This window comes from Phacochoerus africanus, chromosome 8 (genome assembly GCF_016906955.1).
Source record: "Phacochoerus africanus isolate WHEZ1 chromosome 8, ROS_Pafr_v1, whole genome shotgun sequence".
Taxonomy (NCBI): domain Eukaryota; kingdom Metazoa; phylum Chordata; class Mammalia; order Artiodactyla; family Suidae; genus Phacochoerus; species Phacochoerus africanus.
Window position 1 is genome coordinate 57228087 of NC_062551.1, and position 129626 is coordinate 57357712.

A 129626-nucleotide genomic window follows, 5' to 3' on the forward strand; every position below is an offset into this window, starting at 1 on the left:
AAATGCGAAGGTGTTCCATGCTTCTCTGTTACACAACTCCCTTCCCTGGGTTTCCTTGCAGTCATCATTTGTAGTGTTCTCACAGCCTATTAGCGGAGGTTGAGCTGGTGTTATGAAAATATACATGGAAGGGCCACAGATAGTGCATGATTTTGGAGACCACTTTTTGTTTGTTTGTTTTTTTAGGGCCGCCACCCAAGACATATCAAAGTTCAGGTTAGGGGTTGAAGCGCAGCTGTAGCTCCCAGCCTAGACCACAGCCAGAGCAATGTGGGGTCCAAGCCGTGTCTGTGACCTGCACCACAGCTCACAGCAATGCCAGATCCTTAACCCACTGAGCGAGGCCAGGGATTGAACCTGAGTCCTCATGGATTCCACTGGTCGGATTCGTTTCTGCTGTGCCACAACGAGAACTCTGATACCACTTTTTTTTTTTTTTTTTGGTCTTTTATTGGCTTCACCCAGGTTATATGGAAGTTCCCAGGCTAGGGGTAGGTTTGGAGCTGCAGCTGCCGGCCTTTGCCACGGCTGCAAAATGCCAGATCGGAGCTGCATATGTGGCCTACACTGCAGCTAGCAGCAACAACTGGATCCTTAACCCACTGAGCGGGACCAGGGATGGAACCCATGTCCTCGTGGATACTAGTTGGATTCTTAACCCGCTGAGCCGTTCTCATCCTCTTCTGAGACTGGCTGTTTTATGTTTGGCCATGCCCGAGACACATGGTGTAAGTACCTGGGCCAGTGATCAAACACGTGCCACAGCAATGACAACGCCAGATCCTTTACCTGCTGAGCCACCAAGGAATGTCAAGCCTTGTTGTTTTGAAAGCTTGATTGCAAGAGAAAAGGCTTGTACAAAAATCCCCCTTTGCCTTCCCACCTCCCCCAAAATAACAGGGGGAATAAACATTGGTCCCTTGGGAGGGTGAAGCCAGCCTGCTGAGAGGGCAGTGCAGCTGGGTTTGGGGATAGAGTAGGGCTCACACTGGAGCACCTGCTTTGGGGGGGGGGGGGGCTCCAGCATGTGGAAGTTCCAGGGCCAGGGATAGAATCCACTACACAGCAGATCCTTAACCCACTTGACACCTACTTTCTATGCACAGAAAGAGCACCCTTTGGGGTTCCCATTGTGCCTCAGCAGTATCTGACTAGTAACCATGAGGATGCAGGTTTGATCCCTGGCCTCACTCAATCAGTTAAGAATCTGGCGTTGCTGTGACCTATGGTGTAGGGTGCAGGCAAGGCTCAGATCCCACATGGCTGTGGCTGTGGCTGTGGCCAGCAGCTGCAGCTCCAATTCAACCCCTAGCCTGGGAACTTCCATACACCAAAGGTGCAACCCTAAAAAGCAAAAAACAAGCAGAAACAGACTTCTCTTGGAGTGACGCAGTGGTTAACGAATCCGACTAGGAACCATGGGGTTGCGGGTTCGATCCCTGGCGTTGCTCAGTGGGTTAAGGATCCGGTGTTGCCATGAGTCGTGGTGTAGGTTGCAGATGTGGCTCGGATCCCGCGTTGCTGTGGCTGTGGCGTAGGCTGGCAGCTACAGCTCCGATTGGACCCCTAGCCTGGGAACCTCCATATGCTGCAGGAGCAGCCCTAGAAATGGCAAAAAGACGAGAAAAAAAAAAAGAAACAGACTTCTCTTCCTCCAGCAAAGTAGGGGCTATAACCTTGAGTCCATCAAAGTGACTTTCAGCCAGGAGGGAAGACACTCATGACGACAGTTGGTGTGGCCTGAGGGTGGCCAAGGTGGGAGATGGGCCTAAGAATAAGCACCTCCCCAGCAGAGAGGGTGGTGGGGTTGCCAGGGCTCAGACACACCAGCTGATTCTCTACCCCACCCTGCCTCGCCTTCTCTTTGTTTCCTTGGGGGCGATGCTGAACAGCAGCATCTTATCTCCTCTACCTGGACAGTGGTGTGTAGAGAGCTGGGTGGGTGTTTGCTGTGGAGACTTGTGGGGCCTGGGAGGAGATGTAGATGAGGTTCTTGCTGTGAATATTGGCCTGCTTAAATTAACACACACACACACACACACACACACACACACACACACACACGCAAGATACTCCCCCCCCCAAAAGAAATATTGCAGCTTAATTATTCTTTAGAGCAAAGTAAATCTCAGTGTCTTCTGAAGGCTGTATATTTTCCAGGCTCTGTTATCCAAGCTGGACTGAACTTTCAGAAATAGAAAACACAGAGCTTAAAATGCATTATGATTTGAAAATTAAAAGTGAAACTTTCTAATTACATGCCATCCATCTGAAATTACATTATGTTTAGTTATTTTTATTTAACCATAATTCCATAAACAAGTTTCTCTGAAAGTTATTAAAGGTAAGTATGGAATAGAGCAAGTATTTTAATGAATAACGCAGTTCTCATAAAAGAAACACTTTTTTTTTTTTTTTGCTTTTGATTGCCTCTATATGATGACACGCTAATAGACTTATACGGTAACTAGTCCTTTCCCTGTGCCACTTAAACTCACCCAACAATGTGTGTCAAGTACATCTAAATAAAACTGGGTGGATTTAAAAGGCAAATAAAACTTGAGCAATAGGAACAATGAAAAACTGCAACTTACAACAATGTTTTTTGAATGTAGTGCTCTTTTGAAAATTATGGTTAGTGAGGGATATTATCACATGCCTTTGTCCTCCAGTCTCAGACCCCATGTTTTGTCCCCAAGTCTCTGGAACTGAGCAGTTTTGAGCTTTTCCTCTGGGTGAAAGAGGAATAGAAATGAAACAGCTGTTCTGTAGGATGTCGGTATGAAATGGCCCATTCTGCTTGGGGAGAATTTTTATATTTCTCATTCTAGCTTGTAAAAGAGACAAGCCCAGCTCTTGTTTCCTCACACTGCTTTAATTAGTGCTGCTGGCAGGAAATGTTCCCAGATCCAAAGACCTCCCCACAGCAGCCACCTGGCGACCCACGTTTCCAATCACTGAATTGCTCCAACCTCAGGAGCGGGACCTAGGAACCACCAGCCAGGCAAAAACAGCTCTTTATTGCACGTTGCCTGTGATGCAGCGGGTTAATGATCCAGCGTTGCCACAGCTGCAGCGCAGGTGTGATCTCTGGCCCGGGAACACAGGCTGTGAAGCCTGCCAAAAAAAAAAAAAAAAAACAAACAAACCCCAAAACCACAGCTTTTTATTGAAAGCATTCCGACTAGGGGCCCACACAACCGAAAGCTTTTACCTTAAAACTGTTCTTGGAGTTCTGCTGTGGCGCAGTGAATTACGAATTTGACTGCAGGGGCTGGGGTCCCTACGGAGGCTTGGGTTCCATCCCCAGCCCAGCGTAGGTGGCAGCTGCGGCTCGCATTCAACCCCTGGCCAGGGAACCTCCTTATGCCCCGAGTGAAGCCAATAAAAGAAACTCAACCAAGTATGCTAACGGTCCAAACAGCAACAGAACCATCACTTCGGAGGCTCCAGGAAGCAACCTCAACTCGAAGCCCGTGTCCCTCCCCCGGGCTCTCGGAGCCCCGAGGCCCCGCCCCTCCCCACCCTCTCGGGATCCTTTCCCCCAGGCCCCGCCCCTTAACTCCGCGCCTGCGCAGTTTCTTAGGGAACCGGAAGCGGGGAGTGAAGGTCACGCTGCGGGGGGTAAGTTTCTCCATTCTCGCACAAATCTGTGATTGTACTCCTTCCTCAGGGTGTGGGGGCCTCCACGGTTCGAAAAAGCCAGCTCGCGCCCCTCTTCCCAAATAAATCCAGACGTCGCCGCTACAGGTCGGGTATTCCCATTGGTTTTGCAATCGCTCTGTGCCTGCTCCCGGAGCCCTTGGTTTTTCTGCCTTCGGTCCACGTAGATGCCACCTTTCCCGTCGTTTGTCTTCATAAAACGGTTTACTATCTCCCTGGAAAGTCCTCTTCGGCGAAGAGGGCCGTGTTCCCCGCCCCTGGGGGCAGCGCCGGTCGCCCCGCTCCCGGAGAGGCCGCGTCCTCGCCCTGGTCCTGGGATTCGGGAACCCGCCCTCTCCGGGAGACACCCTCCCTGCAGCACCTCTGTCCTCGCGTCCCCTCAGGCCGGTCCTTCTGCCCCGCAGGTCTCCCCTGCGTCGTCAGCCCTTCCCCGCATCCCGCGGCGCGGGGCGGGGGGGGGGGGGTTGACCTCTGCACCTAAAGTCTTCAGGCTTAAATCCCACCCCCTGGAAAATGTGCTTTTCCAGTAGGCGGGGGATTTTATTCAGTCACCATCTCTGTAAAGGTGTGAGCAAGGGGGATCCAGAGAAGCAAAGACAGAAAGCGACCAAGAGGAGGAATGAATGATGATGAACCTATGGGGACATAGAGGACAGTAACATGAAAGAGATTAAGTCTTGAAAGTAGTAGGTGGATCATGGAGTTCCCGTTGTGGCTCAGTGGTTAACGAACACGGTTAACGAACCTGGATGTTGAGGGTTCGATCCCTCACCTCGCTCAGTGGGTCGCAGACGCGGCTCCGATTCCGCGTTGCTGTGGCTGTGCTGTAGGCTGCCAGCTACAGCTCGGATTCGACCCCTAGCCTGGGAACCTCTATAGGCCGCAAAAGACAAAAAAAAAAAAAAAAAGTAGCAGGTGGATCAGATAGGTGAATTGGAAGCAGAATTTGGCGGGATTGGAGAAGGACAAGGGGAAAAGGCCCTGAATTAGCGGTAGAAGGGGCAGCGGGGCCGAAGCAGCGGTGAGGCCCCTCACCCAGAGTTGGGGGAGAGGATAGAAGGTGGAACCGTGGGCTTCAGAGCTTCATGTCTTAGGGTGACACTCCAAGCAAAGGCAGAAGGAGAGCAGGCAGGAAGCATGGCCACTGGGGGGCCAGAGTGAGTGGGGAGGGAGGGAATGCAGCCTTGAACTCAGAGAGAGAGCAGAGTTGGGAGAAGAAAGGGGCAGAAATATACAGAGATTTAGGACAATGAGAAAGGTTAGTGGAAAGCAGCATTATTTTTATTTTTATTTTATTTTATTTTTTTTGTCTTTTTGCTATTTCTTGGGCCGCTCCCTCGGCATATGGAGGTTCCCAGGCTAGGGGTCGAATCAGAGCTTTAGCCACCGGCCTACACCAGAGCCACAGTAATGCGGAATCCGAGCCGCGTCTGCAACCTACACCACAGCTCACGGCAACGCCGGATCGTTAACCCACTGAGCAAGGGCAGGGACCTAACTGCAACCTCACGGTTCCTAGTTGGATTTGTTAACCACTGCGCCACGATGGGAACTCCCTAAATTTTTTTTTTTTTAGGGCCACACCTCCACATATGGAGGTTCCCAGGCTAACAGTTGAGTCGAAGCTGTAGCCCACAGCATCTCGGATCGCCTCGTCTGCAGCCTACACCACAGCTCACCGCAACTCGGGGTCCTTAGCCCTTAACCCACTGAGCAAGGCCAGGAATCGAACCCTCAACCTCATGGTTTGAAGTCGGACTCGTTTCTGCTGCGCCAAGACGGGAACTCCATCAACTATACTTTAGTTTTTAATCATTAAAAAAGAGGGGAACAAGATGCAGAGTGGGGCAGGACAGGAGTGAGGGAAGGAATCGAGAGGAGGGCAGAGTCAACAGGAGAGCAGAGGGGAACAAAAAGAGACAGATGAAATAGGGAGCCGGATAAGCAGGATAACATGGAAACACATAGTAGTGCAGGTAGAGGGGAGACTGGATCCGGGAGGGTGGTGGGATGTTTGGATGTGGGTGATTTAAGTTGTGATGTTTGACTTGCGGCTTTAGAATGTAGTTAATTAATTAATTAATTTATTTGTCTTTTGAGGGCCATACCCGCGGCATATGGAGGTGCCCAGGCTAGGGGTCCAATCAGAGCTGTAGTGGCCAGCCTACACCACAGCCACAGCCACACCAGATCCGAGCAGCATCTGTGACCTACACCACAGCTCACACCAACGCCAGACCCTTAACCCACTGAGGGAGGCCAGGGATCGAACCCACAACCTCATGGCTCCTAGTCAGATTCAATAACCACTGACCCATGACGGGAACTCCACAGAATGCAGTAAACTTAAAATTTGTTGGCTTCAATTAGGCAGATGAGGATGAGCATTGCAAACCTTGCCATGAGGCTTTGGCCTTTTGCAGTTGCTTGTATGAGAGGCTAACTTCCACTTCCAGTCCCTAGTCAGCCAGAGGGCAGTGACTTGACTCAAGACAGTCTGTGGTCACCCCCCCTTTCCTTTTTCCTGACCTGGGAGAGAGGACAAGGACGAGGAGCCTGGGGCAAGAAATGACTGCCTCTGCCTCTAGATGAGGCCTCTTTGAAGGAACATTAAACGAGTTTCTGGTGGATTCACTTTTTTCTGTCTCATTTTTTTACATTTAATTCTTCTTGTCGCTTGGAATAAATCTTGGTTTCGTTGCATTTCTGCTTCCCTATAAGTGATTGTAAACTTCTGACATAAGCGTTGGTGGTCTTGTATAATCAACTCATGCAGTTAATATCATATATTCTCAGTTTTTTTTAACTTTCACATCAGAATTTTACAAGAAAAAATTTACAAAATACTTCTTTTAGTGTTTAAGGTTTGTTTGAGGCCTGCCTCCTGTCTCCACTTTATCTTATGTTTTGGGCAAGTTCTTTGGTAATTAGTAAATAATTTTAGACTATTTTGATGGTACTTGGCAAAGATGTCAATGATTTTGCACCTGTGGCAAAATGGAATTTTCTTTCTTTTCTTTTTTTTTGTCTTTTGTTGTTGTTGTTGTTGTTGCTATTTCTTGGGCTGCTCCCGTGGCATATGGAGGTTCCCAGGCTAGGGGTCCAATCGGAGCTGTAGCCGCCGGCCTACGCCAGAGCCACAGCAACACAGGATCCGAGCCGTGTCTGCAACCTACACCACAGCTCACGGCAACGCCGGATCGTTAACCCACTGAGCAAGGGCAGGGATCGAACCCGCAAGCTCAGGGTTCCTAGTCGGATTCGTTAACCACTGCGCCACGACGGGAACTCCTCTTTTTTCTTTTTTTGCTTTTTAGGGCCACACCTGTGGCATCTGGAAGTTCCCAGGCTAGGGGCAAATCAGAGCTGCAGCCGTTGGTTTACACAATAGCCACAGCCACTCGGGATCCGAGTTGAGTCTGCGACCTACACCACAGCTCACGGCAACGCCAGATCCTTAACCCACTGATCGGGGCCAGGGATCAAACCCTATGCTAGTTGGGTTCGTTACCTGCTGAGCCATGAACTGTGGTGTAGGTCACAGGCGCGGCTCAGATCCTGCGTTGCTGTGGCTGCAGTGCAGGCTGGCAGCTGTAGCTCTGGGAACCTCCATATGCTGCAGGTGTGGCCCTAAAAAAGCAAAAAAAAAATTCCGTTTTCAGGAGTTCCTGTCGTGGCACAGTGGCTAACGAATCCGACTAGGAACCATGAGGTTGCGGGTTCAGTCCCTGGCCTTGCTCAGTGGGTTAACGATCCGGCGTTGCCGTGAGCTGTGGTGTAGGTTGCAGACGCGGCTTGGATCCCGCGTTGCTGTGGCTCTGGCGTAGGCCGGCGGCTGCAGCTCCGATTAGACCCCTAGCCTGGGAACCTCCATATGCCGCGGGAGCAGCCCAAGAAATAGCAACAACAACAACAACAAAAAAAGACAAAAAAAAAATTCCGTTTTCAGAGTTCCTTTGTGGAGCAGCAGGTTAAGGATCCAACGTTGTCCCTGTAGCCACTTTGTCACTGCTGTGACAGGTTAGGTTCAATTCCTGCCCCCCAAACTTCCACATGCTGTGGGTGTAGGGAAAAAAGGAAGGAAGAAAAAGAAAGAAATGCTCTTTTCCATTGATTTGGAGTCTTCCTGTTTTCCCTTCCTTGATGGGCTCACAGCGTCTCTCTTCCTCCCAGGGTCGCTGCAGCATCTCACTGTGGGGACGTGTTTTGATGCTAGGACTGTGGTTGGGCTGAGTCATCCTCAGGGAGCGTCAAGGGACCAGGGTAGGTGAAGAGGATGCTCCCACATTTGTTTTGGACCTTTCAGCTGTAATGGATCCTTACCCATGTGGCTACTTAATTGCTCAAAAATGAGAGCCAGAAGACATAGGGAGTCCTAAAAACCCCTACCGATGGAGTTCCCATCGTGGCTCAGTGGTTAAGGAATCGACTAGGATCCCTGGCCTCACTCAGTGGGTTAAAGATCCGTGTTGCCGTGAGCTGTGGTGTAGGTTGCAGATGTGGCTCGGATGTGGTGTTGCTGTGGCTCTGGCATAGGCTGGTGGCTATGGCTCCGATTTGACCCCTAGCCTGGGAACCTCCATATGCCGCGAGAGCGGCCCAAGAAGTGGCAAAAAGACAAAAAATAAAATAAAAACCCCTACCGAACTGGTGTCCACCTGCAGTGCACTGAGGTGTCCCCATGTTTAATCTGCTGTGTCACTGCTCTGCTGTAACCCCAGGGGTTCCAGGCTGTGCACACCCAGGGACCAGTTCCTTCCTTGGACGGGAGCTCTTGCCTTCCAGCCATTCATCTGCTCACAGTCAGGGGTGGTGATTTTGGTGTGCTAAGGGAGGGCAGAAGTCTGGAACCTCGGGGCGGGGGGCATGAAAGCATCTCCCCTCAAAGAACTAGGGTGTCTTTATTGCCTGTGCGTGGAGAGAACAGGAGACGAAAACTGGGGACCCTCTCAATCGGAGACTTCACCACTGAATTGAAATGCCTTTGTAACGGCACTCCATCACGTCCCAGGTTGCTGTAAGTTTTCCCAGGAGCGCCGACTCTTTAACCTTCATGCTGAATGCTCAGTGTCCTTTGGGTGGCAGCTTCTGACTATTCTTACTGAGATACCTTTGCTGAGTAGTCCTGGTGCCTTTTGGCCCTGGTGGCCCGTGAGCGCATGGAGGAGAGGTAGAGAAATGGGGGAATTGGAGGGGAGCCTGGAGGGGTCTGCAGGAGAGGTATGGCAGCAGGTGCGGGCATCGAGATGAGCCCAGTGAAGGACATATGGAGGCTCAAGGGGTGTGTGGACCTGGCAGCAAGTGATGTCCCAGTTCTGGCCGGAGCACCTGGAGTTGCGTTTCTGTGTAGTTGGGGGAGCATTGCATGGCTTGGGGTGCCTCAGTGTCATGGCCTGGGTTCCCTGGGACAGAACTGCTGATCCTGAGATTTCTGTGCGTTGGTTTCTTTGGGTATTTCATGATCCAACCCAAGAAGGAATGAAGGCAGTAGATGTAGGCAAAGAAAAGCATTTTCCTGGAGTTCCCGTCGTGGCTCAGTGGTTAATGAATCCAACTAGGAACCATGAGGTTTCGGGTTCAGTCCCTGGCCTTGCTCAGTGGGTCAAGGATCCGGCGTTGCCATGAGCTGTGGTATAGGTCATAGACTCGGCTCAGATCTGGTGTTGTTGTGGCTCTGGCATAGGCCGGTGGCTACAGCTCTGATTAGACCCCTAGCCTGGGAAACTCCATATGCGGTGGGCGCGGCCCCAGAAAAGACCAAAGAAAAAAAAGGCATTTTCTTCCAGTGCTGTTAAAAGTGTGGCCTGAGCTGAGCGCATAGGGATCTTTGGGTGTTGGAAGATGAGTGCTTTGTCTTTAGGTGACAGATCAAAGGGGTGCCCCACAGCATCCCTTCCACTGCTGACCTTTCTCAGGTGTTTTGGCAGGTCAAGAATCATCATGCAAGGAGTTCCCGCCGGGGCTCAGCGGAAACGAAACCAACTAGTGTCCATGAGGATGCGGATCCCTGGCCTCACTCAGTGGGTTGGGGATCTAGCGTTGCCATGAGCTGTGGTGTAGACTGCAGATGTGGCTCAGATCCCACATTGCTGTGGCTCTGGTGTAGGCCAGCAGCTGTAGCTCTGATTCGACCGCTAGTCTGGGAACTTCCATATGCCTCGGATGTGGCCCTAAAAAGAGGAAAAAAAAAAAAAAAAGAATCATATGCAGTTCGAGTAGTAATATGGAGTAGTAACATAGGGACAATTTCAGAGACCATTTTGTGGGTTCCCTCTGGTGTTTGTTTGTTTGTTTTTAGCATTTTAGGTTACAGATGAAGAAAATTTCAGATCCACTGAGAAAGACGCAAAAGAGGATTTGGGGCGTTTGCCCGGGAGATGTCGGGTTTGTTACTGTACCAAACTTGAATCCCCTTGGCTGCATGCAGTATAGCCAATCCACTGACAGCAGGTTGGGGTGAAGGAAAGTGCGTTTGTGGCAGGCACCAAGCCAGGAGTCCAGGGGTTGGTGCTTAAAAGGCCCCAACTCCCTGGCCACTTTGAGGGAGTGGCCTTATGTGGGGTGTGATCAGCTCACGGACATACTTGGGGTGGCTGGGTGGTGAGGCCGTCGGGGGTCAGCACCAACCTTCTGGTTCCTGTTGGTCTGGGGTCCACGTGCTTGTGGGCGAAATGGAATTAATGTCTTCCACCTGGCGAGGATTTCAGCCACTGCCAAATGGCTCAAAGGACATGGCTCAGGATGTCACAGCCCTTGCGGAGAAACTAAAGGTCCTTCCTTGACTTTGTTTAATGGCTGAACAGTTATTATTTTGGAGTTCCTGTCGTGGTGCAGTGGTTAACGAATCCGACTAGGAACCCTGAGCTTGCGGGTTCGATCCCTGGCCTTGCTCAGTGGGTGAAGGATCCAGTGTTGCCATGAGCTGTGGTGTAGGTTGCAGATGCGTCTCGGATCCCGCATTGCTGTGACTGTGACTGTGGTGTAGGCCGGTGGCTACAGCTCCGATTGGGCCCCTAGCCTGGGAACCTCCATGTGCCGTGGGAGCAGCCCAAGAAAAGGCAAAAAACAAACAAACAAACAAACAAAAACTATTTTGTCTGGCTTGAGTGTTGTCCTTTCCGCATTTTCTCCCTTCTCTGATGAACTGTATTCTTTGGATAAAGTTTTCCTTTTTTTTTAAATTTGTGTTAAAATTGCTTGTTTTTTAAAATGACTTTTATTTTTTCCATTATAGCTGGTTTACCGTGTTCTGTCAGTTTTCTATTGTACAGCAAGGTGCCCCAGTCACACATACATGTATACATTCTTTTTCTTGAATTATCCTCCATCATGTTCCATCACAAGTGACTAGGCGGGGTTCCCAGGGCGACACAGCGGGATCTCATTGCTTATCCACTCCAAAGGCAATAGTTGGCATCTGTTAACCCCAGGTTCCCAGTCCATCCCGCTTCCTGAGTAAAGTTTTTCTGCAGACAAAAGGCAGGTGCAGGACGTGGAGGAGGGCCTCTTCTGGGAAGGTCCCCTAAGGTCCTGCTTGGTTACAGTTTCTCCCCGTTTTTTTGACTCCTCAATCTCGAGGAAAGGGAGCCACGTTTTGGATGGAGAGCTAAATCATAAACCTGGCAGAGGCACTCCGTCTTCGTTACCATTTCTGGTTTGTTTGTGTGTTCGTTTCTGGCTGTGCCCACGGCATGTGAAAGTTCCCGGGCCAGGGATCGAACCCACGCCACAGCAGGGACCCGAGCCACAGCCGTGGCAATGCCAGATCCTTAACTGCTAGGCCACCAGGGAACGCCTACCATTTCTGTTTTACCTTCATCTAACTCTTTGAAGGAACAGGACATAGACTGTCCCGGCCGCTTCCTGCTGCAATGAGGTGTCATCCTGCCTCGATTCAGCAAATGGGCAGAACTGGAAGTAATCTCTAGTTCTAAGCCTCGCAACAGTATTTTGTATCCTGAAAACACTGCTTGTCTTTCTTTTTTCCTTTTAAGAGCTTTATTGAAGTAGAATTGACTGTAAAACATTTTACCTATTTAACGAATACAACTTAATGTTTCATATATGTTTTCATATTGTGAAATGATTATCATAAGCTAGTTAGCGTATCCATTACCCGGCCTTTTTTTTTTTTTTGCCATTTCTTGGGCCGCGCCCGCGGCATATGGAGGTTCCAGGGGTCTCATCGGAGCTGTAGCCGCCAGCCTATGCCACAGCCACAGCAATGCGGGATCCGAGCCGCATCTGCAACCTACACCACAGCTCACGGCAACGCCGGATCCTTAACCCACTGAGCAAGGCCAGGGACCGAACCCGCAACCTCAGGGTTCCTAGTCGGATTTGTTAACCACTGCGCCACGACGGGAACTCCTACCTGGCCTTATTGATCATTTTCTTCTTTTTTTTGTGTGTGCTGTGAGAACACTTAAGATCTACCCTCTTAGCCCCTGTCAAGTATACAAGACAGTATATTTACCTGTAGTCCCCATGCCATGTATAGATCTCCAGAATTTACTCACCTTGCCTACCTGAACGTTTGTATCCTTTTTACTTTTTATTTTTATTTTTAAAGTTGTATTGGTGTATAGTTGGCTTAACAAATGTCGTGTTAGCTTTGGGCGTACAGCAAAAGGAATCAGTCATCCATACAGATATATCCATTCTTTTTTTCCCCATATAGGTTATCGCAAACTATTGAGTAGATTTTCCTGTGCTACACAGTAGGTTCTCGTTCATCGTCTATTTTATACCATAGTGTTGTTACTCCTCTTTTTGGTTATGTTGTTACAGCACCTGGACAAACATTGAAAAAGTAGTGGACATGTTATATTGAGGTTCATGATCAAATACACCCTTATAGCATTTCTCAAAAGAGTCTTTCTATTTCAGACAGCAACCAGGAAAGTAAGTCCTGGAATGTTGCTTTTTTACAACTATTCAGTAACCAAGTAGCCTTTTGAAGTATTTTATATATGGGTTTTAACTTGTCCCAGGGTATTAATTATACATAGCAGGAGCTATTGGTCTCTGTTTTTCTCTCTCTTTTTTTTTTTTTTTTTTTAATGCCAAACTGTAATGTAAGGCAGCTTTATTAGCTAATATTCTTCTGGCTGAAAAATCTGGTGTCTTTTGCTGGGAGGCTATGGCTTGAGCTGTTTCATGGCTGTATCTAAAGTGGGATATGAGGAAAACTTGAAACCGTAAAGTTGCAGCTTGCAGCTGTTAACAGCTGCTGTTTTTGAGAACGGCTGGTGGTGCCCTTCCATCTAATAGAATTTTGAAAACGCCAGTTCTTGGTAAGAGAGGAATGTGTCTGAACCCACAGTGGCCACCTACTTGATTTCGAATGTCAGAACCACAATTACTCTATTCTGATTTTCTTCATGCGTTTCTCCTTAATGGCAAAAGCAGATGTACAGCGCAGGTTTCAGAGGCCACAAACAGGCTGTTTCGGTTAGCTTAAAGCTCAAATTAAATCATGTATGAGCCAGAATGACTCCCCCATACCTTAGCATGGGAAAATTTCCATGTTATCATACACAGTTGTCACATTAGCACTGTACACAGGCGTTCAGCAATAGACTTAAATACAGCGGGCACTGGCATATCTCAGGAGCAGTCATACACTGTGAAAAGTCCCTTAGAAAATGATTTTCTGGAGTTCCCGATGTGGCGCAGCAGGTCAGGGGCCCAGTGTTATCTCTGTGAGGATGCAGGTTCAACCCCTGGCCTTGCCCAATTCAGTTTTCGGCATTTGCCGCCAGCTGCCATCTGCCCCTCAGCTGCTGCTCCAGTTCAGCCCCTAGCCTGGGAACTTCCATATGTTGCAGATGCTACCATTAAAAAACAAACAAACAAACAAAAAACAAGTAAATGATCTTCCTCTCCTAAACACTCCGGGCAACAGCATGATTAGAAGTCAAACAGTAATTTTCAGTTTTGACAGGGAGACAGACCTCTGGTACATGGTCCAATTAAAGTAGCCACACAGGCCTGGTCTGCGTTCTTGGGTCTCCTGCCTGCCTCCAGCGTTGTTTTCTTCCCATCCTAGTGTAAACGTTGTTTGGGGTCAGCAGTCCTTTCTATGGACCAGTCTGTAGAAGAGCAAAGGCTCTTCTCAAGGGAGGAGTAAGTACTTAAGAGTTAATTACCTTCAATTTCTTGGTGCATGATGTACTTTACCTGGTAAGGAGTTCCCTGGTGGCCTAGCAGTTAAGGAGCTGGTGTTGTCATGGCTGTGGTTCTAGTCACTGCTGCCCCTGGCCTAAACTTTTATATGCCATGGGTGCAGCCAAAAAAAAAAAAAAAAAAAAGAATGCCTGATAAGTGGCCTTTCATCTACATCGGGGACAGTTCTTTAAATGATGCTTTTTCCAGTATGTATAATCTGCTAGTTATAGATCATGGGGCATCTGATCTTTATCCAAAGATAGATTACAGTGATCAGCTTCAGAACAGGCTGAGAGGAGTTCCCTGGTGGCCTAGTGGGTTTAGGATCAGGCATTGTCACTTCTGTGGCTCAGCTTTTTTTTTTTTTTTTTTGCTTTTTAGGGCTGCATCCCCGGCATATGGAGGTTCCCAGGCTGGAGGTTGAATCGGAGCTACAGCTGCCAGTCTACACCACAGCCACAGCAACATAAGATCCGAGCCACATCCGTGACCTACACCACAGCTCATGGCAATGCCGGATCCTTAACCAACTGAGCGAGGCCAGGGATCGAACCTGCAACCTCATGGATCCTAGTCGGGTTTGTTAACTGCTGAGCCATAAAGGGAACTCCTGTGGTGCAGCTTTGACTCCTGGCCTGGGAGCTTCTGCATGTGCCCTGAGTACAGCCTAAATAAATGAATAAATAAAAAGAAGCAAGCTTAGAATATCTCCCTTTTTTTGTTTGTTTTTTTTTGTCTTTTGTCTTTTGTCTTTGAGGGCTGCACTCTGGGTATATGGAGGTTCCCAGGCTATGGGTCTAATCGGAGCTATTGCTGCTAACCTACGCCAGAGCCACAGCAACGCCAGATCCGAGCGGCATCTGCGACCTACACTACACCACAGCTCACGGCAATGCTGGATCCTTAACCCACTGAGTGAGGCCAGGGATCGAACCTGCACTTCATGGTTCCTAGTCGGATTCGTTTCTGCTGTGCCATTCCGGGAACTCCTAGAATATCTTTTAATAATTCAGTTAAACTTTACAATAATGTACCATAGCAGCAAAGACCTATTTGGGGACAGGAGTTTTAGACAGTGAGTACTGATTTCTATGAACAAAACTGGAATTTAACATCTATTGAAATGTAATCTTTTTCTCTCCAAAATTATCCTCATTTTTACCAAATATGGCCAAATTAATGTGTTTGCAAAATAAGTCTGGTTAATTGATCACATCGGCTTTTTTAATTGGTTGCTTTGGAACTTTTCATAAGGAATCTCAGACTGCACTTTATTTTTCTTTTTAGGACCATACTTGGGGCATACAGAAGTTCCCAGGTTGGGGGTCAATTCAGAGCTGCGGCTGCCAGCCAGCACCACAGCCACAGCAAAACAGGATCCAAGCCACACCTGCAGCCTACACCACAGCTCATGGCAATGCTGTATCCTTAACTCACTGAGTGAGGCCAGGAATCAAACCTGCATCCTCGTGGATACTAGTCAGATTCTTAGCCCACTGAGCCAACTGAGCCACAGTGGGAACTCCCAGACTGAACTTTTATTTATTTATTTATTTATTTATTTATTTATTTTTGCTTTTTTAGGGCCGCACCTGCGGCATGTGGAGGTTCCCGGGTTAGGGGTCCAATCAAAGCTGCAGCTGCCAGTCTACACCACAGCCACAGCAACGCGGGATCCGAGCTGCGTCTGCAACCTACACCACAGCTCATGGCAACGCCAGATCCTTAACCCACTGAGCGAGGTCAGGGATCGAACCCGCAACCTCATGGTTCCTAGTTGGACTCATTTCCGCTGCGCCACAACAGGATCCCCCAAGACTGAACTTTTAAAAGGCCTCTCAGGGACAGGAGAACCTCACCAAGGGCTTATCACAGATTCCAGCTGCAGTTTCTATAAACTTGGGTGAATTTTTGTTTTCTCCTTGTCCCCAAAATATCTTGAGATCTTTAGATTTGTCAAGAGGTGACCTTCCTTGTTCATCTGACAAGGCTTTTGGGAACCTGAGAGTTTCTAATTTCTGGAGGGATCAGGTAGAAAGAAAAGATAAATATTTCAATTTTATTTTTCTTAAGAAGGCAAAAGTAGACAAATTTAGTTTTGTCTAGCAATCAGTGTTCCTGCATTTTATTTTAGTTTAAAATGACCTACACTTACAGTGAATTTTTATCATTTAGGTTAATTTGGCAAAACTTTAAAGTTTCAAGCTAATAAGAGTCTGGAAAAACATAATTATTTCTAAAGTGTTTACCTAAACTTTTTGTACCATTTAGCTCTATTTTATTTTATTTTATTTATTATTATTTTTTTTTGTCTTTTTGCCATTTCTAGGGCTAATTCTGCGGCATATGGAGGTTCCCAGGCTAGGGGTCCAATCAGAGCTGTAGCCGCCCACCTATGCCAGAGCCACAGCAACTCAGGATCCGACCGCGTCTGCGACCTACACCACAGCTCATGGCAACGCCGGATCCCTAACCCACTGAGCAAGGCCAGGGATCAAACCCGCAACCTCATGGTTCCTAGTTGAATTCGTTAACCACTGAGCCATGACAGGAACTCCTAGCTCTATTTTATTATTTATGACAATATCACACTAAGTTAATTTTCTTGCTGACAAATTTTGTAACAGCTATAATATGAATTTATTGACTTTTAGTAAACATTTTCTTTTTTTCTTTCTTCTTTTTTTTTTGGCTATCCCAAGGCATATGGAATTCCCAGGCCAGGGATCGGATCTGAGCCACACTTGCAACCTAACCACACTGCAGCAGTGCTGGATCCTTTAATCCACTGTGCCTGGCCAGGGATGAAACCTGCATCCTAGCCCTGCAGACATACCACTGATCCCATTGTGCCCCAGTGAGAACTCAACCAGCTATTAATTTAATATTGAATATTTTCCACATCCCATGAACTTGTAATTCATTTGGGTTATTTTCTTTTGTATTTAGAAATGTTTGATGGACTGGGAGTTTGGCGTTACTCGGTGCAAATTCTTATGTTTAGAATGGATAAGCAATGAGGTATAACACAGGGAACTGTATCCAGTCACTTGGGATTGACCGTGATGGAAGGTAATCTAATGAAAAGGAATGTATGTATATTCTATGAATGACTGGGTCACTTTGCTGTACAGCAGGAATTGGCACAGCCTTGTAAATGAACTGTGCTTTAATTAACAAGATACAAAAAAAGGAGTTCCCATCGTGGCGCAGTGGTTAACGAATCCGACTAGGAACCATGAGGTTGCGGTTCGATCCCTGCCCTTGCTCAGTGGGTTAAGGATCCGGCGTTGCCGTGAGCTGTGGTGTAGGTTGCAGACGTGGCTCGGATCCTGTGTTGCTGTGGCTGTGGTGTAGGCTGGCAGCTACAGCTCCAATTCGACCCCTAGCCTGGGAGCCTCCATATGCCTCGGGAGCGGCCCAAGAAATGGAAAAAAAAAAAAAAAAAAAGACAAAAAAAGAGAAATGTTTGATTTATTAGCACTTATTTTTCTTTAAGCCAATTAAATAGAGCTCACTTACAAATCAACCTCCACAATATTATCCAATAACAGAGAAACGTAATCATAACGAGACATATGTATATCCAGACAGAAAGAGATCTCATAGGTCTATTTTAAAATATAATCATGAATCAGATATTTTAATGTAAAACATTAGTTTATACATTTTGTTGTATTTCCCCTCTTTATCGTAAAACAGCTCTAATTGTATGATTGTTGCATAGGTTTTGTTTTGATTTTTTTTCTTTTCTTTTTTAAAATTTTTTTTCTTTTTTGTGGTCACCCCATAGCATATGGAGTTCCCCACCCAGGGAGCAGATCTGAGGTGCAGTTGTGACCCACGAGGCAGCAACACCGGATCCTCCGGCCCATTTTGTTGGGACTGGGGATTGAACCTGCACCCTGGCGTGGCAGAGATGCTGCTAGTCCTGCTGCACCACAGTGGGAACCCCTGGTTCTTTGTTTTTGTTTTCGTTTTTCTTTTTATAGCATCACCTGCAGCACCTGCAAGTTCCCAGGCTAGGGGTTGAATTGGATCTGCAGCTGCAGGCCTGCGCCACAGCCACAGCCACGCCAGCCGTGAGCTGCATCTGCCACCTACCCCATAGCTTGAAGCAATGTCAGATCCTTAACCACTGAGCGAGGCCAGGGATCGAACCTGTGTCCTCATGGATCCTAGTCAGATATGTTAACCACTGAGCCACAACGGGAACTGCATCCTCACCTTTTTCAAACAAGGATCCCTCTTTTCTTTTTTTTTGTGTCTTTTTGCCATTTCTTGGGCTGCTCCCCGCAGCATATGGAGGTTCCCAGGCTAGGGTCGAATGGGAGCTGTAGCCACCGGCCTACACCAGAGCCACAGCAACTTGGGATCCAAACCGCGTCTGTAACCTACACCACAGCTTACAGCAACGCCGGATCCTTAACCCACTGAGCAAGGCCAGGGATCGAACCTGCAACCTCGTGGTTCCTAGTGGGATTCGTTAACCACTGAGCCACGATGGGAACTCCAAGGATCCCTCTTTTAATAAGAAACAACAGGTAGATGGAAAGATAGGGAATAGTAGCCTCATGTGTCATTGTGTCATGACAATTTACCTGGCATGTGCAAAATTGAAAAATAACAGTTTGAATAAGTTAAATTTACTTACTCGAGTATTTTAAAAAAAAGCCTCTTTCCCCCCTTCCCCCCTTTGCTTTGAAGTTCCATTAATTAACCAAAGCCGAAGTCAGGCAGAGTGGATTGTGTTTGTATTTCAGGTACATGATAAGAATTAACTTCCGGCTTTCTCCTAGGAATATTTTTGTTCTCTCAGGGTCAGAATTCTGAAAAAAGTATTTTAGCAAGCCAGCTTTCTCTACCTGCATATGCAAAATGAACCAATTCTGGAATTTCAAGAGTTTCATCTTAGCCAGTTTTCTTCAGAGTCTAAAGAATATTGTGGCCACACAGTATTAAATCATTTTTTCCCCTGTAGTCATAGGTTCACAGCTATAATCAACATTTCTCCACAGTGTGCCCCAAGGGGCACGTTCCCCATCCACAAAGACAAGAAAAACAAAACACAGATGACACCTCCAAAGAAACCAAATGCTAGCATCCAAAGAAACCAAGAATTAGAGTTTCCTAATGGCTCAGCAGGTTAAAGACCTGGCATTGGTGGAGTTTTTGTTGTGGTTCAGTGGGTTAAGAACCCAACTAGCATCCATGAGGATGCAGATTCAGTCCCTAGCCTCGCTCAGTGGGCTAAGGATCCGGTGTTGCCTCGAGCTGCGGTATAGGTGACAGACGTGGCTGGGATCTGGCGAGGCTGTGGCTGCTGTGTAGGCTGGCAGCTGCAGCTCTGATTCAGCCACTAGCCTGGGAACTTCCATATGCTGCGGTGTGGCCCTCAAAAGACACAAAGAGAAGGGGAAAAAAAAAAAAAAAAAAGACCTGGCATTGTCATTGCTGTGGTTTGGGTCATTGCTGTGGTTTGGATTTGATCCCTGGCCCCAGAATGTCTCTGTGCTCTGGGCATGGCCAAACCCCAAAAAAACCCAAACCCCAAAGAGTCAGCTCACCAGGAGGGCTGAGGTCCAACTGTTCCTCTCTCCCACTGGGTTACCCGTCACCAGTACAAAAGGAACAGGTTTACTGTGGGGAGGAAGAGCCCAGGGTGTATAGGAAGGGGGTTTGGTTGCGCACAGCACAGCCGCTCACCCTCCTGCAGCAAGTCTGTGGCCGCCCAGATGTCTGTCTGTCCTGCTGGACAGGGTCCAAGAGCTACCACCGGCCAGCGTCTTGATTCTTTTATGTAAGTAAATCTTCAGTTCCAGGGGCGGTTTGTTCTCATTTCCTGGAGGCCCGTCCCTGTGGTGGTGCAGGATGGAGCAGCCTGTGTCACGGCTACAGCCTGGTCACCATGTAGTCAGCATCTTCCCCCCGATGGGGTTTTGGTGCCTGCCATGCAGCTCAAAGCACATGGCTCAGAATGTTCTCTGGAGCCTGTAAGGAGAAACTCAAAGAACCTTGACTTTGTTTAATGGCTAAACTATCATTATTTTGTCTCGCTTTGGCTGCTGTCCTGTCTTTGCTGTGTTTTCTCACTTCATTCATTACATTTATTCTTTCTTTCTTTTTTTTTTGACTTTTTGCCATTTTCTTGGGCCGCTTCCGCGGCATGTGAAGGTTCCCAGGCTAGGGGTCCAATCGGAGCTGTAGCCACAGGCCTACACCAGGGCCACAGCAACACGGGATCCAAGCCACATCTGCAGCCTACACCACAGTTCACAGCAACGCCGGATCCTTAATCCACTGAGCAAGGCCAGGGATCGAACCCGCAACCTCATGGTTCCTAGTCAGATTCGTTAACCACTGCACCATGATGGGAACTCCTAAATTTATTCTTTGACTAAAGTTTTTTTTTTTTTTTTTTTTTAATTTCTCATTGACTAAAGTTTTTCTACAGACAGTAGGCAGGCAGAGGACATGGGAGGTAGGGAGTTGGGTTCTGGGGAGGCCCTGTGGGTCCTGCAAGCGCATCATTGGAAACCTCTTTCTTTTATGTGTGTTTTTTTGAGATGACAGTGTTTGGTCCCTACTCCCTGTGAATCCAGACACGGTGTGTTCCATCTCATGGTTCCCCGGGTGTCTTCCTATGTACTTTTCCCTCAGACATGATTTATTAGAGTTTGGAATATCTTCTGCTATTTTTTAACAGAGTGTGGGTATGAGTCACATGGAGCCTGTGTGGGATTTATGAGAATTTGCAAGGTCGCTTAAGCATAGAAGGGAAATTATGAGTTCTAAGCTTCAAAGTTCAGAATGTTTTCATTAGAGAGATTCTGCTAGGTCTGGGTATGTGGACAGAACTTGCGAGGAGCCAGTAAGTTCTTTCATGTGGGGAAAGATTGTTCCAAGAATCAGAAGGCCAGAGTTCCCCAGGTGGCCCAGGGGGTTAAGAACCTGACTAGTATCCGTGAAGATGTGGGTTCAATTCCTGGCCTCGCTCAGTGGATTAAAGATCTGGTGTTGCCATGGGCTGTGGTGTAGGGCACAGACTTGGCCCAGACCCTGAGTTGCTGTGGCTGTGGTGTAGGCTGGCAGCCGTAGTTCCAATTCGACCCCTAGCCTGGGAACTTCCATATGCTGTAGGCGTGGCCCTTAAAAAAAAAAGAAAAAGATCAGGGGGCTGACAATGCCACAGTGACCCACAGCCCAGAAGCACACCCTTGAGAAGCTATAGCTGCTACTTTCTTGCTGCCAAGCTAGAGCTGGTTCCTCTACTGTGCTCTCCCTGCCTGACTCTCTCTCTCTCCCTCTCTCTCTCTCTCTCTCTCTCTCTCTCTCTCTCTCTCTCTCTCTCTCTCTCTCTCTCTCTCTCTCTCACACACACACACACACACACACACCACACACAGAGGCGCAAAATAGAGAACAGGGCGTTCCTGCTGCGGGGCAGTGGGTTAAGGATCCACTGTTGCTACAGCTCTGGCGTAGGTCACAGCTGCAACTTGGGTTTGATCCCTGGCCTGGGAACTTCCATTTGCCGAAGTTATGGCCAAAAAAAATTTTTTAATGTTTTAAAAAAGAGGCGTTCCAATTGTGGCTCAGTGGAAACGAATCGGACCAGTATCTGTGAGGTTGCAGGTTCAATCTCTGGCCTCGCTCAGTGGGTTAAGGATCTGGCGTTGCCATAAGCTGTGGTGTAGGTCGCAGACGTGGCTCAGATCCGGTGTGGCTGTGGCTGTGGTGTAGGCCAGCAGCTGTAGCTCTGATTTGACCCCTAGCTTGGGAACTTCCATATGCTGCGAGTTTGGCTCTGAAAAGACCAAAAGAAAAGAAAAAGAAAAGAGAGAGAGAACAGGGAACACTTCTGCTTTTTTAGCGGGAATGTAAATGGTTTGGCTCTTAGTGAACACAATAGGAGTTTCCTCTGTACATTTTTTTTTTTCTTAAAGGCCACACACAGAGATTCCCAGGCTAGGGGTCTAATCAGAGCTACCACTGCTGGCCTCACCACAGCCACAGCAATGCCAGATCCAAGCCACGTCTGTGCCCCACGCCTCAGCTCTAGACAACGTTGGATCCTTAACCCACGGAGCGAGGCCAGGGATCGAACCTGCAACCTCATGGTTCCTAGTGGGATTTGCTTCCGCTGCGCCACGACAGGACCTCCATCCTCTGTAAATTAAACAGAACAGCTGCACAATCTGTGAAGCCTACCTCTGGGAGTTCCTGTTGTGGCTCAGTGGGTTAAGGACCCAACATTGTCTCTGTGAGGATTCAAGTTTGATCCCTGGCCTTGCTCAGTGGGTTAAGGATCTGGCACTGCTGCAAGCTGCAGCGAAGGCCGCAGATGCCTCTCGAATCCAGTGTCGCTGTGGCCGTGACTGTGGCGTCGGCCTGCGCTGCAGCTCCAATCGACCCCTAGCCCGGGAACTTCCGTGTGCTGCAGGTGCAGTCCCAAAAATAAAAAAAAAATAAAGAAAAGAAACCCACCTCTGGCTAGATATCCAGAGGAAACAAAATCAGGACGGTGAGGGAAGCATTTGGACTCCAATAAGCATTACTGCATCATTCGTTAACAAAATGTCTAAAGAACCGAAATGTTTGATCACAGATGAATTGATAGAGAAATTTATGTCAGCCATAAATTATTATTCTAACATCTGACAGTATCATTATTGTTACTTCTGACATTATTGGACTGAAAAAGACGCGTAGACAGATATCCGAAATGTCAAACTCATAGCGCCGTAGACTCTGCAGTTTGTTACATGGGACTGAGTGGCATGACAATTAGGGAGCTGTCGGCCAGAGGTTACCCACACTCAGTTGTGCCCTGAAGAGGTACCCCGTGTCGATCTAGTGTGAAGTGTGCCCACTGCCATTAATGCTGTGTTACTGTATGCGTGGAAATTGCTCAGCGAGTGAAACTTAAGGATTCTCACCACACAGACGCCCACTGGTAGTTGTGAGTCGACGGAAATGTCGGTTATGTCACTGTCAACATCTCTACGCATCCGAACGTCTGACAGGCAGTCCCGTCGGGTGCTTCGTATGAACTCCATTGTTTGTCATCAATTATGTGCTAAGAAAGCTGGAAAAGCAAACAGGAATGAGAGGTGTCCTGGGCCCGCCCCCTCTGAGTGGTGCTCAACCCAGGTTTCACGTCCGATGGTTGGTGTGTTTTGCATATACGTGTTCCGTGCCCTTTGACTAGAGAGTCTCCTTTGAATAGTGGATGTGGGGCCTCAACAATAGTTAAGGCCCCCCCAGGTGATTCCAATCCGGATCCATCCTTGAGCAGCAAGGCTCCGCGTCCTCCCAATCCTGAGGGCTGGGATCTGGGCTGAGGGGGCGGGGGCTCTGCTCTGTACGGGGATGGAGCAGGGCTGGTCTGTGACCTGCTGGGGGTTGTGGGGTACAGCGGAGGTGCCCACGGCTGCGGTGTGGGTGAGGGCCTCACCAGAAGAATACTGTGATCTTAAGAAAAGTCTGGGAAAACTCCTTTGTGGGTCTTTATGGGAGTTTCCTGTCCTGAGTCCCTCCTGGGACCGTGGGCAGCAGAGGCCTGTCTCTTCCACATGGTGTGGTCTCCCCTCTGTGTGTGGTTGTGGCACAGGAAGGAGGCGTGTGGATCCTACACTTTAGGAACCTTCTCACCTTTCAAGATTGACTTCGAAGCCTCATGTTGCCTGAGCAAGAAGCCCAGCAGGGGAGGAGGAGGAAGAGGAAGGAAGACCAGGAGTCAGGAATGGCTGTTTCTCAGGTAAAGTTAATTCCTCAGGGATTCTCCGTCTGTCCTTCCTGAGATGCCCTCCTTTGGCCTCACTCATCTTGTCTGACGCTGAAGTGTCCTGCCCCACACTGTCCGTTCCCAGTCACCCAGGGCCTCCCCTCAGGGCCTGTCCCCTCCACTTATGACCCAGTGACCCGGAGCTTGTGAAGAGGCCCCCCTGGGCATCGTCCTGGGCTTCACACCCGTGGACTGGAGATGGGGTGTCAGTGCTATTGGGGCCCCGTCTGGATGCACAGTCTGCTCTCTGTCAACCAGACTCTAGAAGCTGCCAGTGGAAGTCAAGTATTAATGTGCACAAAAGCCTGGTAAAATCTGGACGTGAGACCCATTAGGGGAAATGTCTTCTGACATTTTCTCAGGCAGTCGAAGCACAGTAAGTGAGTCCTGACTTCAAAATCTTAATGATTGGGAATGGAATGGAAAGTTCAGTGAGAGAAGGTGTTTTAGTCCATCCTTGAATTTAAGTTACAAAGTCAACCTAAGTCTCTGACAGTTGGAAATACTTTATTTATGTGTTTTGGTTTTTAGGGCCGCATTTGCAGCATATGGAAGCTCCCAGGCTAGGGGCTGAAACAGCTGCAGCTGCTGGCCCACACCACTGCCACGGCAACGCGGGATCCGAGCCTTGCCTGCCACCTATGCCACAGCTCAGGGCAACGCCAGATCCTTAACTCACTGAGGGAGGCCAGGGATCGAACCCATGTCCTCCTTGGTTACCGCTGAGCCCCAACGGGCACTCCTGGAAATACTTTAGGTCACTTTCATCACCTCCCTTCCTGAGAGGTTGTCTTTCTCACTCTGTGGGTTGTACCACTTGACACACAGTTTTCTACCTTCGTTGCAGGTAACATTCCGGTTCATTCCTTTGCTAGTGGCTCTCTCTCTTCTCAGTGCCACGTGTTCCTGAAGCTGTCCTTTCCCCTTCGTGTATCTTGAAACCCTGGTCCGTACATCTTACATATATTCAAAGGATTGTGCCTGCTCTTCTAACTTCCTCCTTTGGTTTATGTATCTCTGTTTATGACAGCGTTACATCGTCGTGACGACTTTCTAAGATGTTTTGACATGTAAAGGTCACAGCTTCCATCTTCTTTTTCAAGAATGTTTTAGCTCCTTGGGGGTCCCTTGAGATGCCCTATGGATTTTAGTGTGACTTTTTTTTTTTTTTCTGTTACTGCGAAAATTGCCATTGAAATTTCAATAGGGATTCCACTGACTCTGTGGAACATCTGGGGCAATATAGTCATTTAAGAATGGTAAGGAGTTCCCTGGCGGCTCAGCGGGTTAAGGATCCAGTGTTGTCACTGCTGTGCCTCGGGTTCGATCCCTGGCCCTGGAACTACTGTATGCTGTGTATTGCTGTGGCGGTGGTGTAGGCCAGCAGCTACAGCTCCCACGAGACCCCTAGCATGGGAACCTCCATCGGCTGTGGTGCGGCCCTAAAAAAAGACAAAAATAAAATGTCCAGAGATAACTCTCATTTTAGTTAATTGTATGTTTCCTTGTGTGTCCGGGAGTTCAGGGATGTTCAAGTGCATCATTTGATAAGATACATCCTGATTTGGGGAGTTTCCATTGTGGCTCACCCCAGGTGAAGAACCCAACAGGTATCCTTGAGGACTCGGGTTTGATCCCTGGCCTCACTCAGTGGATTAAGGATCCAGCATTGCTGAAGGCTCTGATGTGGGTCACAGAGGCAGCTCAGATCCTGCATGGCTGTGACTGTGGAAAGGAAAAAGAAAAAAAGATTACATTTTGATTTCATAACTGTGTGTTATATCTTCTTTCAGTTGAAATTATATCATAGATATAATCCATGGCCTTCAATTTTTTTCTACACTATCCTGTTAATGGTTTAAACAGTAGGAAGACTACTAACATTTTGTGTGCATTTGTGTGTGTGTGTGTGTTCACATCTATGACCTTTTTTGCTGTTCCACATTCACTTTATTTTTTTTTATTTTTTATTTTTTGCTTTTTAGGGCCTCACCCACGGCATATGAAAGTTCCCAGGCTAGGGGTTGAATCAGAGCTGTAGCTACAGGCCTACACCACAGCCACAGCAATCTGGAATCCGAACCACATCTTCGACCTACACCACAGCTCATGGCAACACCGGATCCTAAACCCACTGATCGAGGCCAGGGATCAAACCCTAGTCCTCATGGATTCTAGTTGGGTTTGTTATTACTGAGCCACAACAGGAACTCCCAGTGTTGTTCACTTTAAATTTCAATTTCTCTCAAGTTTTTTCAGGGAATCCTCCATCAATGTTTTTGTTTGTTTGTTTTTAATTTGGTCTTTTTTAGAGCAGCACCTGTGGCTGGCCTACACCACAGCCACAGCAACGCAGGATCCGAGCCACGTGTGCGACCTACACCACAGCTCACAGCAATGCCAGAACCTTAATCCACTGATTGAGGCCAGGGGTGGAACCCACATCCTCATGAATACTAGTTGGGTTCTTAACCCACTGAGCCACAATGGGAACTCCCTCTATCAGTGTATTTTTCTTGTTGCTGTTGTTGTCTTTTTTCTTTTTTAGGGCCACACCGAGGTATATGGAGGTTCCCAGCCTCGGGGTCTAATCGGAGGTGTAGCTGCTGGCCTACACCACAGCCACAGCAACGCCGGATCCTTAACCCACTGAGCAAGGCTAGGGATCAAACCCACAACCTCATGGTTCCTAGTTGGGTTCGTTAACCACTTGGCCACGACGGGAACTCCTATCAGTGTACGTTTAATGCTCCTTCTGTTACTGAACTTTTTGCTTCTTTAGCTTCAGTTCTGGAGCCCAGCCACCTTAGATCATGTCTGTGTTGTGTCATTTTTTAGCTTCTTGACCTAAGTTGTTTTTCTCAGAGTCTCTGACAGCTTTCTCTTCTGTAAGATGGGAACAGATCTTTTTTTTTTTTTTTTGAACTATGAGGTTGATAACAAGTTCATGTGTATAAAGCATTTAGTGTAACATATAGCTTATAGGAAGTGTCCAAACACCCTTACTTGTTGCTCCTGTTGTCATCATCGTAATTTAAGATTCTGACTTTTTTTTTTTTTTTTGCTTTTTAGGGCCACACCCACATGGCATATGGAGGTTCCCAGGCTACGGGTCGAATCGGAGCCACAGCTGCCAGCCTACACCACAGCCACGGCAATGCAGGATCCGAGCCACATCTGTGACCTACACTGCAGCTCATGGCAACGCTGGATCCTCAACCCACTGAGCAAGGCCAGGGATTGAACCCGTAACCTCGTGGTTCCTGGTGGGTTTCCTTTCCGCTGCGCCACAACGGGAGCTCCAAGATCCGGACTTTTGTTAATAGCACTGTGGACTTTGTCATCTCTGAAGACACCAGTCACTCGGTAGCTCATTTAGATACTGGCTGTCACTCAGTGTATAGAATATAACATGTAACACTTGTGCCTAGACCACCCATTGTTGGGTTTTATTTGTACATATTTCGCGTATTGTCCACAAAAATGAAAAATCCACATTGAATGGAGGATGTTACAATCTCATGAAAAAGCTTAAGAAAGTAAAATTAAACACCCATCCTTTTGGAGTTCCCTGGCTTCGTGGTTAAGGATCTGGCGTTATCGCTGCCGTGGCAAGGGTTTGATCCCTGGCCCGTGAACTTGTGCATCCATGGACATAGCCCCAAAAAAAAGAGAACCCGTAATTTATTTGCTCCATATGCTTTTACTTGGATCTTTGATAATGTATATTTCACCTGAGTCGATCCTTACCCCTCGCCTCTTATTTTGTGTGACGATAAGAACTGTCCTCAGGGCCCCTCGGTGAAACGGGTTTTCCTTTCAGGGACCATTGACCTTGGAGGACGTGGCCATCGAGTTCTCCCCGGAGGAGTGGGCCTGCCTGGACCCTGCCCAGAGGGCCTTGTACAGGGACGTGATGCTGGAGACCTACAGGAACCTGCTCTCCCTGGGTGAGCATCGCTTCCCTCGAGGGCTGGCATCTGCCCCTGGGTGTCTTTGCATTTCTGTTAACGTGGCTCTTTTGAGCCCATTTTGCGATCTGGAATCTCTGTTGACTCTGTGAAAAACTTCAGGAGGAGGCATCAGGAGTTTAAACCTAGCTTTTCCTCGGATGCTCTGCCCACTTCATGGCACATCAGGGCTTGTTCCGGAGCTTAGGCGGTTATCCAGCTCAATGGCAAACTTTGAGTGTACCCACTCTCCTGTTTTCTCTCCATGTGCTTTTGATTTAGGAGTTCTGGGGAAAGAGCTGTATTTCTGCATAGGATCCTGTGCCCTGTGAATCCAGAAGGAGGCGGAAGTGTGTGACTTCTGAAACTATCTTTCTAGACCCACTGATAATGTCCTTTCCCCTCAGGTGAACAGAGACCTGGGTCCCTGGAAAAGCCACCGCCAATCATGTTTCTTTCTTCTTCTGCGGAAGGGTGTCTGTTTCTCATCTGAATATTTTACCCACTTTGTAGCAAGAGAAAGAGCCCTGGGCTGTGGAGAGCGACATGCATGCCTTGTGGGTGTATCAGAGTGTGAACACATCTCAGATCTCAGAAGGGCCGAGGGCAAGCCGCAGTATTAATAGTGTTTGGTTAACTCGCCCCTCCTCGGAGAGTTCTGCAGGAGTTTATTTATTTTCGTGAACTCTCAGGACATTTTTCTTCTCCACAACTTATCACTCTGTCCTGGAACATGTGAAAGGTACGCTTGGACCCTCCAGTGGGCCTGCAGCTCCTACAGAGACACATGCAAAGAATTATGACTGACAGCACTCTGGCGCCTGTGAACTCGTTGTTACTGGACTTGGAGGAGCGTGAGGGGGGCTGTTATTTCTTTCTTTCTTTCTTTTAAATATTACCTTTTTTTTTTTTGTCTTTCTGTCCTTTTTAGGGCCGCACCCACGGCCTATGGAAGTTCCCAGGCTAGGGGTCGAATCGGAGCTGTAGCTGCCAGCCTAGTCCACAGCCACAGCAACGTGGGATCCGAGCCGCGTCTGCGACCTGCACCACAGCTCATGGCAACGCTGGATCCTTAACCCACTGAGCAAGGCCAGGGATCGAATCCACAACCTCATGGTTCCTAGTCAGATTCGTTTCCGCTGCATCACGACAGGAACTCCTAAATATTACCGTATTTACCGTATTACCGTATTTTTATTAGTGTCAGTCATTGATGTCTGTTCATTGAGGGGGGGATTCAGCTTTCTCATGCAGAAAGGGTGTGACGGTGTGACGTTAATTGCAAATGATGGTGAAAATTCTCGGTGTACTCATGCATACTGAGGGTGACATTTGTTGAAAGCTGGAAGCCAATTCTTCTGTCTGGAAGTGGCCCGTGGAGGGGGGAGCTCTTACTTGCCCCTACAGTGGTCCCTCTCCCGGGATGTTCAGAATAAAAAGTTGCTGGTCCCCTGCCCTCAGTCCCAGCCCCATCTCCATCCCCATACCTGGCTGTGGCCCGGAGCAGAGAAATGCCCACCTGCAGGATGGGGACCATGCCAAGAGCCTGGAGGTCCAGCAGTGAGCCTGCCCCACCCATGGACCCCAGTGGATACGGCTCACTCAACTGCTGGTTCTCTAGTGCTGTGTTTTTTTCTTTCTTTCTTCCTTTTTTTTTAATTTTATGATTTTTATTTTTTCCATTATAGTTGATTCATAGTGTTCTGTCAGTTTCTATTGTACAGCAAAGTGTCCCAACTGTCTACCTATCTATCTGTCTATGTACATATTCTTTTTCTCATGTTATCCTCTATCATGTTCCATCACAAGTGACTGGATTAGAGTTCCCTGTGGTATTCAGATCTCATTGCTTATCTACTCCAAATGCAATAGTTTGCATCTATCATGCTGGCTTTTTTATCAGGGCCTCTACCCCTCATCTCTCTTTCAGGCATGCCTCCATGGGGGGCTCAATTCTCAGTTCACATAGAGAAGAGGTGAGGCCTCCAGACCCCAGTCCCTGAACTTCTCTGGGTTCCATCCTCATCTCATGTTCTCAGGAGACCTCGTCCGAAGATGGACAAACACTGGCTGCTCTCTGAGTCCGTCCAGCCCCTTAGAGCTTGCATGCAACTGCCTCAAGCCCTGTCTGCGTGTTTGCACCCCTGAGATGTTTCTTCTCCTCTGCTTTTGCCACATGCTTCAGAGATGCGTGTAACAGCCAGGTGGATTGTTCTTCTGAAACTGTTATTTAGGAAAAGGTTGAGGTCAGTGGACAGAGAGGTCTCTTCGTAGTCCCCAGGTCCCCGTGGAGTGAAGAGCTGCATCTTTCAGGCTCCTAGTTTGGCATCTGTGGGTAGAACGCATGGTTCCATCTCAAAGTCCTGTACTATCTCACATCCTGTATTTTTTCCCTCTAGTACTGCTCTACCTAGTTGGAGAATGTATACTCTGATGTCATACTCTGCTGGGTTTGCATGATTTTGCCCCAAAACTTGCCTTTGAAGTACGTAGTCCTAGGGTCTGAAATTTTTTCTGGTTTCTTTGCTGTGATGGTCCACCCTAGTTAATGGACACCTGCTGGTGGAGTCTGTGGAGTGGGCTTACTGGGTTACAGTTTTGTTGGAGACTGTGTTCCCTCAACTGTTGTAATATTTTCCTTCTACCTTCAAAATCTCCATGCCAAGCCACTTTGTGGAGTGGTCATGATGTCTAGGAGAGGAGATAGAAAGTACATCCGGAGCCTCCCGATGAGACTTTCTGGTTTTGAGGAATGTGACAAAGGCTTGTCTCCAGGGCACTATGATAGTGTTTCTCATGTACTAATGACTGTCCCCTTTCTCATGTGCTAATGACCCTTCCCTTTCTCATGTGCTAATGACCACCCCCTTTCTCATGTGCTAATGACCCTCCCCTTTCTCATGTGCTAATGACCACCTCCTTTCTCATGTACTAATGACCTTCCCCTTTCTCATGTGCTAATGACCATCCCATTTCAGCCTCAGTGAGTGATACAGGGATTTCTCCTAGGGAGGAAGAGCACTGTCCAAGTTCACATCTTCGTATTTGTGATGCTATTGAGTAAACTGTTGTTGATGACATATCTTTTTTTGTCACCTGTGTGCCATTGCTCATTCTACCTCAACTCCTAATTTTGAAGCTTTTTTTTTTTTTGCTTTTTAGGGCCGCACCTGCATCATAAGGAGGTTCCCAGGCTAGGGTCTAATTGGAGCTATAGCTGCCGGCCTATACCACAGCCAAAGCAATGTGAGATACGAGCTGTGTCTGTGACCTACACCACAGCTCATGGCAATGCCAGATCCTTAACCCACTGAGCAAGGCCAGGGATCGAACCGCAACTCATGTTGAAGCATCTTTTTTTAGATAAGTCTATGGTCATTTTACTTTTTTTTTTTTTGCTTCATTAATTTTTTATTTTTTATAGTTATTTGTTGAAGCATCTTAATGTGAGAGCTTATGAAGTAGATTAATACCTTCAGTGATGAACCAGAAACCATTTCCAGGAGGGATGGCCGAATAACATTTTTAGTTACACAGCTCCTCTCTTCTTGCATTTCCCTTGAAGTTTTTTTTTTTTTTTTTTTTTTTCCCTAAGCTCCTGGAATTTGCTGTACTAGTATGTCCTCTATTCGGCTCAAATGACAGTCATTGTCAAGTTACATTGTCTCGGTCTGCAGATCCAGGTTCACATGCTGGTTCCCTCATGATGTTTTGTATCAATTGGGGTCATGCACATAAACCTGTGAGTCTACTGCCCTTACCTGAAAAATCATAAATTTACTCAAGCCTTTTAAAAGAAATTTGTACTGTTAGATGCTTTAAAACAGTGGTTTTTTTTTTTTGGTTTTTTTTTTTGTCTTTTTGCCTTTTCTAGGGCCTTACCCGCAGCATATAGAGGTTCCCAGGCTAGGGGTCAGATCGGAGCTGTAGCCTCCAGCCTACGCCAGAGCCACAGCAACTCGGGATCCGAGCCATGTCTGCGACCTACACCACAGCTCACGGCAACGCTGGATCCTCAACTCACTGAGCAAGGCCAGGGATCAAACCTGAAACCTCCTGGTACCTAGTCGGATTCGTTAACCACTGAGCCACAACGGGAACTCTTTCTTTTTTGTTTTAGGGTCACACCCATGGCACATGGAGGTTCCCAGGCTAGGGGTCGAATTGGAGCTGTAGCCACTGGCCTACGCCACAGCCACAGCAATGCCAGATCCAAGCTATGTCTGCAACTAAACCACAGCTCACTGCAACATCAGATCCTTAACCCAACGAGTGAGGCCAGGGATTGAACCTGCGTCCTCATGAATCCTAGTCAGATTCATTTCCGCTGCGCCATGGGAACTCCCTCTTAGCATTATTTCTGGAATGATTTTTTTTTTTTTTTGCAATTTGTCCTTCGTAGCATTGTGTCTGACCTAGCTAATAAATTTACAGATTGCTCACTCTTGATTACATATATTTTCGAGCCAGTGAACTAGATATTGAAGGTAGAGAATTTCTCCATTTATTGGCCGTTAACATGACTGGAGACTGTTTCATTTAATATTTGGTTTATTTTGCCCTCACCCATGGCAGGTGGATGTTCCGAGGCCAGGGATCAAACCGGCACCGCAGCAGTGACCCCAAGCCCTTGCAGTGACATTGAAGGAGGCCTAACCTTCTGACCACAAGGGAACTTCATTAATATTTAATTTCAATTTAATGGTGTTTCAGAATTTTTTATTCTTCTTAGGTACATAGTTTTATAGGAAGTATTTAGAAAATTGTTTTATCAATTTCTTCATTTCCTCTATGCTTCGTTTCCCAGTCCTATCCTTCCACTCATTTAGACTATGCATAAGATAAACTAGTTTCCTATTTACTGTTACAATACGTTGTCCACTCTTAAGCATTATTCTTGCATAATAGGCATGCTGAGTATATGTGTAGTATATTTTTTCTCTTCGATTATGAGGCAGCAGTATGTTTATTATTAATTGATAGGTGCTTTGTTGTCATAGTGGAAAAATATACTTTCTTTGATAGCTAACAGAATTTTTTCCATTGTAAGCGTTTTTGGCTTAGGTTGCTTCAAATACTGTACCCTAAAATTAATTAGAATTACCTCCAATGACTTTTTCTTTGGTAAGAAATCATTTACTAAAAATGTGCTTCTAAAAATTTTACATCTTGGCGTTCCTGCTGTGGCTCAGTGGGTTAAGAATGCAACTAATATCCATGAGGATGTGGGTTCAATCCCTGGTCTCACTCAGTGGATTAAGGATCCAGCGTTACCGCAAGCCATGGCACAGGTCACAGATGTGGCTCAGATCCCACATTGCTGTGGCTGTGGCATAGGCCTGCTGCTGCAGCTCCAGTTCAACCCCTAGCCCAGGAAGGTGTGGCCCTAAAGAGAAAAATACTAGAAAACACCAACAAAAAAAAATTTTTTTTGTCTTTTTGTCTTTTCTAGGGCCTCATTTGCAGCATATGGAGGTTCCCAGGCTAGGGGTCCAGTTGGAGCTGTAGCCTCCAGCCTATGCCACAGCCATAGCAACGAGGGATCCGAGTTGCATCTGTGACCCACACCACCGCTCAAGGCAGCGCCAGATCCTTAAGCCATTGAGTAAGGCCAGGGATCGAACCTGCAACCTCATGGTTCCTAGTCGGATTCGTTAACCACTGAGCCACGACGGGAACTCCAAAAAAAAAAAAAAATGAAAAATAAATTCCAAGATCTTTATTGGACCGTTACTAACTTGGTTTGCTCTAAGGGTTAGTTTTGGTGTAATGTCATGTATTTAACATACTGTATTAATTATGAATTATACCCAATAGGCCACTTATGTTTATCTCTTCTAGATATCTCTCCTATACTTGTGATTAAGAAATTACAACCGAAAGTAAACACTGATAGAGGAGAAGCATTCCAGACAGTGAAGCTGCAAAGACAGGAAAGGAACAAAATCAAACATTTTTACCTGAGGGAAATCCAGGGAAGCACATACGACCTTGAGGCTCAGCAGAGAGATGAGGAAAGAACTGACAAAGGAATGGCTGTAACGCAACACGAAAATCTCACCGCTAAGCGAGATCGACATGGTACCAGTATTGCAGGGATCAGTCCTGCTGGTAGCAGGTTTGCAGTAAGCTTTCAGGATGAACTGCAAGGATTTAAAAGTGCAGAGAAAATTCTTCAAGCTGACACGAGTCTCCGTAGTCGTGCATCATTTTCACCACCTCAAACAGTGTCTCCTGTCATCCAAGCCAACATCCCTAACACAAATGGGAGTGATTTTCCGCCTCCTTCCATACTGACGCAAGACCATCGTGAACACAGGGAAAGCCCGCACAGATATAATCGGGGGAGTGAAACTTTTCATCAGGACCTAAACCTCACTGAATCTCCGATCATCCTTGCAGGAGAGAAAGTACATGACTGTGAACTTTGCGGCAAAGTCTTTCGTCTGAACTCAGATCTTGCAGTTCATCTGAGAAATCATACTGGAGAGAAAGCTTACAAACCTGTGCGTGGCCAAACCCTGAGTCCCGGCGCACACAACACAGGACCTCCGACAAGCCGTATAGACGAGAACGTGTATACATGTGAGGTGTGCAAAAAAGCCTTCCGTCGAAAGTCATACCTCGCCATGCATCAGCGAATTCATGCTGCAGAGAAAGCCTACACCTGTGATGTGTGTGGCAAGAAGTTTCATCACAGTTCGAATCGAAGGAGACATCAGAGAATCCACACGGGAGCCAAGCCGTACGCATGTGACGTGTGCGGTAAAGGCTTTAATCGCAATTCAATCCTCGCGCTTCATCGGCGAATTCACACGGGCGAGAAGCCCTACAAGTGTAACTCGTGTGGCAAGGTCTTTAGCCGAAAAGGAACCCTTGCGAGTCACCAGAGGATTCACACGGGAGAGAAACCTTACAGATGTACCCAGTGTGGCAAAACCTTTCACCACCGCTCCGTCCTCCTGCGCCATCAGATGATCCATCAGGGGCTGAAGTTGCATAAATGCGATGTCTGCGGCAACGTTTATAGTCGCAGATCAAATCTTGTCATTCATCACAGGACTCACACTGGAGAGAAACCTTACACATGCCATGCGTGCGGCCAGCTCTTCAGTCAGAAAGCATCCCTTGCGTGTCACCAGGCAGTTCATACGGGAGAGGAGCCTTACAGATGCAGTGAGTGCGGCAAAAGCTTCCACCACAGTTCAAACCTCAGGAAACACCAGCTCCTTCATAAAGGAGGGAAAGAATATAAATGCGAGGTGTGTGGCAAAGTCTTCAGTCAAAATGCATACCTCGCAAAGCACCAGAGACTTCACTCTGGAGAGACCCCTTACAGGTGCAGCGACTGTGGGAAGGTCTTCAGGAAAAAAGCAATTCTTACACTTCATCAGAGGACACATACCGGAGAGGAGGACGCTTATCAATGTCACGAGTGCGGCAAAGTCTTTTGTCAGAAAGGCACCCTTGCAAGGCATCGGCTCATCCACGCTCAAGCCACACCTTACACATGTGATGCGTGTGGCAAAACCTTTGATCAGCGCGCAACCCTCGCTCGCCATCAGGCAACCCACGCAGGTGAGAAATTACATAAATGTGATATCTGTGGCAGAATCTATCGTCGAAAGTCAGACCTTGCCGTTCATCAGAGAAATCACACCGGCGAGAAGCCCTACCGATGCCATGAGTGTGGCAAGACCTTTAATTACAGATCGAAACTCAGTCGCCATCAGCTAATCCACACGGAAGAGAAACTGTATAAATGCGATGTGTGCGGCAGAGTCTTCAGTCAAAATTCCTATCTTGCCAGACACCAGAGAATTCACACTGGAGAGAAGCCTTATGAATGTAGTGCCTGTGGCAAAACCTTTAATGATAAGTCCGCCTTCAGCCGACATCAGATGATCCACACAGGAGCAAAACCTTACAAGTGTGATGTGTGTGGCAGCGTGTTCCGTCGCCGTTCACACCTTGCCGGGCATCAGAGAATTCACACTCAAGAGAGACCGTATACATGCAATGTCTGCGGCAAGGTGTTTACCCAGAATTCACATCTTAGGGTGCATCAGAGGGTTCACACTGGAGAGAAACCTTACAAATGTCACGAGTGCGGCAAGGTCTTTAGTCAGAACCCAACCCTTGCAAAGCATCAGAGGATTCACACCCAAAAGAAACCTTAACGATGTCGCGAGCGTGGTCAAGTCTTCAGTGAAGAGTCTCGGCTTGAAACTCAGTGGAAAATCCATGCTGTGCAGAAACCTTTCCTTCCGAAGGGTTGCGTGTGGAAACGCCTTCAGTCAGATTTCTACCCTCTTCAGGTAATGGGTACACAGGGGACGTCATGCTGATGTGACCTGTTTGGCAAGGACGTCAGTAAACACGGACACTTTAAATCCACGGGCCATTCATAGTGGGGAGAACGGGTGTGAATATCTTAAGTGTGGCAGAGCCTTACGTCCAACCGCGGAGCCCCTGCTCGACAGAAACCGGAGCAACCTCGTGCCTGTCTCAGGGGTCTTAAGTCAAAATTCATGCCTTCACGATCCACCAAGAAATTCCAACTGGAGAGAAACCTCACAAGTATCAGGAGTCTGGGGAATTCGTCAGTGTACTTTCAAGCCTAACTTACTGTCAGGTCATCCCTATTGGGAGAGATTTTAATAGAGCAAGGGTTTTAGCAGGTGTCCCCATCCACGCGTTATTGGAGAAGTTACGCTTGAGAGAAATCAGGTGCATGTATTTCATATGACCAGGCTTTCAGACCAGAAAGTCATTCACCAAAGAATTCACTCTGCAGATGACCTCACACAGGCCACGCGTGGGAAGAACCTTTACTCAGGGCTCACATCTCACAAATCATCAGACTATCCCCACAGGACAGAGTATGACAGAGGTGCCGAAGGTGGCAACGCTCTTCTCTTGTGCCTTAAACGAAGCCTTCACCAAATGCTCCATGCTTACAAATTGAGTGAACATGGCAATTTCAAAGTATTGCACACTCACCCCTGGACACCAGAGTATACGTCCTGGAAGAAAAACCATCAGAATGCAGTGTGCGTGGCAAAGATTTTACCCAATGATTCCAAGATGGGAAGGTCCTGAAATAATACCTTCCAAACGCAAGGAGTGTAGCAAAACCTTCTACCTGAGGTTCAAATATTCGGTAACGTGGGCATTTCGTTTGAAACCATACAATTGCGGGGGCAGAGGCTTTACCCAGTCCTTGCAAGGAACTAGACTCTTCAGTGTACATGTTTGAGAAGCCACACAAAGCAGTGTGTGTGCCAAGGTTGGTACCTGAAGATGGAAGCTGTGAAACGTAGAGAATTAACGTTGGAGAGCCGCGTTTCGGATGCAGTGAGGGTTGTTGACATTTTCATCAAGTGTTGACAACGTCGACGTGACGTTATGTCAATATTTTGAAGTCTGTGGCTCTTATGCCTTTGCTTCAGGCCTTTCAGGGTTGTCCCTGGGCAGGAATCCGCAGGATAATACACCTGACAGCATTAGGTGGGGTTCCCTCGCATCCACGTTCCCTGGACAGAGCGGGGCCCTGGGTTTTCTGGTTCAACAGCACGTGCATTTGCCTTAGAGAAAACCCCAGGCAAAACCGTGACACGACTCATCCTGCTTGTCGGGCTCCGGGCGCTCTTCCGTAGACAGGCTGCTGCGGGTTACAGGACAGAATCCTCTCCCGGCTGACGGTGAACGGAGCAGGATGGGCATCAGGGAGCCCCGTTTTTCCCACGAGCAGAGTGAGAGGTTCCCAGGCACTGATTATGCAGTGGAAACAATGCTCAGGTAAAGCTGGTCACTTTTTCCCATGAATGAGAGTAGCTGTTGTATGTTTCTATAGGGTTTTGTCCTTGTTATTTTGTCTTTTTAGGGCACATGGAGGTTCCCAGGCTAGGGGGTTGCATTAGAGCTGCAGCTGCCGGCCTACACCACAGCCGCAGCAACGCGGGATCTGAGCTGCATCTGCGACCTACATCACAGCTCACGCAGCGCCGGATCCTTAGCCCACTGAGCAAGGCCAGGGATGGAACCCACATTCTCATAGATACTAATTGGGTTCATTATAGCTGAGCCATAAGGGGAACTCATCTACCTGTGTTTAATGAAAAATGAGTCTTATTCTTGGAAATTGAAGGGAGGGCAGTTATCGTTGAGAGGAAAAATTAATCAAAAGAATCAGAAGGGTATGTATGTGTATGATTCACATGTAGCTGTTGTCACATTTCACCGTGGTTTTATTCTGAAGTAAAATAGGTGTCCTGTTTTAATTAATAAAATTGAATCACTTTTTCACTGATTCTGGTCATGGTAACTTCCTATCAAGTCAGCACAAGCATACCTGTTTTATTGCACTTTTTTTTTCCTTTTTTTTTTTTTTTGATTTTTAGGACCGCTCCCGCAGCAGCATATGGAGGTTCCCAGGCTAGGGGTTGAATCAGAGCTGTAGCCACCTGCCTACGCCAGAGCCACAGCAACGTGGAATCCAAGCCGAGTCTTCGACCTACACCACAGCTCACGTCAGCGTTGGCTTCTTAACCCACTGGAGCGAGGCCAGGGATCGAACCCGCAACCTCATGGTTCCTAGTCTGATTCGCTGCTGCTGCGCCACGACAGGAACTCCCAGGTGGTGCATTTTTTAGAGGGAAGGTTCGAAGCGCGTGCTTGGCACCATATTTCCAACAGCATTTGGTCTGTTCATGTCTCTGTGTCACATTTTGGTAATTCTCTATATGTTTCAAACTTTATTATATTTGTCATGTTGTCTGTGGCCGATGATCTTTTTTTTTTTTTTTTTTCTCTTCTTCTTTTTTGGCCACCTTGAGGCATATGGAGCTCCCCGGCCAGAGATCAGAGCTGAGCCACAGTTGCAACCTAAGCTGATCCTAAGCCGGATCCTTACTCCACGGTGCCAGGCTGGCCGCTGAACCCGCTGTTCCCATTGTGCCACAGCAGGAGCTCCTGTAACCTGTGGTCTTGGTGATACAACGCTGTTTTATTTGTTTGCTGCTCGGTGTCAAAGGGAAAGTTGCGTTTGTGCCGGAGGGCGCCCTGCTGGTGGGGGAGGCCGTGGATGGGCCTTCGTTGATGTTTTTCTTGGGGTGCAGGTGGTTGGTGTGGGCACTGTTAATGTTTTTCTCAGGGGCAGTGGGCACCGTTCTTCATGGGGCAGTTGACAGAACCAGGGCACGGGGCAGAATAACACGCGGGGCAGCTCATCTCGTCCCAGTTGTATTTCTGGGTGAGCTGCCGAGGGGAGGCTCCCCGATGCCACCCTTCAGGTAAAGCACCAAGTTCAGGGTGACGTCTCTGGGTATTTTAGCCAAAAGGTAAACCATTCTCCAGCTCTTTGCCCACCAAAATCACAGGCTGCTCAGGTAGGACCCCTCAGGGTCTTTGCAACCTTCTGCCTCCTTAGAAAGAACAGCAACAATGTAGCTTTAATTTAATGAACAGGAGGGGGGGTTTTGTTTTTTGGTGGGTTTTTTTTTGAGGGGGGCAGGCAGGGCTTCATGCCCATGGCATGCAGAAGTTCCCAGGCCAGGGATCTAGCTCACACCACAGCAGTGACAGTGTCAGGTCCTTAACCCACTGAGTCACCAGGGAACTCCTAATGTACTTTTTAAGAGATGTAATGCTGGTGTTCCTATTGTGGTGCAGCGGAGACGAATCCAACTAGGAACTATGAGGTTGCAGGTTCCATCCCTGGCCTCGCTCAGTGGGTTAAGGATTTGGCGTTGCCGTGAGCTGTGGTGGGAAGTTGCAGATGCAGCTTGGATCTGATGTCGCTGGTGTAGGCCGGCAACTGTAGCTCCAATTGAACCCCTAGACTGAGAACCTTCATATGCTGTGGGCATGACCCTAAAACAAATAAACGAAAGACATTGCAAACTTTATAGTCTACAGAATGGTGTAAACATAACTTTCATGTGCACTGTGAACATAATTTCATGTCACCCACTTAACGCCATATTTAATTTATTGGGGTACTCTGGAACCAAATTCCCAGTATTTGCAAAGCATGCCTACAGTTTTTTGTTTGTTTGGTTTGCTTTTTAGGGCCACACCCACGGCATATGGATTCTCCCAGGCTAGGGGTTGAATCGGAGCTGCACCTGCTGGCCTACACCACAGCCACAGCAATGCCAGATCCAAGCCATGTCTGCAGCCCACACCACAGCTCATGCAACATGAGAGCCGTAACCCACTGTGGGAGGCCAGGGATTGAACCCCATCCTCATGGATGCTAGTTGGGTTCGATACCACTCAGCCATGGTGGGAACCCCTAGCATGTCTACGGTTTTATTTCACAGGCCAGTATTACCAATGAATGAATATTTAAATAAGATGTAGGTACAGTGATCATGACATAATTCTACAAGAGAGGTGGAGTTGTATTTACTGAGGAAAGAATGGTCCCCATTATGAGGGATAAAAAAAGATACATTTCCGGAGTTTCCGTTGTGGCTCAGTGGTAATGGGTGCAGCCCTAAAGAGCCAAAAGAAAAAAAAAAAAAAAGACCTTTTTTCCAGGAACAAATGTAAAGTGATACCAGCTTCTAAAATGATTGCACAATATTGCAGCTAGATAAGATATTAAGCAAAAATATGAGAAAGAGATGAGAATTTTATTAGAGATAATACTTTTAAGGTTCAGATAAATGATTAGAAATATTATCAGTAAATTATTAATGGGGGATTACTAAGAGAAAACTATTATAAATAATGTAATAACTTTTTTTAAGACTCAAAAATTGAGTTCCCATTTGGAACAGTGGGTTAAGGATTAGGCATTTTCACTGCTGTGGCTCTGGTTATGGCTGAGTCTGATCCCTGACCCAGGAGCTTCTGCATGCTGCTATTACTGCCCTGTGGGGGGAGGGGGAACCTCAAAAGACACATAAGGTTGCATCTAAATGCTTTGAAGAAATGTATATAAATAAATTGAAATAGATTTGTCTAGGGTAATACTGAATTTACAACAATGAACAAATTGAGATAATTTACATACTATTACATTATTTCATTTAAAATATAGAGTTCAGTGGTTTGCAGTAGACTTATGAAATTTTTGTTTGTTTGTTTGTTTTGCCTTTTCTAGGGCCGCTCCCTCGGCATACAGAGGTACCCAGGCTAGGGGTCCAATCGGAGCTGTAGCCACCAGCCTAGCCAATCGGAGCTGTAGCCACCAGCCTAGCCAAAGCCACAGCAACCCGGGATCTGAGCCACTTCTGCGACTTACATCACAGCTTATGGCAACGCCAGATCCTTAACTGGCTGAGCAAGGCTAAGGATCGAACCCACGACCTCATGGCTCCTAGTCAGATTCATTAACCACTGAGCCACAACGGGAACTCCAGATTTACAAAATTGTGACACCATTCACACACAAACTACTTTTAGAATATTTCCGTCAGCCCCCACCAAAATATTTTCAACCAGGAGTTCCCATCGTGGCCCAGCGGAAATGAATCCGACTAGGAACCATGTGGTTGTGGGTTTGATCCCTGGCCTCCCTCAGTGGGTTAAGGAGCCAGCATTGCCATGAGCTGTGGGGTAGGTTGCAGATATGGCTCGGATTTTGCGTGGCTATGACTGTGGTGTAGACTGGCAGCTGTAGCTCCAATTCGACCCCTAGCCTGGGAACCTCCATATGCTGTGGGTGTGGCCCTAAAAAGACAAAAAAATAAAAGAGGGAAATTATTCTTACCATAGTCAATGGATCATCAGTGTTCATCTAATTGATGTCTCCATTAAGTTCATCCAGTATCCCTTAGAGCAAAAGCCACATTTTTTTTTTTGTCTTTTTGCCTTTTACTAGGGCCACTCCCGTGGCATATGGAGATTTCCAGGCTAGGGGGCTAATCGGAGCCATAGCTGTTGGCCTACACCACAGCCACAGCAATTCGGGATCCGAGCCTTGTATGCGACCTACACCACAACTCATGGCAACGCCAGATCCTTAACCCAGTGAGCGAGGCCAGGGATCAAACCCGCAACCTCATGGTTCCTAGTCAGATTCTTTAACCACTGCACCACAACAGGAACTCCCCAAAGCCACATTTTTAACCCATTTTCACAAAGATATTTTTTCCCACATAATTAGGCTATTATCTTACCTTGATTAGAGGGAGTTCCCTGGTGGTTAGCCAGTTAAGTATCTGCTGTTGTGACAGTTGTGGCTCCGGGTGCTACTGTAGCTTGAGTTCCATCCCTGGCCCGGGGACTTCCGCAGCACAGGCTCAGCCAAACAGAAAAGAATCATGTGCCTGGAGGTTTTATGGAAACTCATCTTCCCCCCCCCCCCCGGTCTTTTTAGGGCCGCACCTTCAGCATATGGAGATTCCCAGGCTAGGGGTCTAATTGGAGCTGTAGCCGCCGGCCTACGCCAGAGCCACAGCAACACGGGATCTGAGCCACATCTGCAACCTACACCACAGCTCAGGACAATGCCAGATCCTTAACCCACTGAGCAAGGCCAGGGATCGAACCCTTGTCCTTAGAGATACTAGTCAGATTCCTTAACTGCTGAGCCACAATGGGAACTCCCAACCCATCTGTTATACTGAAAACAGTGTCAAGGCTCTTATGTCAGGAAAATCAGAATTAGAACCGTAGATACATTTAACATCAGATAAGATGCTCCACGGATAGAACTTTAACAACCACCATCAGTGAGCATATTCCATAAATTATCTGAGCAGCAGTCAGGGACTGCTTGTTTACTGTGTGGCGTTTAGGGCCTGTAGTTATCTCCACACACTCAGCTCCTTTCTCAGGAATTATTCCTCCTGCCTCTGTGTCTTTGCCACTGGAATAGTTTCCAGTCCAGAGAAACCCTCATTTCTTCTGCTCCCCAACTCCGCATAAACCTCTTTCATATACAGACTCTGCCTCAGACTGAAATAGGCAAATACTCAACGTGGGTCCTTCCTGCTACTGGGACCATGGCTTAGTGTGACGTTAGAGAGTGGGACCATGGCTTAGTATGACATTAGAGAGTGGGACCATGGCTTAGTGTGACGTTAGAGAGTGGGACCATGGCTTAGTGTGACGTTAGAGAGTGGGACCATGGCTTAGTGTGACATTAGAGAGTCGGGTGGGAAGGAGACAGCCAGTCTCTGGGAAGTGTTTGTCATTCTGTCACACCCTCTCCTTGTACTGCAGCACTAATTCAGCTGCAGTGCAAGGGCAGTGCATGCTTGGTGATTTGAGAATGTTTCTGAAAAATTGTGTCCCCAGTTGCCAGTTTGCACAAACAATAAGTTCCTAATGAATGGCACCAGGATATGTTAGAGACCCTTCTTTTTCTGTGAACCCTGAAGGCAGACTGGGTCCTCGTGGAGGAAACAGGAAATACTGAAGTCTCACCCTTGCTTGTGATGTTGAAAATATTTTCTGGAGTTCCTGCTGTGGCATAGCAGGTTAAGGATCCAATGTAGGTCACAGCTGTGGCTCAGATTCCATCCCTAGCCCGGGGAACATCTATATGTCATGGGTGTGGCCAAGATAATTTTTTTTCCATGGGTGCTTTTTCAAAAACGTCTCCTTCTCTAGGAGTTCCCATTGTGGCTCAGTGGTAGTGAACTCAACTGGTATCCATAAAGACCAGAGTTCGATCCCTGGCCTCGCCCAGTGGGTTAAGGATCCGCTGTTGCCATGAGCTGTGATGTAGTTTGCAACAGGGCCCTTGTTGCTGTGCCTGTGGTGTAGGCTGGCAGCTGCAGCTCTGATTAGACCCCCAACCTGGGAACCTCCATATGCCTCGGGTGTGGCCCTAAAAAGATCAAAAAAGAAAAAAAATTGTCCTTCTCTAGTGGCAGATTAAAAATGTTAACCCGTTCTGTTTTTATTTTCATTCAATTCAGAATACATTCTAATTTCTCATTTCTTCTTTTCCCCAGGATTAGTTACAGGTCAATCATCATTTTCCAAGTATTTGATTTTCAGGAGATTTTTCTGTTATTGATGTTTATTTTAATCCCATTGTGGTCATAGAAGTATTTTGTGTTTTTCTTTTTTTTTTGGTTTGTTTTGTTTTGTTGTTGTTTTGGCCACACCCATGGAATGTGTACATTCACTCCTAGGCCAGGGATGGAACTCACTCACCACAACAGTAATCAGAGCCGCTGCTGTGATAATGTTGGATCCTTAACCCACCTTGCCACAAGGGAACTCCCTCAGAAATAATTTGTATAACTTGTGTTTTTCAAATTTATGATGACTCGTTTGATGGCCAGGACTCTGGTTTGTCTTGGGGAGGTACTGTGTGCTCTGTGAAGATGGTGCAAAAGCCTCTCATTGGCGACTATTCTTGTAAACCCAAAACCCAAACCAAAAAACCTCAGTTGTCTTCTTCCTGCGGAAGGAATAATTCAGATCTTCCTGTGCTGCTTTCCTCTGTGTCTCCTTTATGCTCACACTACAGCCATGCTCACTCAGAGGAGTTTTGAGAATGTCGGTGACCGATGTGGGGGGGGGCTTTCCCCGATACAAGCAATTCCGGGCACCCCCAGCTGTGTGTCCTACAATTCAACTCAATTCTGGCCCCGTCTTCACGGAGATAGCATGAGATCCCACAAGACTTCCCACCCAGCACACTTCAGATGCCAGTGGCAAGTCCAGGGTTGGGGTGTGTCACCCTCCCCATTTGGAGCTTTCTGAACCAAACGGTGTTGGGATTTGATGTGGCTTCTTCAGGTCGGCCTGATCAATTTCTTGCCCAACTCCTCTATCTCTGAAAAATGAGGGGTAGGGTTGAAAGTTCAAAGCTTCCAATCGTGGTCTTTTTTTTGGGGGGGGGGATCTTATGTCTTTTTAGGGCCACACCCTCGGCTTATGGAGGTTCCCAGGCTGGGGTCCAATCGGAGCTGCAGCTGCCGGCCTACACCACAGCCACAGCAATTCGGGATCTGTACCATGTCTGGGACCCACACCACAGCTTATGGCAACGCCAGATCCTTAACCCACTGAGCAAGGCCAGGGATCAAACCAGCAATCTACCTCATGGTTCCTAGTTGGATTTGTTAACCACTGAGCCACAATGGGAATCCCTGGTCTTTTTTTTTTTTTTTTAATTGAAGTATTGCTTTGCAATATTGTGTTAGAATTCAGTTACACTGAGTTATATATTGTATCTATTATAGATCATTCTTTTTTAGATCCTTTTCTGTTATACTTTAAGACATTGAATATCATTCCCAGGGCTGTGCAATAGGACCTTGAGCTTGTTGGCGATCAATTGTATGTACAGTAATATGCATCTGCTATTCCCAAACCCCTAATATATCCCTCCTGTCCTCTTTCCCTTTGGTAAGAATGAGGGGTTTTTTGTTTTTGTTTTTGTTTTGAAATCTTATTTCGGTTGTTTTATTTTTGTTTTTTTTTAGATTTTTTTTTTTGTCTTTTTGTCTTTTCTAGGGCTGCACCTGTGGCATATGGAGGTTCCCAGGCTAGGGGTCGAATCGGAGCTACAGCTGCTGGTCTACACCACAGCCACAGCAACGGGGGATCCGAGCCTCATCTGCGACCTACACCACAGCTCACGGCAACACCGGATCCTTAACCCACTGATCTTTCACCCAGGGATCGAACCCAAAACCTCATGGTTCCTAGTCGGATTCGTTAACCACAGAGCCATGACAGGAACTCCCATGTGTTTTTAGAATTTTATAACATGCCAGTTTCCTGAATTTATTTTCTATGTCTTTGAGTCTGTGTCTGTTTTGTAACTAGGTTCATTTGTATCGTTTTTAAGATTCCACATGTAAGTGATATCATATATTTGTCTTTCTCTTGCTGATTTACTTCACTTGATATGATAACCTCGAAGTCCATCCATGTTGCCGAAAATGGCGGTATTTCATTCTTTTTTATGGCTGAGTAGTATTCCATCGTATATATGTACCACATCTTCTTTATCCATTCATCTGTCCATGGACATTGAGGTTGCTTCCACCTCTTGGCTGTTGTAAGTAGTTCTGCAATGAATATTGGGGTGCATGTATCTCTTCGAATTAGAGTTTTCTCCCAGATATATATCCCCAGGAGTGGGACTGCTGGATCATATAGTAACTCTATTTTTAGTATTTGATGGTACCTCCACACTGTTCTCCATAGTGGCTGCAAGAATTTACATTTCTACCAACAGTTCAGGAGGGTTCCCTTTTATCTACTGTGGACTCGAATGCTGTTTTTATGTGGGAGCATTGCTGTGTAGACTGCGTACGTCTAGTATTTGGATATGAGGGCCGTGTCTTGCCCCATTGTTTGCTGTTGTCCCCTTTTATAGGGGACGTGATTGGTGGCATGGTGACCAGAAGCTGCACTGTATGTTGAGCAGGACATCCTCTTTGCTCTGTGGTTGTCACAGCCCTTTGGGGGGCTGTGCCTGCTTGGCAGCTGTTGGAGTAGAAGCCCCCACACCTGGTTCTGAGCTGCAGTAGGAAGAAGGCAGGACTGGAGCCTTGTTCCTGCCCAGGAGCTGCCCAAGGGTAAGTGTGCTCCGTGGCCTTGCTGGTCACTTGTGCACGCTCACGAAGTGTTGGCAATGTCCCTGGCCCCACCGCCACCATGGGAATGGAGGCTGTTGGCCTGGATGTACATCGGGTGCCATGCTCACGAAGCCCTGGTGCAGATCCTCGGATCTCAGGCACCCGGACCCACCTAGTCGTGCACGTGGCCCCAACGCCAGGGCTCCGGAATCAACCCAAACTCTAGCCTCACCTCCACCTCCGTATGTGCACTGCTCACCTGGACCTGCCCCAGCCACCAGTACGCCTGTGATCCTCTGGGAGGTCCCGCAGGCGCTGAGGTTTTGAAGCCACCAGAGCGGTCAATCCGCCCTCGCCACGGCGTCCTGCGGACAGGGATCAGATGTCAGCCCCCCAGTCCCGGAGCCCCCCAGTGTGGGCTGGTCTTGCCAGATCCCAAGCTCCTCGAGGCGGAGCCTGGGCAGCTGCGAATACGCCCCTCCCTTCCCACCTGCCTTACCTAGGGGGCTGCTGTGGTGGAGAAGGATCCGCCTTCAGCCCACCCCCATTTGTGGCCCAGACCACCCCCATTTGTGACTCCAGCGTCTTTGGGTTATCTCAGCGCAGCCAACCCCAGTCCTCCTTAGGTCTGTCCGCAGAAGCCTGAGTCTCAGCACCCAGCCCCTGCATGCACCACAGACGTCCAGCTCAGGTTGGGGTGCAGTGGGGTGGCCAGGACCCTCAATACCTGTCTCTGTTCCGCCCGCTGCAGTTTAGCTCTGAGCCTGGGATTTAGCTCTGAGCCTGGGAAGGTCCCTAATCTCCCAGCTGGTCTCCCAGCCAGTGAAACGGCTTGCCAAGGTGTGGGAACCTGATCCTATAGATTCCTTTTTTTTTTTTTTTCCCCTTTCATCTCCCTAGTTTATGTGATGATTTTTCCTTGTTGTTGTTGTTTTTGTTTGTTTGTTTTTTGTTTTTTTTAGCAGTGCCAGAGGCATGCAGAAGTTTTCAGCCCTGCGACTGAACACATTCCACCACCAGATCCTCAACCACTAGGCCACCAGGAAACTCCCTCTTACAGCTTTGATTGTATGAAATCTTCTGCCAGCATTCAGCAGGTGTTCTGTGAGAATTGTTCCCCATGTAGATTTTTTTTTAATTACAAAAAAATTTTTTATAGTGCCTCACCTGCAGCACATAGAAGTTCCCAGGCTAGGGGTCGAAACAGAGCTACAGCTGCCAGCCTACACCACAGTCACACAGCAACGCTGGATCCAAGCCGCATCTGCGACCCATACCACAGCTTGCGGCAACTCTGGATCCTTAACCTACTGATTGAGGCCAGAGATCAAACCCACATCCTCGTGGTTGCTATGTGAGGTTCTCCACCCATTGAGCAGCTTCGGGAACTCAAGATGTGTTTTTTTGTTTGTTTAACTTTTTTTTTTTTGTCTTTTTGCCATTTCTTGGGCCTCTCCTGAGGCATGGAGGTTCCCAGGCTGGGGTCGAATCGGAGCTGTAGCCACCGGCCTACGCCAGAGCCACAGCAACGCGGGATCTGAGCCAAATCTGCAACCTACACCACAGCTCACCGCAACACCGGATCGTTAACCCACTGAGCAAGGGCAGGGACCGAACCTGAAACCTCATGGTTCCTGGTCAGATTCATTAACCACTGAGCCACGAAAGGAACTCCTCAAGATGTGTTTGTGATGTGTTTGTGGGAGGCAGTGAGATCCATGTCCTTCCAGTCCACCACCTTTTTTTTTTTTTGTCTTTTGTCTTTTGTCTTTTTAGCACTGCAACCACGGCACATGGATGTTCCCAGGCTAGGGGTCCAATTGGAGCTGTAGCTGCCAGCCTGAGCCACAGCCACAGCAACGCAGGATCCGAGCTGTGTCTGCAACCTACACCACAGCTCACGGCAACGCCAGATCCTTAACCCACTGAGCAAGGCCAGGGATCGAACCCACATCCTCATGGATACTAGTCGGGTTCATTAACCACCGAGCTGCGATGGGAACTCCCACTCTACCATCTTGATCTCTTCCCGTGGCTTAGTCCTTCTGAAAACCAAGCCCCCATTTAAGAGCCATCCTGGAGCCCACCCACAGACCCACAATCACCTCCATAGAACAAAGGATATTCCTGGGGCTCTTATCTTTTAGGAATTCACAGGGAATTAGAGGCCTGTGTGAGAGACTAGGTCTGTGTGAGAGACGGGGCATTGGTTCAACTTCCAGCCCAGCCCAACGAGTTAAGGAGTCAGCATTTCCACAGCCTCAGGGTGGGTTGCAGCTGAGGCTCAGATGTGATCCCTGACCCAGGAACTTCCATACGCCTCCCAGAAGCCAAAAAGAAAAACACCAAAACCAAAATAGAGTGGGTTTCAAAATAGAGTAAGCAAATAATATGACCAAGGATAAGGATATTTTATAATCATAAAGGGAGAAATTAAGAGTTCCCATCGAGGTGCAGCAGAAATGAATCTGACTGCAGCCCAATCTGCTGCAGGGACGATGCTGACCTTGCTGTGCCACAGCAGGAATTCCTGTTTTTGTTTTTTTTTTAGCTGCAACCTCGGCCTGTAGAAATTCCTGGGCCAGGGATCTAACAATGGCAGTGACAACCCTGGATCCTTAACCTGAACTTCAAGACCTCTCTATTTTGAATAGTGTGGATGTGGTTACAGTTTTTCCTTGCTTTGTCCTTCTCCTTCTCTCTCTCTGTGTCTCTCTTTTTCCCCCCTCTTTTTACAGCCCTACCGGTGGCATAATGAAATTCCTGGGCTAGGGAGCTGTAACTGGAGCCTACTCTACAGCCACAGCATCATGGGATCTGAGCCATGTCTGTGACCTATACCACAGTTCATGGCAACGCCAGATCCTTAACTCACTGATCAAAGCCAGGGATCCAACCCACATCCTCATGGATATTAGTCAGCTTTGTTACCTCGGAGCCACAATGGGAACACTTCATTTTTGTTTTTTATTTTTGGCTTTTTAGGTCTGCACCTGCAGCCTATGGACATTCCCAGGCTAAGGGTCCAATTGGAGCTACACCTGTCAGCCTACACCACAGCCACAACAACATGGGATCCTAGATGAATCTGCAACCTACACACCAGCTCATGGCAACATCAGATCCCTGACCCACCGAGCGAGGCCAGAGATGGAACCTGCATCCTCATGGATGCTAGTTGGATTTGTCCCTGCCGCACCACAAAGGGAACACCTCTTTTTTTTTTTTTTTAGGTTTTATTTTTCCTTTTTTGGCTGCCCTGTGGTATATGGAGTTCCCAGGGAACTGAACCACATTTTCAGCCTGCACCACAGGGATCAAACCTGCATCCTGGCACTGCAGTAACACCTCCGATCCCATTGCACCATCCAGGGAGTTCCTCCGTGCTTTTACTTGGTGTACTTTAATTTGTGGTGTGTATATCACATGAGAAACAAATTGTTTTCTGTGTTTTAAAAAATCCATTTGAGGGGAGTTCCCTGGTGGCCCAGTGGTTAGGATTTGGTGCTTTCACTATTGCCGTTTGGGTTTGATCCCTGGTTTGGGGACTGAGATCCCACATTAAGTCACTGCACGCTACAGCCAAAAAAATAAAATAAAAAATATTAAAAAAAAAAGTTAATACTTGCTTTCAATTGGAATCTTTAGCCCAGATTTTATTTATTTATTTATTTATTTATTTATTGCCTACACCACAGCCACGGAAATGCAGGATCCAAGCCACGTCTGGGATCTACACCACAGCTCATGGCAACACTGATCCTTAACCCACTGAGCAAGGCCAGGGATCAAACCTGTGTCCTCATGGATGGTAGTCAGATTCGTTAAGCCCTGAGCCATGATGGGAACTCTTATTTATTTCCTAATTTGGGGCTCACCCAAGGCATGTGGAAGTTCCTAGACCAGGGATCAAACCTGTGCCACAGCAGCAACCCAAGCTGCTTCAATAATAAGATCCTTAACCAGCTGTGCCACAAGGGAACTCATAGCTCATTTTGTTTTAAAGAGATTATTATTATTATTTTTTGTCTTTTGTCCTTTTAGGGCCATGCCTACAGCATATGGAGGTTCCCTGGCTGGGGGCTGAATCAGAGCTGTAGCCACCAGCCTACACCAGAGCCACAGCAACGCCAGATCCGAGCCGCGTCTGCGACCTACACCACAGCTCACAGCAATGCCGGATCCTTAACCCACTGAGCAAGGCCAGGGATCGAACCCAAAACCTCATGGTTCCTAGTCGGATTCGCTGCTGCCGCGACGGGAACTCCCTAAAGAGATTATTATAGGAGTTCCCATCGTGGCTCAATGGCTCCTCCAACTTGGAATAGTGGGCAAATATATAGAAAAAAAATTAGGCCAAAAAAAAAGGAGTTCCCTGATAGCCTAGCAGTTAAGGAGTTGGCATTGTCACTGCTGTGGCTCAGGTTCGATCCCTGGCCAGAGACCTTCCGCATGCCGAGAGTGTGACCAAAAAAAAAAAAAAAAGTAGGCACAGCACTGAGGAACATTATAAACCAAGGGCAGGTAGTGCAGGTAGTGGCACCCTGGTGTTGAGGGGCAAATATTTTGGTCTTTCAAAAGATTTGTAATTAAAAGGGAAAATCATGGAAATATCTTCACTCATTGAGGTACCGGGACGTCATTCTGGCTTATACATGATTCAAATGAAACTTTACTAACCAGTGTAGCCTGTTTTGTAGCTTATGAAACATAAGTTGCCCATTTGCGTTGATCATTGAGTAAGGGAATGCACTTAAAATTTAAAATGGGAGTTCCGGTCTGGCACAGCAGAAACGCATCCGACTAGGAACCATGAGGTTGTGGGTTTGATCCCTGGCCTCCCTCAGTGGGTTAAGGATCCAGCATTGCCTTGAGCTGTGGTGTAGGTCACAGACACAGCTCGGATCCCGCATTGCTGTGGTTGTGGTGTAGGCCGGCAGTCATAGCTTCAATTGGACCCCCTAACCTGGGAGCCTCCATATGCCACCTGTGCAGCCCTAAAAAGACAAAATAAATAAATAAAAATAAAATTAAATAAAATTAAAAATGGAGTTCCCACTGTGGCGCAGTGGGTTAAGTATTCCAACTGCATAGCGGCTCAGGTTGCTGTGGAGGTATGGCTTCAATCTCTACCCGGGTTTAGGATCTGGCCTTGCCATGGCTTTGGCGTAGGTCACAGCTATTGCTCAGATTCAGTTCCTCGTCCGGGGAACTTCCATATGCTGAGGGTGTGGCCATAAAATTAAAAGGATATTTTAAATCGAGTAGCTATGGTGTGGCAGGTATCTCTTAGCTTCCTGATCACTTGAAAAAGCCACTGAGGCTCTTTCAACACCTTTGGAGCTTAGCATAGAGACGCGGGTCCCACCGCTCGCTCCGCCCTCCCGCGCTCCCTAAGCAGCTCGGAGGACCCTCCACGCCCCGCCCCTCGCAGTAGCGCTCCGCCCAGGCCCCACCCCCGGGCACCGCCCACTCACGCTGCGCAGGCGCAGTTCTCTACCGGAGGCGGAAGGTGTGGGGCAGAGGTCACATCGGGGCGTGTAAGTTTCTTTCTATTGTAAGTCTGTGCTCGGTCTGTTTACTCCTCCGCAGGATTTCCGTGTGATTACTGACTTTAAAATCCCCATACCCGGAGTTCCCGTCGTGGCGGAGTGGTTAACGAATCCGACTAGGAACCATGAGGTTGCGGGTTCCGTCCCTGGCCTTGCTCAGTGGGTTAAGGATTCAGCATTGCCGTGAGCTGTGGTGTAGGTTGCAGACGCGGCTCGGATCCCGCGTTGCTGTGGCTCTGGCGTAGGCCGGTGGCTACAGCTCCGATTCGACCCCTAGCCTGGGAACCTCCATATGCCGCGGGAGCGGCCCAAGAAATAGCAAAAAAGACAAAACAAAAACAAAAACAAAAACAACCCCATTCCGAGGAGTTCCCGCTGTGGTGCAGCGGGTTAAGGATCCGGCGTTGACTCTGTAGCGGCGCGGGTTTGACCCCCAGCACCGCCCAGTGGGTTAGGGATGAGGGGTTGCGGCGGCTTCCCTGGCTCGGGAACTTCCATATGCCCAGCTGAGGAAAAAAATAAAGACGATAACCCCCGTACCAGCTCTCCGCCTCAAATAAATCCAAGCATTCCCTTTTGTGTTTAAAATTACTCTTAGGCGGGTCCCTGCCCTTGGCTTTAATGCCTTGGGTCCACGTAGAGGCTGCCTTTTGGACATTTTCCTGCTTAAAACTGCTCCCCGGCCATGTAGTCTTGGGCGAAGAGAACCTGCGCCCCCACCTCGACCCGGGAGGCATCTCCAGCCGCCCGGCTCCCTGGAGAGGCCGAGTCCTCGCCCTGGTCCTGGGATTCTGGAGCCCGCCCTCTCCTGAGACACCATCCCTGCAGCCCCTCTGTCCTCGCGGCTCCGCAGGCCTCCCCACACCCCGCGTAGGGGGAAGTGACCTGGGTCAGACGTGTGACACCCAGCGTTCTGTCCCACATTACACCCCGCTGGAAAATGGCCAACAGAACATAGTGCTGGAGAGAAAGAGAAGAACTGATAATGAGAACAGAGGAAGGAAGAGAGCAGGAAGCCACCTGGGGTGCCAAAGAGTGAGGAGGGAGGGAGTGTAACTGGGATAGAAGGGGTGTAACCCGAAGGGCAAAGGGGGACTAGAGAGGGAAGTAGGAAAAGGCAGACACATAGGGACATTTCAGACAATCAGAAAGGTTGGGAGCAAGAGCAACAAGAGGAGAAACATTGCAGAGTGAGGCGGGACAGGTGTGAAGGAAGAAATAGGGCAGAAACAGCAGGAGAGCAGAGAGGAACAAAAAGAGACACAGTAGGGAGATAAACAATGAAATGGAAACAATGCAGGTGGATTGCAGAGTAATGCAAGATGGATCCAGGTAGGTGGTGTGTTGTTTGGATATGGATGATCAATATTAAACTGTGATACTTGTGATTTCCTTGATGGCCTAGAGCTTGAGGATTTGGCATTGTTACTTCGGTGGCTCTGGTTAGATCCCTGGCCTGGGGACTTGCGCATGCTACAGGCACAGCCAAAAACAAAAACAAAACTCATAAGATCACCTGTCCGATTCATTTCTCATTGTGTTGGAAGTTTGGCCAGGGCAATTTCAACTGGCATGGGAATTGGAAAGACAGACATAACACTATGCTTGAAGATGATGCAAACGTGATGAATCAAACATCTGGAAACACAAAAGATAGAAAACCTACAACAAATAAACCAGGGAGGTCATAGAATATAAATATTTAAAAAACAGCGTTTGTAGGTACAAAAACCAATCAAGTTACAGTGCAAAGAACTATAATTAGAAAAGCATAACCTGAAATGAAATAAGCCAATTGTGAATAAATCTAATAAAAACTTGTAAAACTTATGTGAGAAAAACTATAAAACATTCCTGAACTATATGCAATATGTATAAGCAAATGGAAAACCACATCATATCCTGGGTAAAAAAACCCTCAACATTATGATGAGGTCAGTTCTCAAAGCTAATTTATAAACTTAATCTGTTCCTGATATAGGCACTCAATTTTGTGTGTGTTTTGTTGTTGTTTGGTTGTGCCTAAGGCACGTGGAATTTCCTGGGCTCGGGATGGAACCAAGCGCCACAGCAGCGGTTCCGGCCACAGCGGTGACAATGCCACTGCTTAACCCACTGTGCCACAAGGGAACTCCGACACTCAGTTTCTGAAGCCTGCAATGTTACAGAAAAATCATACAGAATAAAGAAAAAGAACAGTCAAAAGAGAAAAGAGCGCGGCTATCCGTAGGAGACATTTATTCCTGATTGAGAGAGATCAGTGACATTAAAAATTGAGATACATACCATAGTGCATATGAGAAGTTAATAAGCAGCAAAACCTACAGCAGAGATGTTGGTATTTGAGAAATGGAAATTCCTGTCACAATGACAATAAATGGTCTTATTCGTCATATACTGTGACGAGATACAGGTCAAAGGGTAAAGAAAAATTAAAATGTTTGCATTATTTAATAGCGGTATTCTCAAAAGCCTGACTGTAGTCAATTGCTTGCTCGTGTCTCCAAAGGAGTTCCTCAAACAATGACAGGTTTGGGGTTGAAAGTTTTCCCAGTGATTTCTGATGCCTCCAAGTGTATGAGGAACAGGAGGGAAAGTTATGTTCTGAAGAAAAGGAGTATAACATTGCAAATTCCGCACAGAAACAATTTTGCACTTCCTGCCACGCTCGGATTTCCATCAGCCACTCTAAAACTGAGGCTTTCGCTTCATTAAATAAGGAGCCACAACTGTCCCGTGTCTCAGAAATTCGCGGATCCAGCCCCGCCCCAACTTCGTGCCCCGCCCCCAGGTCCCAGCGGTCCCCCTGGTCGCAGCCTCGCGGCTCCGAGCATCCGCGTCTTCTCCGCTCGGTGTTTTCAGCCAAACCGTTCTCAACTCTCCGGTTCCAACATTAGTGGCCCGCGCGTCTCTAATTTTGCACATGGCCTGGTTCTAAAGGTACACGAGACCCATTCACAGGATCCAAAGCAGAGAAGCAGAGCCTCTCCGAGGGAAAAGGGCCAGACCTGCCGCCCACCAGCAACCTCGCTGCCCCGCCCCGCCCCGCCCCGCCCCGCGAACGACCCAGACGCGCCCCCCGGCGGCCCCGCCCTGGTGCGCACGCGCGGGTCGCTCAGACCCGGAAGCGGTTCCCGAGAAACGACGGGCGCACGGGGGCGTGTGCGTCTCGGAATTTTGGTTGGTAACTGCGCTATGCGCAGGCCCTGCTTCTCCACACCCAGCTTTTGGGGTCTCTCGGTAAGTTATATTCCCTGAAGGCGCCGGCGCTTAGGTTCCTCCCTTTTCGGCTCTCGCGGCGTCGCCGGAAGACTTCGTGTGTCGGGAGTCTGGGTCTGACTCTGGTAAAAATCACTCCGGCGCAGGCACCGGCTCCAGCGTTCTGCCTTCGGTCCGTATAGAAACTCACCTCGGGCGGCCTGTTTGCTTCTGGACCCTTTCTCAAACCTTTGTCTGACTGCCGATTCACCTGCCCCCACCCCCACCCCTCCGCCCAGTTCCATCCTGTAACGACCTCACTCGGGAGAAGCGTAAGCGCCCCACTTCTCCTTCCAGGGAGAGCAGAGAGGGGATACAGAGGTAGATATATATGCAGTGAGTGAGACGTCAGAACCTGTGGGGAGAAACAGCGACAGGGATGGAAACAGATTGGGACCACACAGTCTGCTGGAGGAGGAGGACTAGAGAGGGAGGGAGACAGAATGAAGACTAGAAACACAGGAGAGAAGCAGAAGGACCCAGAGAGACGTATATAGAGAACCAAGCACGTAATGGTGGGGAGAGGGGGGAACCCAAATCCAGGGTCATCAGTATCGAGTTGATTAAATCTGGAGAATTAAGCTGTGACGAACTAACTAGGGTCTCTGTAAGCTAATTTATTTAAAATTTGTTTACTTTTTACAAGTACGCAGAAGAGAATGACCGTTGCAACAGTTGGTATTTGAGAGATCTCCATTTTCGAATAATTGCTTCAGATGATGACTTCATTTGCAACCCAAATGCCTCTGGAGGGCGGAGACTTAGCTCAGTCTGTTCCAGGTCATTCTCTTCCCTTCCAAGAAATGGGGGAAGAATTTCTGTCACCAGATAATGCAACTGATTGATTATCACGTATGTAGCTGCTTGTTGTGGGATCTCAGTTCCCAAACCAGGGATTGAACCTCAGGTTGAGCAGTCAGTCCTAACCACTAGTCCACAGGGGAGCTCCCCCACATGGTGCTTTTTAAAACCGCCTTTACTTTTTAAAATTTATTTTATGGAAGTATTGTTGATTTACAGTGTTGTGTTAATTTCTGCTGTACTGCAAAATGATTCAGCTATACATACATACACATTTTTAAAAGAAATAGTGTTTTCCATTATTTTCTTTTTTTAGGGCAGCATCCACGCAAATGGAGGTTCCCAGGCCAAGGGTCAGATTGGAGCTGTAGCCACTGGCCTATTGCCACAGCCACAGCAGTGTGAGATCTGAGCTCTGTCTGCAGCCGACACCACAGCTCACCGCAATGCCGGATCCTTAACCCACTGAGTGAGGCCAGGGATCGCTCCTGCGACCTCATGGATGCTAGTCACCTTCACCTCCACTGAGCCACGACGGGAACTCCTCTATTATGGTTTATCATATGGCATTGAATGTAGTTCTCTGTGCCATTGTTTAACTCTTCCGTGTGTAATAGCTCACGTCTGCTAACCCCGACCTCCCTCTCCACTCCCCTCCCAACCTCCCTCCCCCTTGGCAGCCACAAGTCTGTTCTCTTTGTCCATGAGTCTGTTCTGTAGATAAGTTCATTTCTGTCATTTTCAATTCCACATATAAGTCATATCATAGGGTATTTGTCTTTCTAACTTATTTCACCAGTACCTAGTTTAACCCGTTTCATATTTGGTAGCTTCTTTTTTCCTTAAGTGATCTGCTAAATGAGTGAGCTCTAAGCTGAAGTGTCCAACTAAGTAGACTTTCCCCTCACGTCCCCTTTGTCCTTTCTGTGCAGATGTTGAGGGATGGCCTGAATTCTTTACTGACTGGGTTCTTGAACTTTTTATTTTTCATTTTTTTTGTTGTTGTTGTCTTTTCTCGGGTTGCACTTGTGGCATATCGAGGTTCCCAGGCTAGGGGTCCAGTCAAAGCTGTAGCTGCCGGCCTACACCTACAGCCACAGCAACACGGGATCTGAGCCACATTTGTGACCTACACCACAGCTCACGGCAACTCCAGATCCTTAACCCACTGAGCAAGGCCAGGGACTGAACCCGCAACCTCGTGGTTCCTAGTTGGATTCGTTAACCACTGCACTACGACGGGAACGCCTTTTTTTTTTTTTTTCTTGTTCTTGAACTCTTTTAATCAGTAGAAATTGATAACAAGAGAGTTCCTGTTGTGGCTCAGCAGTAATGAACCCAGCTAGTATCCATGAGGACTTGGGTTCCATCCCTGGTCCTGCTCAGTGGCTTGGGGATCCAGTGAGCTGTGGTGTAGGTCACAGATGAGGCTCCGATCTGGCATTGCTGTGGCTGTGGTGTAGGCCAGCAACTACAGCTCTGATTCAACCCCTGACCCAGGAACTTACATATGCCGCAGGAGCGGCCCAAAGAAATAGCAAAAAAAAAAAAAAAAAAAAAAAAAAAAGAAAGGGGAGTTCCTGTCATGGCTCAGCGGTAATGAACCTGACTAGTATTCATGAGGATGGGGGTTTGATCCCTGGATTTGCTCAGTGGGTTAAGGATCCGGTGTTGCAGTGAGATGTGATGTAGGTCACAGGTGAGGCTCAGATCTGTTGTTGCTGAGGCTGTGGTGTAGGCCGAAGCTTCAGCTTGGATTGGCCCCCTAGCCTGAGAAATTCAATATGCTGCGTGTGTGGCCCTAAGAAGACAAAACAACAACAACAAAAAACCAAGAAAGAGGCAGGGGCATAGGCCCAGAGATAGAGGCCTCCCTTTCTCTCCCTGTCTTTCTCACTGTATCGTGGATAAACCATAAGTTTGTGTCATCCTTTTATGGTTTCCCATCCCCCTCCGGACAGAAATCTAGGCTGTTGTGTCTCCGGCAGGGCGCTCTGGGGTGGGGGTGGCCCTCCAGAGTTGCTGCCGGTGAACAAGAGGGACAGGCTTCCATGTCACCCAGGCACTGGCTGCTGGCCGCCCAGGGAGGAGCCTGGCAGGTGGAGGAGGTGGTTCCTTGGCTGAGCACAGGGGCGGGGGGGGGGGGGGGGGGCGAAAGGCCAGTGAGGTGCAGGAGCCCAGGGGCTTGGGCAGCAGGGCAGGGCTTCCTGAAGGAAGGGCTGAGCCCTCGCCGGGTGGTCTCCATGGAGGAGTTCATCGCCCCCGCACCCTCCTCTTCCCTTGGCAGCAGAGAGCTGTCTTCCCCCCGTGCTGAGGTGCCCCTGGTGTCACTGTGGCAGAGCAGAGGGCTCTGCTGATGCTGAACATTAAGTGGTATATTTGGTCACAGAATAATCTTCCTTGAAGATTCCTGTGAGAAGCTCAGAGAAGGAGGAAAGAAGAAGGAATGGAGCTTTCAGAGGTAACAAGCATATTATTTGTTGATCTGTTATTCTTTTCCTAAAATGACGCAATTTGGACTTGTTTTTCTTCTCTGTTGTCTGTTTGTTTGTTTGGTTTTTTTTTTGGCTTTTTAGGGCTGAATCGAGGCATATGGAAGTTCCCAGGCAAAATGAAAAAGAAAATATCCTGTTTTTTTTTTTTTAAGCCACACTTGCGACACATGGAGGTTCCCAGGCTAGGGATCCGATCAGACCTGCAGCTGCTGACGTACACCACAGCTGCAGCAACTGGGGATCCCAGCCATATCTGTGATCTACACCACAGCTCATAGCCATATCAGATCCTTAACCCACTGAGCAGGGCCAGGGATTGAACCCGTGTCCTCTTGGATACTAGTAACCCGGGAATGCCTATCTCGTGATCCTGGGTGGAAGACTTAGAGTGGTTATGATGGCAATATTCGCCAAAGTGATATAAAAATTCAAAGTAATCCCCTTCACAATCCCAGCAGCCTTTTTTATACAAGTGAGAACCTGAACTTATAATTCACATGGATTTGGTTCGGACCCCAAATACCCAAAGTAAATGTGAAAAGTACAGAATTGGAGGGCTTATCCTCCTGACCTCAAACCTGACTGCAAAGCAGGGTTAAACAAAACTGCAGTTCCAGGAGTTCCCCTCATGGCTCAGCAGAAACGAATCTGACTAGCATCCATGAGGATGCAGGTTCGATCCCTGGCCTTGCTCAGTAGGTTAAGGATCTGGCGTTGTCATGAGCTGTGTTGTAGGTCGCAGACACAGCTCGGATCGGGCATGGCTGTGTCTGTGGCGTAGGCCAGTGGCTACAGCCTTGATTCCACCCCTAGCCTGGGAACCTCCATGTGCCGTGAGTGTGGCCCTCAAGGGCAAAAAAAAAAAAATTTAAATTAAAAAAAATTTTTAGAAAGATAAGAAAAAAAAAAAAAAACCACACACACACAAAAAACCCTGCAGTTCCAGCATGAGAAAAGAAATATAGATCAAAGTGACAAACTAAGAGTCTAGAAATAAACCCATCTCTCTATAGTCTATTCCTTTTTACAAGAATATCAGAAACATTCAAAGAAAAAGAGTAGTCTTTTTTTCTTTTTTTGTGCCACGCACATCGCATATTGAAGTTCCTGGTTACTGGGCCAAGGGTCAAACCCATGACGCAGCGGTGGCAACTCTGGGTCCTAGACCCACTTGTACCACAGTGGGAATTCGAAAAGAGTGGTCTCTTAAATGATACGAGTGTAACTGGGATATACACAAGAAAGGGAATGAAATTGCACCTCCACCTTTCATTGTGTAAATAAATCATTTCAAAATGAATCAAAGTCTGAATGTAAGAGCTGAAGCTATGGGGGTTTTTTGCTTTTTTTGTGTGTTTTTTTTGTTTTGTTTTTTTAGGGCTGCACCTGCAGCATATGGAGGTCCCCAGGCTAGGGGTCTAACTGGAGCTGGAGCTGCTGGCCTACACCAGAGCCACAGCAACGTGGGATCCAAGCCGTGTCTGCGACCTACACCACAGCTCACGGCAACCCCGGATCCCCAACCCTCTGAACAAGGCCAGGGATCGAACCCTCAGCCTCATGGTTCCTAGTCGGATTTGTTTCCGCTGTGCCACCACGGCAACTCCTAAAACTATAATGTGCTTAAATGAAAGCATAGGGATAAATCCACATGCTGTGGACTGGCTGTGAATTTTTTTTTTTTTTTTTGGTTTGGGTTTGGGTTTTTTTTTTTTTTTTTGTCTTTTTGCCATTTCCAGGGCCGCTTCCTCGGGATCCGAGCCGCGTCTGCAACCTACACCACAGCTCATGGCAATGCCGGATCTTTTAACCCACTGAGCGAGGCCAGGGATCGAACCCGCCACCTCATCGTTCCTAGTTGGATATGCTAACCACTGAGCCACGACGGGAACTCCTTTTTTTTGTATTTTTTTATTTCCTTTTTTTGGGTAAGGGATTTTTAGATATGACATGGACAGCAAAAGATAGAAAGATAAAACACATAAGTTGATCTTCACCAAAATTAATATTTTTACAGTGAGGGGTACTGTCACATAAGTCAGAACGTAGTCTACCAAGTGGGAGAAAGCATTTACAAATCGCATATCTGGTACGGGGTCTGTACTTGTGTACCTCAAGGTCCCAAATACAAAGAACATGCTGTCACATGTGGTTGTGATGGTTGTTGCACACCTATCAAGTAATAAAACCATTAAGTAATAAAAAACAAAACAAACAAACAAAACCCCCAAAATACAAAGAACGCAGTCATAAAGTGGTCAGAGAACTTTGGTAGATGCTTCTTCACAGAAGATACAGCCATAACCAACGAGCAAATGAAAGGATGTCCAACAAGATTAGTCCGTAGTAAAATGCAAAATCAAAACCACCATGAGATATCATCTCACATACAATAGGATGACTGTAATAACACAGAAAATAACCGATGTTGGTTAAAATGTAGGGCAATTATGTTTTACATTTTTTGTAAAATGTTGCAGCCTTCGTGGAAAATAAAACTATATGACCTAGAAGTTTCTGTCGTGGCGCAGTGGTTAACGAATCCGACTAGGAACCATGAGGTGGCGGGTCCGATCCCTGGCCTTGCTCAGTGGGTCAAGGATCCGGCTTGCTGTGAGTTGTGGTGTAGGTCGTAGAAGCGGCTCGGATCCTGTGTTGCTGTGGCTCTGGTGTAGGCCGGCGGCTACGGCTCCGATGGGACCCCTAGCCTGGGAACCTCCATATGCCACGGGAGCAACCCTAGAAATGGCAATGAGACCAAAAAAAAAAAAAAAAGACCTAATGATTCGACTTCTAGATATATACCAAAAAAAATTGAAAGAGATAGTCAAACATATACTGGCCTATGCCAGAGCCACAGCAATGCGGGATCCAAGCTGCATCTTCGACCTACACCACAGCTCACAGCAACACAGCAACGCCAGATCCTTAACCCGCTGAGCAAGGCCAGGGATTGAACCCGCAACCTCTTGGTTCCTAGTCAGATTCGCTAACCACTGAGCCATGACAGGAACTCCCAAACATACTTCTACATGAAACTTTCAGTGGCACTATTAATACCAGACAGAAGTGGGTTATAACCCACATGTCCATGAGGGAGTGTACTCAGAAAATGGAGTATTATTTGGACATGAAAAGGAATGCAGTACTGATACATGCTAAGCATGGATGAGCTAAAAACATTATTCGAAGGGAAAGAAGCCTGACAGAAGGTCCCGTTTCATCGCAATCCATTTACATGCACATATCCCAAAGGGGTACAGCCATGGAGACAAAGCGTTAGGGGTGTCAAGGGACTGAGGGCCAACGGGGAAGAGGGAGGCAACTGTTGAAAGGGCAGAGGATTTCCCCTAGGGGTGCTTAAAACATTTTTGAACTTGATAGTGGTGCTGTTTACTCCTCAGCATTGTTGGGAGTTCCCATTGTGGCTCATTGGAGATGAATCTGATTAATATCCATGAGGACGTGGGTTCGGTCCCTGGCCTGGCTTGGTGGGTTAGGATCCGGTGTTACCGTGAGCTGTGCTGTAGGTCGAAGATGAGGCTCAGATCTGGTGTAGCCGTGGCTGTGGTGTAGGCCAGCAGCTGCAGCTCCAGTTGGACCCCTAGCCTGGGAACCTCCATATGCTGCAGGTGTGGCCATAAAAAAAAAACCCAAAAAATAAACTTGTAAATGTACTAAATGCTACTGAGTGGTACTTTAAAAGTAGCTACCTCTATGTTACGTGAATTTCACCTTCAGTTAAAAACAAAATTGGAGTCAGGTAACGTGCTCAAAAGTATCTTACCTGGGAGTTCCCGTCATGGCTCAGCAGTTAACAAACCCGACTGGTATCCATGAGGGAACGTGCATGTGCCTCCAGGGTGACCATAACATAAAACTACCTTACATGGATCAGTCAGAACATTCACTGGAGCCAGGTCAGTCCTTACATCTCTGCTTCTGTAAGTTGGTGTCAGACATTTGTCACCTGGTCCACCTGGTGAAACGTGTTTTCCTTTCAGGGACCATTGACCTTGGAGGATGTGGCCATCGAGTTCTCTCCGGAGGAGTGGGCCTGCCTGGACCCTTCCCAGAGGGCCTTGTACAGGGACGTGATGCTGGAGACCTGCAGGAACCTGCTCTCCCTGGGGGAGCATCGCTTTCCTCTGGGAGTTGGTAACTGCTTTTGTCTCTCTTTGAATTTTCTCGTGTGGACGTCTTGCAAGCCGGTACATGCTTGTGAAAGCTTCAGATCCTTGTGTTGGAAGTATTTGGATTCAGAATGAAAGACTTCGCGATATAGATTTTAACTCTGACTTCTTGCTGCTTCCGAAATTCAGCACAGGCTTGATGAGTGGTGTTTGTAGGACATCAGCAGTCAGAAAACCTTATGCCACATTTTAAAAAATACCTCATTCTGTGGTTTGACCACTGAGCTTTCGATTTAGTAGTTCTTGGAAGAGAGCTACGTATCTACACATTAAAAATATCTCTGAGCGGAGTTCCCATCGTGGCACAGTGGTTAACGAATCCGACTAGGAATCATAAGGTGGCGGGTTCGTTCCCTGCCCTTGCTCAGTGGGTTAATGATCCGGCGTTGCCGTGAGCCGTGGTGTAGATTGCAGACGTGTCTCGGATCCCGAGTTGCTGTGGCTCTGGCGTAGGCTGGCAGCTACAGCTCCGATTAGACCCTTAGCCTGGGAACCTCCATATGCCGCGGGAGTGGCTCACGTAAAGGCAAAAAGACCAAAAAAAAAATATATATATATATATATATATCTGAGCATTAAGGAGGCAGTCAGTTGACTAATTTTTGAAATACCTTGCTAGATTCATCTGCAGTATCCTTTCTTCTTAGCTGAACAAAGAACTGAGTCTAGCATGTCAGGTTTTGTTTTTCTTTATAAATGGAAATCTCTTTTGAGGGGAGCATTATCTTCATTACGGAACAGAGGAAAGAGCCCTGATGTGTGGAAAGTGAAGTGAAAATAGGGAAAAATACTGAGAGGTGAGAATGTATTTAGATGTAAACACAAATATAAGAGCTCAGATGGGCACAGGACAAGATTCTCCATTAAATTTTTTTTTTTTTTGTCTTTTTGTCTTTTCTAGGGCTGCACCTGAGGCATATGGAGGTTCCCAGGCTAGGGGTCTAATCGGAGCTGTAGCCACCGGCCTACAGCCACAGCAACGCGGAGTCCGAGCCGCGTCTGCCACCTACACCACAGCTCATGGCAACGCCGGATCCTTAACCCACTGAACAAGGCCAAGGGATCGAACCTGCAACCTCATGGTTCCTAGTTGGATTTGTTGACCACTGAGCCACGACAGGAACTTCTCCATTAAATATTCTTTGAGAAATTTTTAAATGAAAAAAGATCCATGAACAAATAAAAATAAACTTTTTTTTTTGTCTATTTAGGGCCGCCCCCAAGGCATATGGAGGTCCCAGGCTGGGGGTTGAATCAGAACTATAGCCACTGGCCTACACCACAGCCACACCCACGCCACATCTGGGCTGTGTCTGCGACCTACACCACAGCTCATGGCGATGCTGGATCCTTAACCCATCGAGGGAGGCCAGGGATTGAACCTCCGTCCTCATGGGTACTAGTCAGATTTGTTTTCCCTGAGCCATGATGTGAACTCCAAAAGTTTATTTATTTATTTATTTATTTATTTATTTTCGGGCTGCACCCGAGGCACATGGGGGTTCCCAGGCTGGGCATCGCATCGGAGCTGCAGCTCTTGGCCGAGGCGGAAACTCCCCCTCTGACCACTTGTGATGTCCTGGTTTGAGCGGGTGGGAAGTGACTCTCCCGGAAGTCCTCTCTCCCCTTGATCTCTTCCGGCTTTCGGTTGCTTCAGATCAGAGCTAAGTTCTCTGTAGGCCTGACCTCAGGACCTATTTCGTTGCCATTTGCATTTCATAGTTTTGGGAGAACGTCTCAGGGGAGAGACAAACAAAGCATCTGGGGCTCCATGAAAGTCACGAGGCCGAGTCAGGCCGTCTCTGCCTCTTCAGGCCCTTAAGGTGCCGTCGTTGTCTGTGGGCCACATGTGAGTAAACGGGGATGGGCTGGCTCCTGGGAGAATGATTCTTGGCAGTGATACAGAGACTAGACCCTGTGATCCGCTCTGTTCTCATTGCTCCCTGTGAGTGTCTCAGCCTGGGCCTTCCCGCTTCCAGCCTGTGGGCAGCACACCACCCCTTCTCAAGAACCCTGCAGAGAATTTGACTGTCTTATTTCATTCCCACATCGTGTATTTTTCTTCCTTTTCCAGCTCTGTCTGGTACCAGAACATGGAAGGACCTTAGGCATTCTGATTTCTTACTCTCTCCTGAGATTTTTTGCTGCAGAAACTTGTTTTTGAAACGCACAACCCAGGGATCTCAAGGTTCAACTCCTCTTTCTGCTGTGATAAACCTGCCTCTATCTGGTAGGCAACTTAGGGTGGACACTTCCATGGAAGGGGCTTACTGTTCAAGAGCAAATTCTTGAAAAAAAACCCACTGAATGATGTACATTACAATATTTTCCTGCTCTGTGTACAGAAGTGGCTCTTGAAGCCACTGGGTAGAAGGTTCAGCACGTCCAGGGTCCTAAAACAAAGTATCAAGGGAGCCTGACAAGTACGGGCCTCCAGCTGTCCTTCTAGTCCTCGTGCCCTCCTGGAGCAGGGTGACCACGTGCATAGGACATAATATAATTGTTGCCTTTGAGCCAGAAATAAAAGGGGCAGGAATTTTACTAAGAAGAAGATTTATCGAAGTTCATGGCCTCATACCTTCAAGGCCGATGCAGCTACTGTTCATGACGTTTTGTTCATCCTGTGTATGTGCCATCCGTCACCTTTTTTTCGGGGTTTGGGGGGCGCACCTGGGAAGGTTCCCAGGCCAGGGATCAAACCTTCATCACAGCAGTGACCCAAGCCACAGCCATGACACCACCAGATCCTTAACCTGCTTTGTCACCGGGGAACACCTTCATTCATTTTCAACAATTTTTTTTTTTTTTCCTTTTTACAGCTGCACCTGTGGCATGTGGAAGTTCCCGGGCCAGGGGCGAGTGAGAGCTGCAGCTGTAGCCTATGCCACATCCATGGCCATACTGGATCCTTAACCCACTGGGCAAGGCCAGGGATCGAACCCACATCCTCACAAGGGTGGGTCCTTAACCCGCTGAGCCACAAAAAGAAATCCTGTTTCATCATTTTTAGAGCAAATACTGGACTAGATGGAAACCTCCAGCCTTCCCCTAACAGCACACTAACTCCCTTTCTAGTACCTTCCCCATGGCCTCCAAACCCACCGTCTAGTTTCCATAGGAATAAGTTACTTTTTTTTTTTAGGCTTTGTTATCCCCATTTTATTTAATTTTGCTTTTAAATGATTTTTATTTTTCCATTACAGTTGGTTTACTGTATCTGTCAGTTTCTACTGTACAGCAAAGTGACCCAGGCACACGTGCACACATACGTCCTTTTTCTCACATCATGCGCCATCGTGCTCCATCACGAGTGCCTGGAGCGTGAGTCACGGTTACGACCCTCCCGGTGGCAGGTCTTTTCCAAGGTCAGGGTCTCAGCTGCTCCAACCCCATCCAGCCCTGCAGATCTGCAGGCACAGGCTCTGCTCCCACACTGCCCGCGACTTCCACTCTCGCTTTACCAAATCCCAGTCCTGGCCTCGCCTCCGGTTCTTATGGAGCTGAGTGACCGCTCTTGGGACCCCCTAGGGGTATGTTCACATTTAGCAGCCAGGCTCCCCTGTTTCCGCAGGACCCCCCCCCCCCGCCCCCCCGGCACACAGCACGTACGGAAAGGCCCTCTGCTCACACACGGTACCGTCTGCTCAGATCGACAGCATCGCCTGGTTTCTGTGCAGACGTGGCACGAGCAGAACAGGACTCGGTTGTCAGCTGGGACTCCCAGGACAGTCACCCGCCAAGCGACACAACCCCTTTCCTGTATCACACGGTCATTGGCTGGGACGTCTCGAAATCTGTGCTGCCGGGATGGGGGGATGCTGCGTAATAGTTATGAACTTGGCATCTTATTGTGCACACCCAGGTTCAAAGCTTGGCTCTTGAATTTGCTTTCTGGGTGAGTTAGGGATAGATGTACAAGCATGTGGGTCCTTTACTTTTATATGAAAAACCGTGATGATTTACCTCTAGAAGAATTAAATAAGTTAATGCTGTTATAGGGCTGGAAATAGTGCATGGCAGATAGTAAGGACTGAACAGTTAGCTTTAGTTGCTAGTTACGCCATTTTGGGGTCATGGGTATCAGAGACTGACCTTGGCCCACGTTATATTTTGCCTCTTGTTTGTTTATTTGTTTTTGCTTTTTAGGGCCACACCCGTGGCATATTCAGGTTCCCAGGCTAGGGGTCAGATTGGAGCTGCAGCTGCAGGCCTACACCAGTCACAGTAATGCAGGATCTGAGCCTTGTCTGTGACCTGCACCACAGTTCATGGAAACACTGGATCCTTAACCCACTGAGCAAGGCCAGAGAGCAAACCCACATCCTCATGGATGTTCAGGTTCATTATCACTGAGCCAAAACAGGAACTCGTTGCTTCTTGTCTTTTTGTAAATTTTTTCTGTATGAGTGCTCTCTCTGTCCTTAGATAACAAATTTTCAAATCATGCATTATATGCTACATTTATTTTTTGCCATATAACTGAATGGTTAAATGTTACTCTTTAGTTGGGTAGTTGAAGTATGTACTGGCTGTTATAGAACCGCAGGCATGTTGTCATGATTGAGATTTCAGATAGCTATTTCCCTAATTTTTTTTTTTTTTAGGGCCGCACTTGCGGCATATAGTGGTTACCAGGCTGGGGGCTGAATTGGAATTGGAGCTACAGTTGCTGGCCTTCGCCACAGCCACAGCAACACGGGATCTAAGCTGCATCTACAACCTACACCACAACTCACGGCAGTGGCAGATCCTTAACCCACTGAGCAAGGCCAGGGATCGAACCCACATCCTCATGGATCCTAGTCGGGTTGGTTAACCACTGAGCCACGCCGGGAACTCCAGTGCTTATCAACCTTTTAAAAATTTTTCCTATTGTGTATTCTTTCTGGAATGTAAATTCTTCTTTTTTGGGACTTATGAAAGAAGCTTTTAGAACTCCAGAGGCCATTGTTTTGCATAACTGCAATTATTTACTAACTTACCTGCTGGGTTTATCATGGGTTATGAAAATGTTTTTATCAATTCTTACTGTGATGTGCAGACCGAATTTTATTCGTACACTATACTCACATGTTATTAAACACATTCTTATAAAGTTTAATTAGAGAAGACTGAAAGCTCAATTATGATTTCATTCCTCTAGTTCCATAAGCCCCTAGATAGATCACTTCTCTAACTGCAGAGTGTCATTTAATTATCCAGCTATATGGCCAAAAAAATGTGTAATAGGTAGTGTGTGCTTGAAATGTTATTATCCAAGATCAGAGAAAGCACTAATAAGGGAAAAATATAAAAATAAATTAAAAACTGTGTATCACTGTCATGTCTAAAGATCATGTTTGAGAAACTGCTACATTCATATTATTTTTTGTGTAATGCTCTAATTCACTGTAACATATTTATTTTCCAACTCTGTTTCATAGGAAGCCATCCTCCTGGACTTAGGATCAACTTAGCACCAAGAGAGGACATGAAGAAAAGAGAATTACGCCATCTAGTGATATTGGAAAGAAATGAGAGTCGAGGCATCAAGGCTTGTGACCTCAAGGAAGTCTGTGAAAATATGCTTGAGTGTGAGAGCGAGTGGGGATGTGATGCAGGACATTATAAAGAAGTGCTTTTGACCCATAACAAAAATCTCAGACCTAGAGAAAATCAGGGTCATAAATCCTTAATTCATTTTTCTCAGAGTGTTTTTGTAAGAAGTCATTCATGTGACTCTGTCAAGCATGACCAGCCATTTGTAAAAAATCCGTTAAAAGTGAAAAATAACATAAACCTTGCTGGAAATAAAAATATCAGGCGTCTGGAAAGGAGAACTGGAGGAAGGCTGCAGGCAGAGGTAGCCGAACTGCAGAGATTTCCAGCTGAGGAGAAAATGTATGAACACGGTCAAGTGGAGACATCTGTCAACAACAGTTCCTCACCCCTGCATAGAATTCCCAGTGCGACAAACACTTTGTTACCTGCACAGTACAGGAAAAATTACACTAGAGATAAACCGTACAGCTGCCATGACTGTGGGAAGGCTTTTAACAAAAAATCAAACCTCACAAATCACAAGAGAATTCATTCTGGACAGAGACCTTACACATGTGATGATTGTGGCAAAGCCTTTAACCAGTATTCACACCTCACCACACACCAGCGAGTCCACACAGGAGAGAAATCTTATAAATGCGATGTGTGTGGCAAGGTCTTCAGTCGAAATTCACACCTTGCAAATCACCAGAGGATGCACACGGGCGAGAAACCTTACAAGTGCGATGAATGCGGCAGAGCTTTTAGCCAGTTTTCACACCTTAGCAGACATCAGAAAATGCATGCTGGAGAGAAACCACACAAATGCAATGCGTGTGGCAAGCACTTTACCCAGCGTTCAAATCTCATGGCACACCAGAGAATTCATACAGGAGAGAAACCTTATAAGTGTAATGAATGTGGGAAGGCTTTTATTGAACGGTCGCAACTTTGGGGTCATGAAAGAACTCATACTGGAGAGAAACTTTACAAATGTGATGAGTGTGGCAAAGCCCTCACGAGGCATTCATATCTCACCCAACACAAAACCATCCATACTGGAGAAAAACCTTACAAATGTCATGAGTGTGGCAAAGCTTATACGCAACTTGCAAGCCTCACCAGGCATCTGAAAGTACATTCGGAAAACGGACAGAAGTCTCACATGTGGCAACCCTTTTTTTCAAAGCTTGATGTTTACAGATCATCAGAGATTTTATTATAGAAAGCAACTTCAAAAACAGATTCAGACGAGGTTTATGCGTGTTTTCAAGCCTTGCTCAACACTCGGGATTCTATCCAAGAGAAAGAAGGCATACAGATGGCCAGCGGACACATGAAAAGATACTCGGCATCGCTGAGCACATGGGAAGTGCGGATCAAAAGCTCCGTGAGATTCCACCGCACACTCTCATTACGATGGGTATTTATCACAAAGCCAACAAATAAGTCTTGGCAAGGATGTTATTTTGCACTGTTGCTGGCGTTGTAAGTTGGTGCAACATTTACTGAAAACATTGTAAAGTTCCTCAGACATTTAAAAAAGTCATCGTACGAGCCAGATACTGCACTTCTGGGTACTTACTGGAAGAAAACAAAAAACACTAATTTGAGAAGATAGAAGCACTTGAGTATTCATTGTAGTGCTATTTCTAGTAGCCAAGATATAGAAGCAACCTGAGTGGCCATCAATAGATGAGTCATTAGAGGAAATGCAGTGTGTGTGTGTACACAGGCAGTGGTGTATTACTTATTTCTAAAAAATAATTCTCGCCATTTGCAACAACATGGATGTAGAGGATATTTTGCCAAGTGAAATAAGTGGGATGTTGAAAGACATGCCTTTGTGACCTCCCGGGTGAAATCTAAGAAACAGAAGACAAAACGGATTCCTCACTACCAGCGGCAGATGTGTGGCTGCTGCCAGACAGGATGGCGGTGTGGTGGCACTTACCGTAGGTAAAGAGGGCGGTGGGACGGAAAGCTCTCGCTGGGTCCTGGAGGAGCCGGGCCATGGGAGGGACTAATGTCGCAGCGTGGGGACTGTGTTCAGAGAGACTGTAGTAGAGGAGCCTGGGCCGTGAGTCGTGACCCTGGGAATCCAGTCTCTGCTCTGCTACTAGCCAGTTGGAGGTACCATTGGGTCCTGCTGCTTCCTGTGCAAATTGAGGCTAATCGTCTTTTTTGTCCCTTCTCTCTCTCTTTTTTTCTCTTTTGGTTTGTAGGGCTGCCCTCATGGCATATGGAGGTTCCCAGGCTAGAGGTCCAGTCAGAGCTATGGCTGCCAGCCTACAGCACATCCACAGCAGCGCCAGATCTGAGCCACATCTGCAACCTACACCACAGCTCGTGGCAACACTGGATCCTTAACCCACTGAGTGAGGCCACGGATCGAACCTGCCAAATCATGGTTCCTAGTCGGGTTTGTTAACTGCTGAGCCATGCAGGGAACGCCCTGTCCCTTCTATGTTGACTCTTGAAGACCTTGCTGTTTGAATGACTTAGGCAGAAACAGAAAAGTCAGAGTTAGAGCCGTAAAAAAAAACTGTACCTTTCAGGACAGGTGGCCACGCAGACTGCTGTGATCATTTCATAGAGTGTGCAAAGCTTACCACGTGTTGTACAGCAAAACTAACCGTTGCGTACCTCAATTCTATCTCAGTAAAAAGATTTCACTGTATAAAACTCATGTATGTGATTTTTTTTTTTTTTTTTGCCATGCCTGTGGCATGTGGAAGTTCCTGGGCCAGGGATTGAATCTGTGTTACAGCAGTGATGGGAGCAACAGCATGACAAAGCTGGATATATAAATGCTAGGCCACCTGGGAACTCCCTAATGTATGTGACCTTTAATATTTACTCAATTGAATTTTTATTATTTAGCACTACAGAGCCTGCAGACCTCAAAACAACAGCAAGGGACTGTTAAAAACTACATGCATATACTCAGCGATGTACATGAAACAGGGGTAGAACCTACCACAAGTCACCCATGTAAAACAGATCATTTGAATAAATACTTTGAATTACAGAGTGAATCTGTAATTTTTACCTGTGTAGAGATTACAACCTGCAGTGTGAAATCCAAAACTCTCCTTAGTTAAAATGTGCCATATCGGGGTTCCCGTTGTGACTCAGTGGAAACAAACCGGGCTAGTATCCATGAGGATGTGGGTTCAATCCCTGGCCTTGCTCAGGGGGTTAAGGATCTGGCGTTGTGGGGAGCTGTGGCATAGGTGGCAGGCATGGCTCAGATCCCGCGTTGCTGTGGCTGTGGTGTAGGCCGGCAGCTGCAGCTCCAGTTGGACCCCTAGCCTGGGAATTTAGGACAACCTCAGGGGTGGTCCTTAAAAAATAAAGGGAAAAAATAAATTGTGAGGTATCGTAGGGATACCTCCATAGGGAATGGCATTCCCATTTCTCTTCACCACTGTGCTCAGTTCCAGAGACTCATAAGGACAAGACCTGGGGTTTGAAGCTGGGACTGTGTGTGGTGTGGGATACCTCAGGTTACTAACCATTGTTTTTAGAGCAGTTAGTTGAGGTCCCGAGTGGCTCAGTGGGTTAAGAATCTGACATTGTCACTGTAGCAGTTTGGGATGCTGCTGTGCTCTGGGTGTGATCCCTGGCTTGGGAACTTCTGCATGCCTTGGAACAAAAGAGCAGTAAGTTTTCAAAATTGTCATTCATTGCATTGTCCTTTATTTTTTGCTGAAGCATTTTATTGTCTTTTTAAAACCATCTTTCCCCCGTCCGGGTCTTACGATTGACATAGGTCAACTTTAAACTGTCCAGCAGAATGGGCTGACCCGCAGGTACCGTGAGGTGATTGCCAAAATAAGTTTGCTTAATGTCCACTGTCTTGTGTAGGTACAGTAAAGAGAGACCCGTTAATTTTCCTTTTAATGAGAACTGTGTTCTTTAAAATATTTACTCTGTTCCATACTTACGCATCACCTTCAAATAGCTTTGAGAACAGCTCGTTCGTATCATAATGTAGTTAATTCAGTACCTAAATGTAGGAGTTCCTGTTGTAGCTCAGCGGAAACAAATCCCACTAGCATCCATGATGATGCAGGTTCGATCCCTGGCCTCGCTCACTGGATTAAGGATCTGTTGTTGGGAGTTGTGGTGTAGGTCACAGACGCAGCTTGGATCCTGAGGTGCTGTGGCTGTTGTGTACACCGACAGCTGCAGCCCGAATTCCACTCCTAACCTGCGAACACAGCCTCCTATAACACAGCTGCAGCCCTTAAAAAAAAAATGTGGAGGAATTTAAAATTATACATTCATTTTGATGGTAGACTCTGCTTTTTGTTGTTAGTCTTTTTTAGGGCTGCATGTGCAGCACATGGAAGTTCCCAGGCTAGGGGGCTCATTGGAGCCACAGCGGAGGCCTGGTCCACAGCCACAGCCACGTGGGGTCTGACCTGCACCAGAGCTCACAGCAACACCAGCTCCTTAACCCACTGAATGAGGCCGGGGATCGAACTGTGTCCTTGCGGATGCTAGTCAAGCTCATTACCACTGAGCCACGATGGGAACTCCAGACTGTTTACTTTTAGTTTCAAGATTGTAATATATTTTCTCTCTTTTCTCTGTTCTTTACCTCAGAATGTTTGGTCAAACATAGATAACACGGCCTGTAAAACATGAAGATATTGAGATTTATTTTTACCTAAAATATTATCCGTTTTGCAGTACTCCTAAGGGCATTTTGTAGGGAGTTACAGTCTCTTTAGTATGAACTTTTTAGAAAGTAGAACTAGATGATCAGCTATGAAATAATTTCATTTCTACACTCAGTAATTTTTAGGACAACGTCTGTTTCCATTTACTGCAAATGATGTTTTCTCACATCCTTACATGTGAAGGATTTCATTCACAGGAAGTGGGAAATGGTAATTGTGTCAAATATGGTGATGGTTGGGTATGGAAATTTAAATATTTTCACATACAGACGAGCAGACTGTTCTGGCCTGCATATCTGTGAATACAAGATGATATATTATCACATTTATAAAAGATCCAGCGGCTGGGATGGGTTTCAGGACCTTTAGAAAGTATTGGTAACTAGCCATGTTTGCAAGGAAGACCTTTCAGTGCGGAGTTGGTGGTGGAGCTTTGCAATTTCATTCATCACAGAACACTACAGAAGTTAATTATACGTAGAAGTCACGAATCCATTTTGTTCATGGAGAATTTCGTGGTTTTAATAATTTTAAGGCAGCACAAAGTGGACATATTAAAAAGAAAAAGGGACAGTCCCTCAATCACAGTAGATTTTGAAATATGTTTCCGGTCATATTAAGCAGCAGATGTAAATCATTAATGATTGAAAATGTGAAAACTGATTTTTGTAAATAGGTTAATGTATTTCAGTAGCAAACTTACAGGAACAGCACAGAAGACAAATATTAAAAACATGTGCTTACATGTCAGACAACTTAGAATTGTATGACGAATGGATGGAATCCACAGTGTGATTAAAAAACCTATAAACAGGAGTTCCCGTCGTGGCTCAGTTGTCCACCAGTCCGATTAGGAACCATGAGGCTGCAGGTTCGATCCCTGGCCTCACTCAGTGGGTTAAGGATCCGCCATTGCTGTGAGCTGTGGTGTAGGTCGCAGACGGGGCTTGGATCTGGTGCTGCTGTGGCTCCAATGGGACCCCTAGCCTGGGAACCTCCATATGCTTCGGGTGCAGCCCTAAAAAGCAAAAAAAAAAAAAAAAAAGAAAAAGGAAAAAAACCCATTAAGTTGAAGTCGATGGGAAATTTGTTTTTAAAAATGCAAATGCTGTGTCCAGAAAAAGTGTAACAGGTTTATTTATAATTGTTATGAAACTGAACTGTTGAAATTTGTTCATTGAAACATTTGAACTTGCGTTAATGTTTCACGTCCTTGCACTTGTGTTAAAAATTACATGCAAATGAAAATGGAAGAACTGCCAATACCTCATCTCTGTCCCTTGTTTTTGCACTTCTAATCTTATACTTAGGTACCTTTTTTTTTTTTTTAATTTTTTGTCTTTTTGCCTTTTCTAGGACCACACCCGCAGAATATGGAGGTTCCCAGGCTAGGGGTCAAATCGGAGCTACAGCTACCAGCCTACATCACAGCCACAGCAACTCGGGATCCAAGCCGCGTCTGCAACCTACACCACAACTCACGGCAACGCCGGAACCCTAACCCATTGAGCAAGGTCGGGGATCGAACCCGCAACCTCATGGCTCCCAGTTGGATTTGTCAACCACTGCACCACGATGGGAACTCCTCTTTTTGGCATAATTGTTGCACCTTTGGCATGGCTAGCACACAGGTTGGTGTTTTCAAAAAGGCCAACCAGATAGGCCTCACCTGCTTCCTGCAAAGCACCAATAGCTGCACTCGAAGCCTAGATCTGATTTGATATTTCTGATCCATTTCCAACGCTGACACGAAGTTTTCGAATCAGATGTTCAGTGGACTTTCGGGAGTTCTCTTGTGGTGGATCAAGTTAGGGACCTGGTGTTGTCACTGCAGTGGCTCAAGTCACTCCTGACATTCAGGCTTGATCCCTGGGCTTGAACTTCTACATGCATCGCCAGTGCAGCAGAAAGAACAAAAGGAAGGGAGGGAGGGTGGGAGGGAAGGAAGTTTAGTGGAACTGGTAGCGTCAGATTACACGGAGTGCCACCAGAGCTGGCCTGTAATGAGGTTTCTTTGCCCCTCCAGTAGAGGGTGCACTCTTGAGGGCAGCTTTTGTCCCGGTGGCCTCCTAGGTGCTTGACCACTGGGGATTGCCCGCAGCTCCTTTGCATCCACAGTGGTACAGAGACCTCCTTACCCTGCTTCCCCTTCAGCTGTAGCTCGGAGCTAGAGGTGACGCTAGAGGTGGAGATCAATGGCCATGTGCCAGCGGATTCTGAAAACAATGACTTTGTTTGACCTGGGTACGTATATTAAACCCTGTGCTAGAAGGCTAAAGAACATACGTTTTCGAGCACAGATGGAACTACAATATTCACCTCTGCCAAACTTAGGTAAAGAGATACTATTACAGTAGAATGCTCCAACCACAGATTCTGTAAAGTCTCAAATCAGAAAAGAGCTTTCCTTCCTTCCTTCCTTCCTCTCTTCCTTTCTTTCTCTCTCTTTTTTTTTTTTTTTTTGTCTTTTTAGGGCCGCATGTTGAAATTCCTGGGCTGTGGGTCACATCAGAGTTGCAGCGGCCGGCCTACCCAACAGTCACAAAGGATCCTTAACCCACTGAGCAGGGCCAGGGATCAACCCGTGTCCTCATGGATAGTAGACGGGTTCGTTACCGCTGAGCCACGATGGGAACTCCAAAAGAGCTTTTCTTTCATATCAAGGGGTAAACACGTCTAGGGAAAAAAAAAAAAAAAAAACCCATATGAGGAAGAATGAGTAGGTGGCATGACTCACAGTTTATCCGGGAATGTTTTACCCTGAAGTCACCTACTCTTGGGAGTGGATGGTGTGGCAACAGGATTCTTTCTGAATTACAATGCTCGAATGGTCTAAAATTCCAGGGTCTTTACAGAGGAGAAGAGCTTAAGTAAATTTTGATTACATCCTGTTAGCAGGCAGTGTTCCCCTTGATGAATGAGGACAGACAAGTCAGTAATCATTGATAAGGCAAAGGGTGGGAACTAGCAGCGTCTCTATCTGGCTGGTTCCTAAGTGAACAAGGAGACTATCCTAAGTCTTATCGAAACTAACAGGGAAGAGGGGTTCTGAGCTCTTTGGTTCAACACAAAAGGGGAAAGGAATCCTTTTTTACCTTTGCTATTTTCCGGAGGTAAGAGACTGAAGTCCAACATTGTCACTACATAATGACACGAAGAAAAACAGAAAATGTTAATTTTGAAAAATTGAACATTAGGAAATTCGAAGTAATGATTATTGAGGGGGTTCCCGTTGTGGTTCGGCAATTCAGTGAATCCCAATAGGATCTATGAGGAGGCGGGTTTGATCCCCCCCCTCGCTCCGTGGGTTAAGGATCCAGTGATGCCGTGAGCTGTGCTATAGGTCTGCAGATCAGCTCAGATCCCACTTGGCTGTGGCTGTGACCAGCAGCTGCAGCTCCGATTCAGCCCCTAGCCTGGGAACCTCCATATGCTGTGGGTGTGGCCCCAAAAAGACAACCGACAAAAAAAAAAATTTAAAGTAATGATTATAATACTCTTTTCAGTGGCATCAAAGGACCTTTCATGTTTATGTGGCTGTGTTGTACACGTTCCTGTTACGTCCAAGAGACATCTTTGTTGAAAGATGTTGCTGTAAATCCTCAAGTTAGGAGTTCCCGTTGTGGCTCAGTGGTTAAGAAATCCGACTAGGAATCATGAGGTTGCAGGTTCAATCGCTGGCCTCGATCAGTGGGTTAAGGATCTGCCGTTGCCATGTGCTGTGGTGTAGGTCACAGACGTGGCTTGGATCTGGCTTTGCTGTGGCTCTGGCATAGGCCGGTGGCTACAGCTCCGATTAGACCCCTAGCCTGGGAACCTCCATGTGCCACAGGAGTGGCCCTAGAAAAGACAAAAAGACAAATAAATAAATAAATAATTTTTAAAAATCCTCAAGTTAAAAGTCTGGGAACTGGTGAATTGAACAAGAACTTAAAAGTTATCACTGTAAACCAACTATAATGAAAAAAATAAAAATCATTTAAGGAACAGTTGTATTAAGAGAAATATTTTCCTCTGTCTTTTTTGTTGTTGTTTTGCTGATCATAGGGGGGGGAAAGTTTGAAGACAACATCGTGAATTTTATGATCACAATTTAATAAATAGTACATGAAGTAATGAAAATGTCAGACCCGGAGTTCCCGTTGTGGCGCAGTGGAAACGACTCTGACTAGGAAGTATGAGGTTGCGGGTTCGATCCCTGGCCTCGCTCAGTGGGTTAAGGATCAGGTGTTGCTTTGAACTGTGGTGTAGGTCGCAGAGGTGGCTCGGATCCCAAGTTGCTGTGGCTGTGGGCGTAGGCCGCAGTTATAGCTCCAATTAGACCTCTAGCCTGGGAACCTCCATGTGCCGCAGTTACAGCTCCAAAAAGACAAGAAAATGTCAGACCCATTTACATTCAAGATAATCTGATTTATCCATGCATCCTTTTACTAGCTGAGTCCTGCTGAAATCGAGTGGAAGTGGAAGATTTTTCCATCGTCATCACAGAAAACAAACTTGATTCTGAAGCCCTTGGCTGTAGCCAACTGTTCCCAGTCTCCAAAGGAGTCCCTCCGACAATGTCAGGTTTGGGGTTGAACATTTTCCCCTGTGGCGTTTGATGCCTTCAAGTGAACGGAAGACAAAATGTTAAATTATGCTCTGGAGGGAGGTGAGTATAAAAATGCACATTACCTACAGGCACAACTTCGCATTTCCTTTCAGTCGGGTTCCATCACCTTCTCTAGGTGATCTTTTTTTTTGTCCTTTATCTTTTTTTAGGGCCGCACCCGCAGCATATGGAAGTTCCCAGGCTAGGGGTCGAATCAGAGCTGTAGCTGCCGGCCTACGCCACAGCCACAGCCACGCAGAATCTGAGCCGCGACTGCGACCTACACCACAGCTCACGGCACCGCCTGATCCTTAACCCACCAAGCAAGGACAGGGATCAAACCCGCATCCTCATGGATGCTAGTCCGGTTTGTTAACCACAGAGCCACGAAGGGAATTCCCCATCGCCTACTCTAAAACTCAGGCTTTTGTTTAATACGTTGTAGAGTGGCCTTGGTGGCCCAGCGGTTAAAGATGCAGCAGGAGTGTTCCATAGACTTAGCAGAAAGGAATCCGATTAGCATCCAAGAGGATGAAGGTTTGATCCTTGGCCTTGCTCAGTGGGTTACCCTGGCTGTGGCATAGGCCAGCAGCTATAGCTCCGATTCAACCCCTAGCCTGGGAACCCTGAAAAGACCAAAAAAAAAAAAAAAAAAAAGATGCAGCCGGTGTCATTGCTGAGATACGGGTTTAGCTGTAGGCCCAGGAACTTCAGCATGATCTGGGGGGCGGGGAAAGCAGCTGTAACTGCTGGAAGTTCTGAAGTTTCCGGATTCAACCGCGCCCGCAACCGCGCCCGCCAACTTCGTGCCACGCCATAGAGCATCCGCGTGCCCATCCGCGCTCTGATTTCACCTAAACCCTTCTCAACACTCGGCTTTCCGTAGGAGTGAGCTGCGGGGCTCCAATGCTGCAGTTGGCCTGTCTCTCTCTAAACGACCTCAGACACTTTCAAAAGATCCAAATCAGAGAAGGAGAGCCTTCCAGAAGGAAGAGGAGTAGCCGGGAATCTCACATGGGCGGACCCGAACTGCCTCAGCGCGCCGCAGTCTACTCCAGGCCATGGTGCCGACTCCACCCGCTCGAAGGTCCGAGCCGGGTCTCTCGGTGGCCCCGCTCCACCCCGCCTCGCCCCCGCCGCGCACGCGCACTTCCCTGCAGACCCGGAAGCGATTCGGGTGGGAAGACCGGTGCCCTCGGGAGAGGTTGGTTCTTAGCTGCCTGAGCTCTGCGAGCTTCAGGTCCCACGTCTCCACGCTCGGGTGCTGGAGGTCTCCCGGTAAGTTACGGTCCCTAAACGTGCTCGTCGCTCTCGGTCTGAATCCGCCCTTTTTGCCTCTTACGGGTCTGGTTCTGGTTAAAATCACTCTGAGGCCGGTACCCGCCCCAGCGTTCTGCTTTCGGCCCGTATAGAAAGTGACCTCCTGTAGCCTGGTTTCCTGCTCTGACTGCCCTTCTCCAACCTTTGTCAGGCTCCAGGCTTCCCTACCCACTCACCCACCCCATCCGCTCCGCCCAGTTCCGTTGTGTAAAGTCCTCACTCGCGTGGATAAGCGCCCTTGCCCTCCCCTCACGGAGAGCAGAGAGGGGAGGCGGAGAGGCAGTTGTGTGTGCAGTTACTGAGGCGTCAGAATGTTTGGGGAGAAAGAGCGAGAGATTGCAGCAAAGGCCACTCAGTACGAGGAGGAGTAGAGGGAGGACAACAAAATGATGCCTAGAAATAGGAGGAAACAGAGAAGTGGACAAAAGGAGAGGAGAGAGAAGCAAAAGGACCCAGACAGACATATACAGAGAACAGAGCATTTAGCAAGGAAAGCGGGGACCCAAGCCCGGGTGAGTATTGAGTTGGTTAAATATGGAATACTCACTTGTGAAGTACTGATTCGTGTCTTTATAAAGCTAATTTAGTGTAGATGTGTTGACTTCTTTATTTTTTGCTTTTTTTAGGGCCGCACCCAGACATATGGAGGTTTCCAGACTAGGGGTTGAATCGGAGCTACAGCCGCCGACCTACACAACAGCCACAGCAACACAGGATTTGAGCCACGTCTGCGACCTACACCACAGCTCATGGCAACGCCAGATGCTTAGCTCACTGAGGGAGGCCAGGGATCGAACCCATGTGCTCATGGTTACTGGTCTAGTTCCTTACTGCTGAGCCATATTGGGAACTCCATGTATTGACTTGTTTAAATCATGCAGAGGAGAATGAGAGTTATAAACGCAGGGATGTGCATTTTCTAGTTATTGCTTCAGATGATAGCTCCATCTGCAACCCCAGTTCATCCAGAGGGCAGAAACTTAGCTCAGTCAGTTCCAGATCATTCTCTTCCCTTCCAAGAAATGGGGGAAGTTTATCACCCCATCGTGCTTTCTACAGTGGCCCTTCCTAATAGTACCATGGTCCTCATCCTCTTTCTCAGGCTCATGTCAATCTTTTCTGAATTTGATGGAGCCTCACACTTGTTTTAACTTTAACATCGGAAGCCGTTGAATATGTTTTAAATTTCCAATTATTTTCACTATAAATTTTATTGTTTAGATTGTGAGGTTTATATACTTTCTACTGTATCCTGTACTGGATCTGTTCTTTGATGCGTGGTAAATATTTATTTTTTGCGTTTTTAGGGCCGCACCTGTGGCATATGGAGAGTCCCAAGCTAGGGGTTGAATCGGAGCTACAGCTGCCGGCCTACACCACAGCCACAGCAACACAGTAACCGAGCCGCATCTGTGACCTACACCACAGTTCACGGCAACGCTGGATCCTTAACTCCCTGAGTGAGCCAGGGATCGAACCCGCAACCTCGTGGTTCCTAGTCGGATTCATTTCCACTGTGCCGCAGCGGGAACTCCGATGTGTGGGAAATTACTATACATGTGGTGAGATGTTGTTAACTAGGTGTTCACAGTGAAAACTAGTTTAACTAATATTCCGTAGCTTCTTTCTTCCCTTAAGTGATCTGCTAAGCAGTGAGCTCTGAGCTGAAGTGTCCAACTCGATTTTCCTCTCAAGTCCCCTTCATCCTTTCTGTGAGATTTGAAGGACGGGCTGGATTTGTTCCCCGTTCTTGGACTCTAATCCGTAGAAATTGCTAAGAGGCCAGAGGAGGAACTGGGGCAAGGCTTTCTTGGGACTCTTGATGCAGAACAGGTGCGTGAGAACAAGAAACAGGTGCCCTTGCTCCCTCCCTGGGGCGGGGGGAGGGGGGAAGCTGGTTTTTTAAAGGCGGCGAGGGTGGGGACAGTGCCTTGGCTTGGGCAGGAGGCGGAGCTTAGGTGGTCGGCCTGCCCCCTTGGTGGTGCTGTGTGCCAGGATCACGCACAGTGCCCTGCTTTTACTCCTCATACCTCAGAAGTGGCGGTTGGGTTTTGGCCTTTTTGTATCTTTTTTTATGTGGCCACACCTGCGGCATATGGAGCTCCCGGGCCAGGGATGGAATCTGAGCTGCAGCACTGCTGGATCCTTAACCCACTGCAGCACAGCGGAACTCCTGACCTTTGTATATCTTTTGGTTCGTAATTTACCCTGACTGTGCATGTATGCAGTTATATTTAGTCCCTTAAAGTTTCTTTGGATTCTGTTAGGCAGGAGATATTTGTCCAGGCCCCAGCCTCTGTCACTCAGATTGATGTGAAACTTTGTTCCAGCAGAGCCCAGGGTGTTTGCAATGAAGAGGTTGTTGAGAGCTCATCTCCGTGGGTGACCCTTATTCATGTTTTTCCAGAGTAATAACTATATGTAATTCTATATATATATATAGATAGATAGATAGATAGATTTTTTTTTTTGTCTTTTTAGGGCCGCACCCATGGCATATGGAAGTTCCTAGACCAGGGGTCCAATGGGAGCTACAGCTGCCAGCCTACACCACCGCTCACGGAGATACCAGATCCTTAACCCACTGAGCAAGACCAGGGATCGAACCCACATCCTCATGGCTACTAGTCAGGTTCGTTAACTACTGAGCCTCAACAGGAATTCCACTAGTTTCATATTGTTGATTACAGTGTTTTCTGGAAAAGAATTAAATGTTTGAATTTGATTAAAGCAAGGAAGCAAAAGAAGCTTCTCTTGGTCAAGCATGTGAACGGTAGTCTGAAATTAGGACAAACCCTTTCTACTTAAATCTATCCGGGCCGCCACACTACACCTGGTTCTGTTTTCTCAGACTTCCTCAGGATAACTTGGTACAACTTCTCCCCCTCTGAGCCTCAGTGTACCCACCTCTGACTTGGAGAGGATAGGAGACCTGTTCGCCTGGTTGTAGTGAACATTTTGAACGTGCTATAGTCCTCCAACAATGGTGTCAACCAAGAGGCAGGGGCAGAGGCCTGGAGGTAGCGGCATAGCTTTCTGCAGCTCGTCTTGCTGTGTGTGTGTCATGAGTAAATCCTAAGTTTCATTGTGTCATCTCTTGGCATGAAATCCTTTTATGGTTTCCCATCCCCCTCCGGACAGAAATCTAGGCTGTTGTGTCTCCGGCAGGGCGCTCTGGGGCGGGGGTGGCCCTCCAGAGTTGCTGCCGGTGAACAAGAGGGACAGGCTTCCATGTCACCCAGGCACTGGCTGCTGGCCGCCCAGGGAGGAGCCTGGCAGGTGGAGGAGGTGGTTCCTTGGCTGAGCGTGGGGGGGGAGGCGAAAGGCCAGTGAGGTGCAGGAGCCCGGGGGCTTGGGCAGCAGGGCAGGGCTTCCTGAAGGAAGGGCTGAGCCCTCGCCGGGTGGTCTCCATGGAGGAGTTCATCGCCCCCGCACCCTCCTCTTCCCTTGGCAGCAGAGAGCTGTCTTCCCCCCGTGCTGAGGTGCCCCTGGTGTCACTGTGGCAGAGCAGAGGGCTCTGCTGATGCTGAACATTACACAACATCGTTTGGTCATTGAGAATAACCCTACTTGCAGACTCTTGTAGTCTGTTACTTACTTAGAAGAATACTAGAAACACTGAAGGAAAAAGAGTCCTCACCTCCCTCCCTCCCTCTCGGAACTGGTCCTGGGACAGTGGGATGGAGACAAGAAAGGGAATGAAATGAAACCTCTCCCTTTCACTACATAAATCAGTCAATCCATCACTTATATCTGGAATCTAATACATGGCACAAGTGAACCTATCTCCAGAAAAGAAACACACTCGCGGACGTGGAGAACAGACTTGGGGTTGCCAAGGGGGAGGGGGAGGGATTGGGAGGGAGGGGGAGTTTGGGGTTCTTAGATGCAAACTATATATAGCATTTGGAGTGGATAAGCAAAGAGATCCTGCTGCATAGCAGAGGGAACTGTATCTCATCACTCTGATGGAGCATGATGGAGGATAATGTGAGGAAAAGAATGTAGGTATGTGTATAATTGGGTCACTTTATAGCAGAAATTCACAGAACATTGTGAATCAACTAATAGAAATTTTAAAAAATCAGTGTCCCTAACCTACCCAAAATAAATAAATAAGTAAATTCAAATTGGGAGTTCCCGTCGTGGCGCAGTGGTTAATGAATCCGACTAGGAACCATGAAGTTGCAGGTTTGATCCTTGGCCTTGATCAGTGGGCTAAGGGTCCGGTGTTGCCGTGAGCTGTGGTGCAGGGTGCAGATGCGGCTCGGATCTGGCGTTGCTGTGGCTGTGGTGCAGGCCGGTGGCTACAGCTCCGATTCGACCCCTAGCCTGGGAACCTCCATATGCAGAGGGATCGGCTTCAGAAAGGGCAAAAAGACTAAAATAAATACAATTAGAGAAATGTAACTTGCTCAGAAGTATCTTACGTGGGTCATTCAGAACGTTCATTGGAGCCACGTCAATCCTTACTTGTTTCTGCTTCTGTAAGTTTGTGTCGAACTCACCTCTGTCACTTTGTCCACCTGATGAAAGGTGCTTTCCTTTCAGGGACTGTTTACCTTCGAGGATGTGGGCCTGCCTGGACCCTGCTCAGAGGGCCTTGTACAGGGACGTGATGCTGGAGACCTACGGGAACCTGCTCTCCGTGGGGAGCATCGCTTCCCTCCGGAAGTGGGTATGTAGTTTTATTTTTCTTTGCATTTTTCTCATGTGAATCCCTAGCATGCTTGTGAGAGCTTCCAATCCCTGTTCTTTAGAGAGAAATTGAAGAAGGTGTTTGCATTCAGAATGAAAGATCACCTCCAGTCTTCTCCCCAGGTCTGCCCACTGACGTTCCAGAATCAGCCCCCGGGTGCCTGGCAGCCATGCATCCTGGGCTGGCAGGTGCAGCGAGGTGGCACAGATGCCTCTGCTGGCTGGTCTCCCGCCACGGGCTGGGTGCTGCCCTCCCCTCTGAGCCTCTGACGTCTGCTTTCTGTCCTGGCTGATCTCCCAGCCGGCAGAGGGGTTTCTCAGGGTGAGGAAACTTTTCATGTTTCACAGCTTCCTTTCCGGGGGAGCAGGTCCTGTCTCGATTCCTTTTCCTCGCAGCCTCCCGGGTCACGTGGTGGCCTCTCTTGCGGTTCTGGTTGTCTGAGATCTGCCAGTATTCAGGGGGTTTTCTGGGAGAACTGTCCCCCAGGTAGATGTCTCTTAGATGTGTTGGCAGGAAGAGGTGAGCTCCGCACCCTTTCTCTTCCCCCATCCTGACTCCTCTCTTCTGTTTATTCAGTCTCTCGTTCATTTCCACGCTGCTCTTTATTCTGTCTTTCCTTCTTCCAACTTTGGTTTTTGTTCTGATTTTTCGAGTTCCTTTGGGTGTACGTTTCTGTTGTTGGAGACTTTTCTCGTTTCCTGAGGTCAGCTTGGATCCCTATAAACTTCCCTTATTTTCAGGTGGCTCCGTGGGGTAGGGATCTGGCTTGTCTCTCTGGGTTATTTTTTATTTCCTCTCTGATTCCTTCAGCGATCCACCATTGGTTGTTTAGTAGCAGATGGTTGAGCTTCCATAGCTTTGTTGTTTCTCGCAATTTTTTTTTTTGTAGTTGATTTCTAATCTGTGTTGTGTTTAGAAAAGATGCTTGCCATGGCTTTAGGCTTTGTGAAATTTACCAAGGCTTGTTTTGTGACTAAGCACGTGATCTCCGGGGACTGGAGGTCATTCATGGAGCGTGTGCCACGTGCCCTTGAGAAGAATGTGGGTGCTGCTCTCGGAAGGAATGTTCTCTCAGTTTATCAGTTCAGTGCATTTAGTCCAATGTGTTACTGAAGGCCTGTGTTTCTTTATTTTTTAATTGAACTACAGTCGATTTACTGTTTCCTTACTGATTTTCCATCTAATCTGCCCAGTGATGGAAGTTGTATCTGTAAATATTTGCCATATATATATCTAGGTGCTCCTCTGTCGGGGGTATGTGTGTTTACAATTCTCCTATTCTAGGATTGATCCCTTGTTCACTATGTAGCGTTTTTGCCTCCTGTTATTAGTCTGAATTTTAAAGTTTTGGGAGTTCCCCGTTGTGGCTTAGCAGTAACAAACCCCAATTAGTATCTCTGAGGTTGCAGGTTCGATCCCTGGCCTTGCTCTGTGGGTTTAGGATCGGGTGTTGCCATGGCTGTGGTGTAGGCTGGTGGCTACAGCTTGAATTCGACCCCTAGCCTAGGAACCTCCACATGCCACAGGTGCACCCCTAAAAAGACACACACACACACAGACACACATACACACGTCTTTTGTCCGACGTAGGTGTCCCTTCCCCGGCTTTCTTTAGCTTTCTGTTCACATGAAAGTCCATTTTCCTTCCCTTCACGTTCAGTCTCTGTGTCTCTAGATCTGAAGTAACTTGAAGGCAGCATGTATCCAGGTCTTATTTTTGTGTCCATTCAGCCACTTCATGTCTTTTGGTTGGAGCATTTATTTCATTTACATCCGAGGTAATTAACATGTTTGTCCCTACTGCAGTTTTGTTTATTGTTTCATATTTGCTTTTGTAGTCCTTTTTTTCTCTTGTGATTTAATGACTATCTTTAGCGTTATGTTCGGATTCTTTTTTTCTTTTCTGTGTCTATATCTATCATAGGTTTTTGGTTTGCAGGTACCTGAGTTTTGTATGGCTCTCTGTATATACACATGATTGTCTTAAGCTGTTCATCCCTTCATTACAAAGGGATGTTAAAAACCCTGCATTGACCTCTCCTCCCCTCACGATCACTGTCCTTTTTTTCTATCATAGTTGATTTACATTGTTCTGTTTCAATTTCTGCTGTGCTGCAGTGACCAAACATTTACACACATACATTCTTTTTCTCACATTATCCTCATGTCCCATCGCAAGTGACTTGATAGAGGAGTTCCCGTTGTGGTGCAGCAGAAACAAATCCGACTAGGAACCATGAGGTTGCGGGTTTGATCCCTGGCCTCGCTCTGTGGGTTAAGGATCTGGCGTTGCCGTGAGCTGTGGTGTGGGTTGCAGGTGTGGCTCGGATCCTGTGCTGCTGTGATAGTGGGCAGGCCGGCAGCTGTAGCTCCAGTTCAACCCCTAGATTGGGAACCTCCATATGCCTCAGATGTGGCCCTAAAAACCAGAAAAAAACCAAAAAAGACCCAACACCCCACAAGTGACTAGATGTAGTTCCCTGTGCTATTGGCAGGCTCTCATTGTTCGCTCCAGATGCAGTAGTTCACATCCCCGAACCCCAAGCTCCCACCGCTGCTGTTCTTGACACCATATTTCCATCAATGGCGTTTTGTGTCCCCTCACTGCCTACTGTGGATAGAGATGATTTAACTATTTTTGTCTTTTAACCTCCCTCCCAGCCATGTGTGTCTACGATTTCCTACCTTCACTGTGTGTTTGCTTTTGTTGGTGGGCTTTTTCACCTTGTAATTTTCTTGTTCCTGGTTGTGTCAATGCCGATATTGTTTAAACCACTGATAGGTTCACCTTGCGAATCTATCAGTCGCCTTCATTTTTCTTTATTCAGTCATCAGTTCCGTGGGTTTTTTATTTTTATTTCTACAAAGTAGCATTGATGTACAGCATTGTCTCAACTTTAGTTCTGTATTTTGATGGTGTCTTTAGTGCTATTTTATATCTACAGTTTGGGGTTGTGGGGTCACGGAATGAATATTGTTCTTTGCATGTGAGAAGATTTCATCCCCGAGTGCTGACGACTCAGCATTTCCTCCTCCCAGATGCGTCTGTATGACCCCTGGGAACTTTTTAAAAGACTGAGTTACTGCTTTTCCTTTGTTTCTCATTGGTTAGCACCTCCTCTTAACACCTTTGGCTTAATAGACTTTTTTTTTTTTTTTAAAGCAGTTTAGGTTCCCAGAAAAATGGAATGGAAGTTAGAGAGATCCCCACGTGCTTTCTGCCACAGACTTGCAGACCCTTACCCACGACTAACATCCCACATGAGTGCGCTCTATGTTTATTTTTTATTGTTTTGTCTTTTTAGGGCTGCACCTGCGGTACGTGGACGTTCCCAGACTAGGGCTTGAACTGGAGCTGGAGCTGCCAGCTTACACCCCAGCCACAGCAGCGCCAGATCCGAGCTGCGTCTTCGATGTACACGGCAACACTGGACCCTTAATTCCCTGGGCAGGGCCGGGGATTGAACCTGTGTCCTCATGGATACCAGTTGGGTTTGTTACTGCCGAGCCACAGCAGGAACTCTGAGAGTGCTTTATTTATCACTGGTCAACCTACGCTGGCACAAGCTAACCTCTCAAAGTCCATATTTATGTCAGCGTTCTCTCTTGGGGGTTAGATACATTATAGGTTTGGCGAAATGTAGAATGACTCGTTGGTACAACAATCATCCCAACCAAATTCTACAGCATTTCCATCCCAAACCCTCAGTGTCTCCCCCACCTGCCAGCCTGTCTCCTTTGGAAACCATGCGTTTTTCAAAGTCTGTGAGTTGGTGTCTGTTCTGCGAAGTTCATTTTCTCTGCAAAGTACAGTTTCTTTATTCATCAACCGAAGGACATTTTGGTTCCTTCCAAGTTTTGACAATTACAGACTAAGCGGCTGTAAACATTCAGGTGCAAGGGGTTTCTTTGTTTTTTGGGGCTTTTTTCTTTAATGATTTCTTTTTCCATTACAGCAGGTTCGGTTTGTTTTTTGGTCTTCGTGGCATGTAAACAGTGCGTTTCTTTTTACTGCCTTGAAGTAGTCTGTGAATGAACAGCACATCTGTTTCCCACGCATGAGTTGTTGGACGTCTGGGTCCTTTCCATCCTTTGGCTGCTGTGACTACAATCACTACAGATGTTGCTGTGTAGGCCTCTGTGTGGACTCATGTTTGTATTTCCATTTCCCTTTGGCATAAAGCTGAAAGGGCAACTGCTCGGGCGCGTGCTACCTTTATCCTCTGCGGACACCCCGACCGTTCTCCTCAGCAGCTGCGCCGTTTGAGGTTCCTGCCTGCACTGAGTGTGTGAGGGTCTTGGTGTCTCTACATCCTTCCCAACACTTTGATTACAGCCATTTTCAGGGTGTGGAGCTTCATCTCATTGTGGTTATGAGTTGAATTTCTCCAATGAATAATTACGTTAATACATCTTTTTATTTATTTATTTAGTCTTTTTGCCTTTTCTAGGGCTGCTCCTGCGGCAGGTGGAGGTTCCCAGGCTAGGGGTCGAATCGGAGCTGTAGCCACAGGCCTACGCCAGAGCCACAAGCAACTTGGGATCCGAGCCTCATCTGTTATCCACAGCACAGCTCACGGCAACACCGGATCCTTAACCCACTGAGCAAGGCCAGGGATCAAACCTGCAACCTCATGGTTCCTAGTCGGATTTGTTAGCCACTGCCCCACGACGGGAACTCCGGGTGTGCTCTTGTTTGTTTCAACTAAAATCAACCGTATTTGCAGCCTCTGAGAATCGTGTCCACACAAATAATTGCATGGGTCACAGCACCCATGCTGCTCCCCTGTGGCTACTCTACCGGCCACTTTCATCTTGACGTTTTCTGTTTATAAAAGTACTTTTTTTTTTTTTCTTTTGGCATATGGAGGTTCCCAGGCTGGGGGTCAAATTAGAGCTACAGCTGCCGGCCTGCACCACAGCCACAGCGACGCAGGATCCGAGCTGCATCTGCGACCTGCACCACAGTTGACAGCACACTGGATCCTTAACCCACGGAGCAAAATCGCATCCTCATGGATCCTAGTCAGGTTCGTTAACCGCTGAGCCACGAAGGGAACTCCTGTAAGACCTGTTTTGGCCAAGGTAAGAATGTCACTCTGAAAAACCATGGTCTGGCCGAAGCAGGGTCGGCTCACTTGGCAGAAAAGCCTTTCTATCCCTGGGAAGATGATCCTGTCTTAGTTGGTCCCTGTCCTGACGACGTCTGTCTGGCGAGTGGAGCCAAAATCTGCTTTGTCCTGGGTGGTCATCAGGATGCACTTAGTAGGAAGAAGTCCTGATACAGATGCTGCCACAAAGTGAAAATTCAAAAGTTAGATGTAGTTTTACTCTGTATATACAGCACAGTTTATTGATAACGTCTAAGTAGCTTTTCCGTAAAAAACAAAAAAAAACCTCCCACGCATGATGTATTTTAAAAATGTCTGTCTTCCTCATACATGGAAAGCACTACACTGATAACTTAAAAAAAAACCATTGCAACTCCTTTATCCATTTTCCCCACCTCCCTCTCCTGTGCCATAACCATAAATTTGTTCTCTATGTTTATAGGCTTGTCGTGTGTTTTTAAGATTCCACATGTCCGAGAAACCACAAGGTAGTTGTCTGTGTCTCCCTTATTTCAGGCAGCATGAGGCCCTTCGTGTGGTCGCAGGTGGCAAGACGTCCTTCTCTGTGATGGCGGAAGACCAGCACGTGGTCCACAATCCAGCGCGGCTTTAGCCACTTAGGTACTGTTGGGACATTTAAGTACAATACTGCGCAGTGAACAGGGGAGGCACATACCTATTCCCGAGATCAGGTTTCCCTTTTCTTCCTATCAACACCCAGAAGGGGAACCTAGTTTTATTTCCAGTACTTGAGGCCCATCTCTGTCGTCTTCCGTCGTGTCAGCCCCAGTTGACATCCCCGCTAACAGACCGCAGGGCTTCCCGTGTCTCCACATCCTTGCCAACCCTTATTTTCTATAGAAGCCTTGATGACTTGTGTGAGACAGTCTCCTGTGACGGTTTTAATTTTCATTCCCTGATGATGCATAATGTTGAACATTTTTTTCCTATATCTCTTGGTCGTAGGTCCATTTTTTAATCAGATTTTTGTTTTTGCTGCTGAGCTGTGAGTTCTTTATATAGACAGTAAGCCCCTTATCAAATATATGTTCTGCCAATACTTTCTCCCAGCCCATAGGTTGACTTTCTGTTGATAGTTTGCTATGCAGCAGCTTTTAAGTTAATGTAGACTCATTTGTTTATTTTTGTCCTTTTTGCTTTTACTTTTAGTTTCAGAGTTTAAAAATCATTGGCAAGACGTCAAGAACCTTATTACTCTTTTTCTCTGGGAGGTTTATGGTTTCAGGAGATACATTCGAGTGTTTAATCTGCTTAGAGTTTAATTTATGCGGAGGGCATATGATGGTGGTGGCTCAGTTTTCTCAATACTGATTACTGATGTCAGTGTCCTCCCCATTGTATATACCTGGGTCCTTGCCATGAATTTATTGACCACACATGCGTGGTTTTATTTCTGGGATTTCTCTTCTCTTCTGTTGACCTATGGCTCTGTTTTAATGCCAGTAACTTACTGTTTGAATTCCCACACTGTAAAATGGTTTGCAATCAGGGAATGTGAAGCCTTTAGCTTTGTTATTCTTTCTCAAGAGTGCTTTGCCTGTTTGGGCTCTTTTTTGGTTTCGACTGCATCTTAGGCTTATTTGTTGTATTTCATGTGCACATGTTTTTGCTCGTAGAGACAGTTTTAGTTCCTTTGTGTAAATACCACGTGGTGTGACTGCTAGATCGCATTGGCTCGTTTTGCTGAAACAGCAGCCCCTTCGTGAGTGCCTGCCGGTCTGGCCGCAACACCCACGGTGAGTGAAGGTCGCTGTCGTCCCCGCATCATTTCTGACCCGGGGTGTTCTCAGGGTTCCGGGGTTGGGCCGTGAGAGCGGGGCTTTAGTTGCCTAACACTCATTTTAACACAGTTTCCTCAAAGCTCTGGCAGTTTTTAAAGAGAATTTTTGTTGTTTTCAGAACATACTTTTTCGTAGTGTTACTGTCTCAGTCACAGAATACCATTTGGTTGATTTGCCAGAGTTTTCTATTATTACTGCTTCCAACAGTTTCCCAGAAATTTTCTTACCATCCTTCAATCACAGGTTTCAGTGTCGCCTCTTTTATTCCCTGTCCTCTTTTTCAACCAAGTCTCACCCGTCACCGGGTCCTTCTTGATTGATAGCCCATCACTGTCCCATTCTTCAGGCTGTTCTGGGCACATCTCTCTGCAGGTGCTGCTGCCGTGACCTGCATGGCACTGCCAGACTTGTTTCGATGCCTCAGTGCTGCTGAGGACAACACTTGTCCACACAGACCGTTCTGTTTTCTAGGGCATTTGCTAAAAGGAGTAACACTCCTTTAAGGAGCAGGGGCTGGTCAGGTAACATATGGATCAGCGATTATTTTCTGCTGCTATTTCTTAAGTCAAAATTCACCACTTTTGGGTGAGTGCCTATTAATTTCTATTCATTCACATACGTCACATACGACACAGGAAGAGCCCTTCCCATCTGATGTCTCATATACTTGGAATTATGATGTTTAACGTTTCAGGGATATGATGTCAAATACTTAAAAAAATTCCAGCAAGAGATTCCATGGCTTTTGTATAACAAAGATACTTGCACAACTACTTATGCCAAAATTGATACTTTTATTTTCTCTTTCCAAGCCGAGTCTGCAACCTACACCACAGCTCATGGCAACACTGGTTCCCTAACCCACTGAGCAAGGCCAGGGATCGAACCCACAACCTCATGGTTCCTGGTCGGATTCGTTAACCATTGCGCCACGACGGGAACTCCTTGATGCTCCTTTTAAAATAATGTAGCTCACAGGTTATTCTTACCAAATATCATCACGTTCACCAAGACGTGAAACCTTAGCAAAGCTTCCTGCTAACTTTGTTCCCACCAGTCAACCTCTGTTGCTCCCGCCAGGAGGTCATCGTCCAGTGCCCAGGGTCATCTTCCACTGCCGGACCCTTGGGAGGGTTTTACTGCCTCCACACGTGTTTATAAGAGTGCATTCATTCATTCTCCTCTTCGTAGCCATTTCCAGGTCTTTCCTTTCGGGTTCTGCTAAGAGTAAACTTGACCATACCTTCTGGAACATGTTTATGACTCTTAAGTGTGTGCCTAGAAATGGAATTTATGAGGTATTATTCAGTTTGATCATTTTTAGAGCAAATACTGGACTAGATGGAAACCTCCAGCCTTCCCCTAACAGCACACTAACTCCCTTTCTAGTACCTTCCCCATGGCCTCCAAACCCACCGTCTAGTTTCCATAGGAATAAGTTACTTTTTTTTTTTAGGCTTTGTTATCCCCATTTTATTTAATTTTGCTTTTAAATGATTTTTATTTTTCCATTACAGTTGGTTTACTGTATCTGTCAGTTTCTACTGTACAGCAAAGTGACCCAGGCACACGTGCACACATACGTCCTTTTTCTCACATCATGCGCCATCGTGCTCCATCACGAGTGCCTGGAGCGTGAGTCACGGTTACGACCCTCCCGGTGGCAGGTCTTTTCCAAGGTCAGGGTCTCAGCTGCTCCAACCCCATCCAGCCCTGCAGATCTGCAGGCACAGGCTCTGCTCCCACACTGCCCGCGACTTCCACTCTCGCTTTACCAAATCCCAGTCCTGGCCTCGCCTCCGGTTCTTATGGAGCTGAGTGACCGCTCTTGGGACCCCCTAGGGGTATGTTCACATTTAGCAGCCAGGCTCCCCTGTTTCCGCAGGACCCCCCCCCCCCCCCCCCCCCGGCACACAGCACGTACGGAAAGGCCCTCTGCTCACACACGGTACCGTCTGCTCAGATCGACAGCATCGCCTGGTTTCTGTGCAGACGTGGCACGAGCAGAACAGGACTCGGTTGTCAGCTGGGACTCCCAGGACAGTCACCCGCCAAGCGACACAACCCCTTTCCTGTATCACACGGTCATTGGCTGGGACGTCTCGAAATCTGTGCTGCCGGGATGGGGGGATGCTGCGTAATAGTTATGAACTTGGCATCTTATTGTGCACACCCAGGTTCAAAGCTTGGCTCTTGAATTTGCTTTCTGGGTGAGTTAGGGATAGATGTACAAGCATGTGGGTCCTTTACTTTTATATGAAAAACCGTGATGATTTACCTCTAGAAGAATTAAATAAGTTAATGCTGTTATAGGGCTGGAAATAGTGCATGGCAGATAGTAAGGACTGAACAGTTAGCTTTAGTTGCTAGTTACGCCATTTTGGGGTCATGGGTATCAGAGACTGACCTTGGCCCACGTTATATTTTGTTTCATCTTTTTGTAATTTTTTCCATATGAATGTTCTCTCTGACCTTAGATAACAAATTTTCAAATGATGCATTTATATGGTACATATATTTTTTTGCCACATAACTGAGTGGTTAAATGACGCTCTTACAGAACCACAGGCATGTCATGTGATTTGAGATTTCAGTTATTTCCCTAACTCTTAGACTTTACACACGTACATGCATTAACCTGAACCTGATATTTCAAAATTCAGTGCTTCTCAACCTATTTTTTATTTTTCCTATTGTGTGTTCCTTCTGGAATGAAAAATCTTCTTTTATGATACATAGAGAAGAACTTTTTAGAACTCCAGAGGCCATTATTTTGTATAACTGTGCTTACTTATTAACTTACCTGCTAGATTATCATGGGTTATGAAAATGTTTTTGTTGTTGTTGTTTTTTGCCTTTTCTTGAGCCGCTGCTGCGGCATACGGAGGTTCCCAGGCTAGGGGTCTAATCGGAACTGTAGCCACCAGCCTACACCACAGCCACAGCAACGCTAGATCCTCAACCCACTGAGCGAGGCCAGGGATCGAACCCATAACCTCATGGTTCCTAGTCGGATTCAGCAACTACTGCGCCACGACGGGAACTCCCCTGAAAATGTTTTTATCAGTTTTTATTGTACTGTATAGATTTTCTTTTCTTGCCTCAAGTCACGTTATTAAACACATCATTATAAAGTTTGAGGAGGAGAGAAGACTGAACTCTCGGTTATGATTTCATTCCTCCAGGTCAATAAGCCACTAGATAGATCAGTTTTCTAACTATGGTGTATCATTTAATTAGAAGTTATATGGCAAAAAAATGTGTGTAGTGTGTGCTCGAAACTTTATTATCAGAGAAAAAAATTAAGGGAAAAAGTATAAAAAGAAAAAAAAACTATCACAGTGTTTGAGGACCATGCTTAAGAAACTTCTGTATTATATTTTTTTGTAATTATGTAATTCAATATATTTATTTTCCAACTCTTAATAGGAATCTATTCTCCTGGACTTGCAATCAAGGATTTATCACCAAGAAAGGACACTGATACAGGAGAATCATGCCATCTAGAGATACCGCAAAGGACTAAGTCATGGCATTCAGAATTTCGATCTCAAGGAAGACTCTGAAAATACCCAAAAGTTTGAGAGTGAGTGGGGACGTGATGCAAGACGTTACAAAGACGGGTTTCTGACCCGCAACAAAAACCTCATAGAGAAGATCAGGATCATAAATCCGCAGTTAATTTTCCTCGGAGTGTTTCTGTAAGAAGTCACCCATGTGAATCTGTCATGCATGACAAGCTCTTCCTGAGAAATTTGCTAAAAATGAGAAGTAACACAAGCACTGCTGGAAACAAAGATATAAAGCGTCTGGAAAGCAGGACTGGAGGAAGGCTGCAGGCAGAGGTGGCCGAACTGCAGAGATTTCCAGCTGAGGAGAAAATGTATGAACACGGTCAAGTGGAGACATCTGTCAACAACAGTTCCTCACCCCTGCATAGAATTCCCAGTGCGACAAACACTTTGTTACCTGCACAGTACAGGAAAAATTACACTAGAGATAAACCGTACAGCTGCCATGACTGTGGGAAGGCTTTTAACAAAAAATCAAACCTCACAAATCACAAGAGAATTCATTCTGGACAGAGACCTTACAGATGTGATGATTGTGGCAAAGCCTTTAACCAGTATTCACACCTCACCACACACCAGCGAGTCCACACAGGAGAGAAATCTTATAAATGCGATGTGTGTGGCAAGGTCTTCAGTCGAAATTCACACCTTGCAAATCACCAGAGGATGCACACGGGCGAGAAACCTTACAAGTGCGATGAATGCGGCAGAGCTTTTAGCCAGTTTTCACACCTTAGCAGACATCAGAAAATGCATGCTGGAGAGAAACCACACAAATGCAATGCGTGTGGCAAGCACTTTACCCAGCGTTCAAATCTCATGGCACACCAGAGAATTCATACAGGAGAGAAACCTTATAAGTGTAATGAATGTGGGAAGGCTTTTATTGAACGGTCGCAACTTTGGGGTCATGAAAGAACTCATACTGGAGAGAAACTTTACAAATGTGATGAGTGTGGCAAAGCCCTCACGAGGCATTCATATCTCACCCAACACAAAACCATCCATACTGGAGAAAAACCTTACAAATGTCATGAGTGTGGCAAAGCTTACACGCAATTTGCAAGCCTCACCAGGCATCTGAAAGTACATACGGAAAACAAATCTGAGCCTCACATACATGGCAGCCCTTTTATCCCAAGCTTAAGGTTTAGGGATCATCAGAGATTTCCTAGTAGAAGGGAACTTGAAAGCGATTCAGACCACAGTTGCGGGTGTATTCAGGCCCTACTCATCATGTGGGAATCTCGGTTGGCGAGAAGACATGCAGATGGTGAGCAGAAGCAGGGAAGATGCTCAGCGTCACTGACCGCACGGGAAGTGCGGAGCCAAAGCTCCACGCGATGCCACCTCGCGCCAGCCGACAACGGCCATCGTCGGACAATAACGAGTGAGGATGTGGAGAAAGAGGAAGCCCTTGCGCTCTGGCTGGGACTCTACACTGGTACAACGCTCATGGGAAACATGATGGAATTTCCTCAAAAAAAAACCCCCAAAAAACTAGTCATATGAGCCACATGTTGCTCTTCGGGGTATTTACTGGAAAAAACCAAACACACTAATTCAAGAAGATAGAGGCACTTGAATGTTCACTGTAGCATTATTTCCAGGAGCCAAGATGGGGAAGCAACCATAGTGTCCCCTAACAGATGAATGGTGAGAGGCAAACGGTGTGGCCACTGCGCACAGTGGAGTATTACTCAGCCCGAGGACGTCTGGCCGTTTGCAGCAACAGGGAAGGATCTAGAGGGTGTTATGCTAAGTGAAGTAAGTCGGATGTGGAAAGACACAGGTTACCCACCTCCCTTACATGTGGAATCGAAGAAACAAAAAAGACAATGAGAGATTCATAGATACCAAGACCACACGTGCGGTTGTTGTCAGAGGCAAGGCCGGTAAAGGGATTAAAAGACAGAAACCTCTGGTTACAGAATACAGAAGCCCCGGGGAGGTAAGAGCCAGCATAAGGAACGTGTTCATAAATGTTGAGAGTTCCCACTGTGGCACAGCGGAAATGCATCCGATTAGTATCCGTGAAGACTCGGGTTCAGAATTCCTGTCGTGGCTCAGTGGTTAACGAACCCGACTAGCATCCACAAGGACGTAGGTTCGATCCCTGGCCTTGCTCAGTGGGTTAAGGATCCTGCGTTGCTGTAGCTCTGGTGTAGGCTGGCAGCTACAACTCTGATCCGACCCCTAGCCTGGGAACCCCCATATGCCGCAGGTGCTGGCCTAAAAAGCAAAAAAAAAAAAAAAAAAAGTTTATTAAACTTTTTTTTTTTTTTTTTTTAATGGCAGCACCCATGGAACATGGGATATGGAAGTTCCCAGGCTAGGGTCACAGGAACACCAAAAATGGAATAACTTTGAGGACAACTAACTACACACACATTGTTGTGGTTATCTCATGGAGTATGCAACGGCTACCTCATGGAGCAGAGCTCAAACGAACCATGTTATACATCAAATGTATTTCAATAAAGAGACTCCACTGTAGAGAGCAACCACATAAAACTAATGTACGTGGAAAGGCCTGTAACCGGGGTTCACGCCTTTCTTGATATCAGAATACACACCTCGGAGCTCCCCTTGTGGCTCAGCAGTAATGAACCCAACTAGTATCCCAGCATCCATGAGGACAGGGTTTGATCCCTGGCCCCGCTCAGTGGGTTAAAGGATCCCCTATTGCCATGAGCTGTGGTGTAGGTTGCAGATCCTGTTTTGCTGTGGCTAGACTTGCAACTGCAATTGGACCCCTAGCCTGGGAACTTTCATATGCCGCGAGTGCAGTCCTAAAAAGACCAAGAAAAAAAAAGAATATACATCTTGGAGAGAAACCAACGTCTATGGCAAAGCTCATGTAAAGCTTATGCCTTGGAGTCCCCATCGGGGCTCAGTGGAAACCAATCTGACTAGCATCCATAAAGACACAGGTTCGATCCCTGGCCTTGCTCAGTGGGTTACGGAACTGCCATTGCCATGAGCTGTGGTGTAGGCCGATAGCTATAGCTCGGGTTTGACCCGTGGCCTGGGAACCTCCACATGCCTCAGGTGCAGCCCTAAAAAAAAAAAAAACAAACAAAACAACATAAGTTTATGCCTCATGGGACATAACAGTTTCTTACTAGAGAGAAATAATACAAATATAGAATGTGATGAGCTTTATCAAAACCATCTTTGAAATTATGGAAGAATTCACATCAGATGGAAACCACATACATGTGTCAAGGGTCTTAAGCAGTGATGCCAGGATATACCGCGTAGAATTCATACTGGAAACGTCAAATATAATGCGGGTGACAAAATGTTCAGTGGATGCACACACACAATTGTTTTTCAGCTGCACCTGCAACATAAGGAAGTTCCCAGGCCAGGGATCAAATCTGAGCCTTAGCTGTGACCTGTGCCACAGCTGTGGCAACACAAGATCCTTAGCCCACTGTGCTGGGCTGGGGATCAAACCCACACTGCCTCAGAGACAACACCAGATCCTTAGCCTGCTGTGCCACAGTGGGAACTCCCAGTGGATATTCTCAATGGACCGCACATAAGAAAATTCATATTAGTGGGAGCTAAGTCTATTACTTTAGAAGATTAACCAACCTCAGATAGCATTAGAAAGCTTGCTACTGCAACCAAGACAACCCGGAACCCCTACTGGCTGAAGACAACCAGCACTTCTCTCTTCCTCGTATCTGTCACTCACCTCTCTCTTGGTTCTGCCATTTGATTCAACGATTCAGGGTCAAACTCCAGTCTGTCTAAGACCATCGTGAAGCAGAGAGAAGACAGCGGTAAATGAAGCAAAGGGCCTGAAACCTCCCACGTAAAACTGAAATACGCTGTTCAACTCGCAGCAAACAGGTCAGGAACTCAAACAGCCAAGCTAGCATTGAAATGTGCAAGGAATTGAGGTCCCTCCAAGGGAAGGAAGGGCTGCCCAAGTCCAGTGGCCGAGCTTGTGTTCAAAGGGCAGACGTGTGATCTCGGCAGGATGGCAAGTCGTTGGAAATAATATTACATGTTTGTACAGCTTCTATCAGAAATAATGTGTCCTTCCTTTTCCACACAAAATACACTGAACCTTGCCTCAAAGGAGAGAAACCCTTCCCACGCCAAGAAAAAAGAGGAACGCAGTGGGTTTTGGTCCCTAGCAGATGGGAGGTTTTCGGAGCCGATGCAGCCAGGGCCCTGAGCTGCACAGCAAGCAATGGGGAGTGAACGGGCCGCGGCTCCATCTCTTCCCCGAGAACAGACAATCCCGTGTATTGTGTTCATTGTTCTTCCTTGAACCCAGTCACCTCCAGCGGAGTTCCGCGACTGCCTTCCCTGACCAATGAGCTTTCCTTCCCATAAACATGTACCGTCCCCCAGGTGACTTTAAATCTGCGAGGTCACCCTTCTCGTATGGTACACACGCTCGCACAACTGCCACCAGTAAAACGCTATGTTGAATACAACACTTAGTGTTGTATAAACGAGTCCATTTCCATTAGTGACACCCACGGTTTGAGCAAGACACCTCTAACCTTTTAGACTGATGTTATGTCAGAGCCTTCCAGGTTCTCAGGCCTTCTGAGTAGAGCCACACTTGGAGTTTCTGTTTGTTTCGTGCAAAAGGAGTAACTTCGCAGAAGCCAACTTAACTAACAGGTTACTTCCAAAGGCATGAGGACCAAAGCCATGATTTTAGATTTAACTTGCCCATGACCCTCAAAATACTTTGTAATTTTTTTTTTTTAACCAAGTTTTACCAATGGGACATGAGGCAGTTATACCCTTTAGTCCTAAGTATTCATGATGATGTAAGACCTTGATTATAATATGGTATCAAATGCAGTTGAAAGCAAAATGCCGGAGTTCCCGTCGTGGCGCAGTGGTTAACGAATCCGACTAGGAACCATGAGGTTGCAGGTTCAATCCCTGACCTTGCTCAGTGGGTTAACGATCCGGTGTTGCCATGAGCTGTGGTGTAGGTTGCAGACGAGGCTCGGATCCCGAATTGCTGTGGCTCTGGTGTAGGCCGGTGGCTACAGCTCCGATTAGACCCCTAGCCTGGGAACATCCATATGCCGCGGGAGCGGCCCAAGAAATAGCAAAAAGACAAAAAAAAAAAGCAAAATGCCACATACCTTTTGCTTTTTCCTCTCTCCGTTGGTGGGAGGGACATGCAGGGGTGATCACCCGCTCCTCGGACACCTCTGCAAATGTTTGGAGATGTGTTTTGTTTCACAGTTGGGGTGGTGCTGCTGATGCGGGTCGAGCCCAGTGCGCTGGTAAATGTTTTGTGACGCACGGTGTAGCTTCACACAGCAAAGAAATATCTGACTCATGAGGTCAGTGAAGGAAGAAGTTATATCACATAAATAATCAAAGGAAAGCAGAAGTGCCAATATTACTATCACATAAAATAGATTTCTAAGAGAATAAAACTACCAAGGATAAAGAGCAAATGATGTAATGATAAACGGGTCGATCTACCATGATGACTAAGCAATCCGAAGTATATGAGCAACACAGAAGAGCTGCAAAACATGTGAAGGAACAGTTGACAGAACTGGAAGGGAAAAGACAACTCCACAATCACAGTTTGAGGCTTTAGTCCATCTCTTTCAGTAACTGAAAGAATCAACAATGACCCAGAAAATCAGGACATGGATGAATTTAATAACATCAGATCACGGGATCTACTCAACATTAGAACAGCACTCGAAAACAGCATTACTTATGTTCAGAGATATTTCTCAAGATAGCTCTCTTCTGGGCCATAAAATACTCAGCAAATTTAGTAACATGTAAATGATACCGAGTGTGTTCACTGCCTACCATGGAATTCAGCTGCACATCAAAAAGATTGCTGGAAAGTCTCCCAACACTGGAACCTAAACCACTTACCTTTTAAAAATCCATGTGTCAAAGGGAAGACTCCAGGGAAATACACAAGCTGAAGCAAAATAAAACTACAGTATGTCACAATGTTAACTAAATTCATACCATGAGGGATCTTTAGAGCCTGACATATGCATTGAAGAAGAGGAATTATATCCAAGAGTAAGGTGCAGTTAAGAAGCCAGGAAAAACAAAACCAAACCAAAATGAACACAAATGAAGTGAAAGGGGAAAAAAAGACAAAAATAAAAATTAAAGGAGTTAATTAAAGGAGCTTAAGGCATAGTTAGCTTAAGAGAAAAGAGAAGGGAGTTCCCGTCGTGGCGCAGTGGTTAATGAACCCGACTAGGAACCATGAGGTTGTGGGTTCGGTCCCTGCCCTTGCTCAGTGGGTTGACGATCCGGCATTGCCGTGAGCTGTGGTGTAGGTTGCAGATGCGGCTCGGATCCCGCATTGCTGTGGCTCTGGTGTAGGCTGGTGGCTACAGCTCCAATTTGACCCCTAGCCTGGGAACCTCCATGTGCCGTGGGAGTGGCCCAAGAAATGGTAAAAAAAAAAAAAGAAAAAGTTATAAAATTAAAAAATTTAAAAAATAAGAAAGCACAAGTTACTAATATCAAAAGAAACATTATATTACTATCAAATCTATAAACACCAAAAGGATGGCAAGAGACTACTATAAAAACTTCGCACACATATACTTCACAACTGATGAAATGGACCAGTTCCTCTAAACACAACCTACTGCACATGACCCACGTGAAAGGGACTGTCTGAATACTTTGAATTGCAAAGTGAATTTGGAATTTTAAAATTCCCACTTTCCCCCATGAGAAATCCACCACCACACATGGTGACTCTTAAGAGCTTCACGTGCTCTCCAGTGCTTCTGCCTCGGCATGCACTGGGTGTCGCCAAGGGCTCTGGGGTCCTGCACTGACCTTTCCCCTCCCCGAGGGCCCTAGGTAACAGCCCACAGAGTTACAGTCAACAGAAGCTCTTGATAGGACTCCTTTGACTGCCCTCCCGGGGCCCCCTGCTTTTTGATGGCCGCACCCGTGGCACAGGGAGTTCCTGGGCCAGGGACTGAGCCTGGGAGGCAGCTGCAACCTACGGGAATCAAAGCTGTGCCTCTGGAGCCACCGGCTGTTGCAGTGAGATTCTTAACCCCCGCCCACAGCGAGAACTCCTCAAATGCCCCTGTGATAACCATTCCCCCTCATCACCAGTGGCTTCCCCTTGTTCCACTTTGCATGACACCCCTTTCCCCCAGTGAAGTTCACCAAGCCCTACTTGGTTTAAATGGACCAGTCCTGCCTTAGGCTTGAAACCTCAGAGCACTCCATCCAGCGACCTTAATGAAGAAACACGCCCTGGGCCCTGCCCTGAGCTTGCAGCCTGCATCCGACCTTGACCTCTCACAAGGCTCTTCACGGTGTCCCCTTCGCAGCGTGTGTGCATAACCAAGCTCTCCACTTACCACGTCCTGTCGCCCTCTGTTGAGTAGGGGCTGAACATGCCACACCCAGCACGGAACTCTAACAAAATTTGGACTTTTATGTTGAAAGTTACACAATGGTAACGAAAGGTGACATTTTTAAACACGGTCATCTTTTTTTTTTTTTTGCTTTTTTTGGACACACCCCAGCATATGCAAGTTCCCAGGCTAGCGGTCAACCTGGAGCTGCAACTGCCAGCCTACACCACAGCCACGGCAGTGTGGGATCTGAGCCTCGTCTGCGACCTACACCACAGCTCAGGGCAACGCCGGATCCTTTAACCCACTGCAAGAGACCAGGGGTCAGACCCGAGTCCTCGTGGATGCTGGTCAGATTCATTATCGCTGAGCCACAAGGGGAACTCCCAAAACGTGGTCCTCTTAATGAAACATGTTTACTGACTTGTTAGAGAAACAAACCATGTTCAGTGACTGAGGACACAGCACAGAGATGTCAGACCACCCCAAACTGAAACACACAGTTAAGGCATTTTCTCATCTACAGAAAGTCTTCCTGTACATTTCAGATCATTCTAAAACCAATGTGGAAAGAAAAAAGAAACAGAAGGACGAGAGTATCTGAAAAACACTCAAGTGGCTGGAATCACTCCACATCATCTCAAGATTCCTAAAGTAGTAACAGCCACTCTTTGGTACTGGTGGAGAGACAGACATCGAGACCAATGGAACAGAATGGAGAAAAAAAAAATAGCTAATCACAGTACCATTGACCCTTGAATAACAAGTTTAAGGTCTGCAGGTTCAGTATATATGCTTTTTTTCCCCCAATAAATACTAGTGTAGTCTTATAGGATCTGAGCCTGACTGAATCTGTGGATGCAGAACCCTGGGTACAGAGAGTCAGCTATAAAGTTATACATGGATTTTTCTCTGCTTGGGGTGGTCACTGCCCTAGCCCTCTGCATTGTTTAAGGGTTAACTGTGCTTCCAACTGATTTCTGACTAAGCTACTAAGGTAATTTAATGAAGGCAGGATTTTCAAAAAATGGTGCTACATCAATGGAATATTCACAGTAGGGGGAAAAAAGGAATCTCCACCTAAATTTCACATCTATACACATATTTTCTCAAAGCCTGAAATGTGAAAGTATAAAACTCTGCAAGACAGGAGACACACAGACGAAAAGTCAGGATCTAGGACTTGGGGAAGAGTTCTTAGACATGGCACCAGAAACACAATTCATAAGAGAGAGAGAAAAAAAAAAAAAAGGGTAAACTGGACATGAGAAAACCTAAAGTTTTGGTCTGTGAAAAGCCATGCTAACATTTTTTTTTCTTAAGGAATTCCAACTGTGGCGGAGTGGAAATGAATCTGACCAGCATCCGTGAGGATGAGCTGCAATCCCTGGCCTCGATCAGCGGGTTAAGGATCCAGCGTTGCCATGAGCTGTGGTGTGGGTCGCAGACACGGCTTGGATTCCCTGTTGCTGAGGCTGTGGCGTAGGCTGGTGGCTGCCCCTTCAATTCGACCCCTAGCCTGGGAACCTCCATACGCCGCAGGTACAGCCTTAAAAAGACAAAAAAAAATTTTTTTAAAAGGTGTATAATAGAAAATATCTGCATACCACACATCTGCCAAGGGAGTAACAGAATGTATAGAGAATGCTAGATCCACAATCGTGAGAACAGAAATAGAGTTAGGAAATGGGCAAACACACAAACATCTCACTGAGGCATAGAAACAGTGAGAAAACAGGCAAATGAAAACATTTTCAGCAAGTGTGAGACCTCAGCACGTCCCGTTTCATCCACGTTAAACACTGGCTTCCGTCATCGGTCATGGACGCGCTCTCTACATAACTGTGGCCACGTCCTTTAGGAATAGGAATTGCAGTTCCTGATGGGAACAGTGTTTTTTCCCAGAAACATTCCCACCTCCCCAAGCATGCACTGTCTCTCTACAACATCTGAATGGATACTGCAGTTCTGGGAGCAGCTGGTAGGTCAGAACCACAAATGTATCTCAGGGACTGGGTGTGCCCACACCCCCCGCCCGCAACTAGCACAGCACACTGAGCCCACGGATCTGGCAGCAGGAAGGAATCAGGTGGATGTTCGCCTCTTTGGGTCTGAGACAGAGCTCTAAGGGAAAGAGGTGTATAAGCAGTTGGGGTGAGTAAGCTCATCTCCAACAGGTGTCTCTGGAGTAGAAACTAGTCCAGTGGCGGAGTTCCCGTCGTGGCGCAGAGGTTAACAAATCCGACTGGGAACCACGAGGTTGCAGGTTCGATCCCTGCCCTTGCTCAGTGGGTTAAGGATCCAGTATTGCTGTGAGCTGGGTTAAGGATCCAGTATTGCTGTGTAGGTTGTACACATGACTGGGATCCCGTGTTGCTGTGGCTGTGGTGTAAGCCGGTGGCTACAGCTCCCATTCGACCCCTAGCCTGGGAACCTCCGTAGGCAGCAGGAGCGGCCCTAGAAATGGCAAAAAGACAAAAAAAAAAAAAAAAAAGGAAAAACTAGTCCAGTGGCAAAGTCACAGTAGGAGGAATAATTCCTGAGAAATGGACTCAGTGTGCAGAGATTCGCTAGCAGCCCTAAATACCACCGTAATTCCAGACGGCTGCTGATACGCTTAATGTCATCTGCACTGGTGGTGGTGGCTGTTTTATCTGTGTAGCATTTAATTTGATATTATGGTTTATCTAAGGTTTTAACTCTAAGATGCCCAAGATAAAAACAGCTTGTGACACTACTTGCTTAATAAAGAGAGTGGTTGTTTTAAAACCTGCACGCGGGAGTTCCTGCTGAGGCACAGTGGGATCAGCAGTCCTGAGAGCACTGGGACACAGGTTTGATCCCAGCCTGGCACAGTGGGTTGGGGATCTGGTGTCGCCGCACCTGTGGCTTAGGTTGTGACTGTGGCTCGGATCTGATCCCTGGGTGAGGAACTCCATATGCCACAGGGAAGCCAAAAAAAAAAAAAAGACATCTTACTAATATATTAATTGCATATCACACTTTAAAAAGACAAATTTGGAGTTCTCGTGGTGGCTTAGTGTTAACAAACCCAACTAGTATCCATAAGAACACAGGTTTGATCCCTGGCCTCGCTCAGTGGGTTAAGGATCTGGTGTTGCTGTGGCTGTGGTGCAGGCCAGCATCTACAGCTCTCATTAGACCCCTATGCTGCAGATGTGGCCCTAAAGAGCAAAAAAAAAAAAAAAAAACCATACAAAATCCATGAGATGCAGCAACGGCAGTCCTAAGAGGGAAAGAGGGAAGTTCATAGTAAGAGCACCTATTCTCAAAAAGAAGGAAAATCTCAAATAATCTAATCACCATCTCAAAGAATTAGAAAAAGAATAAACAAAGCGTAAAGTCGGCAGAAGGAAAGAAAGAATAAATATCAGAGAGGAAATATAATATAGAGATTAATAAAAGGAAAAAATCTTTAAGGCCAACAGCTAGTTTTCTGAACAAACAAAACTGACAAACTTCTGGCTGGGCTCACAAAGAACAAAAGAGAGATAATAATAAATAAGAGATAAAAATAGAAAAAAATCATGAGGCAATACTGTTAACAGTTATAAACCAACAAAATGGACAATCTATGAGGAATATACAAGTTTCTAGAAACATACAGCCTCCCAAAGCTGAATCAAAAAGAAACAGATAATCTGAACAGAGTTAACTCTAAAAATGAAATAGACTCAGGAACATTAAAACTCCCTGAAAACAAAGAACAGGCCCAGATGGTTCACTGGGGAATTCTACCAAACATACGAAGAACAACTTATACTTACCTTTTTCAAACTCTCCCAAAAGATTGAAAAGGAGGGAACACTGCCAAAGTCATTCTACAAAGCCACCATCACCGTTACACCCAAACCATACAAAGATACTACCAAAACCCAAAATTTTAGTCCAGTATCTTTGATGAATATATACACTCAACATATTCAGATCAATCAAAGTGATATGCCACACCAACAAAAGACAAGACAAAAACCACATGATTATCTCAATAGATGCAGAAAAAGCATTTGATAAAATTCAACATCCATCATTCATAAAAACTCTCACTAAAGTGGGTATAGAGGAAATGTATCTCAACATAATAAAAGCTACATATGACAAACTCATAGCCAACACAATAATCAACAGTGCGAGTATGAAAGCCTTCCCACTAAATGCTGGAACAAGACAAGGATGACCACTCTCACCTTTTCTATTTGACATATTATTGGAAATGCTAGCTGCAGCAATCAGACAAGAAAAAGAATAGGCATACAATTTAGAATGGGAGAGGTAAAACTGTCATTACATGCAGATGACATACTGTATTACAGAGAAAACCCTAAAGATTCTACACAGAAGTTATTTTTTTTTATTTTTTATTTTTTGGTCTTTTGTTGTTGTTGTTGTTATTGTTGTTGTTGTTGTTGCTATTTCTTGGGCCGCTCCCGCGGCATATGGAGGTTCCCAGGCTAGGGGTCGAATTGGAGCTGTAGCCACCGGCCTACGCCAGAGCCACAGCAATGCGGGATCCGAGCCGCGTCTGCAACCTACACCACAGCTCACGGCAACGCCAGATCGTTAACCCACTGAGCAAGGCCAGGGACCGAACCCGCAACCTCATGGTTCCTAGTCGGATTCGTTAACCACTGCGCCACGATGGGAACTCCTACACAGAAGTTATTAACACTGGCAAATGAATCACCAAGGTAGTATGATACAAGATTAATATACAGAAACATGCTGTATTTGTCTACACTAACAAGGAAATACCAGAAAGTTAAAAAAAAAAAATCACATAAAAACAAAACAAAACAAAATAAATAAATAAATAAATCCAGGAATAAATCTAACCAAGTAGGTAAAGGGCTTACATGGTGAGAACTATAAGGCAAAGATAAAGGAAATCAAAGACAATTCAAAGAAATGGAAAGATATCCCATGTTCTTGGATTGGAAGAATTAATACTGTTCAAATGGCCATACAACCCAAAGCATCCTACAGATTTAATGAGATTCCGATCCAATTACCCATGACATTTTTCACAGATCTAGAACAATATTCCTAAAATTTATATGGAATAATAAAAGGCCTAGAATTGTCAAAACAGTCCAGAAGAAAGAGAACAAAGCTGGAAACATAACTCTCCCGCACTTCAGACAATACTCTAAAGCTACAGTAATCAAAACAGTGTGGTACTGGCCCCGAAAGAAAAATATATATCAATGGAACAGAACGGAAAGTTCAGAAATAAACCCATACGCCTATGGCCAATTCATCTTTGACAAAGGTGGCAAGAATATACAATGGAGAAAAGACAGTCCCTTTAGCTGGTGCAGTTGGCAAAGCTGAACAGCTGCATGTAAATCAACAGAGTTAGAAGACTCCCTCATACCACACACACACAAAAATTAAACTCCAAACAGCTTCAAGACTTAAATATAAGACGTGACAATATAAAACTCCTAAAAGTAAATATAAGCAAAACATTCTGACATAAATCATGGCAATATTTTCTTAGATCAGTCACCTAAGGCAAAAGAAATAAAAGCAAAAAATAAACAAATGGAACCCAATCAAACCTATAAGCTTTTGCACAGCAGAGGAAATCATCCACAAAATGAAAAGATGACCTACGTACTAGGGAAAATACTTGCAAACAGTGTAACTGACGAGGGCTTAATTTCCAAAATACAGCAAGAGCTCATACAGCTCAGTCAAAAAGACAAAGACCCCAGTCAAAAAATGAGCAGAGGACCTAAATAGACATTCCCCCAAAGAAGACATACTAATGGCCAACAGGCACATGAAAAGATGCTCCATATCTCTAGGGAAATGCAAATCAAAACTATGAGGTATCACTCACACTGATCACAACAGCCACCCTCAAAAAGTCTCCAAGTAGAAAATGATGGAGAGGGTGTGGAGAAAGGGGAACCCTTCTACACTGTTGGTGGGAATGTAAATTGATGCAGCAACTTTGGAAAACAGTATGGAAATTCCTTAAAAAACTAAAAATAAAGTTAGCATATGATCCAGCAATCCCACTTCTGGACATACATCTGGAAAAGATGAAAACTCTAATGCAAAAAGATATATGCACCTCAATGTTCACAGCAAATTATTTCGGTTTTTTTCTGTTTTGACCACAGCCATGGTACATGGAGGTTTCTGGGCCAGGGATCAAATCTGAGCTGCAACTTACATCACAGCTGCAGCAATGCCAGATCCGTAACCCACTATGCAGGACTGGGGATCAAACTTGTGCCATCAGAGATAATATCTGATCCTTAACCTGATGTGCCATAGTGGGAACTCCCCACAGCAACACTGTTATAATAGCCAAGACATAGAAGCAACCTAAGTGTTCACTGCCAGATGAATGGATACAGAAGGTATGGTATATATACACAGTGTAATATCAGCCATAAAAAAAGAATGAAACGATGCCATTTACAGCAATAGGGATGGACCTAGAAAAATCAGAGTGAAGTCAGAGAAAGTCCAATTATTATATATCACATGTGCAATCTAAAAATGATACAAATGAACTTATTTACAAAACAGCCTCACACTTCAAAAACAAACAAGTTACAAAAAGGTGAAGGGAAGGGAGGATAAATTAGGAGTATGAGATACTATATAAATTAGATAAATGACAAAGATTTACTATATAGAACAGGGAGGTATGTTCAATACCTTATAATAATCTATAATGGAGGCATATGCAGTATCTTATAATAACCTATAATGGAAAATAATCTGAAAAAGTATATACACACACATAAAAACAATCTCTTTGCTGTACACCTAAAACCAACACAATACTGTAAATCAAGTATAATTCAACAGAGAGAGTTCCGGCTGTGATGCAGCAGGTTAAGGATCTGGTGTTGCCACAGCTGTGGCTCAGATTCGATCCCTGGCCCAGGAACTTCCATATGCTGCAAGGTCGGGGGGGGGGGGAGGAGGGGGGAGGGATATATATATATATTTCAAGAGAAAATAATTGGTAGCATGAACTAAAAAAAAAAAGACATTGAGGAAATAAATATCCACAAGCAAAGAATGTAGCTGGACTATTATCTTACACTGTATACAAAAATTAATTGAAAATGGATCAAAGACCTAAATAGACCAGAATGTATAATGCAAACTTAGGGAAAAACATGTTGACACTGAATTCAGCAATGACTTATCAGAGAGAACACCAAAAGCATAGACGACAAAGTAAAAACAGCTAAATTGTTGACTACATCAAAATTCTAAACTATTGTGCATCAAAGCACACTCAATCAAGTGAAGACTCTATGAAATGGGAGAAAATGTTTGTAAATGATACATCCGATGATAGGTAAGTATCAAGAGTACATAAAAAACTCTAAAGGCCTCTGATCACCAAATTCTACCATGTGGGGCCATTCCCCAATTCTTACATATTGAAAATATAAAAGAACACTAAGACTATCATCAAAATAGATGATTTATTTGTTATTAAATAAACAAAAATTAAGACCATTCAGAGTTTCCCGTTGTGGCTCAGTGGTTAACGAATCTGACTAGGAACCATGAGGTTGCCGGTTCGATCCCTGCCCTTACACAGTGGGTTAAGGATCTGGTGTTGCCGTGAGCTGTGGTGTAGGCTGGCGGCTACAGCTCCGATTTGACCCCTAGCCTGGGAACCTCCATATGCCGCGGGAGCGGCCCTAGAAAAGGCAAAAGGACAAAAAAAAAAAAGAAAAGAAAATATAAAAGAAGAACACTAAGAATATCATCAAAATACAGATGATCTGTTATTAAATAAACAAAAATTAAGACCATCCATAACGCACAGAAGTGTACAAAGCAGCAGTGCCTTGTTTCATTTTTTTGCTCTTTAGGGCCTCACCCGCGGCATGTGTAAGAATACTGCAACATATGAGGGCAAGGATTCGCCATACAAATCTTCTGTTACCAAGTAAACCCATCCAGAGAGTCCACCAGAAGATGTCCACTAATAAAAGTGGATTATCGCAGCAAAAAAACCTGGATAAAATTTCAGACCCTAGGAATATGTATTTCGAAGATTTTGGAGACAAATCAGACCAACTTCAGAGCATATGAAACCAGGAACGGTCTACTTATCCGACTGGGAAAAGCACGCCGAGAGAGAAAAACAATTCGAGATAACGGGGGTCAAGTATCACAGGACCAACTGTTCTCTGTCCCCAGATGCCAAACTAAGAGCCCAAAAGATTTATTGATGCTCCCCTTGCAGGACCAGGGATCAAAGAGAGGACCTCTCTGTCCACCGTCCTCACAGCATTCCCGAGTGACAATCACCTCAGCTCCAGCCAATCTGCCTGTTACACACATCACTCAAGCAAGCACAGGGGCAAAAAGCAGACCTGAAGAAACGGCTGGGGAATCTAAAGGAGCAGACAGGGCCTGAGCCAGCTGCATGCAGCCTGCGAGGTGCAAACTGGAATTAAAAAGCAGCCGGTGTTTTACTATGTTCTGATTACATCTTCCAAGAACAGCATATGGACATGCAACTGACCCGGGGCCGAGGGCTGGACTCCAGACGCTGTAGGTCTCCTCTACATGGACCAAGCAATGCACATCCAGTGGAACCGAGTCCAGGAGGAGAGATGAGGGGGCAAGAGACCCCTTGCAAACAGTCCACTTCACGCTTCTCAAAGTCAGGCAAGAACAAGTTCAGAGAATTCCGATGACAGTGTGGATCAGGATAAAAACACCAACTTCACCCCTGTTGGAGCTGCAGCACCACTGGAGGGAAAGAATACACTGTCCATGGCGAAGGACAAAGGCTAAGTTGGAGAAAAGAAACCTTTCCTCTGAGTTCGCAAAACAGAAACCCCTTTTCCCAGAGACCTGTCCCACGATGGGAGAATTTCCCAAACACTATTAACGTTGCAGCTTCCTCTCGGCCCTTCTGAGATTTAACCTGAGCTCACACTTTTATTTTTTTTGGCCGCGCCTCTGGTATGTGGAAGTTCCCAGGCCAGGGATCAAACCCGCCCCACAGCAGCAGCCTGAGCCACAACAGTGATAATGCTGGATCCTTAACTGCTGAGCCATCACAGGACTCCATGTACATGCTTTTGATACATTCCTCCTCGTTTGGGTTTTTGTTTTGTCTCTTTAAGGCCACACCCTCGGCACATGGAGGTTCCCAGGCTCGGAGTCCATTCCGAGCTGTAGCTGCCGGCCTACACCACAGTCACAGCAACGCCAGATCTGAGCTGCGTCTGCAACCTACACCACAGCTCGTGGCAACGCCAGATCCTTAACCCACTGAGTGAGGCCAGGGATAGAACCTGTGTCTGCATGGATGCTAGTCCTGTTTGTTAACCATTGAGCCATGATGGGAACTCTCTCATTTGGTTTTTAGATATTTTTATCTGACTCTTTACAGTCCAGGGTTCATTCTCTGGCCTCAAAATGGAGATAAGTCAGATCAGAAGCAGAAATTCCTGCTTATTAGAAGTTAGAAACATGAAAGCCACAATTCCGGTCGGCTCTTTGTTCAGCTGCAGGAATGAGGACATTACAGATGGGAGGAGAAAAATATTTCACAAATGCATCCATGCCTGCCTCTTTCTGAATGCATACGTAACAGCAAACTACGCAGACATCCAGTTTTTTTTCAAGAACAAAGGAATCAAAAGCACAGGAGTCGAAAACAGGAAACTGGGTATTTTAAGTTTCCAATCAGGCTTTATAAAAAATTAAGTTCTTAACTCCTGGTGTATTATGAAATAGGCAGATCATCTGATGAAAATTTAAGTTTAAACTTTTTTTTTTTTTTTTTGCTTTTTAGGGATGCACCTGCAGCATATGGAAGTTTCCAGGCTAGGGGTCGAATGGGAGCTGCAGCTGCTGGTCTACACCACAGACACAGCAATGTGGGATCTGAATTGCATGTGTGACCTACACCTCAGCTCATGGCAACGCTGGATCCTTAACCCACTGAACAAGGCCAGGGATTGAACCTGAATCCTCATGGATATTAGTTGGGTGCGTTATCACTGCACCATGATGGGAACTCCAAGTTTAAACTTCTGATGCCACTTTATGAAGCTTTTCATGTCTGAGTCAACAGGGCTTTGAGCTCAGTCAAGCAATGCACAGACTCCCAAGAGGCACACAAGGAAAATACAATGATACCCAAGGGCAGATCCCGACTCCCAGAGGGAAGCGATGCTCCCCCAGCAAGAGCAGGTTCCTGCAGGTCTCCAGCATCACGTCCCTGTACAAGGCCCTCTGCGCAGGGTCCAGGCAGGCCCACTCCTCCTGGGAGAACTGGATGGCCACGTCCTCCAAGGTCAACTCTTCCTGAAATGAAAACACATTTAACCAAGGGGCCCTCAGGAGAATTAATTTCACACAAAGTGAGGAGAGAGGGTTAACAATCAATTTGGTTGAGGGAGTTCCCGTTGTGGCTCAGTGGGTTAAGAACCTGACTAGTATCCATGATGCAGGTTCAATCCTTGGCCTCATTCAGGGGGTTAAGTATCCAGCATTGCCATGAGCTGTGGGGTAGGTCACAGACATGGCTTCGATCTGGCATTGCTGTGGCTGTGATGTAGGCTCGCAGCTGCAGTTTCAACTGGACCCCTAGCCTGGGAACTTCCATATGCCACAGGTGTGGCCCTAGAAAAACAAACAAAAAAGGTCAATTCAGTAAGACACGATTATAAATACATACATATACACACACACACACCCCTAACATTAGAGCTTCTAAAAAATATGAAGCAAAAATTAACAGAAAGGGAGTTTCCTTCTCGGCTCAGCAGTTAATGAACTAGGATCCATGAGGATGTGGGTTCGATCCCAGGCCTCACTCACTGGGTTAAGGATCTGGTGTTGCAGTGAGCTGTGGTGTAGGTGTGATGAGGCTTGGATCTGGCAGTGCTATGGCTCTGGTGTAGGCCAGCAGCTGCAGATCTGATTATACCCCTAGCCTGGGAACCTCCATATGCCGAAGGTGTGGCTCTAAAAAGCAAAATAAACAAACTCACTCTTCGCCTGCCCCTTTGCCTCATGCTGAATTCTTTCTGCACTGAGACAAAAGAACCTGAGCTTCAGTAAGTCCTGACACCAGATAAGCAGTTTCAATTACAAGACAGTGGGTTCAAGTCCCCTCCTAAGCCAGGGATTGTGAGCTCCAGCCTGAGGTGTGGGTGGGTTCAAGTCCCAATTTGAGTTCTGGGTAGGTTGAGTCCCATCCGAGAAGGAGTTCGGTTTCCCAACTACTAGGGGAATATTCTCCACAACAGACCATCTATCTGTTGAGCCACAAAGTAAATCTTAATAAACCTAAGAAGACCGAAATCATAAAAAATATCTTCTCTAACCACAATGAAATGAAGATAGAAATAAACAGCAGAAGAAAAAAACTGCCCAAAAATGTGAAAATTAAGCCCATTCATAAAAATACCCAATGGGCCAAAGGAGAAATCACGAGGAAATTTTTTAAAATATCTGGAAGAAAATAAAAATACACCAAAATTTATAATATACGGTGAAAACTGTAGTAAAAGGGAAGTCTACACTGAAAAATGCTTCCGATAAAAAAGATCTATTTTTACACCTACAGGAAACTGAAAAAGAACAAACTAAACTTCAAATTTCAGAGGTAAATAAGAAAGATTAGAGCACAGACAAATGAAACAAAGTAGATACACATTTGTTACATGTGTGTTTATATATAAACAAGCCCAAAGTTGGTGTTTTGATCAAATTAAATTTACAAACTCTTAAACTAAGAAAAAAAACGATTCAAAGAACTAAAAACAAATATAAAGGGGGAGATTACAAGTGAAGTCACAGAAATTTTTTAAAGGACATGAGAGTATGATATGAACAGGCAAAAAAAATGTCTAACATAATCTAGAAGTGACAGGAAAAGTCCTAGAAACACATAACCAAGTAAGTATCACCAAGTCTCACCAAGACAAAAAATATGAACAGAATTCTATTTGAAGAGATTGAAGGAGTGATCAAAAACATTGAGCAAATAAAAATCTAGTACCAGATGGCTTCACTGCAGAATTCTACCAAGTATTTACAGAAGAATCACCTCATATCTTGATAAAAATCTTTTCAAGGAGCTCCTGTCATGGTGCAGTGGTTAACGAATCCGACTAGGAACTATGAGGTTGCAGGTTCAATCTCTGGCCTTGCTCAGTGGGTTAAGGATCCAGTGTTGCCATGAGCTGTGGTGTAGGTTGCAGACGTGGCTTAGATCCGGCGTTGCTGTGGTGTGGCATGGGCCAGCAGCTGCAGCTCTGATTAGACCCCTAGCCTGAGAACCTCCATATGCCACGGGAAGCGGCCCTAGAAAAGACAAAAAGACCAAAAAAAATCTTTTCAAGAGTTGAAGAGGGAACACGGCAAATTTGTTCTATGAAGTTGCTATGGTTCTGATACCAACCTGGAGAAAAACACAAGATGAATACTGATGCAAACATCATCAACAAAATACAAACAAACCAAATTCACAGCAAATTAAAATGATTTTGGCAGTTCCCATAGTGGCTCAGTGGGTTACAAACCAGACTGGCATCCATGAGGATGCAAGTTCGAACCCTGGCCTCGCTCAGTGGGTTAAGGATCTGGGCATTGCTGTGAGCTGTGGTGTAGGTCGCAAACACAGCTCAGATCTGACGTGGCTGTGGCTGTGGTGTAGGCGGCAGCGGCAGCTGCAGCTCTGATTCGACCCCTAGCCTGGGAACTTCCATAAGCTGCAAGTGTGGCCCTAAAAAGAAGGGAAAAAAAAAATTCTTACACCGTGACCAAGTGGAATTTCTTCCTGCAAGGCATCGATGATTTGACATACAAAAATCAATTGATGTAATATACCACATCAACAGAATTAAGGAAGAAACAACACGTGATCATCTCAACTGATGCGGAACAAAGAATTTGACAAAATTCAACAATCTTCAAGATAAACACTCCACAAATTAGGACAGGTAAACTATTTCAACATAAAAACGCGCCACATGTGAAAAGCACACAGCTAACATCACAGGCAAGGGTAAGAGAGGGAGAGCTTCCCTCCGATCAGGACGGAGGCGCGATGGACAGTCTCTGCCCCGTTGTTCAACAAATGACTCAAAGTTCTACCAGAGCCCTTAGACAAGGGTTTAAAAAAAAAAAAAAACCCAAAAGTAAAGTTACCTTTTTTAGTAGCTGACAAGCTCTTACAGGTAAAACTGTAAAGATTCCCCAAGAAAACTGTGACATCCAAAAACAATTTTATTTGTTTTTTAATTTTGTATGCAGATTAAGACTATGACTTCTATGTGCAGCTTCTTGATCCTGGTTGATAGAGAGCAGACCGTGCATCCAGTAGGGGCCCTAAGCAATCCCTGCTGATGCTCTGTCTCCAGTCCACAGGCGTGAAGCCCCGCCCAGGACAATGCCCTGGGGGGGGGCCTCTTCACAAGCTCCAGGTCACTGGATCACGGGGAGAAGGAATCTAAGTGGAGATGACAGGCCCCAAGAGAAGATGTGAACGGACAGTGTCAGGCAGGGTATTTCAGAGTCAAAAAAGATTAGTGAGTCCATGGAGTTCCCGTCGTGGCTCAGTGGTTAATGAATCTGACTAGGAACCATGAGGTTGCGGGTTCTATCCCTGGCCTTGCTCAGTGGGTTAAGGATCCAGCATTGCCGTGAGCTGTGGTGTAGGTCACAGATACGGCTTCGATCCTGCGTTGCTGTGGCTCTGGCGTAGGCCAGCGGCTATGGCTATGATTCGACTTCTAGCCTGGGAACCTCCATATGCTGCAGAAGCAGCCCTGGGGAAGGGAAAAAGACAAAAAAATAGGGCATCTCAGGAAGGAGATGGAAGAACCACCGAGAATGACTTGACCTGAGAAAGACCCATTCCTGACTCCTTTCTTCTTCCTCAGGCAATGGGAGTCTTGAGAAGTTAATCTTGAGAGTTGAAAACATTCTGTTCCAGGCTTAAAATCAACACTCCCATTTCTGGTGCCACAACCACACACACAGGGGAGGGCTCACCATGTGGAAGAGACAGGCCTCTGCTGCCCACGGTCCCAGGAGGGACTCAGGACAGGAGACTCCCATGGAGACCAACAGGGGAGGGTGCCCACACTCTCTTGAGATCATGCTCCCCTCCTGGTGAGGCCCTCACCCACACCGCAGCCGTGGACACCTCCGCTGGACCCCACAACCCCCTGCAGGTCACAGACCAGCTCTGCTCCATCCCCGTGCAGAGCAGAGCCTCCGCCCCCTCAGCCCAGATCCCAGCCCCCAGGATTGGGAGGATGCAGAGCCTTGCTGCTCAAGGATGGATCCGGATTGGAATCACCTGGGGGACCTTAACTATTACTAAGGCTGGGCCCCGCTGCAACTTTTTTTTTTTTTTTTAATAAATTTCATTGGAGTATAGGTGACTTACAGTGTTGTGTTAGTTTCAGATATATAGCAGTGAATCAACCATACATATACATATATATCCATTCTTTTTTATTTTATATATTGTCTTTTTAGGGCTGCACCCACAGCATATGGAGGTTCCCAGGCTAGGGGTTGAATCAGAGCTGCAGCTGCCAGCCTACACCACAGCCACATCAGATCCAAGCTGAGTCTGGCACCTACACCACAGCTCACGGTAATGCTGGATCCTTAACCAACTGAGCAAGACCAGGGATCGAACCTGCGTCCTCATGGATGCTAGTCAGGTTTGTTTCCGCTAAGCCATGACTACCCATATCCATTCTTTAGATTCTTTCCCCATCTAGGTGATCCCAGAGTATTGAGTAGATTTCCTTGAGCTAGACAACGGGTCCTTGTTACCACAACTATCTGAAGGGCAATCTCTGGTCAGACTCTACATGTACAAGTAAGATGCCTCAGTGATCCACTGGGAAGCTTGGGTTGAGGGCCCCTCTGGAGGAAAGCCCAGCACTCCTTCTCTTTTCCAGCATAATCGAGGTATAACTGATGAATAAAAATGGTGTGCACATCAAGTATACAATACGATTTTTTTTTTAACCGGCCACACTCATGGCATGTGGAAGTTCCCGGGCTAGGAATCAAACCCACTCCACAGCTGCGACCCAAGCAGCTGCGGGGAAAACTCCAGATCCTTAACCTACTGCACCACAAAAGAACGTGGTGGTGCAAACACTTAATTGATGCTCCGTCAGCAAATTAAGCACACAGAAACACAGCATATGAATACCTACAGTCAGAATGGTGTGCATTAGATCCCCAGAACTTACTCATTTTAAACCTACAAGCGGGAAACCTTTGACCAATATCTACCCCGTCTTTTCTAACACTGGGCTCCTGGTAACAACCTTTGTACTCTGAGTTTGACATTCTAGTTTGAACCTGTAATATTCTACGTCTGGGAGGCTTATTCACTTAGCATGTTAAGTTCACTCGTTTTGTCATAAATGGCAAAATGCTTTATTTTTTAGGCTGAATGATATTTCACTGTCTATACACCCTCACCCCTACGGGTTCCTTATCCATTCTTTTGTCAACAGACATTTTGGTTCTTTCCCTAACTTGGCTATGGTGATAATGCAATAATGCTCATTGGAGTGCAGCTAATTTCCTTAAAATACTGATTTTGTTTCCACGGGATATCTAGCCAGAATGGTTTTGATAGATCGTGTCCCTGTGGTTTTTTGTTTTTGTTTTTTTTTTTGGTTTTTAGGGCAGCACCCACAGCATATGGAGGTTCCCAGGTTAGGGGTCCAATCAGAGCTACAGCTGTCAGCCTACACCACAGTCACAGCAAAGCCAGATCCAAGCCACATCTACGACCTACACCACAGCTCACCAATGCCGAATCCTTAACCCAATGAGCAAGGCCAGGGATCAAACCCACAACCTTATGGTTCCTAGTTGGATTTGTTTCCTATGCGCCACGACCAGAACTCCTGTTCTTTTTTAAAATTAAGGAATCTCCAGAGTTCCCGTCGTGGCTCAGTGGTTAATGAATCCGACTAGGAACCATGAGGTTGCGGGTTCGATTCCTTGGCTCGGCTCAGTGGGTTAAGGATCTGGCATTGCCATGAGCTGTGGTGTAGGTCACAGACGTGGCTCGGATCCCAAGTTGCTGTGGCTCTAATTCGACCCCTAGCCTGGGAACCTCCATATGCTGCGGGATCAGTCCAAGAAATGGCAAAAAGACTAAAAAATAAAATAAAGGAATCTCCATACTGTTTTCCATAACAGTTGTACAACTAACATTCCTACCAACCGTGCACAGGGGTTCCCTGTTCTCTGTACGTTGTGTTTGTGTGTCTGTCTGCGTGTTTTGGGACAGAAAGGGAGAAGGTAACAGAGGAACCAGCAACCGGCCTGGCAACAAGAAAGTCCCTCCGCCTTCCTGAGGATGAGCCTCTGTATTGCAGATGCTGTGGTGCTGCTGGCCCTCTAATTTGTGAAACAACCTTTCCCCACACAGGACTCAGTCTCCTGAGACAGGATTCTGTTACCTGACAAGTTGTGCCCACAGACCCATACCTAGCGAGTCCTCCCTAATGGAAACCATCTGCCTTTTTTTTTTTTTTTTTTTTTGCTTTTTAGGGCAGCACCCACAGCATATGGAGGTTCCCAGGCTAGGGGTCGAATTAGAGCCACAGCAACTTGGAATCCGAGCCGTGTCTGTGACCTACACCACAGCTCATGGCAACACCAGATCCTTAACCCACTGAGCTGAGGCCAGGGATCGAACCCGCAACCTCATGGTTCCTAGTCGGATTCGTTTCTGCTGCGCCACGACGGGAACTCCACCTTCTGCCATTTGAAGCTTGGTACTCATGATTTCTCTTCTGAACTCAAACTTACAAACTCTCATGGGGTCCAACACCCCATAATATACCTCCCGTCCTGCTATAAAATACCAGAAAACACCCTAAGCTCTAATATCTAGTGCATTCATGACGGAGTAACACATATGACAACACTCAAGAACTCTAGATGCAAGACACCCTATTTTAATTCACAGCGACTGAGCCTGAATACTGTTAATCTCCAAATCTCATAATAAAAGCGAGACGTCTCTAATGATGCACATGCCCCAGTGAGACCACATTTCTTCCAAGGAAACACTCCAGATTCTTTTAAAAAAAAAAAAAAAAAATTTTTTTTTTTTTGGCGGGGGGAACGACCAGATTCTCTTTTGTTTATTTAAAAGTGTATCTAAGGAGACAAAAAATAAAAAAATTTAAAAAAAAAGTGTATCTAAAACTTTCTTCCCTTGCAACCTCAAATACTCAGATACCAAAGGTAACCCATAAAATGATCTGAGATCTTCCCTACATTACTTTTTCTAGTTCTCCTTTCCCTCCCAATACTATAACTTGCATCTACTAACCCCAAACTCCCAGTCTATCCCGCTCCCTTCCCTCCCCCATATTACTGTTAATTCTACAATGATTCCTGACCTTCCAAAGATCCAACACAAGTCACTTGCGGAGTGGAGGCTGTGGAACACCCTCTAGACGCGTAGCCTAAGGACAAAGCACCCATCTTCCTGCACCCAAGGATCCCCATAGGCTCACAACCCTGGCTGACAATATTTCTGAACCTAAATCCACTTCCTTCATTCCCCCTCACACATGACCATAAAAAAACCGAAATAAACCAATGCATGGAAACCCTCAGTTTCAGCAGCCATGTCCCAGTGAACTTAAGCTAAGACACTATGGCACCTTAAACCATGCAATGAACCCTGCCACCCATAAACCCAACATGAAGGGCTCCAGCCAGAACCGAGAGGATGCTTTTGCCAACAGTTCCACATGCCTCTTGAACCCAAAACGAACAGGTACACACACCGTTCACTGGGCTCATCTTGATGCCCACACTTGCCGCCACATTCCTTCTGCAAACCCTTACAGGGTGCTCTTCTTACCTGTCACCTTGCCTCTCCCCGAATTCCTTCTGCACTGAGGCATAAAGAACCTGAGCCTCATTAAGTCTTGAGACCAGGTGTGCGATTTCAATTAAAAGACAGAGGTTTCACCTCTATCCCTGTTACACTGTCTTCCTCCCAAATCTCTGGCACTCCAGGTGGCTCCCTGCTCTCTTCCTGTTTTTCTAGGCGTGGGTCCTCTTTCTCTCCCAGCAACTGTGGCTCAGAAGGCCACGGTTCCAACACTTTTATCCTCGCCCCAAAACTCCTTGGGTGAAGTGCCTCCTCACTGTTGTCCTCCCTCCCTCCTACTGTTGATTCAGGTATCCCCTAAGTTGCTCTTCAATCCTTAAAGGTCAGGCTTTTTAATTTACTTCTCTATTTTATTCACCTGCCACAGTCAAGACTCAATTGCTTTCATTTCACTGTCTCTTTACAGGTCCTCAGCCATCCTCTATGTTCCCACCAGTTCGCTCTCATTCTTTCCTCCCCAGTTTTTCTATTTCTCTCGCAGTTATTGTCTCTGCTTCTTCTGATACCTTTCGCCCACGTTTCAGGGGATGGTGACTGAATAAGATGCCCGCCTACCGGAAGTGGCCGTTTTCCAACACTGGGTGTCACATGGTGGCCCAGGTCCTCTCCTCCAGTGCGGGGAAGGGCTGACTACGCAAGTAAGGCCCTCAGGGCAGAAGGACCGGCCTGAGGAGCCGCGAGGACAGAGGGGCTGGAGGGAGGGCGGGCTCCCGAATCCCAGGACCAGGGCAAGGACGCGGCCTCTCCGGGAGCGGGGCGGCCGGCGCTGCCCTCTAGCAGCGGGGGGCGAAATGAGGGCTCGGATACTCCTCGCAGTAGACAACTTCACCTAAGGGGGCAGGAGGTAGTAAAGGATTTTAAGCAGGAAAACGTCGCGAAAAGCGGTGTCTGCGTGGACCGAAAGCGGTAAAGCCGAGGGCTCTGGGACCAGGCACAGCGCAATTTAAAACTCAAAGGAACACATACCCGAGCTATAATGACGACGCCAGGATTTATTTGGGGGCGGAGGGCCGGGTTGCCGGGATTTTAGATTCCCAGCGACTTCCAAGACCCTGAGGGTGGAGTTAGGGGGATGGCGCAACACACCTTCACACTGCAAAGGAGAAACTCATAGCGTAACCCTCTCCGCGTTCTCTGCGTCTGGTCCCCAGAGAAACTACGCATGCGCAAAGCTAGAGGCGGGGCTTCCGGGGTCGGGACCGGGGCAGAGCGCTACCGGCGAGGGGCGGGGCGAGGACGGAGCCCTGGTCTGCGAAGGGAGCGCGGGGGCGGGGTAGGGATGTCACGCCCCCGTACCTTGAAACTGCTTATTCTTTCAGTGAACTGTTGGAAAACAAGACTGCGGGTCGCAAGTTGAAGCTAGAAAACAGGGGTAGCCCAAGCTGTCCAGTGTGACCTTTGCCCCACACTACTTCCCGTCTAAATAAAGACTGCGCGTGCGCGGAGTGAGGTCTCTCAAGGAGCAGAGCGCCGTGGAGGAAGGGGCGGGGCCTGCCTGACTCTCCGCCTCCGTCTCTAGTTACAGTTTCAGGGTTTAGAAATGCTGGAGGTTCTTTGTGTCTTGTGACGGAGCAGTGCGTCCTGCTTAGTTTAGGTTACCGTCTCTAGCAGTTTTACAATAAAAGCTTACAGTTGTGTGAACCACTTCTTTTTCTAGTTAAGACGTTTTCTTCTTTTTTTTTGGTCTTTTTGCCATTTCTTGGGCCGCTCCCTTGGCATATGGAGGTTCCCAGGCTAGGGGTCCAATCAGAGCTATAGCCACAGGCCTACACCACAGCCACAGCAACGCGGGGATCCGAGCCGCATCTGCCACCTACACCACAGCTCACGGCAACACCGGTTCCCTAACCCACTGAGCAAGGCCAGGGATCGAACCCGCAACCTCATGGTTCCCAGTCGGATTCGTTAACCACTGAGCCGCTACAGGAACTCCATTAAGACGTTTTCTTCTTAAGTTGAAAGCAGTTTAAGTCAAAAGCTATTTTTACCAGCAGGTTGGATGCTCCTCCTGAAGTGAGAGAACTGGAATCTCAGTGAGGCATTGCTGTTGGGCGTGATTGGATCCAGGAATATTTCCACAATTAGAATTAACTTAAGCATTTAAAATATATAAATGACTGGAGTTATCTGTGTAGGGATTAAAAGCTAGAATGTGAAATACCAAACTCACCCTGGGTAGAATGGGACATTTAATACTAAGCCCTGTGAACAGCACTTCGTTTCTATTTTCCATTAACCTAGGGGGCTAAATTCAACATTGTGTTTAGTTTTTCAGGGACTTTTAGGGGGATAAGACATGTGACAGTTTAGGTCCCTAATCATTGCTTTGAAAAAGACCAGAATTTGGAGTTCCCATTGTGTTTCAGTGGGTTAAGAACAAGACTAGTATCCATGAGGATGCAGGTTAAATATCTGGCCTCACTCAGTGGATTAAAGGATCCAGCGTTGCCTTGAGCTGCAGTGTAGGTAGCAGATGTAGCTCAGATCTGGCGTGGCTGTGGTATAGACCATGGTGTAGGCTGGCAACTGCAGCTCCTATGTGACCCCTAGCCTGGGAACTTCCATATGCTGCAGGTGTGGCCCTAAAAAAAAAAAAAAAAAAAAAAACAATTTTTTTTTCCCATTGTGGCTCAGCAGGTTAAGAACCAGACGTAGTGTCTGTGAGGCTGTGGGTTCTATCCCTGGCCTTGATCAGTGGGTTAATATCCAGAGTTGTTGCAAGCTGTGGTGTAGGTCTCAGATGGGGCTTGGATCTGGCGTGGCTGTGGCTGTGGCTGTGGTGTAGGCTGGCCATAGCTCCAATTCTACCCCTAGCCTGGGAACCTCCATATGCTGCAGGTGTGGCAGTAAAAAAGAAAAAAAAAGCAGAATTTTAAAATGCACTGTATACATTTGTTGACAAAAATAAGATCAATAGTCTAAGGAAGAAGTAGATTATTTTATCTGAGCCAGCTGAGGATCATAAACCAAGAGGCAGTCTCTCAGACGCAAGGATGATTCAAAATTCAAAAATCAACCAATATGAACACCACACCAATAGAATGAAGGGGGGAAAAAACCCTGATTATCTCAACTGATGCAGAAAAAGACATTTAACAAATTTCACAAATATTCAAGATGCATGCACTCAACTAGGAAGCATAGACCACCTCCCGTTATAAAAGCCATATATGAAAGCACACAGTTAACATCAAAATCAACAGTGAAAAAGTGAAAGCTTCACGTCTAAGATCAGGAAAAAGGCAAGGTTGCACATTCCCCACTCTGCTATTCAAAAAACAAATACTAGGAGTTCCTGTTGTGGCTCAGCAGAAACCAGTCTGACTAGCATCTGTGAGGACGCAGGTTCAATCCCTGGCCTTGCTCAGTGGGTTACGGATCCAGCACTGCTGTGAGCTGTGGTATAGGTTGCAGACGCAGCTTAGATCTGATGTTGCTGTGGTCATGGTGTAGGCTGGCAGCTACAGCTCCAATTTGACCCCTAGCCTGTGAACCTCCATATGATTCTGGTGCGACCCTAAAAATACAAGAGTTCCCTATGGGGCTCAGTTTCCGTTGTGGCTCAGAGGAAACGGATCTGGTTAGCATCGAGAGGATGCCGTTTCGATCCCTGTCCTTGCTCAGTGGGTTAAGGATCCGGGGCTGCCATGAGCTGTTGTGTAGGCCAGTGGCCACATCTCTGATTTGACCTGTAGCCTGGGAACTTTCATGTGCTGGTGTGGTCCTAAAAAAAAAAAAAAAAAAAAAAAAAAAAAAAAAAAGGCAAAACAAACAAAAAAACACTATAAGTCCTAGACAGTAGAGTAAGACAAGGAAAAGATACATGATTAATCCAAATTGGAAAAGTAATAATATTATCCCCCCCTTCTTTTGCAGATAACAAGATCTTAAACATACAAAACCATGAAGATTCCACAAGAAAACTGTTAGAACTAAAAAACAATTTTACAAAATTGCCAGATATAGAATCAACACACAGGTGCAATCGCCATGGAAAACAGTAGGGAGGTACCTCAGAAAACTGAATACAGAACTACCATGTGACCCAGCAATCCCACTCTTGGGCATATATCCGGACAAACTTTCCTTGAAAAAGACACCTGCTCCCATATGTTCATTGTGGTGCTATTCACAATAGCGAAGACATGGAAACTACCTAAATGTCCATCAACAGATGAATGGATTGAGACGATGTGGTACATACACACCATGGAATACTATTCAGCCATAAAAAGAACAAAATAATGCCATCTGCAGCAACATGGATGGAACTAGAGACTCTCATACTAAGGGAAGTAGCTCAGAAAGAGAAAGACAAATACTGTATGATATCACTTACATCTGGAATCTAATATACAGCACAAATGAACCCTTCCACAGAAAAGAAACTCATGGACTTGGAGAACAGACTCGTGGTTGCCAAGGTGGAGGGGGAGGGAGTGGGATGGACTTGGAATCTGGGATTAACAGATGCAAACTATTGCCTTTGGAATGGATAAGCAATGAGATCCTGCCGTATAGCCCTGGGAACTATACCTAGTCGCTTATGGTGGAACATGATGGAGGATAAGGCGAAAAAAAAGAATATATATATATATATATATATATATATATATATATATATAGTGTGTGTGTGTGAGATTGGGTCACTTTGCTGTACAGTAGAAAATCGACAGAACATGGTAAACCAACTATAATGGAAAAAATAAAAATCATTAATTAAAAAATATATAGTCTACCTTATTTATACCTATGGGAAAAAAAATCCACAGACAAAAACCAGTTGCATTTCTGTACACTCACAAGGAACAATCTGAAAAAGAAATAAAGAAAACACTGCTATTTGCTGTATCATTGGAAAAGACGAAATAGGAGTAAACAGCCAAGGAGGTAAAACACTTCACTGAAGATGACAAAACACTGCGAAAAGAAACTAAAGGAGGTACAAATAAACAGATGTTTCTGCACACTATGTGGAACACATATCTGACACTTCTGTGTAGACAACCTTGTTTTAGATGTTATTTGTGCTTATTTCATGTATTGTCCATAGAAATGAGAAGTCCACATGATCTGGAGGAACTCATCATCATGGTAAACCATAAGAAATTAAAATTGAGACAAATAATCTGTTCCAAATATATTTACATGCATCTCTCAGAACACACACACTTTAACTGAACAGATCTTTGCACCTCGCTCCTCTTCCTATCTTTCGTGTGTTCTTCCTATCTCTCGGGAGTTCCTGTTGTGGCGCAGTGGAAGCCATTCTGACTAGCATCCATGAGGACGTAGGTTCCATCCCTGGTCTCGCTCAGTGGGTTGGTTAAGCACAGCCGTGAGCTCTGGTGTAGGTCACAGACACAACTCAGATCTGACGTTGCTGTGGCTGTGGGGTTGGCCGGCAGCTACAGCTCCAATTCGACCCCTAGCCTGGGAACCTCCATATGCCCCAGGGGAGCCCTAAAAAGCAATAAAATAAAATAAAAACTCTCCTCATGGCCCCTTGGTGAAATAGTTTTCCCTTCAGGGACCATTGACCTTGGAGGACGTGGCCATCGAGTTCTCTCCGGAGGAGTGGGCCTGCCTGGACCCTGCGCAGAGGGCCTTATACAGGGACGTGATATTGGAGACCTGCAGGAACCTGCTCTCCCTGGGGGAGCATCACTTCCCTCCGGGAGTTGGGATCTGCCCTTGGGTATCTTTGCATTTTCCCCTGTGTGCCTTGTGGGAGCCTCTGCTTTGCTTGGCTGAGCACTAATCCCTGATTCAGACATGAAAAAACTCCATGATGTGGCATCAGAAGTTTAAACTTACCTTTTAAAGGTAAGTGGGTGATCTGCTCACTTCGTGATACACCATGAGTTAAGAGCTCAATTATTATTATTATTATTATTTTGTCTTTTTGCTATTTCTTTGGGCCGCCCCCGCGGCATATGGAGATTCCCAGGCTAGGGGTTGAATCGGAGCTGTGGCCACTGGCCTATGCCAGAGACACAGCAACGCAGGATCCGAGCCGCGTCTGCAACCTACACCACAGCTCACCGCAACGCTGGATCCTTAACCCACTGAGCAAGGGCAGGGACTGAACCTCATGGTTCCTAGTCGGATTCGTTAACCACTACGCCACGACGGGAACTCCGAGAGCTCAATTATTTATAAAGCCAAAAGGCAAGCTTTTTAAATATCCAATTCCATTTTGTATCCTTGTACATTTGATTCAGTTGTTCTAGGAAGATGCTACATATCCCCATACATGCAGAAGGAGACAAGCATTAAAAGAATTCGTGAAATACTTTGTCTAGGTCCATTGATAATATTCTCTCTCCTCAGTGGACCAAAGAGCTAGAAAAGCCACAATAGCATACTACTTTTTTTTTTTCTTCTTGTGGGCAGGAATTTCAGTTTCTGATCTGAATATTTCCTCTGTTTTAGAGGAAGAGAATGAACCCTGGATCGTGAAAAGTGACATGAAAATATCAAAAAACCCAAATGGGCGCAGAAAGCACCAAGAGTGTGAACTGAAATCAGAGCTTGGATGGACAGAGAAGAACCTGTGGGAGAGTTCTATGAGAAAACACGTTTATATCTTACGAACTCTCAGAGGAAATTTTTCTTCTCTCCAACCTATTGCTCTTTTTTTCAACATGTAAAATTTACACTTTCAGGAGTTCCCATTGTGGCTCAACGGTAATGAACCTGACCAGGATCCACGAGGATGTGGGTTCGATCCCTGGCCTTGCTTAGTGGGTTAAGGATCTGGCATTGCCATGAGCTGTGGTGTAGGTGGCAGACAAGGCTTGGATCTGACGTGGCTGTGGCTGTGGCCTAGGCCAGCAGCTAGAGCTCTGATTAGACCCCTAGCTTGGGGACCTCCATATGCTGCGGGTGTTGCCCTAAAAAGACAAAAAAAGAGAAAGCATATCTCAACGGTGCTGTGACAATGGTTTTTGGGTTTTTTTTGGTTTCTAGGGTGTCAAGCTGGGAGCTGTAGCTGCCGGCTACACCACACCTCAAGGCAACGCTGGATCCTTAGCCAACTGAGAGACCAAGGATAGAGCCCACCTCCTTGTGGATACTAGTTGGGTTCCTTACCACTGAGCAACATCAGGAACGCCTGCTGTGACAATGTTGATGAGCATACTAATGCCATCCCTTTTGTTCATAGTAAGGAATATAGGAATTTCTGCTCAGGACACAATCCAAGTTCACGTTCTCATCTCTGAGGCTGTCATCAATGCTGCCGTTCATTGTCCATTCCCTGAGTGTCGCTGTTCCTTTCAACTCAACAAATACAGCTTTGAACGCTCTTAATAAGGGAGCCTATGAAGATGCCTTCAGTGAAACACTCTAATTCACCGTGTTTACCCTTTCTCCGTGTGGATTTAGTTCACCAACCTGGCGCTCTCTGAACCCCCAACTGGCAGGATTCTATCTGAGGCTTCCTCATGGAAGCATGACCAATTTTTAGGGGTAGGGCTGAAAGTTCCAAGCTTCTCATCATGGCTTGGTCTTTCTGGTGACCAAACCCCCATTTAGGAGCCCACCCAGAGTCACCGCAATAGAACCAAAGATGTTAGGGAGCTCGTGTCACCTAGGGATTGACAAAGGTTTTAGGAGCTCTGTGCCAGGAACCAGGGGAAGAGCTCAACACATGTATTTTCTATTATCTCACAGTCCTATAAATGTCAATTGTGTTATTTCATTGATTGAAAGTATTTTTAGAACCACCTTGGTCCTTAGGAGATTTTCTGTTGTTCTTCTCTTACTGAGAGAGGGGGCATAGAAATTGCTGATCCTAAGTTTAGGTTTATTTCTCCTTGTTGGAGTCCTGCTTTTTTTGTTCAGAGGTTTTAAAGTTCTACTGCTAGGTACATAGTTTAGGATTTTCATGTCATCTGATGGATTTATCCATTTATGATTATGAACTAGATTTTGTCATCCTTGGTCTTGTTACTTCATGTACTTTTTTAAAAAAATGTACTTTGATCTTAATATAGCCACACTGTTTTGAATAGTATTGATTTTTTTCCCATGCTTTTATTTTGTCCTTTAGTTTTTGGAGTGCATTTCTTTTTTTTTAATTTTATTTTTAATTTAATTTTGTGCTTCTTTAACAAATTTTATAGGCTTGTTTTAACTCTCTTTTTTGCTTTTTAGGGGATGGAACCGGAGCTACAGCTAGCTACCCTATGCCACAGCCACAGCAATGCAGGATGTGAGCCGCGTGTGAAACATATACCACAGCTCACAGGAACACTGGATCCTTAACCCACTGAGCAAGGCCAGGGATCGAACCCGCAGTTGGATTCGTTAACCACTGAGCCACGAAGGGAACTCCAGAAAATAAAATATTTTGTTAAAATATTTTGATGACATGGACATGGATGGTATGTCTGAGGCTTAAAACCCCCAAGGTACCCATATGAGGCTGCAGGGGTAGATCCAGGAAAAGTGTGTAACATAACAATTCCTGGGATCTAATCCCTGACAGTTTTAACAAACGACATTTATTATTGGAGTTTCCGCTGCTTTTTAGGGCGGAACGTGTGGCATATGGAAGTTCCCAGGCTAGGGGTCTCATCAGAGCTGCAGCTGCCAGTCTACGCCACAGCCACAGCAATGCCAGGTCCGAGCTGAATCTGTGATCTACACCACAGCTCATGGCAAGGCTGCATCCCTTGACCCACTGAGTGGGGCCAGAGTTTGCACCTGCGTCTTCATTGATACTAGTCGGGTTTGTTACCACTGAACCGCAATGGGAACTCCCCTCCACATGTATTTTAACATTAGACTGTAACTTAATGGAAATACAACTGTTATATCATAACTCAGGGGTATTAGAATAGAGGAAGCCACATGTACTATTTCCCATGAAGCAGTAGTGATGTCAATAGGATTTCCTTGGGAACAGCGAACATACCCAAGTGAAGGGAACACTTAAAATGCTAAAGTTATGCTTGCTCTGAAAGACATGAAATAATTCTAACATATTTTTCAGTTTTTACTTTTATTCATTTTAACTTCCATGTGGAGCTGCATGGTGATAACACCAACATAATGACTCTCCTCACCCTTTGAATAGCTTTGCATTAACGGTCAAGGGTCCCCTTAACTTCTCAACCTGCAGCCCCTTGAGGCCAGTTTTGCCAAAGAGAATGTGGGTGGAAGTGACACGTTACTCACCTGAATGACCAAGTCTGCATGTCATGAATCCCAGGATCACGGCCCAAATGTCCACTTTTCAAGTACACCCGAGAGAAGGGAAAACACATACCCACCACGACCTCTTGCGAAAGATGTCCAGAGAAGCATTCTTCGTAAGAGCTCAAATGTGGGAAGAACTGAAAGCTCCAGCAAACGAGGACTGGATGACCAAACTAGATCGTATTACTCAGCAATAAAATGTCATGAGGCACCGATGTTGAAATGCGGATAACGCCTGTAAACAGAAAACTAACCGAAAGAAGGGAGCAATAAGGCTACAGAGAATCTGGCTGAATTTATAGGAAATGCCCAAGAGTCACATTCACGCCAACACAAAGTAATTGATTCCTTGTGGCTGGGACAGACGAAGTAACTGCTTATGTGTGCCCCCCACTTTTTTTTAAAGGGGGTTGATGAAGATCAGCCCCCGCAAATGTATAAATCCTACTGCACTGTGCACTGAAAAAGTGAGAATTTTGTTGTATGCAAATTCTATCTCGAGTTCCCACTGTGGCACAATGGGATGGATAGCATCTCTGCAGCACCAGGACACAGGTTTGACACCTGGCCTGACACAGTGGGTTAAAAGGATCCAGCACTGCTGCAGCTGTGATGTAGGTTGCAACTGTGGCTGGGATCTGATCCCGGGCCAGGGAACTCCGGATGTGGGGAATTCCATATGCCACGGGGTGGCCAAAAAAGAAAACAAACAAACAAAAAAACCAAGCCAAATTTTCTCTCAATGAAACAAACATAGGCTGTTATTTCCATGTCAAATTCGGAAACTAGTTCTGACCTACTAACCACGTCCTACGAGGTGCTGGACAGATGAGCTCCGGTTTCCACTGTATTCACGGAAGGAAAAGACAGTGACAGGAACAATGGCCAGAAGGGGAGGAACCAGAGGGAGGACCATTTTAAGGTAAAACAATATATCCTCTTTCTCAAAACCCCACTTGCACATTAGCGACAGGTATTTTGCATCCGGGTCGTGAGGTCTCTGTTCATTATCTCGTGCCATTTCAATTCTCTCGACTAAATTAAAATGTGAGGAGCCCCTCCACGTTTATAGAACAGGTGCTGCTTTGCATTGGTCATTCCTCTGTTTATTTTCATGCCACACGAATCTGAAAGTAACTCCTTCATTTACGTTTCCTCCAGATTTTCCACTAACACAATAAAAAGGAAATACCAATATACAAATTGAGCTAAGCAGGGTTTTTTGTTTGTTTTGTTTTGCTTTTTAGGGCGGCACTTGCAGCACATGGAGGTTCCCAGGCTGGGAGTTGAATCAGAGCTACAGGTGCTGGCCTACACCACAGCCACTCTAAGGCCAGATGGGAACCTTACACAACAGCTCACTGCAATGCTGGATCCTTAACCCCATGAGCAGGGGCAAGGGATTGAACTTGCATCCACTACTA

The 129626-nt window shown here is 46.4% G+C and overlaps 3 protein-coding genes and 1 long non-coding RNA gene across 7 annotated transcripts; 3 read left to right on the forward strand and 1 right to left on the reverse strand.

Annotated features, from left to right (window-relative positions):
- The first annotated feature begins 3583 nt into the window (after nucleotides 1–3583).
- Nucleotides 3584–47192, forward strand: LOC125132679 (zinc finger protein 616-like). Of its 4 annotated transcripts, none has more exons than XR_007136302.1 (5): nucleotides 22121–23593; nucleotides 27444–27570; nucleotides 33412–37371; nucleotides 45875–46076; nucleotides 47039–47192. XR_007136302.1 is itself a non-coding variant. In XM_047790253.1 (4 exons), the coding sequence occupies exons 2-4, from the start codon at nucleotides 23513–23515 to the stop codon at nucleotides 35748–35750; spliced, it is 2547 nt and encodes an 848-aa protein (XP_047646209.1). In that variant the 5' UTR covers nucleotides 3584–3624; nucleotides 23447–23512; the 3' UTR covers nucleotides 35751–37485. The 4 variants fall into 4 exon arrangements, 2 of the variants coding, with proteins under 2 accessions (XP_047646209.1, XP_047646208.1); XR_007136303.1 differs by having other exon boundaries at nucleotides 47042–47192; XM_047790253.1 differs by lacking the exons at nucleotides 45875–46076; nucleotides 47039–47192 and adding an exon at nucleotides 3584–3624 and having other exon boundaries at nucleotides 23447–23593; nucleotides 33412–37485.
- Nucleotides 47193–54760: 7568 nt separating this feature from the next.
- On the forward strand, nucleotides 54761–95740 carry LOC125132723 (zinc finger protein 83-like). Its single transcript, XM_047790370.1, has 6 exons — nucleotides 54761–54868; nucleotides 58077–58148; nucleotides 62187–62340; nucleotides 64450–64605; nucleotides 67799–69040; nucleotides 94106–95740. Exons 2-6 carry the CDS (start codon nucleotides 58134–58136, stop codon nucleotides 95191–95193), a joined length of 2655 nt encoding a protein of 884 aa, XP_047646326.1. The 5' UTR covers nucleotides 54761–54868; nucleotides 58077–58133; the 3' UTR covers nucleotides 95194–95740.
- Nucleotides 77810–90266, forward strand: LOC125132727 (uncharacterized). The gene is made up of 4 exons (XR_007136305.1): nucleotides 77810–78455; nucleotides 83049–83175; nucleotides 88824–88928; nucleotides 89945–90266. It is a non-coding gene; the product is annotated as an uncharacterized LOC125132727 (long non-coding RNA).
- A 14703-nt stretch (nucleotides 95741–110443) lies between the features above and the next one.
- On the reverse strand, nucleotides 110444–120159 carry LOC125133257 (zinc finger protein 534-like; the record flags this gene model as incomplete). The annotated part of the gene is made up of 3 exons (XM_047791371.1): nucleotides 120082–120159; nucleotides 111174–111386; nucleotides 110444–110503 (listed from the first exon to the last, which is right to left on the reverse strand). Coding segments are annotated over exons 1-3 (351 nt in total), but the record flags the coding sequence as incomplete, so codon positions are not given.
- Nucleotides 120160–129626: the final 9467 nt, after the last annotated feature.

Bases quoted from the DNA above. Each gene is read 5' to 3' on its own strand.
- LOC125132679 (XM_047790253.1), top strand. From the start codon at position 23,513: ATGTTGCCTGAGCAAGAAGCCCAGCAGGGGAGGAGGAGGAAGAGGAAG. The intron at 23,594-27,443 runs GTAAAGTTAATT...TTTTCCTTTCAG, and splicing joins CAGGAATGGCTGTTTCTCAG to GGACCATTGACCTTGGAGGA. The intron at 27,571-33,411 runs GTGAGCATCGCT...TATCTCTTCTAG, and splicing joins CAGGAACCTGCTCTCCCTGG to ATATCTCTCCTATACTTGTG.
- LOC125132723 (XM_047790370.1), top strand. The intron at 62,341-64,449 runs GTAACTGCTTTT...TTCCTTTTCCAG, and splicing joins TCGCTTTCCTCTGGGAGTTG to CTCTGTCTGGTACCAGAACA. The intron at 69,041-94,105 runs AAAACGGACAGA...AAAATTACACTA, and splicing joins GCATCTGAAAGTACATTCGG to GAGATAAACCGTACAGCTGC.